The sequence below is a fragment of the Pteronotus mesoamericanus genome, unplaced genomic scaffold (assembly GCF_021234165.1).
Source record: "Pteronotus mesoamericanus isolate MK-2021 breed Mesoamerican mustached bat unplaced genomic scaffold, CSHL_Meso_final contig_347, whole genome shotgun sequence".
Classification (NCBI taxonomy): Eukaryota; Metazoa; Chordata; class Mammalia; order Chiroptera; family Mormoopidae; genus Pteronotus; species Pteronotus mesoamericanus.
Window position 1 is genome coordinate 3814309 of NW_026555137.1, and position 144179 is coordinate 3958487.

Genomic DNA, 144179 nt, shown 5'->3' on the forward strand with positions numbered 1-144179 from the left:
TGACTGCTGGAGTCACAGCAGCTCAGAAGTACGACAGGAGACCCCGCCGGCCGGACCCGCAGGGCGCCGAACGAACCCACCACCACGTCACTGCGCCCGCTCCTCTACGCACACGCCCGTGCCAGAGCCTGACTTACACACCGGGCACAGCAAGGGGCTGACGATAGCCAGGCGGACGACGAGAGCGCTACGCTGCACTAGAAGTTACCTGAGCTCTCCCACAGCCTTCCGCACCGCACTCACCGTTTCACAAACAAGCTCTTTCCGGCTCCTCTGGCGTATCCAGAGGGCCAACACTGTTGCTGCTCTTGCTCTGTGGGACCACTGCTGACTGAAATGAGGGTGACTCGATCCAAACACTGAGATACCGCCCCAGGCCAGCGGAGGAGCGGCGGCGGCGGCGACTCCGCGAGGAACGGGCGGGAAACGTCCACTGCCCTGGGCCCTGGCGGGGGCCCAGCCAGACAACGCGAGATTTCCTCACGCCACTCCGAACAGCGCACAGTGCACACCGTTTCTTTCTGGAATTTTCCATCCGTATTTTCGGATGGAAGAGGACCACAGGTAACTGAAATTGCAGATGAGGGCTGGGGTGCTGCGAGGTTTTCTTGGGGACCCAGCAGGGTTTCTCCGGCTCCTAGCTACGACTTGATGGGCGACCTCCATTTCTTCTCCCGGCTCTTTGCTCAGGCAGCAGCTGAGCAGTTACCACAAACTGGGCAGTTGAGATCGCAAACATTTATTTGTCACGTGTGTGGAAGCCGGGGAGCCCAGCTCGAGGTGCTGGCTGGTTGGGTCCCTGGTGCGGGCCCCCTTTCCACTTTGGCGGAGGGCAGACGGGGCGCGAGCTCCTTTCCTTCCGAAGACGCCAGCGCACCGTCAGGGCTGAGCTCTCGCGACCTCCCGAAGGCCGCTGCCTGCAAACACCGTCGCGCTGCCGGCGAGCGTTTCAGCGAGACGCGTGCCGCCCACACCAGCTTGCCCAGCGCTGGCTGGGGCGCGGCCGCTAAGGGAAAACTGGGTATGGGGTGGCAGCAGCCCGCCTTCCCTTCCGGACCGTGAGCGACGGAGGGGAGAATGGTGGCCCGTGTAAGTGTTGCCCTTTTCCAGTCCTCATTAGTTTTTAATAATGAAGACCTGACAGATGAGCTATTTACTGGAGTCCATTAATATATTTTTTAAATGGGCCATTTGTTTCCTTTTTTCACTAATCAGTTTACGCTTACATTGCCAATCTCTAATTGGGAAGCTGAAAAGCTGTTGAGGGAAAAGGTGTCTTTTGTTTACATCTGGATTTTCTTGTGTTCTAATATATAAAAAATATCATAAGCAGTATTTTTAAAGTCAAGGTTTAATATTAAGAAAACTTTTGAAGAAATGTAGTTTGTGGTATTCCTTTTTCCACACAACCATTGACTGTCATATTTAAATAGGGAACTATAAAATCAACCAAGTGTTCTAAGTTTTGGTGGCTATATTCTGATGTAACTTGATCTCACCCTTGTGCATAACTTCCAGCTTCAATCTTAGAACTTTTTAGAAACATTTGATGGGAATTCAGATAGAAATTTCTGTAAATTGGCACTGAAAACAAAATTTTATTTGTACAGTTGACGTCTGCTGTGAAACTCTAGGTAGTGTTTTTCACACACAAAAAATCCTTTCTTAAGTCTTAAGAATGTGCATTTTAATTAAATCCAGTAGTTTTGATCCTGTAATTGAAATCCATTGGGAAAAAATCCCCAACCACATCTATTTTAAACAAGCAGTCATATACAATAGTATATGAAGAGGCACTGTAAAGCCAACGTTGTCAAAACCGTTTCATCTTATTGCAATATAACAGACTACTGAGAGCCTTAGATTGTATAAGCCATATTATAACCTTAAAATTCTTATTTCTTTAAAGAAACAGAAGACAGTTGTTTGAAGTGCATAGAGTTTATTTGGTACTTCTATCAATTCCTACATAATACAACTGACCAGCAACAGTTCACACAGCACCCACCTGCACTCCGTATCTAAAAACGGTTTTTTCAGTGTGGTATTTTGCAAGGATAAGAAAGGAAAGTCAAGATTTCACAGTATGGGTGAAAACCGTTTTATCATGAAATAAATTTAATACATTAGTATTTCTTCCATTTTCTATCAGAAAACAGCAAAATTACATTGTTAGGTATTTTATTTACACTGAAAACTTGGAAGACTCAACAAAGCATCCATGAATTTATCAACAGACCTAGGGCACCCCACCCCCGCCCTGCCCTTTCAGAGTCCTTTCCCTTAAAATGACACTTGTTATAAATTATAAGCACCAGCTTTACAATTTAAAGGTTTCTTTCAGTTTTATAAAAGATTCCTGCTTTGAAAGGCAAAGTGAATGTAAAAATGTGAATGTAATGAAACAAATCACTGGCCTGGATACTTTTTATTGCAACAGTGCAATGTTTTACAACTACATTCACTCTTTTGAATGAAATTTGCTTGTAGACTCAAAACAAAATATTTTTCTTTTGTTTTGAAAAATTCCCTTAAAAAAATTAACCATTTTGGAACTGTATAACTGTACTTCTCATTCAGTGTTTAAATATACAACTTGGTCCTTGGAGATGTTACAATAAAGTCCAGCTTCTTGGATAGTTTGTTATACAAAACAATAAAAAAAACCCTCAAACTACCACAATATATTACTGATGTTAACAGTCATGAATGTATTACATATTGGTGTCCCAGATTACCCTGTTAAATGTACAATCAAGTTTTAAAACTTAATAGTTAAAGTCCCATTCATTACATAAAAGTGAAGCTATGACAGACCCTCTGAGTCCTGTACTTCAGAAACACTAACACTATTAAGGCATCACTTAATGACAGATCCCATGGAAAGGAACTGGTATGCCTGTGCTGGAGAGCTACTCGTATTTTAAGGCAGTCAAAAAGATCATGTTTTTCACTTTAAGGCTCTTGCATACTTAAATTTTATTCTAGGCAGGCATTAGTCTGTGTAATTTAAATATTCCTCAAGTGGTCAGTTATGGAAAATCAAAACCTTTATACAAAGCAAATGCACATTTAGAACTAGGTAACACCTCTCCCCCAACCATATATATATATGCCATCCCTTTGAAGAATTTCATCATTATCCCTTTGGAGAATTTTATCATTATCAGGAGATGGCAAAAGGAAGAAAATATAACTCAAATGCACTGTAAAAGTTATGTCTAGTCACACCATACCAAATAGTCCATATTTAGGATAGTGCAACAAAAAATTTTTTCTTGGCTATTGATCAAATGTATATTTAAAATTTAACGTGGCTGTGTATGGATTCTAAATAGTTTACATTGCAAATAAAGCCTAACAAGTAATTTAAGTTGCCATTTATATAAAATAGTAAGCCTTTAACTTTAGTCACCACCCTTAATAATCCAAGCATTCATTAAGCACAGCCAGCAGCAACAAAGCTAACTATTTCTTTTCTGCAAGTATAGATTCTAATAACCTCTAGAAGTTTTAAATTTTAATTTCAGTTTAAAATTTATTATCACTGAGTGTTCATAAGGTTACTAGGACGCATGGCGGTGCTGAACAGAAGCAAAGAAAAAAATCTCTTTAGGTTCACAAACAGCTTTTCTGTATTTTCACTTTCATTCTATTTACAAGATTCATTCTCATTGAAAATTACCACTCTAATTTCAGGAATACGGTATTTTAACATAACTCCTCTAGTTTATGTTTCTACCATTTCTATATAATTTGGTCTTTTCAGGGTTTAGGGAAATGTGTTTATTATACTTTTATTCAAATAGTATACTTAACTATATTATTAGTTTTTTACATGAAAAACATTACCACAGGATTATTTTTAAAATTATCTTCGTAATTTTTCAAAAGCACATAAAAAGCTCACAAATTTAAAAAAATGTTGAGGGTGAATATATGTTATGTATAAAACCGTTTATGCCACAAGCTATGCATGTGTAAGTTCAGTGAAGTACTTAGTAGACCAAAGATTTTGACAGTGGTCTTTATAATTTTGCAAATGTGAGGATCGAGAGCGCTTTTTTATGAGTCAGGCACATCTGTCTGTAATTGCAAACAAACGCTGCATAACTGATCTTACTCAAAGGCCACAAAATTTATGCAAGTATCAAATACAAAAGATGTACAACATAAGTTGATTTGGGGACAGAATATATCAATATTTTGTTCCAAGAGGATTGCCCATGATTAATTTGAAAAAAATCTTATCAGAAATATACGGAACAAAATGCAATCTGTAGGATTCATCCCAAACCTAAGTATAGGTGACTTTCCTATCATTCTTTACCCAGGTAAAACAAGACTAGAAAAAAGAAAACAGAAGGCAAAAATGCCAGAAGTTTTAAAAGAAAAATAGATGTATAAAAGTAGTCTTCCAACAAATAAGATTAGCTAATGTTAGAGAAATTGTAAATGCAACTAATCTCGTAGCTTACCTTATCTTTTTTCCTAATTCTTCCTTGTGCATGTTTACATTTAGGCTATATGACACTTTTCTAAGAGGATATTGCCTTAACAAGTCAGTCCAAACCTGTGGTACAGAAGAGTAGAATTTTTCACTTTTGCTTACTTACTATAAAAATATCACTTACCAAAAAATTTGTACCTATGGGTACAATATCTTTAGGTCAAATTAAGACAGACCTTATTTTTAATTTGACCCAATAAGTGATCATGATAATGATCAATAAAGAGAAACCATGATTTCCCTTTATGGTTTAGATGTAGCTTCATTGTGCTTTTAAAGATGTTTCTCACCTGTCAGATCCTCAGTTATTCAGGAATTCTGCCTTACATTTCCAGAATAATTTTATATAGTTTTCGCAAAATCTCAAAGAGAAAAAAAAAAGCCTGATAAAATAGTATTCTATCATTTGTAATCTCCATTATTTTAAAAGATTAAGCGAATGTTTGCTTATAGCGTCTCCTTGTTTTAAGAGTATTGAGTTTGTCTAGGTCCACCTTGGGTGGCAGGGTGTTGGACTCAGAATATATCCTTCTTTCTCTTGATCAGAGAATAGTGACCTCTCAGTTAATACTCACCCTCACCATGACATTTTTTCTTCCACTTCTCCCCACTCAGGAGTGTTTAAAAAATTATTGAGCCAATTTTCCTAAAACATTTTGTCTTTCAAAATACATATCAAGTTCTAATTTGTATTGTAAGCCCTGCTCCCAATTTACACTTCTATACAGGTATTAAAAATAATGATTTTCCTATGATGTAAGCATCAGATGTTACTTTGTAAAAACAAAATTGAAACACATAGGTGAAATTGGGCTCTACAGTTACACAGTAGGTTAAGAAAACCAAGTGTTTCCGCAAGGGCAACACTAATTATTCTCCTTGCTAGCATCTTCCTCAATAATATACCTATAAAATAGTTACTAAATAACATACGACAGTGTTAATTAATGGAATTTTCAAGAATTTCAACTGACAAGGGCAGGAATTTAAAGATTAGTTTTTGTTTTACTAATTACAACTATATCCTGAAAATATTTACATATTTTCTAGGAGTTTATTAATTTTTCTTAAGCTTTTTTAAAAGCAACAATTCCCTAAACACTAATGTAATAGTAATCCTAAAGTAATTCAGAAAATAAAACTACTTTATCGCTTGAGTATATCTTATTCATAATGAGGTAAAGTTTATTTGTCTATAGGACTATAATATAGCAACATGGGTTATTAAGACATTAATTGTGCTTGAGGATTACTATGAACTACAAAAGTATATGTTTACAATTTTTTTTTCTATTCCTATAGCAATCCTGTATATACATTATTTCCTAATACCTAAAAGATAAGTCTTGAATAATTCCGTTTTCACCCCTACTCTTGTGAGTCAGAGTTTTCCCATTTTGTGGGGATGTGAATACTGGAATGAAGTTTTCTAGATCCAGTGCTCCAAAGCCACACTTCTCAGACACTGGCTCCCTAAATTAAAAAAAGGGAAAAAACCCACCTTTTATAGTTCTAAGGTTCTAGCTCTAAAATTCCAAAATTTGAAAATAAAGGTACCTTCTGTGGTGGCTCCTTTTTTTCCTTCCTTCTTAAATTATATTCTAATCCATTTTGTTCAACTAATCTAAATCCTTCAAAAAGGTCACATCTAACCTTCTCTGATGGATTTAGTATTAACTCATGAATATGCCTGTCTAAAAATGCTACTAGAAAAGTCCGTAACTGAAGGAAATACATTTTTATACTACATTTCATTTCAATTAGGAATAAAAAGTTAGAATATTTTATGATATTTAAATTAAGATTTTGGATTTGCAAATAGAGTTCCAGAACTATGACAGAATTCTATCAAATTCTTTAAACTTCACATTCAATCTGAACACAACAACTAAGATGTTAAATGCAATGTCTGACGGAGAATTAAAAACAAAATGACATCAGAAATGTATTTTTGGGGGGCGGGGGGATGCTACTAATTGTGCTCACCAAAAAGCCTCAGGTGAATCACAACATTCACAAATTGCTATACATTGCCTTGAAGCCTACAAATCAGAGCTTGTATATCAAAGAAGTCTGAAAGGAACATTTTCTTGTCAGTCTTAGAGCCCAAGTTTCCCTTGAAAAAGAAGAGTGCCTACACAAATTCTAAAGCTACTGAAGTCCCCTAACCCCGCAAACATACACCCTCTGGTTCAACCCCAAGCACGCAACAGGCTACAATTTATATTTACTAGTCTGCCTTTTTTCCTAAGTGATAAGGGATTTATTAAAATCCTGCATAAATTCACAGTTACTATTTAAAGAGTACATAAAAATTAAGTTTTGTATAAGCTTAGACAACCATGATGTAATTATAAGTAAAGGTACTGGTATTTAAACAGGTTAAACCTCCCCACAAAGAAGGGGTATTTGCTCAAGAAAATAATGCACTTTAGCATAATGAAAAAAAGTTTAATACACACAAATAGAAAAAAATATTTTCTTACAGATTGGTTAGTGGTAACATGCTACTCAAAAATGGCCTTTCAAACCTGACTAGCTTGATTTATTATTTTTTACTCTATCGAAAAAGAATGTCTTGCCACAATGAATAACAAAGAAAAGGCCATCGACATGTTTACAATGAGAAAATATCTAAAATTCATTTACAATTGGCTAAAAAAATAATTAAAAGAAATTCGAACAATATTTTACAGTAGGGGAAAAAGCTAACTAGGTTATAGTGGAGATTCTGTCATATTTTCAGATTATGAATGGGTGAGTTAAGTGCTGAAACACTTTGTTGTTTTCACCTAGGAGTATAAGGAAAGAAAGTATGCCCATGTGTGGCTGTGCTGCTATGACTCGGAGGAAACTGTCAAATCACAGCAGTAAAATCCACCAAAACAAATGACACAATCCAGAGACCTCCTCGGCTGACACAGACCTTGGAGCCCCCTTCCCGGGAGCTTCTACTGTGTTTCTGGTTAATGGTAGCAATTCTACAAGAGTAAATAAAACATAAAAAACAGTATTTTGTTTACTGAATAAGAAAGCTATTTACGTGATCTTAGAAAACAACTACAGGAATCTGTAAAAATCCACTCCAACGGGATCGCCTGCCATGGTGTGTGTTCTAGCCCCTTGGTGTGGAGTGCGCAGGAATTGGTGTGCCATCACAGTGGCATGGTCCAGTGCATCTCAGAGAACGTGGACATGATCAACGCTGTCCTTTCCCAGTGGAAACATTTAAGAAAACTTTAAGCACTTTTCAAACAAGTGACATGTTATGGAACTACTTACAAATTTGGCTCTTCTTCTAAATACAAATGGGATTATTTACCAAAGCTAAGCTGTTTGACAATTACAGTGTCAATCAACAAGGAGTTCTCTATTAGAGGGAGCTACAGTATATTCTGAAGCTATTTCCCAGCTGCTGGTTTAGCAGATAGAAAGAACTTTGGCCTCATCTATTTTCTCCTTCCTTCCTTTTTTTGTGGGCGGGGGGGAGTGAGGGGGGTTAGGTAAACTTTCCATTACACACATACTAGGCCATCATCTTAGCATCTTTCCTGGGATTCAGGTGAGCTGGGAAGTAGCTGTGTGTCTGCAGCAAGATCACTAATGGCAATGGGCCACCTGAATCAGGCTGGTGCTTATGGTTAAATGACATCTAGTGTGAAGTTTCGAATGACATCCAGAGCTCCAGTGTCAAAGCCACACATATCCAACATGCCTCTGTCATCTGGGTCTGCAATGGTGAAGCCATTTGATGTCATTCCACAAACAATCAATTTAGCTGGAATATCCATTTTCTGTAGGTAAAGATCAAAATACATAGTAAAAAAATTATATGAAAGCAAAAGCAAATAACCCCCAAAATTAAAACACTTTAACCTCTACCTCAGCTTTTCATTACAAAGTTCTTTTTATTTTTTCTCTACATAAAATTTGTCAATCTCTCAGGGCTAGATGATATGATCTTCAGAAGACTAGAAAATAACATTCTGTAGACAACCTGCCTGAAACTCCCACCTCTCTGTTCTGTATTACTTTTTCCATGGGCCCCAGGATACATTCCTGAGCAGCCTAGAGACTCTGTCAGGAGATTCAGGGACATTAGGTATCTTTCCCAACATACCACACACTGGGGCAGTGTGTGTGGATGTGGAATAAATGTACGAAAGTAATTCCCTGGGATTATTAGCTTTGCTGTGTATAATAATATATATACTTCACAGAATTCAGAACCCAGGGTAGCTGTCTTCCAGATTCTGTTCTCTGACTTACTGGCCTCCGACTTTAAGGGCTTGTGGAGCACAGTCCCACCCCAGAGTTCCTGCCTCAGTGGGTCTCCCCTGGGGCCCTGGGATGCACATTTCTAACAAGGTGCTGAGTAACGCTAAGGCTGCTAGTAGGGAAACCCCACTTTGGGAACCGCTGCTCTTTACCAAGTTGTTTCTACTGACAGTCACACTAGCTACAATTCAAGAGCTCAAGAGCCCACACGACTAGTGGCTACTATATTGGAATAGTGTGAATACAGAACATTTCCATGATTTCAGAAAGCTCAACTGCAGAGCATCAGTTAGGACACAGAGATATCCATATACCTTAAAACACAGGTTACAGTTTTGCTTTATTTTTATGTAGTCCCTTAACATACCTCACAAATGATTCTTTAATTTTTCAAGGAACACAGGGAATTATTAAAAAGTTTACAGTTAAGGTAAAATAAATGTTCTGATTATTATTAAAAATACCATTTATAAAGAATATTCTTAATAATGTATAGAACTGAAACTGGTAGAAATAAATTATGTATGTGTAGCAATACTTTCTTATTTTAAGTACTTCTGAGTCCAGTACTGGCATTGCATACCATCAGTATCTTCCTTTTGGAAAAACTGAATGTTTTTAGAGTGAGAAAGACTATCAGAATTTGTTTTACCTTTCGGTACTGCCTCAGAGCAACAGCTGGGTGGACACTCCCAGCAAAGGTCTCATTGTCAGTGAACACAATGAAGACGTCAGCAGCTGTGTTTGTCTTCTGAGCCCAGATCATTGGAAGAGAACAATCAGTTCCACCTGCTGGGATCTAACTCAGAACAAAACACGAGAAAGAATAAATGACAGTTTCTAGAATCATATGTCTGAAATAATAAAATACTTAAAAAGTACTATATTTTACATAATCATTTATTTAGAACCAATACACGAGCTTCCCCAAAGCCTGTAATAAATTTTTATTTTATGCTCATGAGAAAATTGAGATAAAACAATTTGTCCTCACAAATTTATTAATACTAGGCATATCAATAACAAAATTATTATAGAATATACATTAAAGAAGCTTAAATAGTTTGGTTTTTTTTTTTTTACCTGATTCATAGCCATTAAAACCTGCTGTAAAGTCATATCTGTAGTTACTGGACATGGTACCATTTCATTAGAAAAAGCAACTACGTGAGAATCTTTTTCTGTTCGCGTGACAACCTGAAAAATTCAATGGTAGTAATTTTCAGCAGATTTCGGAGAAATAAATATAGCATCTAGAAGTGCATAAAACTTCATCTGTAATGGAAACATGTTATGCTTATTTTATTTCTGCACTCATATTGTGTTTTGGAACTGTAGGGATAGCTTTCAAAGTACTTTCAAACTCTTATCTATAAGGAGGAAGCCACAGAGAAGAAGCTTGTCTACAAGTCATTTAATTGCTATTCAGTGACAGTGGGCCTGGAACCTTAGTCTCCTGACTATTGTTACTAGTTACAGATCTTTGAACTGCCACAGTCATCAATAATTTCCCTAAATATTCTCTACTTCCTCAAAAATATTTCATCTTTAGTTGTATAATTAAAATTTCTATTCTGTTCTTTAGATAGGCTTTTTCAATATACACATAGTACCATCTATAGCTAAGTATATACGTGTATGTAACTATATAAGCATACCTAAGAATATGTACAGGGTCTGGCAGAAGTAAGGCCTACTTGAATGTGGTCAGTAGGATAATAAAATGGGGGTAGTAATTTATAGTTTTGAGGATTTCACCGAAAATGGTATATGGTGTGCTTGAGTGTGACACTGTTGTTATAGAATTACATGCTTATGATTTTCTAATAAAATATTTTGTAATAAAAAAGCGGCGTTATTTGTGCTGGACCCTGTTTATGCACAATAGACTTAAAACTGCTTATTTTTGATATGAAATGGTATTTACATAAAATTAAAATGTGCCAAATTGACAAAAACAAGTGAAAACCTAATTCTCAGGCATATTTAAGTGTACATTTCTGCCTCTCAGTAACATTTTCCTAGGGTGACAGAAACTGCAAACTGCCTCTCATGTTCTCACCATGCACATCGCTGCGGCAACAGTGCTCGCGTTGAGGATACTACCCAAAACTCTCTGATTCATAGACGCACTGACATCAACAGCCAGCAAGAAACGCTTCCCAGTTGGCTCAACTGTCTAAAGAGAAAACAAAATGAAACAATCATTAAAAGCAATCACAGAAATTTTAAGTAGATTAAATTTCTAGCAAATTGTATTGACCTATCCTTCATTTAAAAAAACTCTCTCAGGTAAAAGGCCTCATTTCTGACTTGCCAATTAACTGAAAAGTATTTCAAACTGCTTAGCTTTCTAATAATTCTGTATGGTGCCAGGGGGCCACTGGAAATATTAGGGGGAATATTTTGTAAAGTATATGACTGTCTTACCACTGTGCTGTACACCTGAAACTAATATAGAATAGTACCAAATGTAAACTGTGATTGAAAAAATAAAAAAGTTTCTACTAGAGATAAAACACTGGAAATAAGACAGCCTATTTAACAATTTTATTTAAAGAAGTTACCATCTTTCTATTTCTAAAAATGTTCCCTCAGAAGTAAACTAGAAATTTCTATGAAGAAATCTTTTCTGATAGTAAAATATAAAAATACATAAAATGTACTTTTTAATCATTTTTAATTACATAGTTCTGTGTCATTAAGAGCATTCACAATGTTATGTAACCACCACTACCATCTATTTCCAGAACCTTTTCATCAACCCAAACAGGAAATCTATACCCATTACTACCTCCCTCTGGCCCCTGGCAATGTGAATTTCACTTTCTGTCTCTCTGATTTGCCTGTTCTAAATACCTCATATAGTGAAATTATTCAATACTTGTCTTTTTGTGTCTGGCTTATTTCACGTCACATAATGTTTTCAGGGTTCATTCATGTTGTAGCATGTTTCTATTTCCATTCCTTTGTAAGGCTGACTACCACCATGTTTTATTTATCCATTCACCTGTTGACAGACACTTGGGTTGTTTTTACCTGTTGGCTATTGTGAGTAATGCTCCTATGAACATTTGTGTACATGTATCTAAGTCCCCGTTTTCAGTTCTTTTGGGCATATATGTAAGTGGTGGAATAAGTGGATAGTATGGTAGTTCAACATTTACCTTTCTCAGAACTGCCCAACTGTTTTCCACAAGGCTGCACCATTTTACATTCCCACCAGCAATATACCATGGGTTCAACTCTCACTTATTATTCCTGCTTTTTTGTTAAGAGCCATTCAGCAAGTGTGTAGTGATATCTCATATGGTTTGGATAGGCATCCCCCTAATGACCAATGATGTTGACATTGTTGTATGTGCTTACTGGCCGACTGTATGTCTTCTTTGGAGAAATGTTTATTCAAGTACACTGCCCATTTTTTACATGGATTCTTTGTATTTTTACTGTTGTTATTCTTTACACATACTCTAAACATTAAAACCTAATCAGATGTATGATCTGCAAATACTTCTCCTATGCTGTAGGATTTCCTTTCACTCTCTTCATAATGTCCTTTGATGCATGAAAGATTTAAATTTTGATCAAGTCCAATTTATCTTTTTCTTTTTTTGCCTGTGATTTTGGTGTTGCATCTAAGAGTCTATTACTATAGATCTCTTTGGCTAGTACTGTCATCTTAAGAATACTGTCTTCCAACTATGAACATGGAATGTCTTCCCATTTATGTCTTAAGTTTCATTCAGCAATGCTTAGTAGATTTCAGTATATAAGTCTTGCATTTTCATAGTTAAATTTATTCCTAAGTCGTTTATTCTTTTGGGTGCTGTTGTAAATGGAAATGTTATCTTAACTTTTGGATTGTTCAGGGCTAGCACATAGAAATACTACTGAGTTTTGCCCATTGATTTTGTATTCTGCAAATCTGCTCAACTTGTTAGCTTTTAGAAATTTTTTATGGATTCTTTAGGGTTTTGTACACTTAAGATCATGGTATCTGAGAACAGAGGTAGTTTTTCCTCTTTTCCAATTTGGATGCTTTTTATTTTTTTCTTGTCTAACTTTTATAATTCTCAGTACTTCATGGAATTTAAATGGAAAAGTGAGCCTCCTTATCTTGTTCCTGATCTTAGGGGAAAAGATTTCATCTTTCACCATTGCATATAATTATAGCTGTGTGTTTTTTATACATGGCCTTTATCATGTTAAGGAAGATCACTTCCATTCCTAGTTTACTGAGTACATTTTTTTAAATCATGAAAGGTTATTGAATTGTCAGATGCTTTTCTGCATCACTGAGATGATCATGAGGTCATCACTTCATTTTATTGTGATTACACTGATTAATTTTCACATATTGAATCATCCTTGCACGCTGAGGATAAATCTCACTTATATAATCCCTTTAACTTGCTGCTGAATTTCACTGCTAGTAATCTGTTGAATAGCAAGAAATTTTTAAAAACTAAAATTTTAACTCATGGCTCTGAGGTAGGATTTTCAGTCCTAAAATCACTTCGTATTGAGACGTAGGAGATACACTACTGATTAACAGGAAAAACAGGACAGAACACGTCAAGGATTGCACAATAATGCAAAATTTTAAACCTGGTAATGTAAAACTTATCACAATGGTCTTAGGATAATGGTTTAATGGTTATTGCACAAAGGTAGGGAGAAATACTTCACTCACAAACTTCCAATATTAGTTATATATCCACCTTTATGTGAACTAAGAAAAAATACATGAGTGTGTGATCAAAACAGTTAAACTACTAGTATCTTTAAAAAAAATATTTTTTTAAACAGCCCTGGCCAGTGTGGCTCAGTTAGTTGGAGCACTGTCCTATAAAACAAAAGGTCACGGGTTTGATTCCCACTCAGGTCACATGCCTGGGTTGCAAGTTTGGTCCCTAGTCAGTGCATGTACGAGAGGCAACCTGTTGACGTTTCTCTCTCACATTGATGTTTCTCCCCATCCTTCCCCCTAAAATCATTAAGAATGTCCTTGGGTGAGAATGAATTATTTTTTCTTTTTACAGAAAATATAAAGTCCTATGTAAAGGGGTCATTTGTTTTAAAACAAAAATCAAACCATTACCTTAAATGTTTTGTAAAAGGCAGCATCCAAAGCTTTCAAAATTTCTTCATCAGGACGCCATTTCAGTTTTCCTCTGAGCCCATGGCCTGTTCTATATGTTTCTAATGCAACTAAAATGTGAAACGGATGTATGCGAGCCTAGGAACAAGACAAAAACAGACTGTAAATGCAACATTCAAATGAAAACTAGTTAATTACATGCCTCAGATATTATTGTAGCTGATGTATTTCATAAAGAAAAGAGAAAATTGAGGACATATTAATCTTAGATTTCATAGTCAAAATGTGATTTGGTATGGTAAGTCTTAGAACACCTGAAACATGCTAACTGCATTTCCAAAATTTAGGAGCCAAAGTTTTCAATTAGTGGTAGCCAATAAAGGTAATGCTTACCTTTTTTAACAGTTTATCATTACACAGTTTCTCACATACTAAAGATACTTCTGAATTTCCTGGCTCAAGCACTGAATTAGCAGTCATCTTTCCTAGGTTCCTTAGTAATGCAGTAAGAGGCATTTCTTGTAACAAAGCTTTCCATACCTATGGCAACAACACAGGCAGAAACACCAGGAATTATGAATCAGTATAACATACCTATACCAATGATAATAATATTAATAATATATTTTCTAAGGCTTTCCTTTGGGTTTCAGAGTACTTTATAAATAAAAATGTGTGAGAATTGGTCAAAGTCTTATCAAATAAACTAACTTGTTCTTTAACATTTACTGACTGCTAACGACATTTGGGCATTTCATTAGGTGTTTTAAGTAAACGTTAATTACAAGACATATTTAAAATACTTCTGATAAAGAATGAATATATAATTACCCAAAGTTTATCTTTTTAATGCATCATAAATCAGTTAACCACACGCAATTAACATATGCTACTTTACTTACCTCTCTGGACTTTAAGTGACTTGTCAGAAGATGTTCTCTAACCAACCTGTGCTCCTCTATCAGATGGATGACTTCTAGTTCATCTTTTGTGCGCTTCACCTTTTCCACAGCCTCCAGATACTTTAATAATTTTTCAGTCTCCACAGAAAGTGCTTTGTCTTTATACAATTCCTGGACCTCTTTCCAGCCCTTAGTAATGTATTTAGTCACAATAGCAAGTCCTTTAACAAAATAAAGATTGAAAAGACAGGTAGGATTAGTAGGTAAAAAAAAAAACATGCTTACTGAGCAGGCCTTTTGTGAAAGGCATAAGGTACCCAGGAATTAACTTCTTTATTCTGTGATGCTGTTTTCCACGATATAACAGACACTTAAATAGTCAACTAATTTTGCTTATTCCATCAGTGTTTCAATATGAAACTTCGGATATCAAACTCCTATATTTTCATTTTATTGTAGAGCTTTAATTTTGGAGACACTAGCATTAGAAATTTGGTAGGCAGGGCTTATCTTAGGTCCATAATCTCAGAACAACTCTCAAAAGCACAGATCTGTTACTTTCATATTCAATTGTGCTTTTTAGCTGATAATTATACATGCATGAACGGTAGAGATAAGTGGATATGGACAGGTAGGTAGACAATTTATAATTTTTTTAATAGCCAACTATTTCAGTCCAAATTTTAAAAAGGGAAAATAATGTGCTTTCTTTTATGATTTCTTTTAATAGTCAAAAGAGCTTTAGATTAGAGGGCTGAGAAAATCTGGGCTGTAGCCTATGCTCTGCCAATAAGTGGTGTGTGGCTGATCTATGCCTTACTTTCTAGCTCTGCAAGAAGGGTGACAAGGGAAGGAATGGCCAGAGTCAAAGGCCTACAGAGAAGAGCTGGACACAACACATACATGTGCAGGGCACGAGGCATGGTCGAGACTCGTCAGGGCTGGGGTGAGCCCAAGAGGGTAGGCCCTGACAAATTAATTTTAGCTAAGCATTTGCTTAGCACTGCCCCAAACAATGTATTTTCAAAAGAAACCAAAATATGGACTTTTATGTGATGCCTTCTTATTTATTTTACATGATGCTTGTTAAGAATTCACTTTCTTCCTGAAATATTGTGCAGGCCAAATAAAACACATCTCTAAGACAGAGCTTATGTGCTATTTCTGAAGTCTGATTTAAAAATTTGATCAAAGGTTAATACTAATATGGAGACACCTCTAAAGTATTGTGACTTTTGTCGTCTTTCAGGTTCTACTACAAAATCTTACATTGTCTTAAATAACTCAATGTGACATGTGAACATGTCTTCTACTTTGTTTTCCCAACTTAAATAAAACTTCTGCAGGAAGGCTCCTTGGGAGGGAACAAGTGAGCAGGGGCTACAGAGCCTGGCTGCCTGCCACCTACTGGCTCAGAGCTGCGCTGCTGACTACAACTCGATCACGCCCAGGCTGCTACCCGAGTCCATCTTCACTTGGATGGGCATTCCGGTTAGCATAGCGACATATTATGAGGCAGAAGATTAACCTGTAAATCTGTCATTTGATTCCTGATTATTCCTGTCTGGAATGCCTGTGGTAGGTGTTTAATTTCAGGTTGGTATAAATATATATGAATTAGTTAATCAATGTATTTTTAGAATGAAAGGGCATTTCTAGAAAACACTATACAATTGTCTCATGTCAAATAAATGTTATTTATTGGATATCTGCACCCCTGCCCAAGGATGTTATACTTACCTTCACTGGAGGGTTTAAGGTGTGACAATCTTAGCAGATCTTTGTGAGACCAGCCGTTTCTCTGTTTGTATTTTGTCACGGCCAGAGCAAGGGCCATGCCACCTTTTCCGTTGTACCAGTCTGCGACGGCCTTCCTCAGGGCGCGACCCCACATGCCACACTTCATGCTTTCCTTCAGGTCTTTCTTAAACTGGATAAAAGTGAAGAGATGCGTAGGAATGCGACAGACTTCAGCGACAGCCTTAAATGCAGCTTGCTTCGTGCTCAAGTCGGAACACTGGGAGCAAATGGCCAGCGCGAAGAGCGTGGGCTCCTGCTTCGCGGTTCTGCCTTCTTGGCTAAATGACTTTATCTCCTGTATCACTTCACACCCTCTGCCATCTTCGATCAATCTGATTAAAGCTTCAGCATTTTCAAGGCCCAACTTCTGTTCTTTGATATAGTAAGTCCCGCCTTCAGAACCAAAGCATAAGAACCGGTGTAGACGATTCATATCTGTGACTTGCCATACGTATCCACCTTCTGAATTGGCTATCTGCTTCTCATTCAGTGGCTGCAATTGGTTTACTGAGTCATCCATTTTTCTGTCTTTTAGGAAATCTATCAAAAGGCAAAATGTTACTTGCTAGGTTGACACAGTAAAATCATAAAAAGGTAAATATGCTTAGTGAAATCTGCCATGAAATCTTGATTTAAAATATTTTTTTAAGCTCAGTACCGGTGATATGATAATCAGAAGCAACAACTAGGAAGTCACACTTCTGAGGCACAGGTTGTTGCTTCAGTGACTCAGAGGGTAGCTCAGAATTGGGGTCTGGAGGCCCAGATGGAGAAAAAAGGTGTAGGGAGGGCAGTATCAGTAGCTGACCCTAAGAAAGATCTTAGGATCTCTATTCCTGAGGAACTTAGTATTTTTGGTTGCATAGCCCACATCCATTTCTAACCCAGTCCCACCTGTCTCTTGACCTTTTCCTGGCAAGTGTCCTTCAGGGGAAGCTAGGCCTGCCTACAGCCCCTTGTGCCCTAAGCCAATAGGTTGCAAACTCTATGTGCACCAACACTATTTCAGGTGCTAGTTAAAACACAGACTGGCCCTGACGGGTGTGGTTCAGTGGGCTGGGCATCATCCCGCCAACCAAAAGGTCACCAGTTCCATCCCCAGTCAAGCACGGTACTTGCCTGGATTGCAGGCCAGGTCCCTAGTTGGGGGCGTGGGAGAGGAAACCAATCGATGTTCTCTCTCACACATGGATATTTCTCTTTTTCTCATTTCCTTTTTCCCTCCCTTCCCCTCTCTCTAAAAGTAGATTAACTTTTTTAAAACACCAGACACTTGATACAAATTTTAGCTCCTATTCCTTAATATACCCATGCTTGTTTTAATATAAAAGTCGTTCTGTTGTTTCTTTCAGTAAAATTTAACGTGCTCTTTCGTGCCTTCATATAGCGCAAAGCTCGCTGTAACTCCAGGCCGCAGGTCGCCTGTCTGAGAAGCCAGAAATCTGAGTTCTATGCACTAAAACATTTTCTTCTGGAAGCCAAAGACTTCTCTTGGAACTCAAGAGGTTTAAAGAGTGATGCATAAATAAAACATTTTTTTCAATTACAGTTGACAATATTCTTCTGTATCAGTTTTGGACGTAGAGCACAATGGTTCGACAATCCTGTACATTACACAGTGTCCCCCTCGTGTTTCCACTACCCCACCTAGAACCATACATAGTCGTTACATTACTGACTTATATTCCCCGTGCATAGATAGGCTCTGACAGACTTTCACCTTAACACGAGTGTTCTGCAAGAGCCTGTTGAATGAGGGCGATTTAGTGAAAATTGCCATTTTGGGTTTAGCTCATCATTCAATCTTGGAACCATTACACGTGCTTTCAGAAAACCACGGTACGTCTTTGCAACCGCCTTTCCCTTGGAGGCATCCTCTTATCATGTCCACCACCCCGGGGACCAGAGGGCACATGTGCCCTCGACTGCCCCTCCCCCGTCGTTCCCTCTGGGATAAAGCCACCTCGTCTTACCACAAAAATCTTTCTTCTCGAATCTAATGCCGGCCACAAGGCTCGGCAGAAGGCCGCGAAAGGGGCAGGAGGAGAAGGAAGCGGCGCAGGAGGAAGTCCGGCCCTCCGAAACCCGCCTGGGGAGCTCCCGGGCCCTGCCGAGCGAGAACATCCCACGGCGGTGCCGGGGTCCGCTCGGAGGCCTGGCAGGACGCGGAGGCGGGGAGGGTGACAAAGACGCGTCTCCTCGGCCTCAGTCGGGGACACGCGGGGTGAAGGCCCCGGAGGGGCGGCCACACACCGCGCAGGCCGCACAAAGGGCCCCCGCCGGCATCCCGCAGTTTCCTCACCTGTGCTCGGCGGCTTGCCCTCCCACCCGCAGCGCCACCGGGAGAGCCCTACACAGCGCGAGGAAAAGACAAAGTGCAGCAGCCTCACGGGCGCGGACTGCTCCGACCCCGCGCCGCCGCCGCGCCACCGGGGCCTCCACCTCTGGCTCCCCGGAACGAGACACGCCCCTCTCGTCTGGTTCGCCCTCGCTCCGTACTGGTGAGGGCCCCGGATGTGGCCTTCTCCGGCAGCCGGAAGCCCCGCCCCGTCCCCCAGGCCCCGCCCCTTCCGAATCCTTGACGGGTCCCGCACGGCCGGGGAAGAGTTTCGCTGGCTTCTGGGTGGCTAGAGCGTCCTCCCGCGCCCGAAGCGCTGCAGGGGACGGCGCCCGGAGGCTGTCGGGAAGTAGGCGGGGTGACGTGGGTTGACGAGCTCCGCGGCGGGTTTGCGGAGACCAGTGGCCAGCGGGAGCGAGTGCCGGGGCGTCCTGCGTCCGAGGTGGTGCGGGGCGGTGTGTGGCCGGGGACATGACGGGCAATGCCGGGGAGTGGTGCCTCATGGAAAGCGACCCCGGCGTCTTCACCGAGCTCATTAAAGGATTCGGTGAGAGTCAAGGGGGTCGTCCTGGGTAGGGGGTCACAGAGGAGGCCCGAGCTGGGCTTGGAGGGTTCCCTGCGGCCACCTCAGCCCCGCGTCAAAAAGCAGGTGGCTCCGGGGACCTGGAGGGACTCCGGGAGGGAAATACGGGGCTCCGCCCCCTTCTCAGTCCCGGGCTGTTGCGTTTCCGCCGCGATTTTGAGAGTCACACCACGAGGGCATAGACCGTGTGTTTCTGTGCTGCCACATCCTCAGGAGCCGGCTCCCAAATACTTGCAAATGGGCGTCTCTGCCCCTCAACCCCTTAAGCACCAGCCTTTCCCTTTCCCCTGTCGCTTCTCTACCGAGCGCTCCCCATTCCCAGGTGCGCCCAGGTGTACGTCTCAGGCCCTGAGTCCTGCAGGAAAAGCAAGGGTGTGCCTCCTCGAGGGTGGGGTGTCGGAGGCGCCAGCCGCCCAGGACCCCGAAATTCTAGTTATTGTAAGCAGAACATCTTGGGTGTGTGAGTTACCTCGGGACGTCACAAACGCTGACTGCGTGGGACCGACGGGTCACTTAGCTGGTTCGGCTCCTCCGTCTTTGGCTCCGCGTGAAGTGTGTTTCCTTGAGCTAGGGCTCTAGCCTAGAGGCCACGTGCTGGCCTCAAAATTCCTGCCTGGCTTTATACCTCGTCTTCCACTGTAAATAATGAACCCATTTGACTTTTTTTTTTCTTTAAGATTTTATTTATTTTTAGACAGAGGGGAAGGGCGGGAGAAAGAGAGGGAAAGAAACATCAATGTGTGGTTGCCTCTCCTGAGCCCCCTACTGGGGACCTGGCCCACAGCCCAGGCCTGTGCCCTGACTGGGAATCGAACCAGTGACTCTGGTTCACAGGCCTGCACTCAATCCACTGAGCCACACCAGCCAGGGCCATATTTGACTTTTTATCCTTTGCCTGATCCTCTCATTCCCAGCCTCTTTTTTGGGCAGTAAGTTTATTTTTTTCGATTGCATGTCCTTAAATATTAGTAATTCTAGCTATTACATTAAAACTTGTACTCGGGGTAAAAATTAAACGTTGCATAGATACTGTCTATTGTACATACCTGCATATTTGGAATACCACTCATCAAGCGTATATTGTTTACCTACAGTATTGCAAGCACATTGGTAGGGTTTGGGGATTTTTAATGTGAATAAACCGTGACTGCTGTTCTAAAGAACTGACAAACTACATCGCTGTGTTGAAATGTGAACAGAATGTTACAGGAACACAGGCAGGAGAGAAAACAAACAGTAGTGATGTTAAAAGTGTGTGGTTCGGGAGCAGCTGGCAAAATGACTAAAACATAATGTAACAGACTGGAGGAGTATTTGTATCTGAAGCTGAAAAGGTAAACTGAGTCTAGACTGTATGCCGTACTGTATCGTTTGGATTGCCCTGGCGTCACTGGGAAGTTAATTAATTGCCATTGATCCTCGAATGCTGAGATGACACTTTGATAAGTAGAAAGGTTTACTATGTGTAGTGTGCAGGGTAGACTGGGGTGAAGTGAGAGAAACCAGAAGTCTCTTAAGATGGTCAGAGCCTGAGCAACTGGCTTGATGCAAAGTAGGGATTAGAGAGGAGGAGGAACATTCATTGAATTTTCTGTGTGTGAATCCATAGAACTGCGCCTGGATGTCGGGGGAGTGACAGTGACTCCATGGCTTCTGGCCTAGGTGGCTGGTGAAGTACAGGAGGATGGATTTGATGGACAAGGAAATGGGCTCTGTTCTGGACAGATGCCAGGCTTGAGATGTCTGCAGGGTTAGCCATAAAGTGTACTTTCAAAGTAGGTTTATAGTTGTGAGTGCACAAAACACAGAGTTTATTCTTATATTACTTATTAATTGTATTATTTTCCATACACACAACTGTAAACTTCCTTTTGCCCACTGCAATATTATACTAGGCAAATTTGCTTATTTTAAAATTAATTCACTCCATTAACATTATTGATTGCATCAGTCTCCTGTGTACAGAAAACTTGGAATTGAAAATGACTTAAAGGCATAAGAGTTAATTCCTTCAAGAGTGAAACATCATATTATGAATGCTATTATAAATTTACTTGAAAAGTTTCCTCACTGAGGGGAAATTACTAGTGGATTCAGTGAATGCATAAATACAATTTTTCTGGAATATAACATGGTAAAAACAAAGTTTTTATTAAATTAAGAAACTAACGGAACAGAACTATATTTTTAATTTGTATGATGCATATGTAATTCATAAAGGCACCAAAACTGACTGATAGCCTACAAGTTAAATATGGAAGCTGTAAATTTCTGTCTCCAGCCAGGATGGAGTTAACAGGGACTGGATTTACTTTTCCTACAACAAATCAATGATACTACCTTTCACTTTAAGGAACTAGAAAAAGATGAGCAAATTAAATCCAAAGTAAACAGATGTCATAATAAAGATCAGAGTTTAAATTAAATTAGTGAAGCAAAAAAGAGGAAAATAGTGGAGAAAAATCAATGAAACCAAAAGACGTTTTCCAAAAATCAATAAAATGGATAAACTTCTAACCTGACTGATCAGAAGAGGACAGGACACATCAATCACCAATATCAGAAAGAAGAGGGATGATATCACTACAGATTCTCCAGATATTAAAAGGATAATAAGGGGATATTCTAAATATCTTTATGCCAATAAATATGACAACTTAACTGAAATGTACAGCTTTCTTTAAAGATATAAATTATCAAAGCTCAATCAAGAAAAAAATAGATAACCAGTATAACCTTATATTTATTAAAAAAAATTGAAATTGTTCTTTAAAATCTTTTCACGGAGACAACTCTAGCCATAGTGGTTTCACTGGTAAGCTCTACCAAATATTTAAGGAATAAGTAATGCCAATTCTGTACAAACTTTTCCAAAAACACCAGAGAGGAAGGAATACTTCCTAATTTATTCTATGAGGGCCAGCATTATCCTAACATCCAAGCCATATACTGGCTCTAATGAATTCAGGCAGGCCACTTAACATGCCTAAACCTGTTTCACGTAACAGTCACCTTGTAGAGGTTAGAGAAAAATGCATGTCAAGCACCTTACACATAGAAGGCACTGGTATATATGGCTGCTTTTTGTTTTGTGATAATACTAGCTAACATTTAGTGAATCTGTAGGGTGTGCCAAGCACTGTATCATGAATCATGCGTCGTGATGATCTCATTTGTGCCTCACAACTTGGTAGGAATGGGGAGCAGAGAAGTCACGCGGTCGCACGGCTGGTAGGTGGCAGTCTGGAGGGCAGGCTGTTACCCTGCGCTGCTGCGACTGGTCCCGCTGGAGCGGGGTTTCTTGGCTTTGGCACTGCTCACATACTGGGCTGGATAAATCTTTGCTTTCGGGGGCTTCCCCTGCAATGTAGGATGTTTGGCACCTATGGCCTCGACCCACTAGACGCCACCAAGCCTTTCCCCCTACCTGCCAGTGTGACAATAGTGACGGTAAAAATGTGAAATGGTCCCTGGGGGGCAAAAAAATCACCCTGGTAGAGAACCAGTGTCCCAGAGGAGGAGCATGTTTCGGGGACTCTGAGGGAACTGAGAAGAATTCCATAAGAATAGGAATAGGAATAAAAGAATAGGAACAAAGGAATAGAAATGAAATGTAAGTAAAGAGAATTAACATGTGATGTAAAAGTCACTGTTAAGTGATAGTTATTTATTAACACTTAAAAAAAAAGGGTACAGCCCTGGCTGGTGTGGCTCAGCGGACTGAGTGCCAGCCTCTGAACCCAAGGGTCGCCTGTTTGATTCCCAGTCGGGGCACATGCCTGGGTTGCAGGCCAGGCCCCCAGTTGGGGACATGCGAGAGGCAACCGACTGATGTTTCTCTCTTTCTCCCTCCCTTCCCCTGTCTCCGAAAATAAATAAATAAAATCTTTAAAAAAAAAAAAAAGCATACAATAATAAAGAGGGCCAAGGGCAGAGTTGGGGAAGCTGAGCAGCTGGGGGAGGAAAGTAAATGAGAAAGAGCCAGAGATTGAGAGAAACCGAGAAGGAGCTGTCATGAAGTGGCATGCCAGTGAAAATAAAGTCTTCAAACTCTTTTTAGTTATAAAAGCAATATATTCCCATTGTAATTAGAAAATAGGAAGGGACACAATAGGATTAGGTTGTGAACTTTATCAGTTTTACCATTTTAATTTCTTAGGTCTTATTTTCCCCAAATGTGCATTTCTTTCAGTTAATACTCAATGGTGAAGGGGAAAAAATGAGTTACGTATTTTGTATTCTAAAGAAATAATTTCTTATTTCAGGTTGCCGAGGTGCACAAGTAGAAGAAATATGGAGTTTAGAGCCTGAGAATTTTGAAAAATTGAAGTGAGTATAATTTTAGCTACATTAGAAGTATGTCTATACTTCAGCAAACTTTTGTCTGTTTATTTACTTAGATTACCATAGGCTGAACACATTATCTCCTTCAAGTCTTTTTTCAATCCCATGAGATAGGAATTACTACTCTTCTTTTATAACCAAGAACCTGAGACTCCTAGGTAAAAAATAACTTGCAAGGAATTAAAAACTAAGTCCCTGTAATTCCGTATCAACAAAATAATGAGCTGATTTTTGACAACACTCACTTATAGGTTATGGATTAGAACAGGGAACACATTTTAACAAAAGACATGAATGAGAGGTCAGTCTACAAAAGTGAACTTCATAATGGATGTTGATAGTAATTCAGGACCATCTCTACATTATCACATCACTTCTGGGGTGGTTACAGTTCAGATTCCAGATGGAGATGCCAGGAAGGACTTTCCTCCTCCCTCCTGACTAGAGCCACCCCCTGGTGGCCTCTCCTTGCCACCTGCCTCGGTGTCCCAAGCGCTGACCCTGTATTGCAAAAGGGCAGGTCAGAGTTTTCACTGGGGAAAGAGTTCTTGGGATGGAGACAAGGAGCTGGCTTTTTACAGGGACAACAGGGACTGCTGGGATGTGGCCTCTGTTTTCCTAGTAAGAAGAGGTTGATTGGTGGTCCCTACCTTCCCCAAAAAGAGTGCAGCTGCTTTGGATGGAATGAGAGATCAGTTTAGGCCCAGTGACGGGAAAGGTTCATTACAGATGCATCGCTGGGTCTGTCTTTAAAGGACAGGAAAGGATTTTGTCGCATGGAAGCAGTTTGATGCTTCTGGGCAATAGCAGTTTCTTTAGGAAAGGGGTGACTTCACCCTGCGCCAGGAGGCAGCTTCCATTCACACCGTAGGACTGTTCATGCCTCCAGTGATTATACGAAGCAACTTCCTATATTTCACAACGTATATGCTGTCGGCCATTATCAGCAAACATCCTAAGTGACCTTTATTCATGTATGTCGGAATTCAGTCTACGTTGGCAGCAGCTTCTAGTTTTGCTTTGTTCTTAATTCCTTCTTTTAAGTCAAGTGATGTGAGGAAGAGATGAATAATCCACACATTTGAGAGTAAGCCTTTCATTATAGTTCTATTTTAACTGATGTCATTTTAAGTTATTAGCCTGTCTTAGGCAACATTCTAGTAATGGAGTAGCAATAGAAATCTTTTAAAAAAAATTTTGAGTTTGCTTTATCTGCATTGTATTTGTTAAGTAGCTGAGTAAAATTTAACATATTGACAATGGGTTAGAAAAGGAAGCAGGAACTGGTGTCACTAACTTGTACTTTATTTTGTAGGCCTGTCCATGGGTTAATTTTTTTGTTCAAGTGGCAGCCAGGAGAAGAACCAGCAGGCTCTGTGGTTCAGGACTCCAGACTGGACACGATATTTTTTGCCAAGCAGGTACAGTGCTTGGGTATTCTGAGGTCTTGAGAGCAATCTTTCTTATAAACAGGACTCTGTTCCCACTGTGTCCACAGTGCATCAGTGCTCAAACTTTTTTTCTTAGGGCTCCTTTATGTTCTTCAAAATCATCACGCTTGCCAAAGAACTGCTTCAATTTAGAGAGAGAATAATACGAGTTGTCTAATGCTAATCATACCCTCTGATTGGAGGTGTGGTGTCTGGATCACTGATTAATACAATATTGAGAAAAGAAACTGTCTCCTAGTCACTACATCTTGCGTGTAAGGATCCAAGAAGGACAGTTTGGTAATGCTTCTCTGTAAAACGTCGTTGTCTAGTGACCATTTCACTGGCGAGAAGGGAAGGTCGGACGCGCATGGTGAGAGCTGCGATGGTCCTAGGTTTGTCCGGCCTCATCTGTCCGGTCTTTCAGGAAGTAACAATCGCGTGCCTGCTGGGTGTTGGCCACTGTGCTGGGTGCCAGAGTTCAGTGGACGTGGGCATAAACTCACAGTGGCGACCGGTGCTGCATAGTGTGAAATGAGAGCTGTGTCGTGCGGTTTGAAGATAATCTTTGAGGTGCCTCTCGCTTCAGACACCGACCACAGAGTTCAGGGCCCCCAGACTGCGCTCCCCTCTGACATTCCCCATTCGGGGGAGTCCCCGGGTCACCCTCAGGTGCTGTGGTTTGCTAGAAAAATGCATAGGCTACCCAGGAAGCTGTCAGAGCTACAGTCACGGGCTATCACAGGGAAAGGCTCCGGTTAAGTTCAGCCCAGGGCGGAGACGCGCGGGCCAGAGTCCTGGCAGGTCCCAGGCAGAAGCTCGCAGTTACCTCCCTGTGGCGGAGCCAGAGATGGCACCGCCTTTCCTGGCAGTGTGCGTGGCAGTGTGCACAGAATGGTGCTACCCAGGGAATCTCCACGGGCTCTCAGTACCCAGAGTTGTCAGTGGGCCTGGGTCACACAGATCTGGTTGACATCCACGTGGATGATCTGTCTCCAGCTGTCCCAGAGGCGGAGCTGGTACTGTTGACCCACAACCCCACCTTAAGTGGCAGTGTTAGACCATCTGTGGGGCCCAAAGCCCCCAGGTACAAAGGCACTCCATGAAGCATGGCTTTTCTAGAACTTGGAGGTCACATCCCAGGAGCCACGGACAAATGCCAGACCTCTCTCTGTGCAAGGGTAGGTTCTTCACTGTGCCCCAAAACATGGGACTTGGCCCCTTCAGGGAGATCTGAGAAGTGCCTGTGAGTGACAGTTCAGCTGAAATCTAGAGGTTAAGCAGGTGCTAACTAGGGGGAAGAGGTTGAGGATCATCCTAGATTAATAAGAGTTTTATGGCAAAAGGGAGTGAGCCTAGTCGAAGGTACTGAAAGAAGCCAGCGTAACTGGAGCAGAGCGAGCCCGGGGAGAGGCCGTGAGAAAGGAATGGGGCGGGCGGAGTGTTAGGGTGAGGGACACATGACTGTACCTCACTTCACGGAAATACAACTGATACGCAAAAACTGCGCACGTTTAATGTATACAATTTGATGAGTTTGGACGGAGTTTTTTTCCTAATTGTTTAAAAAATTTTTTCAAAAGTGATAGATTATAGATTTGAGGTCCTTAGACAATAGGCATGTGTGACAGTGTTCTCTGCCATAGGCTCAGCATCTGGTCTGCGCTGGGTGCATATTATGTCCTTAGTGTGTCATGATTTTGAAAGAATGTGTGAGTATAAATTTTAGTATCTTCTGACTTCACTCCTATCCCATCCCCAGATAATTTCACCCTAGACAATTTTGGCCCAAGATAAAGGAACACTAACTCTCAAAAAGTTTTAGTTAACCACCTTTATGAAGTTTCCTTTAGAAATAAAAATTTTTCATCCAAATTTACTAAAGAATTGTGATTCTCATCAAAATAGATATTAGAAGAAATCAACAACCATATTAATTGGATTCTAGATCTGTCACTTTTCCCTAATTTGTTGACTCTGGGATAGCACTGAGTAGAGAACACGGTAAGAGAGGAGTTACAGCGGTGTGGTGGCATCGCTGTATTTGCTGAGAACTGGGAAGAGTGTTCTGGAATGGAGAAAGCAGTCTTTCTCCAGGAGTTTTTCAGACATCCTGTAGTTAGAAGTGTAAGAACAGGTGGCTGTTCACAAGCCTCTGGCAACATGAAAAGGAGAGGAGCTTATAAGGAATTAAAGAAGGAAGATAATCGAAAATTTTTCTTCTGAAATTAGGCAGGTTATAAATAGATAACTTACCAAATTGTAAAACCTTAAGTGAATTAGCATTTTATGGGACAACCGTAATTAGAAAATGGTATTCAATTATAGTACAGTAACAAAATACAGCTATAAGACTAAGCTATATTTTTTCAATCATTTACCAAATTGACTTCATCTTTACAGTTACTCTTGCTGGTGTTCACTGATCATCTGAGCTGCTTTCCAGCTCAGTGGCCTCAACTCCGTGGGAGCGGAGGGGTGTGGGCTGTGGGGGCTGTGGAAGAAGCTCTTGTCTGTAACGAGGGGGAAACTAATAGGAGTTGAGGGATGATTTCTCTAGAAGTCACATGGGTCCGTTGGAACTTACTTGGGGTGCTGAAGGGTGGATTGAATTTGGACAGGTAGAGAGGGATGAGGACAGCAATTTTCAGCCTTCTTCATCTCGAGGCACCCATAGACTAAATACTAAAATACTGCAGCATACCAAAAATATGTATTTTTGGAGACCTGACAAAAAGTAGGTATTTTGATGCATTCACACCGACAGCTATTGATGTGTTGGCTGTTGTCATTTTTTTCATTTTTTGGTGTGACAACCCCTGACTAAATAGTCAGGTATTGGATGTTTTAAAATTTCTCGTGGCATGCTGGTTGGAAATCGCTGGGTTAGGAGGAAGTGAACAGCATGTGGGGGCGAGTTCTGTTGGCCTAACTGGTTTTGTTTTAGATCAGGAAGGGGTGGTCTTGCTGCCCTGACTGTACTGGTGTCAGTGATGCAACAAGAGCTGCAGCAAGTTCTTGTAACTAGATTAGAATGGAAATTAAAGGTTTTATTATGTTTATGCTGAGACTATATGAAATAAAATTGGAAAATATTAACTATATTTAGGGGATCGTTGTCTCTGGTTAAAGGTTTTTTTAACAAATTAATATCTTCATTTTTATATTTTCTAGGTAATTAATAACGCTTGTGCCACACAAGCCATAGTAAGTGTGTTGTTGAACTGTACTCATCAAGATGTTCATTTAGGAGAGACGTTATCAGAGTTTAAAGAATTTTCACAAAGTTTTGATGCAGCTGTGAGTACAATCTTACTATTCTTAAAATGCCCTCTTTGTGATAGTTCTTATTTTAATGGGTGACTTTTAAAAATTATTTCAGATGAAGGGTTTGGCACTGAGCAATTCGGATGTGATCCGACAAGTACACAACAGCTTCGCCAGGTAAGAGACTTCCTGTTAGATGAGCCCTGCTTCTTTCTTTGCTTGTTTGTCTCTTACACTTTTTTCCTTCACTGTAGACAACAGATGTTTGAATTTGATGCAAAGACATCAGCCAAAGAAGAAGATGCTTTTCACTTTGTCAGTTATGTTCCTGTTAATGGAAGACTCTATGAATTAGATGGATTACGAGAAGGACCGATTGATTTAGGTAACCCAGTTCCTGGTCCTGGTAGCTCGCCTTGACCCAGAAGAAAAAGTGGGTACTCACCTCTGTGTTAGCCCTGGTGCTAGTGCCGGTACCATAGAGATGGGGAGGGGAAGGTGGCTACCAGGGAAAGCAGTGTCGTGATGGCCTTGAGCTCTTCAGCACTTGCTGGAGTTGACAAACAGGAGAGACTTGCTGATGACTGCCGTTCAATTGGAGCCTCTAATTTTCCTCTAAGAAGAAAAAAAATTAAAACCACAGATTACATAATTTATTTTTTACTCTTTGGTTAACTTTTAAAAACTACTTCATCTGGTGAACTTAAGTTATTGTCATTTTTAACGTACTGATAAGGGACAGTAAACATTTCTTACCATCTTGAACTAAAATACTTTCATTTGCAACTGGATCATTCAGAAGCACTTCAATTCCAATGTTTAATATTAATCTACAAAAATATCTTTATTCAAAGTTTCTATTTAAGTAGTGCACTGATATGCTCTCTTTTGCGCCAAAGGACCTATTTGCCCTGATCCCGCCCTGTCTCTAACCTTAGGCAAAAATGACGAATGGTTATTAAGGTACAGACATAGTACAGAAATCATAGGCCTATAAAAAAAATTTTAACTCTTTATTTTTACCTCATTAAATTAAAAAAAATTTGATCCATATTTAAGTCCAAGAAAGAGTGTTTTAATTCAATCTAATGTCATCTGCTGTTCATAAAACCTTATAGTTACACATTAAAAATAATTTAAGTTTCATTTTGTTTGTAATTTTTGACCCCGTCTTGTGTATAGAACCAATGGCAGATTTATGCATTATAGTCATATTGAAAAATACTTACTTTTTTATGTCTGTTGTAGAAAATGAGTAGTGTTCTTTCAGCTCTGTAGAAGTTGATTTTCCCTAGTTGGGTGGTTGATCTGATCTCCACGTTCCCTCTCTTGGCCTCAGTATGGTTGGCCATTGATTTATTGCAACCATTCCATATAAAGGAAGTAAAAGATGAAAAAGAATGGCCAATTTTACTATACAGCTGTGTGGCTGTGCTAAAGCTTAGGGTGAAAAAGAGGACGAAAACCACTGGGTACAAGCGGCTTTGCCTCCGTGTGGGTTTTGGTGTGTTCTAGTCCCGGCGGCGGCTTTTGCTGCTGCCTCGAGGACTGGTTTTCCCCTAATTCTTGACCTCCTTTAACATTTGCTCTACCTCTACTAGGTGACAAAACCATGGGGCAATGTAAATTGTGATAATTCTTTCTCCTTATTTATAACTAAGAAAATAAGAATTGAACTTGGAGTGGAGAACACACAATATACATAGGATGTATTGTAGAATTGTACCCCTGAAGCCTATGTAATTTTATTAACTAATGTCACCCCAATAATTGTCAATTTAAAAAAAAAAGAAGCTGAACATAGTTATGCTAAAAGGATTTTTACCAGTCTGAATTTCCTAAAATATTTTTAAAAAGAGCTCTGTTGGACCAAAGTTTTGAAGTAGCGTTAATGTTGACTGCGTTGGCTTTAAGTACTTCTACACTTTCCCTAGGTGCGTGCAATCAGGAGGACTGGATCAGCGCCGTGAGGCCCGTCATAGAAAAAAGGATACAAAAGTAAATACGCAGCTCCTCTCCTTGGCATGGCGTCCTGGTTTTTAAACATTTTTACGAACTTTTATTTCATTTTTATTTGAGCAATGTTTAATGGATATCGGCCTTTGATTAGATTAGTATGGGTGTGTTCAGAAAACCTCTGAATTCTGTTAAACATGCAGATCTCCATTAAGTTAGATCTTTTATACAGTTGCTTTGTAGAGTTTCGCTTTTGACCATCTGTTTTTTAAATTAAATTACACTTTTTGAGGTCATTATATAGTCACACTCAGTTATAAAAAGAAGGCAGAGGAAGCCTGTGCAGCCTTTCCCCTGGGATGCTGACATCGCAGCACCGGGGCACAGTGTCACAGCCAGGGCACCGACACTGCCTCGGACGCGGTCTCAGGGCCCCTGCTGTGGCCCTCCCCTGCTGCCCCCGAAGCACTTTTTGTTGCTTAAAGAGAGTTATAGAAATGGAGCCATACAATATGTGACCTTTTTGAATTGGCTTCTTTCACGCCACGTAGTTCTCAAAAATTCACATGGGTTGTTGAGTGTATCAGTGGCTCATTCTCGTCGATCACCAGCCTGGTGTGGCTGCGCCCGTTTTTGACCATTGCCCCGTCGAGGGACGTGTGCACTGTCTCAGGTTGTGGCTGTCGTGAATAGAGCTGTAACAGACATTTGTACACTGGTTTTGTGTGGACGTGAGTTTTCATGCCTCTGGGAAAAGGGCCCAGGAGCACCGCTGCTGAGTTTGTGGTAAATTCATGTTTCACTTTTTAAGAAACGACCTAGCTCTTTTCTAGAGTAGCTGTACCATTTTACATTCCCACGAGCAATGTATGAGTGATCCAGTTTCCTCATGTCCTTGCTAGCATTTGGTTCTGTCAAATTTTTAAATTTCTATTTTGATAGGTGGGTAGTGATATTTCATTTTGGTTTCATGGGGTAATCACAATAGATTATCTTAATTGTAATAGTGTTGCAATTCTTTATTACATTATAAATTTTAACTTTTTTTTAGGTACAGTGAAGGTGAAATTCGATTTAACTTAATGGCCATTGTGTCTGACAGAAAAATGATATATGAACAGAAGATAGCAGAGTTACAAAGACAGCTTGCTGAGGTTTGTGGCCATGTTTTTAAGTACAGAGTTCTAACTTAGTTATTTTCCCAGGGAAAGTACTTACTTTTCCTTTTCCCACGTACCTTCCTGCCTTCTTTCTTTCCTTCTTTGTTTTTTTAAACATACCCTTATGTATCCTAAGTGGTGGTTAATACAGTCAGGTGTCAGGCTGCCCAGATTCAGCTCTTGGCTTTGCCTCTAGTGAATGTATGGATTTGAGTGTATTTCTTTGTGCCTCGGCATCTTATATGAAATGAGGATAATAGTATTTACCTAAAAGGTTGTTGTGAGGAATAACTGAGATTATATATATACACCACTGATTGAAATAGTGACTGGCAAGTAGTATGTGTTAACTAAATGTTAGCAATTAATTATTTGCTGTCATTAAATATGTATCAAGTCAGACTACATTTCTCACAGGATCAATTGGATACATTTAGATATATAATCTTTACTAGTCTTTATGATTGATTATCTTTCTATAGTAAATAGGATTGGACAAGAGAATTAGTAACAGACGAAAAGACCTTTTTACAATCCTTTGATCAGATTTCCTAAAGAGTATATTTAAACAAATGTATAGCTGAATGGAAGGGTACAGCATTAAAGTATATTGCAGTATAGATTGTTAGGTGAAACATTTATATGTGTTCTAGAATATGGAGATATGGAAGACACCACATAGGGCTTTTGTCCTTTATTGTTGCATTTACAAGGCTGGTATCAGTTACTGTAGTAGGAGTAAAATTTGAAAAGAATTGTACTGTGTTTACCATTTGAAAATATTCTGGACTTAAGCCTCAGTTATTAGGGTGCGCTATTTCTTTTCTTTCCCCTAAGGAGGAACCCATGGATACAGATCAGGGTAATATGCTAAGTGCCATTCAGTCAGAGGTTGCCAAAAACCAGATGCTTATCGAAGAAGAAGTACAGAAATTAAAAAGATATAAGGTATTTTTAAAATTTGTTTCTTTAATGTTTTAATGTAGAGTGATATATTTTGACATGAAGGTATGTTGAATGCTTTATCCTTTTTCTTCCATTATTTACTAGTTTTCAGAACCATGAGTTGATTCTCTGGTACTCTACACAAGTAACTAGTGAGGTTTCTTTAATTTTAATTTGTTTAAGTGTTATTATGAAAAGATTTTTAACCTATTTGATGCTTCAGTTCACTGCAATTATTATGAATGCTCAAAGAATCCCCACTTTGGCCAGTAGGAGCCACTACAAGCTGTCTCCTGAGTCCTTTTGACATGATTCGTTCTTTGGTAGCTTCCTTTTTTGGTAGCTGCTTCTGTCCATTCTAGATGACAAGATGTTTCAGAATTATCTTGTACATTTCCTGCTGCAGACCCAGAATCAGCCATTTTTTTCCAAGAAGCCCTGGGTCCTTTGGTGGGCAGTGGTATTTAGGAATCATTCTGTGAGTGCTCAGGGTGCTCAATGATGTGGATTGGTCCTTATTTCTAGGTCTTATCAGAGCTAAAAAATACATTTTTGTTTGATTTTTTGGTTTCAGTTTTGAAGAAAAAACAGAATGTGAATTCCATATTAATACTCAAATAGAGGATTAAAGGGCTTTTATACTTCAAACTAAGCATTTGCATCTTTTCTCTTAAGCCGAAAATCTGGGCTCCTAACAACAGTAATATAATTACTTACGTGCTTTCTGCTACGTATCTATAGCATATGTATGTAAAGTAAATATATGCTACATTCTATATGTAGAATGTAATCTCATTATTTTGGAAATTTTTCTTTGAGAATGAAAGGTTTTTCTTTTTCCATTTCTGAGTTGTATGCAAAATTAAAATGTCAGAAACTTAGTGGGAATGTAAAGCTAGTGTGGTTTGATATTTGTTTCACTTTCAGATTGAAAATATCAGAAGGAAACACAATTACCTGCCTTTCATTATGGAATTATTAAAGACTTTAGCAGAACACCAGCAGTTAATACCACTGGTAGAAAAGGTAAGGCCCTGACTGGTGTGGCTGGGCTGGTCAGGTGTCGTCCTGCAAAGGGAAACGTTGCTGGTCCCGTAAAGCGCAACTCAACTGATAGTTCTCTCTCACATCGATGTTTCTCTTCTTTCCCCTTTCCCTAAAAAATAAATAAAATCTTAAAAGGTAAGAATTTTACTGGTGAATACCTTGTAATGTACATATAGATATATATCTCTATAGAGATAGATAAAAAGTCCTTGTGGACTTCTTTTTCCCCGCAAGAGTGGTGGTCACCACTCTTGTATTAGTTTCAAGTGGACAACGCAGCAGACAGACCTTCACACAGGTCACCTCTGATAAATCAGGGGCCTCCCTCGCACTATAGATCGTTATTACGACGTTATTGACCATATTAAATTGGATACATTTCAACCCAGCTGTTTTATATGACCCTAAGTTCTATAGTAATGAGGAGTGAGTTAACATTTTTGTGTGTACCTCATTTCCCAGATCCAGAATCGCATGCTTCAACTTCTTATCTTTAAATGCATAAGTTACTGTAGAAGACTGCTAAACCTGTCTTTTTGGTATACATCTTCTATCCATGTATTTCAGAGTATCACAGTTAAGAAAGTTCGAGATGGGAAGCTGACTTTTAAAATTCTAGACTAGCAGTGAGGGTCCAGCGATTCTCCATCTGGCTCCATTACGGAGTGCCCAGTTCTGTGTTCTTTGTAGGAAGCACTGTGAAGTTGTTCTCTGTTAACAGTAAAGTAATTAATAATGTAGACTTTTGCTAAGTCATATGATGTATCAGACTTACATATAGATAAGTAGTAAGGAGCAGATGAATATTTTTTAGATAAATTTTAAATGTTCGTATTTCACTTTAAAATTGTTCTATGAATAAATATGTTGTGAAAATTGAGAAAAGGACAATTTTTGTTTGGTTTTAATGACAGTGTAATTCCAGATTTGAAAATAAAAAGTGTGTGTAGCTAGAGAACCAAGGCTGCTCAGTCTTGGCAGGACAGCTGCAGTGCCCGAGTCCCCGCCTCGACACAGGGTGGCAGCACAGGAACGCTGGCGTCAGTGGGACACCAAGGCCGCCTGTTTCTGGGTTGCCGTCGGCCTCACCAAAGAGCGTGTTACTGACCTCCTGGCTTTTGTCTGTCTCTCTAAAGTGTTCCTTGGTTACCGATGTTGCATGTACACTACTGAGATGTTTATTTCTTGTATACATGTTCTGTTATCTCCCTAGAGTCTGAAGAGAATTCAGATCGTTATTCAATTAAAATTTTTGAAATGTTTTAATTACTCATCATTTATCTAGCTGCAGACATAGTTCAGGCACTCAGTTAAAGTCTATGACTACACATAAATAAGACAGTTCTTTCAAGCAACTTATGATATAGTTGAGGAATAAATTATTACAGTACTGTGCTGAATAGCATCTTTTTTTTTGACAAGTGCCAGAATAAAGTCATGGATAGCTTTATGCAACTTAGAATTTCATGTCTACAAAATTTTAAATCTGTGGTTAGAATTAAATGCCTAATCTGTACCAATAAATCAGCTTCCATAGCACAAATATATTGTTTATCTTTTTTTGAAAAAAAATCATATGGAAAATACCACTTTCTGCTGGTAAGGCAAATGTGGTTAAAAGTTAAAAAGAGAAGAGATTGAGATTAAATTTTATAATTACCCTTAATATAGAGGCTTCAATAGTGATAGTTACTTAATAGTAACACATCCAAGAACCATTACATGTAGAATTCAGAAAAGGGCTGTTAGGTTGAAACGTTCCCCCAGCCAAGGGAAAGTAGAGTATGGGAACAAAGCGTGAAAGAAGGTGAAGGAACCAGCCAGGAGAGACACAGCCGCCCCAGGCAGAGTTGCTGAATCCCAGCTCGCCCGTCTGCGTCCCGGTTTCTGGGCAGCTGGGGCAGCTGCTGCTGCCTGCAGTGGCAGGAATGTGCTTGACTCCGGGTCTTTTCATCTTCCTGAGTAGTAAAGGAAGTGGAAAGTCTGCAGCTTTGAGGGCACGTGGCTGTCTTGGGTCAGGTTATCGTCTTGCCTTCTAAGTGTTTTTATTGTATCAGGGCTTCTACCCTTATCTGATGAGTTCACTGACTGTATGTTACTTAAAACTGCTCTGGAGGTAACCCTAGAAATACAGAGCTATAAAATCTCTGGTGCTTTATATCAAATCTGATCCTTAAATATAAAATAAAACTGGATAGCCCTGGCTGGTGTGGCTTAGTGGGTTGGGCATCGTCCCACAAACCAAAAGGTCGCTGGTTTGATTCCTGGGGGAACCCAGCAATGCTTCTCTCTCACATTGATGTTTCTCTCCCTCCCCCTCTCTCTAAAAATAAATACAATCTTTAAAAAATGGTGAAGTCAGATAAAGATATTACTAATAAAACTTTTGCTTGTTCAGGAATACTTATAATTCTTTTAAAAATTTTCTCTGAACCTTTATATGTAATTCTGAATTGTCGTCTATCGCAAGTTTTTAACCCACCAATAAAACCTACCATAATATAAAATTATAAATTCAGTTTCTATAGGGGATTCAAAACTTTTCAATGTTGACTTTTGTCCACATTTTACTAAGACATAATTGGTAATAAATAACAAATCTTCACAGCTTTTTCTGTCCATTAATATAAATAAGGTATAAAAAGTTATTTGTAATATATGTACATTAATACCTATGAGTACAGAATTATCTAATAATTCAGCAATTTTTAATACCTTATTGGCATACTATATAGAAGCAAAGTATTTCTTAACAGTGTATTTTTTTCCATGCTACTTGGAAATCTGATAGTATTTTTTATTTTTATTTTTTAAGATTTAGTTCATTTTTAGAGAATCGGGGAGGGAAGGAGAAAGAGAGGGAGAGAAAGATCAGTGTGTGGTTGCTTCTTGCATGCTCCCTACTGGGGACCTGGCCTGCACACCAGGCATGTGCCCTGACTGGGAATCCAACCGCTGGCCGATGCTAAATCCACTGAGCCACACCAACCTGGGTGTACTTTTTATTTTTTAACAAAAGCAGAACAGAATACAGATATGTAACTTACTAGCAGGTATTTTTAGTTATTTACTTATATGTAGTACCTATTTCCTTTTCTGTAAATTGGGAGTCATACCTAGTTCATATTCTTAAGAATTAAATGATCGTATCTGTAAAATATATTATAATTGCTTAAAAAATGATCATAATTATTTTTAACATTCTTAATTATATCTGAATTATATAGTTTAGTAAATGTATGGGCACTCTGCATTATATGTCTTTGCTCATGTATGTTCTGAAGTTTATGCCGTAAACCAATAAATTCATTCTTGTTAATCCTCCTAAATAGTCTGTAATATTTAGAGTATATTCAGACATCAATAAGGAAAGAGGTACATATTTTTATTTCAATTATGTCTAAAACCTACTGTATTTTTATTATATGGAAACAAATTCTTTGTATGAGAAGTCATATACATGTCAAATTACAAACATGTTCAAAAAATGTTCATACAGGCAATTTTATTGTTTTTTCTATGGCACATAACATTTAACTTTAATATGTTCTAGGGCATAGCATTCAGTTTTATCATACAGTTGTATAATAATTATATTACCTAATGTATCATTTTAAAAAGAAGGTACTTATTTTTAAGCTAAGGAAGTTTTTTAAATTGTGTAATAGCAGAAGTCTCATGTGTCCCTTTCTGACCCTGAGGGCCTGGTGGAGGAACAGTGTATTCTACCACTCAAGTCGTGCTCCTCTGCACGTTGTCTGTGGACGGCAGAACTGGCGTCCCAGGGTTTGTTAGAAACGTAGAACCGCGGGCCGCCGTTCACGGAACCGCTCTGCACTCTGACCAGCGCGGGCCCCAGGGGCGCACCGAGCAGCACGCTGTAGAACACGCGGCCTGCACCCACCACGTGACCCTGGTCGGGGCGGTAACCTCTCAATTCTGGCTGCTTTGTCAGCTGAACAATAAAACGGAATTACTGTGTTCAGGCTGTATAATTGTTATGATGTGTGAAACATTTCTCAGGTCGTAGAAGCGAAGTTTAATAACACTTGTGTTAAACTCATTCAAATATGCAGATACTAGTACAGGGTTTTTCTCATATTCCATTTGAATTAGAAGTGGGCACATATATACATACATTGTTTTGAAATACTTATGAACTAGTATGACTTCATGGAAGGAGTAATTATATATTTTTAAGTTATTAGAATTAAAATAATACATTTCAAATTCTATTAAGAGAGTACAAACCAAAGATGATCCTTTTTTAATGAGAGTGAATTGTAACCATCTAATCACCCAGAAATAGTTGCAAATCTCTAGAAACCTTACCAACAATGCATTACAAAAGCCTCTTAGCTTAAGAATGCCATGTTAGACCCATTTTAATATGCTCTAAAACAGACTTTTAAGATTTTACAATATATTGTCTAATTTCTAGGCAAAAGAAAAACAGAATGCCAAGAAAGCACAGGAAACCAAATAAAGAAGATGCTTTGGGATGTACACACATTTCCACTTCTGCATTTATTTCCATGGAAACCATTAAGTATATAAAGAACATTGAGCAACACCACAACTGACGCAGTGCACGTTCGGCAGTAGTACCAGTCTGTCTGTCTGTAATGCATGGACCCGTAAGCACTTCCCTAGCTGCATCATGTGCATGTAGTGCCTATTAAATAAAAGTGATGTTACCAGTGCTCGCCCAAGTTCCATGATTTGACATTGGATCTGAGAACTTCTGTGATTCCCTGCATACACAGCTACTGTAATGGACCTAGAAAATGAACAAATGGTATTCTCTACCTGTAACTGTTCAAATTAATCCTTTGACCTTTTAGCTATGTCAAATGCTTAAAATTTATAAATGTCCGATCTTGATTGAACTGGACCTGTTGTTTCTTCTCATCATTAATGGGGAAAAAGAAATCAGTATTTCTGTCTTGGATAATTAAATATTTTGAGGATTTTAAAACCAGAATTTATGTCCTATATTATTTGGAAAAGTATAATTTTAATGCAGATCACTTGCAAAGGACAAGTACAGTTTCTAGTGATTTTCATTGCTGCCAGTAGAAAAAGTAATAAACATCCCTATTTTATTTTTGCAAACTAAGTGTGTGGGGTTATTTATGTATTGTAAAATTGTTCTAAGGTGTATTATTTTCAAAGCAAAATTTCAGGTTAAGAACAAATTGTAAATCCTAAAGATTTATGGTGTTACACTCAGCTTGGCAACATTTTTTCCAGCTGCTAATCTGTATTTTTATAAAATGGAGGTATGACAATTCAGGGTACCTGTCTGTTTATTTTTTTAAGAGGGTGTTGTTGGCGGAGGATCCTTATGTGCCAATTTAAACATCAGTCCAGTCCCGTGGTTTCCGAGAGCCACGTGCACTTTGCCCGCAGTGGAGTTTTTCTTCACCATTGCTTTTGGGAGTTGCTTTTTTATTTTAGAAAAATAATACTGCATTCTTGCTCCCAATCTTCTTTTCCAAGTTAAACTGTAAAGGATACTTTATGAAACTTCTATGATCGACTTTTTGGGGCACATTTCTGAAATGGATATATGACTTTTCAACATTTCCTTATGGAAAAGTTTAAACACATGTAGGGAGAGAGGGGACCCATCTTCCAGCGTCAGACATGTGACTTTTTAAAGGGTTGTTTTTAAGCTTAGTACATTGTGGTATTATTTAATACCTGGTGGGAAATTGAGTAGAAAAGGTAATGAGATATTTTTCATACGTAATTTCAGTTGGAGGTCATAAAGAAGAATTTGTAGGTTTTCCATTTGTGGGTAAATGTATTTTGGCTCTGGGTACAACACTAATTAACGGAGTGTTTTCAAAGCTGTAACAATTTTTTTAAATGGTTTTGTAAGAGTTATTTTAGGCTAATCTTGATCCCATTGATTTATTTGAACTTAACTTATATGCCCTCTTTTGTGGAGGCTTGAAGTTTTTAAGGCAATATAAGGGGTATGGCAAATAGCATCCTGACATCAAGACAGTGACGCTGGCCGGCGGATGAACCAGTCAGTCAGTCATCTGGAAGAGAGAGCCTCGAGCCAGTTCACCTCTGTGTAGCCGCCTGAGTTTGACAACGGCAGTAAAGCATCCGACAGAGAAAGAAAATCTTTTCAACAAATGGCACCAGAACAGCTAAGCATCCATTTGGGAAAGAAACCAACCATGGCTCCCCGATCTTACAAAAATGAATTTAAGATTGGTCAGACTTTAATGTGATTGCTAAAGTAGCTTTTTACAAAAAAACATAGGCAAGTATCTTTGTGACTTGAGGGTAGCCAAAGGTTTCTTCAGTCACAGAAAGGAATAACCGTAAAAGATCTACAATTAGCGCTGATCAAAATTAAAAGCTTGTCACTGAAAGATGCTTTTAACGAGGAATTGGCACGACATGACATTTAAAAATAGCTTTTTAGAACTACTGCAGGTAGTTTTAATAGGTGTAAGGAGTTATTAATCTCATTCTTATAAAATTCCTTGAAGGGAATTTCTACAGCTTAAGAATGATTCATTTTATCTGTTTCTTCTTTGATGATTGCAAATGCATGGCGACCCTTTGAGATAATTCCAGCCAGTGAATAAGGAAGGATGGATTGTCCTTGTCTGGGTAGAGAAAATGGGGAATGAAGAGCAATCCAGAAGTACATGTATACGAAATGCTAATTATGTGGAAAGGTACGGGGGGCGGGGGGATGGTATTTAAAAGAAAGTCTCCTTCGCTCATTTCATCTTTGCCCTTTATTTTCCAAAATCTCATTTAGTGGTTGGGTAGGGGAAAGCCATTCCATTCTGTTTTATGCTTTTTAAAATAGCTTGCCAATTCTCAGGGCTCTATGTCGTTATTATAAACAGAAAGCTTACCAACAGCAGCGGCACTGGCCAGTCTCACCTCATTTGTTTAGTTCCCAAGACAGCTGCCCTTTCCCAGCAGAGTAGTCCGTTCAGCTGTGCGTTAGAACAGACAAATATTTGTTCTGAGGTCATGAAGGAGGGCGGCTGTCCATTCAGACCACAACCCATGCTTCTGTATCACATGGTTACACTGGACTAATACCTTTAGTTAATCTTAGTTGCCTAAAATATTTCAAGATACATTCGGAAATTACATTTTTTCCTATAGGAAGATTTTGTTTCTTTGAGGAAAAAATGGCTTTTAAGGTTTTCCCCTCAAAAACCAAAACAACAACAACAACAAAAGCCCTGTAGAGAAGGATAAGCAAAATAAAATGTAAATTACCCTGAGTTCTACCACCAGGGAAGACTGCGCTAACATTTTGGGGCATTTAATGACCTTTTCCCCATGTTTACACACGGTGTTGTGTGTCAGTCTTGCATGCCCTCCCCACATTCTGAAATAGATTTATGTGGCACAAATTATTTTGAAAGTTGATATGCAGTTTATCTTTTTTTTTTTTTTATCATTGATGACTTACAGGAAACAAACCACCCTAGTTAATTTTAAGAGGAATGCAAATTAGTATTGGGAATTGTAAAAATGCCTTAGTTCCTCATAAAGTCACTGGAAGGCCTGGAGGCGTGAGGTAAGCTTTGAGTCTCCAGAGATGACTGCAGGAACCTGCCAGGACTCTGTTGGCACCTGGTGATTCTCCACTGAAGGCAGAAAAGTTCCAGTTCCGTGGCTCAGCACACCGCCCAGAAGAGCAACAGCAACAGGCAGCCTGCTTCCGCCCTACCAGCGACTTCCAAATCTTACATTAGCTTTCCTGCAAAGGAATCTGGGAGATTGGTTCTTAGCTTTCCAGTCTCCACAGCAGAGGAAGGCGTTGTAGGAGGGGTTTGGAATGAATGCAGAGTGCAAGTCCAATCCATCACATTACTGCATTCTACACTGAAAGTTTTCCCTTTTTACCTAAGTACGACATGTTTACTTTGGAGACGGGCAAACACAGAGAAGAAAGTTTTACAGTACAGGTGTAAGTGGCTTGGCTTGTGGCTTGAGGATCAGTGATAGAAGTTTTTTTGCAAAGCATTTTGACAATTCTCAAAAATTAAGATGGTACGTATCCTTCACAACAATTTCATTTCTGAAAGCCATATTATAGATGTGTTCACATGACTACATTAAGCTTGTGTATAAGAAACTTCATCACAGTACTAACTGTAATAGCAAATAATTGAAGACGACCTAAAAGCACAGCAATAGGGAATGCAAATAAATTACAGTGTGTTGGAAAATATGCAGTCACTGAATAAGAAGATGAAGTTCTATGTATTCACCTGGGAGGAAGTCTGTGATGCACTGTGAGGAAAATGAAAGTTGCATTACAGTGCTATAGCATGAACCCACTTTCGGAAAATAAATTTGTGTATAAGAGTAGAAAAATATTTGAAAATATCACACCACATTTGTAAGTTATTAGCCCAGGGGCTTAGAAGTGGAAGATTGAAGTGGTGAATTTTCCATTTTAAATTTATTATTCACAATGGAAAAGACATGGAAACAACCCAAGCGTCCTTTGATAGATGACTGAATAAAGATGCAGTTCGTATTTGTGATAGAATACTACTCCACTATAATAAAACATGAAGTACTGTGATTTGCAACAACATGAGTAGATCTTGAGGATATCATGCTAAGCACTATAAGACAAAAAGTCAAGAACTGTATGATTTCATTCATACATGGCATATAAAACAGCAATGAATGAACAAACAAGACCAACAAAAACTCATAGACATAGACAACAGTGTGGTGGTTACAGAGGGAAAGGGGTTGGGGAGGCAGTAAAGGGTGAGCGGGGTTAAATACATGGTGTCGGAAGCAGACTTGACCTCAGGTGGTGGGCACGTAACACAATGCACAGATGTATCATCGAATTGTACATGTGAACCCTATATAATTTTGTTAATGTCACACCAGTGAATTCAACAGTAAATAAAAATTTATAGGTTTCTGAGACGATTAATTTCCTCCTACCAGAATATATTACTTTAGTATTATATTTATTATTTTTTCTAAGTAATAAATCATATCAATACATTAACTAATTATCTTAAAAGTATTGTAAGGGTTTCTTTCAATAAGATGATGCTCTCTAAATGCAGTTAAATAGGAACAAAATATAAACTCAGTTTATGTGCATATGCACATATATAAATGCAGTTTACATATGTGCATATGAATGTAAATATATGTAGTAACATATTGAAGTAACATTTATTGTGCAATATGAGGCATACCTATAATGCCTTCCTAGCAATAATAGCACTGCTGATTATGTGGCTGTTCTGGCATTTGGAATATATTATTTTACTTTCTTCCTCCTAATCATTTTTTTCTTTTGACTCAAACCACCTACAGGCCAGCCACTCAAAGTGTGGCCCACACACCAGCTCCACCAGCCTCGCCCGGGACCTGGCTGCAGATGCAGAATTTCCTGGCCCCAGACCAGTGGCACCAGAATCTGCATTGAACAAGATGCCCGGTGGCTTCCGGCCCGCATTCAAATTTAACAAGCACAACCTTGTTATTTTTATATTTATGGAGATAAATGTTTTCATCATCAGTGGGCATTATGCTTTATTTTCTGCACTTAAGAAACTGGTTTTAGGAGTTTTACAGTTTCAGCAGCAAAATGCAAATTGCCATCTCTACTAGAAAATTCATTAGGAAAAAATGTAAAACCATTCTCAATGTATTCTAAGTATTTGTGCACATTAACTCTAATCCTCACAAGACAGGAAGTAGATGTTGTTATCCCATTTTTCAGATGGTAAAGCATTAAGATAGTAGCTACAGCCAATAAGTAGTAGACCTGGGATTCAGACTCAAGCTGTATCTGGCTCCTGAATTCATCCATTCCTTCTTCCCTCCCCTCTCCCCCTCTGTCTGCCCCCCTTCAGAAAGGTACAAACTGCATCGCGACAGACCCCTGCAGCAAGGCTGTCATCTCGGTTCCCTAGGGCTTTGTAGGACACACAGGCGACCTCTGCTGGGTTATCAAGGAATGCAAATGTTCAATGGCAGCCGTGAGCTCTGGGGTGCAGTGGCTCTCCGTGGGCTGGTGGTTAGGATGGTGGGGATGAGAAACTAACACGCTCCCAGGCTGGGCCTCCTGGGCTGCGTCTCCCGGCAAGGTTACCATGGTCCCACATCCAACCTTTCAGCTTTTGATGTGAGGCACGGAGAGTGCCCTCATTGAAGGCGATAAGGCCACTGGATAATTGAGACTCCTTAATAAAACTTGCAGGAGACTAATGTATGCCTGAAAGACCATTTATTCATTTATTTTACAATTATGATTGCCAAGCAGACCAGACATTCCTATCAGCCTATCAATATATTCTCCACCCCCACCCTGGTAGATTAACTTACCAAGGAAACCAAACTGAGGCCAGAAGGCTGGCTGACTGCAGACCTGGTGCAAAGGAAATTGTTTTTCAGCGACAGAGGCTGTGAAATAGCCTGTGGCATATTCTGCCATACTAGACACCAACCGAGTCTGCATGGAACACTGCACTCCCTGTTAACTGCCTCCTTCTCCCACATGTTGCTGGAGGCACAAGGACACAATTTGAAACAACATAATTACCACTTTTCTGGTCCATATTTTCCTACTTCCTTTCTCATTTCAATATGTTTTCAAATACATTGTCATTTATCTGATTTCGATTAAATTCTAATGGGGCTTCTTAATGGCATGTGGATAGGCTCCTGAGTTTTTAAACTGTCTCCAGATAAAGAAACTATTCTCTCTAACCTGTGCAGCACCTGTGTGTTCCTAATATTGCCAACATGACCTTCCCTAACATTGCACGACTTGAACAGTCTGTATTAGGACGTGGAGAGTTTTTCTCTCTTCACAGGACTGTTACTGCAGTAGTTGCAGTGATGCAAGGGGAACCTTGGGTGACGTAGTTACATTTTGAACCAAAATTTACTTGAATTAACATTTGCAATAAAAAAATGGAGTGTCAATGTAAGTAGCCTTGTTGTACCTTCTATTAGTAACTCGGTACCCAGCTAGTTGGCAGCCTCTGCTACCGTTCTAAGAACTGTGTATTCTTTAAAAGTATTTTTTTGATTTTTCAATTACAGTTGACCTTCAGTATTATATTAATTTCCGGTAGACAGCATAGTGGTTAGACATTCATGTAATTGATGAAGTCGTCCCCCTAACAGGTCCAGTACCCACCTGGCACCTGGTTATGACAATAACTGACTACATTCCCTGTGCTGTACATTACATCCCAGTGACCTTTGGTGACGGCCAGTCTGTACTTCTTAATTCCTTCCCCCTTTTTTCCCAGCCTCCCAATGCCCCTCCCCTCTGGCAAACCATCAAAATGTTCTCTGCATCTATGTGCATTCTTCCTCTCTTTCTTGAAGTTGGTAAACAGTTTCAGAGTTAAGACACTCAATTTTCTGCATACCATTTTCTTCTCAAACTGTAACCACACAGGGCAGCATGATGGAGGGCAGGCTACCAGACGTGGATTTAGGAGACCTGGGATTCTAGTCCTCTGCTCTATCGTCTATTGTGTGATGTTGGCCTATATTACATTATCTGCTGAATTGAACTTTGTCCTTTGTTATAAGTTCCAAGTTGCACTTACACAACAAACAGATGGCGTTCACATCTGTTTATACAACTAACCCTTAAAACAAATATTAAAACAAATATTGCTCTATTAAATCTTCATTGTATGAGGCACACACACTTTGGCCCTCTCTTGCTCTCTTTCATAGTGGACTCTAAACAGGAATCAGGCTGATGAGATTTAAAAAAAAAACAACCACATATGATGTTTTAGAAAAAGTTCAGTTACATTGCCTAAGCTTTTATCCCTATATTGTGGGACTCCCTCCATTGACAATCTTATACACTTATAAATGTAACATATTATTATCTTGAAGCAGTCTTTTCATTAACTTTAACCTCTAAGATGGTACAAGAGTATAAACTAGTATAAGCAATGTATTCTACACAGCATCTCCAACTTGACATGTAGTCAGTCTTTGTACCTTCTCTCCAAATGTATTCACAGAAAGGAAAATCAACCCCTTTCTGATATGTCTTTAACTGTAGAAAATTCTGGGGCCTTGTGATAGAATTGCCACCTAACATTTTTTTGAATGACATTTTATCATCAGTGTCAGGACAAAAGCCCTATTATAAATACCACATGGCAGTAGAATAATAGAAAAAACAAGACTGAAGATAGACTTGAGCATCTGCTCTTCCTTTCATTCATTCATTCATAAGGTGTTTATTAAGCACCTACTCTGAGTTATGCTGAAAACTGTCAGGGATACATGAATGAAAAGACATGGTCTTGCTCTGTAGGCTTGGGCTGGGTTTTAACCTTGTAGGATGAGAAATTCCCAGGTTATAACATCCCTAAGGAGTAGGGACAACATGAGAAAAATAAACTGTTACCAGTGTACCAGACAAAACAGTCTAAAATAAATCCATTTGCCTTATATGCAGTAATAATGTTTGTGTACTTTGAACAAATGTCTGTGAGAATAGATTTCCACTTGGAAAACCAACTTACTGTTCTTGGAGCCACAGAGTGATCATTTCCATCAACCTCTTTCTTTTTTTCAGATTCAGTAACAGCTTTTTGTGCGTGTGGAGGAAATATGGGGAGAAAAGAGAACAGAAGTGTGAGCCGGTTTTCGGTTAAGATTCAAGATAATAGAAAATAAGTAGCCCTTGCATCTTTTAAACTCTATCAGCATTTGGATCTGGGAAGTGCTTCACAGGAACTGGGAATCAGGGAAATAAGATTGCTTCTGAAAGTTAAATTGTAAGGCGCGCACATAATAGAGAGTACAAATGCAGAAAGTCCCTAGAATGAGGCCGACTGTGACCAGGCCACTAGGACAAGATCGTGACCCAGAGGTCACAGCCTTAACGCCAGTAGAACCAGGTAGGCAGTTAAAAGAGTGAGGTCACCCAGGTATTGGCACACTTACTAAGTGCGCACTGATCGTCTTCACTTCCACGGATGTGTGTAATTTTCTCCATTTTTCATGAAATGCAGGCCCCTCTTGATCCAATTTTCCATTTTTACTCATCTGATAGAAAAAAACAAACATTCTATTTCTCCTCTTGTTTAAGAGTATGCACACCTCTGCAGACCTCTACAGACCTTATCATCACTGTACACTGGGGCTACACTAATTGATACGAAACAAACAAAACAGCGAGATGAAATCCAGCCCCAGAGAAAACGATGCCATCAAGAGACACGGCGAACGCGACAAGAATGAGGCTGCTACAGTGAGCCCGGCAGCCTGTATTTTTTACAAGTAGGAGAACCCTCTAAAATAGCGATTAAAAAGTACAGCGTCATAAATACACACACCAGTAACTTTGTCGCGTATCACCATTACCAAGCATCCCGGGCTGCGCCTACCCGCAGGTGGCGCTGCACTTTCTACACGGGGCAGCTTAATAGGTTTGCTTACGCCGGCGTCCCCACAAACTCGGGAGAAACGCTCGGGGCCGGGATGTCACGTAGCGTCACGCACACCACGTCACGCACGTCAGGTGGCTTGGCTATACGCCACACCACAGCGGAGCATGACGCCACGCACGTCATGACGTCACACACGTCGGGAGAGCCGGGAGGCCTGTGGGCAAGGGCGTCAGCGTCCGCTAGGAATTTTCTAGCTCCACGCAGCCCGCCACGGCCTAGCCCCGGCCCTCGTTTTACTTCCTTCCTACTGCGCGGCTTGGAGTTGGATGCTAAGGTTGTGCCGCCATGTATTGAGTCTCCTAATTCTGATACCTGAAGTCTTACTGGGTATGGTTTAGACTTTGGTGGTTTGTGTTCGTTGTTGCTCAAGGTGTGCGCGCGTGCGTTCCTTGTCTCATTGTTCCTGAAAACTTATTTGCAGGACTGTTTGGAGGCCCAGCATGAAGAAGGCCCCTGGAGAAGGTTTCTGTGCTGAAGACTCAGATATATCCTGGGCTACCTGCATGTTGCACACCTGGGCTGCAGGGCCGTGCGGGCTGATGTAAGTTAGGTTCTCTTATCATGCTGGGGAAACCTTTCGAGTCCCAATGTTTTCTTTTTTTTTTTTTTGGTGGGGGGGTGGGTCTCCAAATGAATTCTTATTTTTATGGGAGACAGGGCTTTAATTTCTATTTCTGGAAGGCCATAGAAATGAAAGTTCAAGTTCTCAGAGTTTGGCAGCGGTCCATAGGGCAAAAGCATCTTTCATGTGCTCTTCTCTCTTGCGTTGTTATTGTTTCTTACTTGCTGCTATTTGGTTCATTTCACCCTCTGTTATTGTAATTTTTTAAATTGCTGTGAGAGATGTAGTCATCTACCAGGACAGCATTACTAGACAGTGAAGTTCCTTCTCTGTTCTTTCCACTTAGAAACATTGTCAGGGATTAGTAGTAATTACTAATTATTTAAAACAATTGATAGTCATTTCTTTTTTTCAGTTTTTATTGAATCTCTTGGGATGACATTACTTAATAAAATTATATAGGTTTCAGGTGTACAATTCTATAATACATCATTTGTACACTACATAGGTGTTCACAACCCCAAGTGGATAGTAATTTCAATAAAAATAAATGTAGTTCCTATCTCTGCAGTAGAGGTATGTTTTTGTGTCTCAGAATTTTTTGATTACCCATGGACTTAATTTTTTGTGTGTTTAATGATCATCAGTATTTCTTTGCTGGTGAAGTGCCTCTCTTGTGTTGTATTTAGCCCAGTTTCCTATTGATGTGTTAATATTTTTGTTATCTACTTGTAATAATAGCATTTTAGGTCGGTTTTCAAGGGAAACTGAAATATTATTTCTAATTCTTCTCCACCATTATAGCTTATTCCATCAATAAGAAGGAGAAACAGATGGCTTGAGGCTAACGATCTCAAATAATTTTTGAACACATACTAAGCATCAGGTACTAGAACCCTCATTTCCATTGATTTCATCACTTTTCCACTGTTGCAAAACAAGCAGCATGGCTGTACATACTTCCATCCCATTCTCCCCAGGTTCCTCTTCCCTTTTGGGTTCTTCCCCTGTTGGAGGTGACTCTGGTCCCCTGTGTCTTCATCTGCTTCTTTTCGGTGACATGTCTACCACAGTTAAGACTTAGCTGTCTTCTGAGTCATAGCTTTCAGCCTACTTGTTCTTCCTACCATATCCCTAGGACGTGTCTCTGTGACCTTCTCACATCTGCCCCCACACCAGGGTGAGCCATCTCCAGGGACAGGTCAACCCATTTCCCATGGCACCTGAGGGCAAACTTCCCCGTTGCAATGGGATGCCCGCAATTGTACCCAGCAAGAATCCAGGTTCCCGCACAAGCTGTCGGGAAAATCGTAGCTGAAATGTTCTCCCACTCCTGCACTTTGCCTCCCTCAGCTCCCAGTCACAGCCTCCCCGAACTGTCATCTACATCCAGGTCTCTCCCACACACATAATAAGCAGGTAGCAAGGCTTTGATTCTGTTAGCATGAGATGCAGGAAAAAAGAATCCGTGACTTTTAAAGGAAGTAACGTCGTTTCTCTTCTCACAATGTTCGTTTTCTTGGTTGGAATCCTCCATTCTCACAGGTCCCACACAGACATTGGTGAATAGGACTCCCAAGGTCTGGTTTCTCTCCCAGGTTCCTGTACTACCAGCTATTGAACATCTCCATCTAAATATTCTTCTAAGTCGGAGAGAAAAAGACAAATGCCATATGATTTCACTTATATTTGGACGCTGAAGAACAAAATAAATGAGCAAACAGCACAGAAACAGATTCACAGAGTACTGCCCGATGGTTGCCAGAGGGGAGGGGAGGGGAATTAGAGGGACTCGGTGAAAGAGGTGAAGGGATTAAGAAGTACAAACTGGTAGTTACGAAATAGTCACAAAGATGTAAAGTACAGCGTAGGGAATATAGTCAATAATGTTGTAATATTGTGGTAACTGTGTCTGGTGCCAGGTGGGTACTTGAAACACGGGGGGAACACTTTGTAAAGTATAGGATTGTCTAACCATGATGCTGTACACTTGACTAACACAAAATAAAATATAATATTGAATGTCAACTGTAATTGAAAAATAAAATAAAAAAACCTAGTCTTCTGTAATCTCAAAGCCATCACGGCCCAAAATACCCTTATATCTTTTCTCCTGACTTACCTCTTTCCTTATGAACAAGTGAGTCAATGAGACACCAAAAATGAAGTGAGGTAGTCATCTTCGAGTTCTCTTCGCCTCCTCCGCCCACACCCTGTGGCCGTCTTGTGGAGCGAGTTCACCTTTGCAATGAGTCATGATCCCCACTTTGCATTTTCATGCCACCACCCTTATTGGCAAGGCATTGTCACCAGAGTTTCAGGGGGCGGCATTGCTGTAGGCTGCTTTGCTGGGTGTCCCCCGCAGTGATTTGAAACCATAGAAACCAATCAGAGCTGCTGCTGGTGTTTGCACTGAGCTTGCCTGAGCGTGACTGTTCCCACCACCAAACACGGTAAGAGTTCTCACCAGCCCAAAATAGATTCAGGTGTTTTTGTCCTGTCTCCATGCATTTATGGTCACTGAATGCTTTGGACATTTACGCAGTCATCTCCCGGGTGTCCTGACGTGATGGAGAAAGTGACATCGTTTGTCTTTTAGGGTCATTTGCATTGAGGTGAGAAAAAGGTGAGGTGAAATACGATCACAGAGCTGAGCTGCAGGGTGACCAGCTGTAAGACCAAATCCTGGATAAAATGACATAGGAAGTCACTCATGCCTCTTCGAATATGTATGGTTGGCACATCAGTTCAGAGTGCAAAGAGAGATGGAAAACATCTCTGATACATCCAATAGGAAAAAGAAAATATTAAGTTCCTGCCAAATCCAATACAACTTACGAAGAAAAGAACAAGATGATCGAATTTCCTGAGCATTCTAAGAATCTTACTTGAAGCGGGTAAAGGGGGTCAAATATATGGTGATGAACAACGGAGTGTAGGCTTTGGGTGCTGAGCATGTAATAAAAATGGGTGGGTGTTGTAGTATGAAGTTGTACACCTGAAATTTATATAATGTTATTCACCATTATTACCCCATTAACTTCAATTTTAAGAATCTTGCTGATGAGGAACATGAGCTGTTTTGTTTATGTTGAGAATTAGTCCTGGAATCATAAAACTTTTGGGGATAATAATTAAGAGACACTTTCACATCTGGTATTACATGTGAAATGATCCATACAAGTGAAGTGAAAGCAAATAGAATTGATTTAGAATATGCCGAAGTTTTTATTTTTTAAGAGACTTTATTTATTTTTAGAGGGCAAGGAGAAAGGGAGAGAAACATCCATGTGTGGTTGCCTGTCATGAGCCCCCCGCTACTGGGGAGCCAGGCCTGCAACCCCGGCCTGTGCCCTGATTGGGAACTGAACCCTTTGGTTCACAGGCTGGCACTCAATCCACTGAGCCATGTCCATCCATGCTGTCGCAAAAGGTAAGGGGAGTATTCCATTATGGGACTGTACCCCATCTTTTTTATTCTCTGCCCTTTATTCTGTCAGAATGTGGCACCTGGTGAGGCTGCAGCCACCTGAGGAGGAAGCCAACAGGTGGAGAAAGACAAGTCCAGGAGAACGTCGGGGCAGCTGAGCTGTGACCCAGGTGAACCGCAGCTGGAGCTGTGTCAGACGTGGTGAGTAAGGGCTTCCTCGGAGCCCACGGGGTCCTAAATCACAGCCTTCCAGGGTCCCCATCTGTGTGGAAGAGGCAAAATCCACGGCTTCAGGTAGCCCTCAGAAACCTGTTCTTTCGTTGTCCTTTGGGATGTAAACCACGTCCAGCCATGGAGTCTCTGCTTGGGAAAGGATCCCTGTAGAAATAGTAACACTACACCGAGAAAGGTACTGAATAGTTCCTGATGGTGGTTGCTGTGATTTTCTTCCCCTTTAACCACTATTACAATTTGGTCACCATGATTATGCATTGTATCTGCAAAATGATTTATAGTGTGCAAAGTGCTTTTGGTGTCATTTCATTTAATTCTGTTAAAAGCCCCGTGAGATAGAAGAGGAGAGGAAGAGCGGGGAAATGGAGTTCAGAAGGGCCCTGTGATTTGACCGGGATCCCATATCTAGAAAGTGGCAAGGCCAGGACGTAAGTGTAGGTTCTCGAAGCCCAGATCGCGTGCTTTTGCCAGCAAACCACAGCTAGTGGCGGGAGCAAGCCCGTGGGTTATGGGGAAGGGAAGAGAGTGGAAGGGCAGTAGTGAAGTGGCCCCAGGCCAACAGCAGGGAGCCCGGGACTGGCTGCTCCCGGGGGGTCACTTGCTGTCTGTGAAAACACGGGTGAGTCACCGGACCCGCAGCTTCCGGGAATTCCACTAGGTGACTGACCTATTGTGTGCTTCCTGATTCAAACACCCTGTGGTCTGTGATGGAGAATTGCTTATGCGAACAGGGTACAAGTCATGCTTTTCTTGACAGGCTGTGCAGCTTCCCTGGCGACTGCCAAAGGGACCCCGATGGCACGTGGCCTGCCTCGGGGGCTGTGGAGCCTCCACGCTCACGCCTCGCGAGCACCCGTGAAAACGTAGGCAGTAACAGATGGGATGAACATCAGCTTGCACTGGCTTTAAACCCAAGTCGTGGGCTTTTCATTGGCAGAATAATTTTACTGTATTCAGCAAATGGTGGTTGCTTGTCATCCTCCCTTAAGCGGTGATAGTGGTATATTGTTTTCAACGCAGGCCTCTATGCTTAATTTATGTATCTTTCTGATAGGCACTCTGAGTTATTGAGAAGTTAGCTTCATCATTAGCTGCTTAGAATATACCCCAAAGAGGACAGATATACACAGCTCTTCTTGTAGTTACTTTTAGGTCGGGGAGTAGAAAAGGCAGCATAGAAGTAAGGGAAGATTTACATATTTTGATAAAAGTACTTACAGAGTTTTTTAACCATTGATGGTAAAAGTGATAGTTATTTGCATGTTAAAATAATTATTGAGAAGAAGAAAATAAAGTAGTGACGTACACTCAAAATATTTTACCTGGCAAAAAATGAACATTGCTGAATCTTGCATGCAGTGCGGCTTTAAATGTTCTCTTCCTTTTTTATTATTTATGAGGAAATACATAAATTTAGTGGATTTTACAAAGCGCAAATGTTTGCTATTCAAAAGGCAAAGTCTGAGTTGAAGATCTATGTTTATTCTCAACCTCTCCCGTAGCCTACCCTTCTAATTTCTTCTCTTCTTGTCTTTAACTAAACATGCCACGCCTGTGCTAGAGGCAGATGGATTTAATTTTTATTATGCTTTAGCACAAATGGAAAGTGAAATATGAAAAGGATATTTCCACTTATACAGCAATAAGCTAATGTGAAATTTAAGTTTATGATGTTTAGCTTTGAGATAGGCTGCCAAAACACCATGGATCGATGGGCTGGAAATTAAAACCACTAATGGGATCCTCGGCCTATAAATCAGGGTTGGAGACTATGGGGCTGAGGCCGTTTTCCCTATTGCCCTCTGTGGGAGGGAAAGTAGGCGCACGCACCACCGGGAGCCTGTGGGGCCCCGGCTTAGCCCTGCAGAGGCACCGGCGAAGACCTCGAGGGGCCGCCGGCCTGCGGCAGAGAGGACACGGCCCCATGGGACAGACCCGGCACATGGTCTGCAAGTGAGCCACCGACCGCAGGACTGAGACAAGAGAAACACTGATGGGGTGGTGCGACGGAAAGGCGGGTGACAGGGGAGACCCAGCCAGCCCCGCGCACCCCCCGCTTCCAGAGGCCAGAACACGGTCCTAACTCCTTCCTTGCCAGAGTTGTCAACACAGGCTGCTGCGGGGTTTTCAGCGTTTGGGAAAAAAGGGGTGCGTGGCGGGGGGCGTAGAATGAAAATTCACTTGGTGCAGATTTTCCTTATGGTCAGCTGTGCAGAAGGCACATCTCACAAAAGGGATTTATGTATGTGCCTGTGGGTCAGTCCCCCATGGGTTCTCCTATAAATACAAACGTGTCAGCTAGATATTTGGCATGAAAAATTTAACAGAGGATTACTGCGTGTCTCTTAAAATAAAACAAAAGATTTATCCCACCCTTGCAAGGAATAAATGCTTTATTTGTTATTTAATTTAGTTCTGTTTTCACCTCCTCGCTTTCTCTGTGCTTCTAGACCCCTGAGATTTCTCTCTATTTTCTCCTGTGTTTTTGCTTTGCTTATTTTTCTTTTTCTGGCTAGTTTCAGTGTCCAGCGAAACTAGGCAACATAATTTAGTAGTTCCTTAAACTTAAACTTCCTTTTATAGATGAGAAACTAAAAAGACAAGTTAGGGGGCACCAACATACAATGATCAGTTTTTTTGTTTTGCTCATGAAAGGCATCAAAAACAAAAATTTGAATAGTTTAATACAAAATTCACTACATCATATTTATTTCTTGCATTGCTTCTCCAACTGGTGAAAAATTTATTCCTGGTGGACCCCAACCCTGGAAACCCCTTTGGATATACTGCACTGATCTGAAATAATTAGTGTGAAGAATCTAGCTTCAGGTTATGAACTGAGTTCTCTGTCTCCTTTGTTGTACAATTACAAAAATTTTACATTAAAAAAAAACTTTAAAAATTGTGTCTACTTTTTGGTTAAAGGAAAATGCAGTCTTCAAAGACTCCTCACCCTGTGTAAGAGGAAGTTGGAACTTTTGAAGAAGGCTTGTATTTTTATAATCTGTTCCCACTAACTGTTACGGCCTTCTTTTCCCACCGGTTGTCCCACCCTGCCACGTGGGTGTCCATAGGAACCCATCCAAGTCCAGTCCTGTGGCGTGTCCGGCGCCCCTGTGCTTTTGCACGGTGATTTTCAGCCCGTGTGCCACGGCAGGCACACTGGTGCGCCGCAAGAATTTGTAAAACATGCCCTGCCCAACTATTCAGTCAGGGGCACTGACCCCTTCTCCCTTAGATTTTCAAATTAAAAAATGACAACAGCCGACACAACCACTGTTGTCTGGTGTGAATGAATCAAAATTATACATATGTATATTTGGGGGGGTCAGATCAGCACACAATATAATATATATATTTTTTGGTGTACCACAGAATTTTAGTAATTAGTTTATGAGTGCCACGAGGTGGAAAGGCTGAACACTGCTTTAACTTACGGTATTCTCTCTGAGAGACTGTGGTTTAAAACCCAGTCCAAAGGCCCCGTCCTTGGGGAGTCTTCTGGGCACCTCCCGTAGAGCTGGTGGCGGCTCCTGCTGGGCCCCCGTGAATACGTGTATCTCCCCATAACACTCCCTGTAATATTGAAGGACCGCGTTTTCTCCCCGTGTTCTCTCCCAGAAGAGCTCCTCGAAGATAGAAACTATAACCTTTCAGATTTTTGTATGCAGAGAAGTTAAAATAGTTAAAAAGTTACTAGATAAATTAATCTGTTCTAGGCTTTAAAATTATAATCTTTCTTTTTATGTGATTAAAATCTCAGGACAGACAGGCTCGCACTGGTTTGTGGAGGCAAAAGGATGTGGTATGGAGACAGTTCCCCCACTGGTATGAGTTCTGCTGCTCTGGTGACCGTCTGCAACACTCCCTGCTGCTCCCCCCAGCCCTCAGACGACAGAATGACTGCCACCCAGTGTTTTCATTTATTTGAAAAGCACTCCTCACCCCAGCAGTGTCTGGGCATATACAGTGTCCGGCACAAATAACACCCCTTTTTTTTATTACAAACTCTATTACACAATCGTAAGCATGTAATTCTGTAACATAACAATATCACACTCCAGCACTCCATATGACATTTTAGGTGACATGTTTGAATTAAAACTATAAATTACTACACCCACATTATTACCCTGCCAACCACACTCGAACAGGCCTTAGTTCTGCCAGACCCTGTATATGAATAATGCGTGCAGATACCTTGATAGGTGTACACACACATACCAATGTAAACCGTGCTTCTAGATAGTTATTTTCATTTGTTATGAACATTTTCCCCTGCCAATAATGTACTTTTATCATTTTGAGTAGCTGTTGAATTAGATGACATGGCTGCGTCTTACTTGGACTTTTTCATTCTCTGGCACTGTATCTGGAGTAAATATTTGTGGAATGAAGGGCAGACCATCTCCTCAGTACTTTTTATCCGAGAATCTCATTAGTCCAGCAGTGACCTTACCTGCAGCCTCCAATGGGAAACAGGCAGGGAAACGAAAGGAAAGTGGGAGCGATGGAGTGACTCATCTGTTTTTGTGTTTAATTTCCTTTTATCACAAAGCAAAAAAACAGTCGCTAGAGAATGAAAGATGTGGTTTCACAAAACACCATCATCATTTCCTAACGAAAATGACAGTGTAGCAACATATGATTATGAAGACTCATTTGGGACCCAGATTACAGGTGCTTGACGTAGGATGCAACAGCTGCTTTCACCAAAACATTACCTTGATGGAGGGATTAAAATTTCTGACATCATGTTAGGAAGTAAGGTGAGAAAATAATAAATCAATTTGAGAACTTATTTAAATATATGGATTAAGCATTATATGATGGGCGAGTGGCGTGTGATGGGGAAGGACCTACCTTCCAAATCCCTAAGACTTGTTGACAAGTCTGCGGGGCTCTCCTGGCCAAGACCAGGAAGGCAGAGAAAAATCCACTTTGTGTCCAAACGTCTTCTGACGACTTTTAACCTTTACTGGGCGCCTTGAACTGCCGCCTCCCCCTGCTCTGCACCTCCTCACACACCTGTCTGCCTAGTGACTTGAGTGGGATGTGGCGGTGCCACGGCTGCAGCCCCAAACCATTGTCTGTTACACCAGGCTGGCTCCTGCCTGGGAGAATTTTCAGCCTTCGTCTTCGCCTCCAGCCTTTGTAGACCAGCCTTTGTTCTGAATGCGGAGACAGGGTCTTTTCTCCCCCAGGGATTAGTGGTGGTCACACAGCACTATCAGTGCCTGCTCCAGAGCGAGTCCCTTCCGTAACTGATTACTGGCGCCCTGACTTTGGATGTTCACTTCTCCTTCTGTGACTCAAGGGTAAATTCCTGGCTGGTTTTAAAGAAAACTGTATTTGTACTGCTGAGAAGTTTGCTGCTTATTTTTAGCACCAGATTTGAGATCAAGAATTATACAGGGTGGGGCAAAAGTAGGATTACAGTTGTGAGTGCATGAAACACATTTATTCTTGTATTGTTATTTATTTATTTATTATGTTATTTATCATAAGAACAACTGTAGACCTATTTTTCCCCCACCTTGTACATAGGCCGAGCTTAGAGAGAGCAATGTGATAAGCTAATAATGCCATTATATTATTGTGGAGCTAGTTATAGACATATAATATTTGAGGAATACACTTAAATGATTATATTATGCTCCTGAGATTAAAAGAAATTGCATTTCTTAAGAGGGACAGGATAAAATGATAAAAGCACAGACTCTGGAACTGGACTGGCTGGGTCGAGATTCTTGGCTTTGCCACTTTGTAGATATGCGTCCTTGGGCCAGTCATTTTACCGCACCTGTAAAGTGGAGGAGAAAACTCGACAAACATATACACAAAGCACTTGGAGAAATACTTGTCCATAGTAAGTAAATAGAAGTGTTTGCTATGAAAAAACAAACAAACCTTGGTTTGTTTTGGTAGTCCCGTTCTCTGGTGAGAGATGGCTGTGGGGTGAGTTATGGTCTAGCTCCAGCCAATGAGAAGACAGCTGGAGAGCTCCTTGGAAGGACCCCCCAATTCTTTACAGGAGACCCAGGGAAGGAGCGGTCCCTCTCCTTGTCCTGGATTCTGTGGTACCTGGCCTGATGTCCAGAACAGCAGAGGCCCCCTAGTGACGTGAAGGGAGTTTCCGTCCAGCGCGGGGAGGACGGCAGAGGCGGGAGTCCCGGGAGGAACAAGGCTGCCCGGGAGTTTGATGGCCCGCAGGGTGAATGTACCCTGGGGTCCCCTTCCTCTGGGCCTCTTCCCCGCGCGAGACAACAAGCTGATTTAGTGGTGGAGGTTGACGTCGTCTACTTGCAGCCAGGAGCATCGTTACTGCTAAACTCTCAGTATCAGAAGGCCCTAATCCTGATTGAGGACTCAGGAAACTCAGTCATAAATCGATTTTGGACTCAAATGCTTTCCCATATTTAATCTCTATTCTCTCTTCTTTCTCCAGTCAAAAATGCCACTTTGTGCAGAATGCTGTACAAAATAGTGAAAACATCAATGGATTTCTCTACCTGGCCAAACTCTGTGCCTTTCCACCCTCAGTTACTTCTTTCATTGCTTCCACCCAATCAGAGTTGAGAGCTCCTGGAACACACATATTCATTACTCTCTGTCTTTCCCAACACTATTTTACCTGTGGAAAATAACTCTTGACTACACTTAGATCTAGTGGAAATCTATCCGTTCTTCAGAGCTAGTCCAAATCCTGATCCTTCCAACATACCACTGGTCAACATAACTTGTCTATGGATTGCACTTGGTTCGAATCAGTCTTGTTGAAGTTATATGTCTGTGCTTTATTCTATATGTATACATGATCAGTTTCCTCAAATATAAAACTTCTTTAAGGCAGAAATGAAATTATTTTTGTAAAATGGTTCCTGGCATCATGTATTTCTCCTAGTGTCTCTCCTAGAGCCCCAGAACAGTGCCTCTTAGGTGACAGGTCCTCCCCACAGTTTGCCAAATTGGTCGTGTATGAAATGAAAGGGTTGAAGTAAATGATCGTGAAGACCCTTTCTTTTTCAAAGGGACCCTGCCACTATCCAAAGTGAAGTGAGACCATGGTTCTTGGAGAGAGACAGGAGTTCCAGCATTGAAAAGGGAAGAAATGAGAACTGTAAGTGTGGGTGGTGGGAAGACACAACCCTTTTTTTTTTTTTGTATTAGTGTTTTTAAACTATTCTCTTATTTTTGGAAATCTTTAGTCATGGTATTTACTTTTCGGTGACTATTTAGGATCACTCTTTGCAAGTGCAGAAAGTCTCCTCCTTGGGGAGAAATTTGCTGAAAATAGAATCTCATAATATGTGGCCAATCGTAAACCTTTTACAGCCTGCCAATATTTTTGGGTTTTGTGTAGAGTTTCCGCCCTTGTTTTAAACTTCGCACACCTCTGACATGTTGGGCTTGGAGGGTGATTTATTTGCTTTGCTTAAGGGAAATACTCCAGTGGGCTATTTTTGAACTTGCTTTGACATTTAGACTTGGAAGTACCATATTTCCAAGATATTTATCTATGGATAAGCTTGCACTGCACATGTGAAAGTACATCAAGTCAAAATTTATTCATCTGCTCAGATGATTGCTCATAGAGGGTTTCCCTATTGTGGACTTCTGTGTGTGTAGATGAAGTGAGGGGTACCAGATTCATGCAGGATGGAAAAAAGTATTCAAGGTCTCAAACTCGCCCCGTAATTATTTACCCTGCATGCTCACCTGTAAGGTTTATGGACATAGGAAAGACACACACACAGAACTCCCGAGGACTCTCTTTTGTTTCAGCTGAATGCTGGACTGAACCTCTGATGGCATTTCCACCACAATTTCAATTAGTTCTATTGACTCGCATGAGAGATGGCAGCTAGGTGTACGTAATAGCCACTTGCAAGGTCCGTCTGGACAGGTGAGATGGAGGTGGTGAGGAGGCGACAGCAGGAGGAACAAGATGCAGTGGGGCGGGGAGCAGCCCGTGGGGAAGCTCCACCCACGACTCCAGGGCGTAGAGAAGGGGGACCACCCGGAGGCGGCGCCAGTGCTGCTGAGGTGGGAGCCCCGCGGTGGGCGCCTGGAGCCAAGCTCCACCTAGGGAATGGGCCGAGAGAGCCGCTGCGCAGGCCGCGCAAGGGCGGACGGCACTAGGGGAAGGCACAGATAAAGGCCCGCCATGTGAAACGGAATTGGGGTTTTGCCAAATGGCCATTTCTTTACCATGAAAACCAGGCACTGCACCAGCCTGTATCGATGCTGTCACTCTTCAGGGACCTCGCCTGCCGCCTGTCCCCGGGTCCTTCCTGGCTCAGCGTCCACTGTGTAACCCTCCTTCGAACCGGTTCTTGTCTGCGCTCTCCCTGTGCTGCGTCCTTCTCCCTTTGCGTTAGTCGTCTGTGCTCCAGTAACGAACGATCACAGACTTGGTGTCTGAGAACAACCGTTGGGTGCTGCACTGTTCCCCAGGGTCAGGAGCCCAATCGCACCTTGGCCAAGTCCTTCTCACGGGGTCTCGGATGCGTGCGGCCAGCCCAAGTAGAGGCAGGGTCGCGCGCTCATCGGAGGTGGGGTGTCCTCTCCCACACTCACCCGGAGCGCCGTCCTTCAGCTGCAGAACCCTGGGGGGCCTGCTTCTTGGAAGCCGGCAGGGGCCTCTGAGCGCAGGGAGGGTCCGGCTTTTCTCCGAAGGCCTGCCTGATGCGCAGGCCCACCCAGGTGACCCCCTTTTGATAAACTCTAAATCAGCTCATTCAGGATCTGCCAAATCTCTTCCCCTCTCCCATGTCACATAATCCTGAGAGTGATATTCTAGCTTATCCACAGGCGGGACCCCACTGAAGGGGACAGGGGCCTTGGGGCCATGTGGTTCTGTCTACCCCGTGGCCTGTGGTATGCGTCCATCCAAATACCAACCCCTAGTTACAGTGAACACTCCACCTGGATGTACGAGTGTGTGAAAAAATAGGTTAATGGTAATAATAATGAATAGTACACTGATTAATGAATCAATAATAACAGAAGAATAAACTCTGCTGTGCGTACTCACTGCTGTAAACCCACTCTTGCCCCCCTCCCCTCCCACCGTGTGCATCCACGTGGTGGAAAAAGCGCACAAGCACACTTCAGATCCATGATCTCAGACTTAGCCATGAACTTCGGTTGGGCCAGCAGGGTCCCAGTTACCTACCTAGTCGGCTCGCTCCGCTCTCCTCTGGATGAAGCCCCCGCCCCGCAGCCCCGTCCCTCCCTCCTCACTGCTTTGTACAGTGCGGGTGATGCTGATGCGCGCGAAGCGAGCGGCAGGAGACTTTCCCGTGCTCCCACCACGCCCTGCTGTGCGCCCGACTCTGTGCCTTCGCCCTCCGCTTCCCTTCCTGTCTCACTGGATGAAGGAGACATGCCCATCAGGCACAGGCCAAGCCCCCCTCCCCTTATTAAATTGCCCCGAATGCCTTCTCACCTGCTTGAGGACTGCGCTTCGGTAACGGTCTCCTCCTGATCGGCCGTCATTCAGTTTTCCTGCCCTGAAGGAGCACACATGCACTAACGCGTCCTGTCCTTAAGAAAGCCTCTCTCCTGGCCCCAGCTAGAGCTGTCCTACTCCTCTTGCAGAGGCGTTCTTCAGAAACACCGGTGTGGGAGTCACAGCGCCGTCTACACTTCCCCTCCTCCGGTCTCTGGAGTCCACTTCAGTCAGGCCTCGCCTCCACTGCTCCATAGTGACGGCATTCTTGACAGAGTCATAAGTAGCCTCTCTTCTCTTTTTTTCTTTTTTTCCCCCTAATCCAGTAGTCAATTCTCAGCCTTCATCTTAAGCATGTCACATAGCTGAGTGAGCACACCCTCCTCCTCAAAACACTTTCTTTGCCTGGTTTCCAGGATATACCCTCTGCTGCTTTTTAAATTTCATGATATAGTCTGATATCCAGTAGTTAAGTGCATAAAAGCAAGGTGCAAGAGTGCATATCCAATGCTCCTGTTTATGTGAAAAGTGGGTATTAGCTTGTACATACATAAAATATATGTGTGAGAAACACAAGAGCATGGGTTGAATTTAAGATAGGAAATCTGGGACAAGATTTAGATCTTTTGTATTTTTTGAACTTTTTTGCCATGTGAATACGTTACCTATTCCAAATAAATTAAAAGCTCACACACCTACATCCCAGGAACCAATCAGCCATGTCATAAGAAGGTGGCAAATCCGTAGCTGCTGCAGGCGTCTGGTGCACCAGCCTCGTTGCTGGAGGAGCCAGGTGGCTACGGCCAGAGAGCACTATGCCGTCCTCGGTACTCTCTGGTCCCTGAAGAGTCACACTGAGCTTTCTGGTGTGGAACACGCTTGTCCACAGGGCCCACTGCACAATTTAATTCACTAGTAAAACAGCGTCAAAGGGAAACAATGCTCATGAATCCCCTTTACCTATGGGGGAAACCGCATACCAGGGCACAATTACATGGGGCAAGGGTGGCCATGAACTTGACCTAGTTCTCAAACTACTGGAAAACCAGAGGAATGGAAAGAGGAGGGAAACACGCCTGAGAAGGGAAAAGAAAAAAGACTTGGTGATGCACAGGGTATATTGCACTCTTAGGCGGACCTCTCTTGAGGAAGTTGCAGGAATTAGGAAGAGAACAGAGCACGGCACCTGACTTCAAATATTCTACAGGTGAGAAGGAGGACAAGGGTTGGGCCTTGTGGTAGATGCCACGTGGCACAGTGTGGACCGGGTGTTGTAGGAAGCTGCAGGAATTCAGGCAAAGCATTGTATACCACTGCAGGAAAATGATCGTTTCCAAACATCCAAGAGATGGACCTGGAGGCTTGGGGGGAGCGCACACCCCATTCCTGAAGGTGTCCCAGTGCGACCTGGCAGGTTTACCTTGCAGTTGACTGACTGGACAAGGTAACATTTCAGGTCTCTTCTTTTTTGTTTTCGTGTTCTAGGACAGTGCCTCTTGACCTTTTCTAAGCCTTGAGTTCTTTTGAAACTCAAAAGCTGTCACCTCTCTCCCCAGAAACAAACACACATTTCTTTCTATAATTGATATAAAAAACAGAGAGAGAGAGAGGACAGCTTTGGGAGAACTCCTATGTCCTAAAGATCACACTTTGAAAACTACTACTCTGGGTTACTTCTTGCTTGCAAAGGCTTTGAATAATTGAAGTCTTCATCAGAAACTTGTTTTTGAGTTTTGTACCAAAAAGGTCAGAAATAATATTAGATTCATATTTATACCAACTTGGAAGCCTTTGGAAAAGTAGTATGCTAAATTGAGGTGAGTGTGAGTGTGAACTCTCTGTAGGTCACTTTATAAGGCATAACTCTGCCTATTTCCTTCTTCGGCCTCATGAACACCCTATGATACGGGCAGAGCATTCATAACTACTGCACTTGAAAAACAGCCACGCCAAGCTTCAGAGGACATGCTCACATGGCTTGAGATCAGACCTAGAGGAGACGTGTCTGATGAAGGGCCACACATAACTGGGCTCAGTCCCTGGTTCTGGTATGCGACTTTAGGGAACTCATCTCCGTACCTCAGTTTCCTCATTCCTAACGGGGCTTAGGGTGCCAGCTCACCTTCCAGCGGTGTTGTCAGCCTTTGAATGACAGTTATGGCCTTCACGCACATGCGCAAGGTGCACCTGAGGCGCGTGCTCTGCGAGCGCAAGACAACCAGGCAGAAGCGGGGCCCCCTTTCCCAGCCTGGCCTCAGGGAGCGCACAGCATCGGGGCTGCCTTATGACCTAGGGATTCCACTTCTGGGAGTATATCCAAAGAAACCCAAAACAGTAATTCAGAAGAATATATGCGGCCATGTGCTCATTGCAGCATTATTTCCAATAGTCAAGCTGCGGAAGTAACCCAAATGCCCATCAATAGCAAGTGGATAAAAAAGTTGTGGTACAAATACAGTACGATGGAATAGTGGTCAGCCTTAACAAAGGCTGACATCTTACCAACTGTGACAGCGTGGATGGACCTAGCGGGTATTATGCTAAGAGAAACAAGTGAGACAGAGAAAAACAAATACCATATATTTCACGTATAGATGGAATCCAAAGAGCAATATAACTAAACAAAAGCAAGCCGAAACAGACTCATAGATACAGAAAACAGAGTGACAGCTGTCCGAGGGGCGGGGGTTGGAGGCTGGGTGAAAAAGATAAAAGGGTTGAGAAATGCAGATCAGTAGTTACAAAACAGCCACGGGGATGTAAAAAAATAGTAATATGTAATACCTGTGTCTGGTGACAGGTGGGTACTGGAAATATCGGGGGAACACTTTGTAAAGTATATGACTAACCACTATGCTGTACACCTGACACTAATACAAAATAATATTTAATGTAAATTGTAATTGAAAAAACTTAAAGAAGGAAAAAAAGCACACAGCATTGTGTGTGCTGCATCATGTTCATTAGAAGCAATCGCTGTGGCCGCCTGTGTTCAAGGAGAGACTCAGACTCATCTTTTCATGAAAGGTTTTAAAACCAGCATGCTCTCCAGGCTTCTTAAAAACCTCTTTATTAACTAATAGCATGGACAAGTTATTATAAATATGTTGGGATGGGGAGGTGTTGTTAAAAAAAAAAAAAAAAAAAAAAAAAAAGACGATCTCTGCCCTAAGGGGGAATGCAATCCAGTCAGGGAAGACAGCGCCTCCCTAAAAAAAGGTAACCAGACGTGGCCTCGGAGTAAAAAGTTCCAAGGGATGCATGTGCCCCACCACTCACAGGCAGTGTGACAATGGCCATGTCCCCCAGGTCCCCAGATTTCATGTGGAGATGAAACAGCCCTCTGCTACTTCTGTGCATCTATTTAAACAGTAAATCTGTGAAAGAGGATTGACTTTAGTTGATTGACTTCTTAAACGGATCAAGTACGTCGTATGTACAAGGTACTGTGCTAAGTGCTGTCAGGAGCCTGGAAGTGAATCAAGTCATATGTGCTTCATGGGGTGGGGACATATATGTTGTTATATGTATCATTCATGTAGTATATGTGTTCTCACAGTGTAGAGGTAGAAAAATGGATTTCTTTGCCATTGATACATAGAACATAAAAAGCATACAAGGACACTCTGTACTCTGCACTGCATGCAGACTTTTTTCATATGACAAACTGCATCAAGCATGTATCTACAAAACCATAGTCCCTTTCCTCATGTGTTCTTGGGCATGATTAAAGCATTTCATCGGTTATCATTCTGATTTCTTGTCTTCTGGGCTTCTTCACTCTTGCCCTTTCTAGGTCCTTCTCGGGCCAGTCACAGCGCTTCTGGGCCCCGGCTCAGCACCTCCTTGCTGGGCGAGCATTGTGTTCCCATTCAAGGGGGATACGACCGGTCTCAGCAGGCGGTGCTGCAGGAGGAACGATCTGCTAGGTCCTGCAGGCCCTCTGCCCTTGAGCAAAATCACAGGATCACACTGCATTATAAAATGATCCATTTCTTGGATCCTGGCCTGTTTAGATTTGGGAGGCCATGGGTACCTTCCATTTCGTGTCCTGATAAGGGACTTGGTCCCAAAGAGCTTTCCTTGGGAGTGGTTCTCCCAGGGCTTGGCTACTGCCTTGGCTGACCTCTGGTTGGTAGTTTCACGCAGCGTTCACCTGAAGCAGGTGGGACCCGGCTGATCAGCCATGGCCCCCTCTCTGCTCTGTGGCCCTAATGCTGGAGCCTAAGGGTGCAGACCAGTAGCGCCCGGTGCACTACTAGGGACGCTCGGCCCTCTCTGCCATGTTAGTCGTCCTCTGTGACCTCATTGCATGGGGCAGATGGCCCATTCTGGTGGCTTAGAGGACAACCACCTGGGAAGCAAAGTACCCTTGTCCCCGTCTCTCAGTCACCCCAGAACTGCACACTCAAGTCTCTTCTCTTGAACTGAAACCATAGTTTCTAATCAGAAACCAGCTGTAAAAGACTGTTAGCGGCTTGCAAACACAGCCTCCCTCCCCCATCCTCCCACCAGCAACTCTGTTTTATCTCTTTTGAGTAAAGCCTGCCAAACCGGGTGGTTCTCCCTAGCGCCCAGGGACAGAGCAGGGGATGGTGTGTAAGAACTGAGCCTTCTTTGAACGTTAATATCTCTGCTGTCAACAAAACACTAACTCTTCTTTAAACCCTGTGATCATATGGTAATCTCCCAGGGCAAGAAAAGATCTTAATTAGCAGACCTCACAAAATCCTGTTATTTACATGAAGACATATCATTTTGCAAGATCAGCTATGAATATACATGTCAACATCACTAATAAATATTTACTTAGTATCTGTAATGTGCATACTATTCAGGGAGATTGTGTATAAGGCATAGTCCTTATTCTCAAGGGCCCTTCAAATAAGTTGGAGAGAAGAGACGTGAACATAAAGGCACCAGGCACAGCACATGACGATATAAGTCAGCTCTAATAGAATAATACAGGTGACAGTGAAGTGGCCGAGAGGAGAGATTTCTGCGGCAAGGAGGATGACTTGGAGCCTGGAGGACACGCACAGTAGGGGACTGAAGCTTGTGTAGGAGTTAGAGAAGCTGTAAGTAGGAGGAATAATTTTCTGACAGGGGGAATAAATAGAAGATTGGAGGTAGGATTGTTGGTGGTATTTGAGAAATACTCTACAGTACACGGAATCCGCGTCCACCTTTTCCTGTAAGAACTCCCGGCCCCTTCCTACGGGGCTGGTCTTGCCCAGGGAGCCATTCCTGCCATAGGTGTTCTGCAGGGACACAATGACAAAAGTTACTCACTGCAGACTGCTACTATGTGTGTGTGGTGGGGGGGTGGTTCTCTCGCACTCTGCAGCTTGGCCTTTGGCATGTCCCTTCACTTGTGCAAACAGAAGGACAGTCTGTGCTCTGCATCAGCAGTTAACTAACCAGCGAGCCACTCAAAGCCCCCCCCCCCCGCCCCACCCACGGGTGTGGCTGTGCTCGCGCACACAGATCCTAAGATAAACACTATTTCTCAGAGCCGGGACAGCCCAGATCCTGGCCCTGGAAACAAAATCACCCCCTCAAGTCAGACCATCTGTGTTCAGTGGGGCTCTTCAAGGCAGGGTTAGAGCCCGGGCGTGGGGGTCCTGTGATCTGGGGGGGGCGGTCAGCCCTGCTGAAGAAACCTCTCAGAGGCTGAGGGAGGTAGGGGAGAAGAGGACTGGCCCCGGAGGGATGTGGCCTGAGGCAAACTCTGGCCCCGCCCCACCTGCGGGAGGGAGTGGGGGTGGCCCGTGGTGCGGGGCTGGGCCCTGGCAGGTAAAGTCGGTTTGGGCAGAGCTCGGCCAGTGCCCCGCAGCATCTGCTGTGGCGTCCGTGCAGGGTTTGCACCGTCGGCCATCGAGTGCCATTCTCCATCCCATTCCACTTCCCGGGCCCTGAGTCAGCCCCAGACCCACCCACACAAGGAACCAGGAGCCGTCCCAAGCCTCCTGCCCACAGCAACACCGAAGAGGCCAGAGTGCTGACGTTGCCTTTTCTTGCCACTGGCAGGTGGCTCTGCAGCCAAGCACAGCGTCCTGGCTTTGTTCTCTGCAAAGGCTTGAGATCCTTCTGTCCCAACAGCCCCAGGGTTCAGGCGTTGGAAAGAGGGTGTGTTTCCTTTTTTCCACTTACACAAAGAGGTAACATTGGCTTTGAAATGGCGATATCTATGATTTATGGGGTTTTTTTGAAAACTGATTCATATTGAATCATTTTTACAGTATCAGAACAGCACACTTCCTTATTAAGTGGAAAAACAAACTAACAAATCTATTTTAGAGTCCCAGATTTTCTTGCTGTAATTGAACCATGAAGCTTTTCACATTATGTGTAGAGGGAAATGGAATGATGCAATTTCAAATCTGCATTAATTCTGAAGAGGACAAAGGAAATGGTGGCTTTGGTTGAGTGGGTGGATGTGAGATGGTGAGGGAGAATGGGAGGAAACAATTTAGCCCAATTTTTTAAAAAAAAGAGTATCATGTTAAAATTTTTTTCAACAAGACACTGTGCCCAAAATCGATTTGGAATTTCTCATGTAATCCATTTTCAGAATTTTATACACACAGACTTACAAAATGAGGATCGTGGGGTGCAAATATTTGGTCACCTGTTTTTTGATTAATAGGGAGTATTTTTATTTATATTTTTTCTAAAACACATCTTTACGTGGATAGCCTTCCATTTTATGAATGTGCCATCATGCATTTAATACTCTATTCTGCATTTGTTTCCAGGTCAGTGACATTTTGGCTTTAATTAAGCACATGCCAAACAACAGAACATGAATTAAATAGGCTGGGCTCCTGTTGTTTAGTTACAGGGTGTCTTTTGTCATTGAATGAAATTTGTAAAAGTACATTTGCATTTCAGAACAACACATTACTAAGTGGTTCTTGATGAAATGCCTTGAGATGAAGACCAGTCATATTTAAAAGTACAATTTAATTTTAAAATTATCCTACAGATGTGCACTTCCACAAGCAGGATTTTCCATCCCAAGACTTCTGAAGTAAAGGAAATTGGCATAATCCTTATTTCCACAGTAAAATTAAAACAGTGCCTCAGTAATGTCATTATACTAAGCTGTGACTCCTAGAAAATGACATTTAATTAGGGGGGACATAAACCCAACAAATGACATTTAATCACTAGCCCCCCCCCCCTTTTTTTGTAAGTTATTCGTTACCAAGAGAATTTGAAATGCCACTTGGTTTGAGAGTTCACATGAACCGCCGTTGTCCAGGCCTCGGGAGCCCCAGGACCTGAGGTGTGCCCTCTGCTCCGGTCCTCCAGTTCCAGGTGAGCGGCTTGTCAGTTCCTGCCTAAAAATTGGGTGGAGTGCTGCTGGACAATCTCCGTGGCCTCTGCTGTTCTGAGAACAGAAAGATGCAGAAGTCCACACAGAGCTCGGCCCAGAGTTGGGCTCCTCAGAAAACACACACGCACACGCGCTCACATACACGCACACGCTTAATTGAAAACAGAATCGCAAAAACTTCCATTCCAGAGTCAGCTGTTCCCTCAACCAGCTTCCCTGGAGCTCACTTGGCGTGTGTGCCGCTTTCTGCAGCTATGACGTGAGGGGTTAAACAAGAGCAGGTTGTAGATTCCTACTCTCCGTCCTAGAAGGTACCTGGTGGAACCCATGCAGTCGCTTCATTTAAAAAAATTTTATGTCATTCTGTTACAGTTGTCCTAGCATTTCCCCCTTTGCCCCATTCCACCCAGCCCCCCCCCCATGGTCAATCCCTACCCCACTGTCCGTGTCCCTGGGTCGTTTATACCTGCTCTTTGACTAGTCCCTTCCCCTTCTTTCCACCACTGTCCCCCTCCCCCTCCCCTCTGGTCCCTCTCAGTCTGTTCCATGTTTCCAGGCCTCTGGTTCTGGTTCGCGCGTTAGTTTATTTTGTTCATTAGGCTCCTTCTACAGGTGAGATCACATGGTATTTGTCTTTCACCGCCTGGCCCGTGCCTTCTGGACTTGGCCAGGGGCGAACAGAGTCAGACCACCGCTCGGGTCTTTCAGCACCCCAACCAGCATCCTCTTGCTTGGCCACCAAGCTCTGCAGCTGTTTTGATCTAAAATTTACTAATCTGTGATCATCCAACTGAGAGTTTATACTATGAACATTATGTCTAGAATCTTTAAATATGTCATGTTTTTAGCTTGCTCAAAGCTGGCAATTAGCACACCAGCTTTGAGCGCTCTTTGAACAGGAGAAGGTTGTTTTGGTTCATCCTGTGAGAATAAATTTAAACCATCATCTATCTTTCCCCGAGTCCCTATCTGTCTGTTCTGAGACTCAATCCTGTGGCTAAAAGCATGGCCAAAAATAGCCACACAGAAAAATAGATACATACAAGTGGTAACCAGAGGGTAAGCAAAGGATGGTAGAGCAGCGTGTTCTGTTTATTAGATGTGAGTCTTAAAATAGGAACGGGGATAGTCTTGTGGACACAGTCTCATTTTGAAATAAAATATATTGTTTCAAACATCCCTGGCCTTGGGGCCAATGTTAATACAGTTTTGCAACAAGTCACTTTGCAGATGACAGTGTATCAGCAGATTTGCCTTCAGTGAAGCCCTGCGGCAAGTCTGAACTTGCAGGCAGCGGTCGAGGGGGGCGGGCGGGCAGGATGCTCCGACCCCAGCCACCTTCTCTGCTGTAGCTGTTGTGGGGCGCAGTCAGTTTGATTAGCAGCAAGGACGAGCCCTCCAGCAAGGAAAGCAGGGGTGGGGATGAGAGGAGCAGGCAGCCAGGGGAAAAGCAGGAACTGCCTGGTTGCAGAAATTCCCTGGGAGTTCGCCCCAAGGCCAAGGGGCGGAGCTTGCGTTTCTGCTGGCTGCTGCTTCTGCGGGCTTCAGCATCACTCGGGGAGTTTCTGACAGCGTTCCCGGACGCGTTTGTCCTGGGCACAGAGCGAGGAAGGAGGGGCACTTGCTCCCCACGTACTGGCGAAACCTGAGTGTGATTTTTCTTCCAACCCACTCATGGGTGGGGAGGGTTAGTGTGGCCCACTGCCGCGTGCGTTACCAGAAGATTCCTGGAGGAAATGGACTTCCCTCCAGAGCCTGATGTCACAGGATGCTGTGGTGGCAAGCCCCAGAGACAGCTCAGTTACCTTTTTCTGTGCGGGGCCAGGCCAAGCTTTCAGCGCTGTGTGCCATGACAGTCCCCACAGAAACCATACAGTCCTGCTGTTGAGAGCGGGAAGCGGCCCAGAGGGGAAAGGGAATGGGGGCGTGTGGCTGTGTCTCAGCACGTAACTCACGCCAGGGGGCAGGCGCACTGGTGGTGTGCCAAGAGCACCCGCTCTGGAAACCGAGGCGTGTTTCCTCCTATTTGTCCAGGCAGAAATGCTTCAGTTATTAATCAGTAATGCGGTGCCCCCTCCTCAATATGTTTCCTGTCATCTCCACCAAGGCTCTTTGGGACCAACTTGTCTAAAGCAGGTTCGCCCCATCTGTTCCCTATCTCATCCCACTGTGTGTTTCCTTCATTTGCTCATTTCTTGGTTTACTTGTTTATCAGTTGTACTCACACTGGAATGTCAGCTAACGGGCAGGGACTTGGTCTGTCTTCTTCTGGGCAGTGGTGCCGGGCACAAGGCAGGTGCCCAGAGGTACTCGGTGACAGAGAAGAGACTGTGAACCAATCCTCCTGCCTGTATTTTCCCACATTCTTCATTTCATCTTTCTCATGAAATCTAGAATTATTTAATCAGCCAAGGCCCAGCAGGAAGAGGATGGCAGGCTTACAACGGGATAAAGACAGGCTCAACAGAGTGGCTGTTTATAAGGTAACAGATTCCTAAAAGGCAAACACAAGATCTCCGACATCATTATGCTCCTGCAACATGAGTCAAATGATTCTTAAAATCTCGCCTTGGATGGCTTCCTGTTGCCTACAAAGCAGAACCCGAAGTACCGAGCACGGCACTGGCCCCCCCCCACCCCCCGCTTCCCCTCAGCACAGCTGCCCCTCCTTGACGTCACGCCTTTCCCAGGCCCTGCTCCCATCTGTCCCCTGCACTGGATACTTCTGTTCTCCGGCACCACTCACGCCAGCAGGCGATTCTCCCTCATCTGTTCTTCAGACTCTGTTCAAAATCCTGTCCTGCTGTGAAGGCGTCAGGTACACTATTCTGTGGTCCCTTCTCTTCTCCCAGTATACTCATTTCAGATGTGTTACATTTGTCATTAATGTAGCTCCTGCCACATTTATGGATTGCAGTAGGTGCTTTCACTGTATCATTTAATTCTCATAGGAACCCAGCAATATAGCCATTTGAGTTCCTTACTACAAATAAAGAATCTGAGGGTCAGAGAAATCTACATGTAACCCTCTTACCCTCTTAACATAACTGATGTTGATGTGGTGAGTCTCCTGAAATAACAGCATATAACGTACAGATCACCGCCGAGAAAGGATTCTTGCCCCAATGTTTAGCTTCAATCTAATCAAGTATTTGGATCGAACAACCAGTTGGCAGGGAATTGGAGGAATACAGGACCATGGTGAAATATTACAAGAAGAAACAGACCAAACCATGAGACGGGACCTCCTATTCCTATGAGACAACTAGTCTGATGGCCTGATTCTAGCCAAAAGTCAATTTTATGGAAAAAGAGAGATGGAGAACCACTCTAGATGGAGACGTAGCAGGAGAATCAACAACCAAACACAGCGTGTAAGCTTCCATGGGATCCGTGTTTGCCCAAAGCCGTAAAGCACCTAGTGGCAGAGACATGGTTCAAGCTTGTCTCTGTCTGTCGGAGGATGGAGGGTGTGGAGGTGCCTCCGGCAGGACCCACATCCCTGCGCCGCTGTGCTAACCTACCCAAGCCCTCTGGCTGGGAGACTTCTGACTTCCGGCACCTGAGACCCTGCCTGGGGGTTGGAAAGGTACTGGCTGTGGAAACAGCTCACAGCTAACAAAGGAGAGAGTGTGGAGGATAAATGTCTCAGCTTCCTCTTTCAGATGAGCACCTCAGGCACGGTCTCCACCGCTTCCCAGAGGTGCTAGTGGAGTTCATTTTCACTCACCAAATTCATCCCCTCATTAACGCACCCTGGATGCGTTCCTTCTTGCCCAATTGCCCCCTGCCCTGGGAGGGCTCACTGGGCTCACTTTCCAACTAAACCACTAACTCTCAACCCCCTTCCTCAGAGTCTACTCCTGGGGGAGCCCAGCTTAACACAGGCGCCAAAGCTCCTGCTCCTCCCACTAGACACCAGTGCCGCCTGCGCTGCTCTGTCCTGTGAGACAGCCGGGTGAGAGGCTGCGCGGTGCGGTCCACGGCCTGGGGCTGGGGTGCAGGCAGGCAGACCCAGAGCTTCCCCTGGCCTCTTGAGAAACATGCTGAGGTCCATCTTTTTCTACTTGTAGCTGCTAGGTGAAATAGAACCACAAAAATAAGGAAGTTGATTTTTTAAAATCACATGCCTGAATTAAGGGAATCATTACTTACTGATTTAGGTACATTTGCAAAAGCTACACTGTGTACCCTGTGAAACATGACCTCTGCATGTTACTAAACTGTACAAAACTTCTAAATAAAACATTACTATCTCTGATATGTTTGCCAAAATAATGAATCACAGTGGACTGCTGTCGGTAAGCTAGCAGCCAGTGACGTATGTTCCTTTTGCTCTTTTTTAACATTGGAGCCAGAGTCTTTATCACCAAAACCAAAGGCCTGGGATCATTCTGATCGCAGGACAGCCCACGCCTTCTGTGGCCGATCTCCTGAAAGAGGCTGCGATGGGCACAGACCACCCACTCAGCCGCAGTCTGTCAACATTGCCGATGAAACGCAAGCGCTCCTGGGTGTCTCTCCCTGCAGCCTCCTTCTCGGGCATGTCAGCATGCGGCTGGGAGGATTCCCTGAGAAGCTAGCAAATACAGTAAATACAGAAGAGTCAAACTTTAGGTCAAGGTAATACCTCTACTACCTGAGTAGCTTTTTCTTTGTACAATGAGGGTATGAATACTTACAGAACATGGGAGCACTTGCTGAAATATGTGAAAGCATTTAAAAATAGTTCTCTTTTTAGTCCTGGCTGGGTAGCCCAGTTGGTCAGAGTGTTGTCGCACTATGCCAAGATGGCGGGTGTGATCCCTGGTCAGGGCGTGTACAAGAACCAACCAATGAATGCATCAATAAGTAGGACAACGAGTAGGTGTGTTTTTCTCTCTCTTCCTCTAAGTCAAAAAAAATTAAAACCAGTTTTTTCAAACTATAAAATACTCCATATTCCCTGTGGAAATGTTTTAATTACGAGAGTATAGAAATAACTACATAAAAGCAATGCATTATTCTGCTACCTGGAGATCACCAGTAACACTATTTCTTTTTGTAAAATAAAAAATTCATATACGTTGTGTATCCTCTTCTTCCCCCTGCTTCATCTTGTAATCAGTCACTCAGGAACAAAGCTTCACTCTTCCACTGTGAAACACCACATAAATGCAAGCTGCTGCTGTTCAGTCTTCAGCTCTGAGACTGGGAAAGGCCAGTGCGTTTACTTGTAGCTATGTTTTCGGTAAGTTCCAGGACAGCGTGATCACTCCGAGCCTGAACTGACCATGTCATTGGTTGAGCAGAGAGGGACTTTCTGTTTTCAAGTTGCTGTAGGATTGAGAAACATCTTCAAATGATACTTTAAGTGTCCTAAGTATTTCACCACACTGCGTGGGAAGTGTGGGTCCTATCACTGAGGTTGGGGCAGCTTTGCCAATAGTGAATGGACTTTTCTTTGGTGAACTCTTAGCAAGAGTAGGAAATGGGAAAAACAAAACAGTGAAAAAGCTATCTATTTGTAGCCACGTTCTAGGCACCTGGGTTGAACAAAGACATTGGGGTACTCCAAATTCAGCAGGGCCAGAGGAATCAAGCAGTTTTATATAATTTATATAACACTCTGAGAAATTTCTTTACCTTCTACCATCATTAAAAAAAGCAGAAGTGTCCTCTGGCTGATGAGGCTTAGTGAACTGAGTGCTGGCTTCTGAACCAAAGGGTTGCTGGTTCGATTCCCAGTCAGGGCACAGACCTGGGTTGTAGTCCTGGTCCCCAGTGTGGGGCACATGTCAGGCAGCCACGCAATGATGTTTCTCTCCCTCTCTTTCTCCTTCCCTTCCCCTCTCTCTAAAAATAAATAAATAAAATCTTTTTTAAAAAAGCAGAAGAGATGGTCTGAGAAAGAGATACTCTGCATGATGCCTTGGTGATACGGACAAGAGATGTCTCTTGACCCTGCAGGGTCCCAGCACACCCCTGCTGTCTGGGCTCTCTCCCAGCAGCCCTAGAAGCTTCCCCACGTGGCCTAGGTTGACGCATAGCACCTGCTGGGAACACCCCGGCGTGGCCTTGGTGCCACTGGCACAGCTGTTACTTTCCACGACTTGCTGTAGCTGCTGGGAAGCGGCTGGCAGGTCAGTGCGGCAGCGTGCCCTACAGGGAAAGACAGTTCCAGACAGGACACAGGGAATTGCGAGAACATTCCAGAGAGATCTGGACTGACAGGCCCGTTAGACCAGGTGGTGGCACAGTTTACTTCTTTAGGTTGGACCTGTGTGCATGGCTCTGGGGAAGCAGCACGAGAGGGAGCATTCGTCATTTATTCCAAGTTTGTCATTTGAGTCCCCACAACATGACAGAGACTTCCCGTTCTAGGGGGATGGCGTTGTTCTCTTAGTTTAAGTAGATAATAAGCAAAGTAATGAAAGTTCCTCTTTTTTTTTTTTTTTGGTTGCTATAGTACATCGAGATGGTATAAGTGGACAAATATAAACCTTGAATGTTTATATAGCATATTGTAGTAGAGGAGGAAGGCAGTAAACATACTAGTAAAAAATAAGGAAAACAGGGGAATATGGTACGTGCAGTACAGGAAAATTCAAACAGGACTCTGTGTCTGAGACGTCACTACAGGCTGTCTTACGCCAGGCAGGCAGGAAAGGCCTTTCTAAGGAGGTGGCTTGTCAGCGGGGACCTGAGCGGCTGGAAGGATGAGGCCTGTGGAGGTGGGTGGGGACACAGCAGGCAGAAGCATGTCGCAGTCTTCTCATTGTCCCAGCTGTTCCAGAGTTGATTGTGTCACTAATATGTGTTCTGGGCTTGTGAGCGATTTACTTTGAACATAAACTTAAATGTGCTTACCTTCATCTGTAACATGAGAAATGCCTGTTAACACTATGCTGAGGTTGGCTGTTCGCCACCCGTCAGATTGGCAAAGATTAAAAAGATGGATAACGAGGGATTAATTTTCCTTCGCTTGTTCTGAGGGGTGAGGAGTCGCTGGGCCAAGGAATCGCACCCACCCAGAGCCCTCCTTTTCTAGGTCATGTCCCAAGGGCCATCCTGGAACCCTCTCCTCCGAGGGCCCCTCACTGGCTCCCACAGTGCATGTGGACTTCCTGCAGGGCCCCGGCCACTTCTCTCGCAGGGGGCCACGGCATGGCTGTGTGTCTCAACAGGCCTCGGACAAGAGGCCAGGCTGTCCACGCTTGTGTGCAGGAAGCCCTTGCAACGCGGGTGGGAGCTAGAGGTGGGAAGAGAAAGGATGTGGGTCGCCCGTGGCCTCGGTTCTAGGTGTTATAGGTGTTCACAGAGCGAGGATTACGCAAGCCCAGTTTAGGGTAACCCAGACTGAGTCAGCGCTCTGGTGTCCCAGTGTTGCGTTAATTCCCCTCAAGCATTTTGAAAAAAGATTGTCAACTAAAACTCTGAAACACATGTTGCAAATTTTCATGTCACAGTGACCAGGCCAGTAATAGAAAAGAGGGAAGCCAGCTGGACTGAGAGCCGGTAGGAAGCAGTGGGGGCAGGCTGGAAAGCAGAGGCCGTGGTTGTCGGTGTTCGGTCTCGGCTCTAACACCTGCAGCGAGATTGGCGGTGGCCCGCTGAGCCACTGGCGTGGGCCTCTCCTCAGCAGTTGCGGTGGTATCTGAGGGTGTTCTCCACGGTCAGCGTTGAAGGGGCTCCCTCGAGACTTGTCAGCAGGTGCCGCTCTCACTGTCCCCGTGATCACAGACAACACGCTAAACCGCTCGGAGTCACAGTTCTGCATCTTTTAGATCCGAAGATGAGACTAAATTTTTTTTGGGGGGGGGGTGGGGAAAGATTCCACTGACTTATTTTTTTAAAGGTTTAACAAAATTTCAGCATAAACATGCAAGACCATGGACAAACCAAAGGGGAAGAGCTGAGAAGGAGAAATTAATTAAAAAAAAAAAAAATTTCAGCATAAAGCCCTGGCTGGTTTGGCTCAGTGGATTGGGCACTGGCCTGCAAGCTAAAGGGTTGCTGGTTTGATCCCAGTCAGGGCACACGCCTGGATTGCTAGCTGGGTCCCCAGTTGGGGTTGCACAAGAGGCAACCACACACTGATGTTCCTTTCCCTTTCTCCTTCTCTTCCCCTCTCTCTAAAAATAAATAAATAAAATTTTAAAAAATTTCAGCATAAAATCCAATTGTATCATGAATGCCATTTTTACCCATTTTAATCCTATAACATATAGTTAAATTCCAATGTACATTTGGCTCCCAGAATAAATTTAATAGTTTTGTTTGTTGACAAATTATGCTTTTTTTTTTTTGCAATTAACTCAAAATCAACGTCATGTCTTAAATGGGAAAGATAATTTTTTAAACCATCAATATAATTAAATATAGTAAAATTATCTTCAGTTCCAGGATGGTGTTATAAAACTACTTTTTTCCTTTAAGATAACTTTGAAACAGTTCTAAGACCCAGTGAACCCTTAGGCCAGTGTCGGGCTTGAGAGACCAGAGCTCGTGCCTCCCTTGTCTCCCCGACGCCACCCTTTATCTGTCAGCCCCTGCAGAACGCCACGCGGGGAGACACTCTCTCTTGCCAGTACTTCGATCGTTGAAATGGATCCTGTGTTTTTGTAATGACTTACATGTTAGTTTTCCTGACCAGTGAGCTCTTTGAGAACAAGTCTTTTAGTGTAATTCATCTGATTCTTGCTTTATAGTAGCTGCTTGAAAAATGTTAGGTTTAGATTGAAAAATAAAACCCTGAATTATGGTCAGTTATGATATCCAAAAACAATTCTCAAAAAACAGTATCAGACTTTCTTGACTAGTAACATATCCCCAAACAAATCAGAAATCATAAGCATTTTAAATTCTTAACACTCAATTTCATAGTTCTTATGCAAAGTTTTACTTTACCTGCCACTCTGTTTCCATTAGCCCCAACAAGCCCTTCACTTATATAGGTGGTTATGTGGTTGTGGATATATCAGCCCTTTTTGAAGCTATTCATCCTGCTGTTCCTACATGTATTGAGGGTTTTTTGTTTCTAAGATGTTGGGTAGGATGCCACAATGATGTTTTGCTAAATTAAAGTTTATACAATTAATGGACCTTTTATTTGTGCTCAAGATTATAGAGTAGTTAACTTTGTGTTCTCTTTAATATTGGTAATAGCTTCTTTGAAAAATTTATTTTTGGATCAGATGTGTTTAAAAATGCTTCAGAAAATAATGCAAGGTGGGCATTGTTTTCATTTTATAATGCATTCTTTTGGATATGTCAGATGTATGACAGGTTTCACTTTTTTAGACATAGTACTTGTAATTCTTTAACCTCTAAAAAGGAGAATGAACAGAAAGCCTGCCTAGTTGTTGGCATAGTGATCCTTTGTCCATGCTTGCTGAATAATTTACGCTGGTGTTTTGTTAGACACAGCTGAACAAAGCCTTCGTCGCTGTGGGAGTTCAATAAAAACAGACACAGGGTTAGGAACTTGCTTTCTCAAAGAAAATACCTCCAGGACAGTCTGACCAAATGCAATTTCTAATTTAATGTCCTCTCGATTTTTCTGCCCCTGTCAACTTTCCTTCTACCCCTTTATTCACATTTACTCCTTCAGAAACATGGTTCATCTCTGTTTTCACGCCAGAAAGGGCCCCTTTTAGTATTCAGCATCCTTTGCTTGCTTATCCACGTAATTCTTCTCTGTTTTTCCTTTTCATTTAAAATAAACCTTCTTCCGTGTTCTTCACAGAGAATCCACTTATTCATGAGAAGATGCTCTGTTCCACTGTGACCCCTGGGACTGGAAAACAGATTGTGTTTCCTGAGAGGAACTCCGTTTAGAATTTTTTGTCCTCATCTTCCAGTCCAGACTTGGCCCTTTTAAACAGACCCCTAAATAACAAGGGAAAGAGCAGCAGACCATTCAAGGGTATGGTTTTGCATGTTAACCACCCGTGAATGTTTTTTGAGTGTTGAGAAGTCACTTAGCTCACAAACTGGGGGTTCCTTTGCTACGTGTAGCGGTGGCCACACACTGTTAGGTGGGTGTTGGAGGCAGAAGGCGGGAGGAAACTGAGTGCCTGTGCCTATGGCTCCAGTGTGGTGGACGGCACAGACAGGTGACTCAGTGGCTTCTCTGTGACCTCCTGTGTCCTAGGATGGTGTCCCAGTGAAGCCCGTGACATAGGTCCCAAAGAGACAATGTCTGAACTGGACCTTAGAAGAGGAAAATAAAAAGTTGGATATAAGCAGAGCATTCCACACTGGGAATAGCATGAGTGAGACTAGGGAACCTTGAAATACTGTGATCTATCCTTGAATTAGATGTCTTGCCGTATTATCAAGTTAACAAGAGTAACAGGGTGTGACTCCAGGAAAGGGGCAGGAGACAGTCACGGGTACCTTGGAAATCACGGCTGAGGATCTTGGGGTGACTTCAGTGCCCGGGTTCAGAATAGGACGAGTGCTGATGGTCATTACCGAAGCCGAGGGCCTGCTCCCCCCTCTCTGCCGTGCGAAGACAGAGGAAGAGGAAAGGGGCACCTCCCCGACACTAAGTCTTGGACTCCCTGGCCTGCAGAACTGCGCGAGGTGAAGGTCCGCTGTACGAGCACCCAGCTGACGACAGCGCGTCACGGCAGCCTGAGCAGACGGAGGCAGCCCTCCGCTCTTGCAGAGACACACACCGCGGGCAGGCCAGCCAGACATTCGGAAGTCATCTCCAGGGCCTCTGGCTGCTGTCCCCATGGGCCGTTACTGAATTCGGTCGGTTCTCTTTTCTGGCCTTCCCACACTGCTTACTTGTCATTTATGATCTGCACTATTTCAGTAATCTCTTAATTGGTTCTGTTTTTGTCTGTAAGCTCCCAAAAGACTTACGGGACAACAGTTGGAAGCACACTGGAGCAAAACTCTTCGGTGGCTCTCCACTTCCTGAAGAATAACATTCAGACCCCTTGGCACAGAGTTTAGAGCTCACCTGTGACGTGGCCTCAGACACCTCCCAGCATCATCCCCTGAGACACCCAGCCAAGGCCTCCTGTTTCAGCCTCGCATTTGCAAGCTTCCGGGGCTTTGTGTCTCTCCGCTCAGCTGGGAAAAGGTCTTGCTTTTCAACCAGGTACTAAAATCCTACTCATTCTTCAAGACCCTTTTGAAGGAAATTATTCTGTTAGCAGTCAAGATTGCTTAATCCTTAGAAGTACATTTCTGTTTTTCAAATTAATAGCCTCTCTTTTTTGAAGGTAATTATTTTAATGTATTTTCCCATCACAGTTGATATTCATTATTATTTTGTATTAGTTTCAGGTGTACAGTGTAGGGCCTAGTCAATGATACATGTTATAAAGTGAACCCCCCGATATTTCCAGCACCCACCTGGCACCATACATTATTATCACAATATTATGGGCTGTATTCCCAATGCTGTACTTGATGTTCCCGCAACTGTGCGGTAACTGCCAATTGGTGCTTCTCAATCCCTTCACCTATATAGCCTGTTTGTTTTCACTCTTAGGATTTTTTCCCCCTCTTTCATGTACTAAAAACCTACCATACTATTGTAGGAAAGGAAATCAGGTCAAAATTGGAGACAAGGTTTCCATCAGTCTTTCCAAGCAGAGAGGGAAGGCTCAGTGATACATCATCCAGCTTAAACTAAGCATGGCTGGGAACCGACCAGTCACACAAGGACATATGGCTTCTCTCTTTCCCATTTCTCTTTAGATGTAATAGCTTATCATTTGTCATCCAACTGGACCTTCTCCTTCATTTCCGGGCGGTGAAGTTTGATGGCATCTTTGACAGTTGTTCTTTCTAAGCCTCCTTTCCTTTGATCATCCTGGGTTTTGTTCCAACTCTGCTTTGTAGCCTCTGTGCGCCGCGCCGCCCTTCCGGTGTCCCCGCTGTCGGGCCGCCCAGCGTGGCCGTACACACAGCCATCAGCTTTCTTAGCTCGCTTTCCTGTCATGGCTTCCTTTGAGAGGTCAAAAGCAAACTTCTGAGAAATGTGAGACAACTCCAAATAACCCAGTTTGTTTCCCCATTAAGGGTTTTTAACCCAATGGGGAATAGGTTAGTATTCTATTAGCCAAGGTAAAGAAAATTGACTTAGCTCCTTTTCTTTAACCTGACGTTTTGCTCATCAATTAATATTTGTTGAGTTTCTTCCCATTGAAGGGATAGTTTTATTCTTTGAATAATAGTAAGTTATCAAATCTTTGTGCCCAAGCCCAAAGACCAAAAAAAAAAAGAAAAAAAAAGAAAAAAAAAAGTAAACACAGCTTACCAGATACGCTTAGAAGGTCACATTTCCTTTTAGAAGTTGATTTTTTTTAAGTTAATGTACTTTTCTCTGCTAAATATAATTAGTTAGCTGCAAGGGGGGCAGATTTCACTGAACAGAATCGCTTATTCAGTTGAGAGTCACTCATCCAATTTTTCCAGTTATTAAAGAGCTTCCGTTTACTATTTAATGTGGAGAGACCAAGCGCAGGCCCCGTTCCCCACGTCTGTGTACAGTATGACTGTTTTATTGTGTGTGATAGCTTTTCACTCATCAAAATAATTTTACACATTCAAACTCAAAGTGCTCGTTGGTTTATTAATATACATTTTCAAAGCTAATATTGTTGGGTGCTTTCTGTCCATGGAGCTGTTTTGTCCCCTTGACTGTATTGGCTCACCCACACTTCATATTTTTCCCCCTTCTCTGTACCCCTGTGAAGAGGAGACAAATGTCAACAATGAGAGGACCACCCTAAAGACTCAAGGCTGGTTAAAACTCCATAAACAACTCTATCAAGTCACAGGAATGTTGTATAAAAACTTTCTAAGCATCTTTCTTCTTGATCTTAAAACTAACACACGTCATCACAGGCAGTCCAGCAATGCAGTAAGTCATTCTTTGACAACACAAGGGACCATCCCATGCTTTTGCATGGCTCGCCTTCAAATACACAAATATTTAGTTGTTTTCCCAACAGAGTTGAGGTTGTATCTGTAACTGCCTTTTCCTCGATTTTTGCTTTAGATTCACCTTGTTCTCAGCAGACACTGAGAAGATCAGAACAAATTTCCCTAATCCTCCTTCCTCTTTCCATAAAATAACCACACTGAAAGAGAAGGTACATAGTTTATTTGGTTGTTTCCCAGTACTTTTCCTTATGTTTGCTTTCTATTTGTGACATCCTCTTTAAATATCAGATAGCACCCAAAGTATTATCTAATCAAAATAAAGGCTTCAAGATAAAGTTCATTTCTGCTTTCACCATGACTCTAAATCAAACTGATCAAAATGCTAGATGAGCTAAATAAAATAGAATTAAAAATCTCTTGGTACAGTTATCTTCCATAGTGACACCAGCCTGAGCAATCCTTATGGAATTTTGTGTGTGTCTGAAAACATTTGCTACAAACACTGGTTTCCCTGCATGTAATCAGTGTTTAAACATTGATTGAAATTGCTGGTGGATCAGCCACACGTGCAGGAAATACTTGGTGTGTACCATGTGCAAGCTTTTCTCATGCTAGTTTCTAAATAAATATGAAAGGGAGACCAGAATTTTTGGTTTCTGACCTAAGGATATTTCTTCCTAATCAGGGACAGGAAGAGAGAGAATTATAAAATTAATATTTATTGCCTGCGTCTAGTTTGCACCATGTTAGGGCTCAATACGCTAAATCCCTACAACTCCACAAGGTAAATACCCATACTGTGTTGACTAAATTCTGTTCATTCTGTCTCCTGACAGATGCTTTGTACTGAGTGTTTATTGATAAGAAATAGATTTATTTTCCTTACCTAACGATGTGCAAGAAGACAGTCCAGAGCAGCCCTGTGAGGCTGAAAGGGCTCTGCGGGGAAGCTGGGCAGATGCCCGCTGGCCTGCTGGCACCATGGACAGACGAGCAGAACCACTGAGGAAGGAGGGGAGCAGGTGCCCTGGCACCTCCCTTTCCCGTATCCTCCCCTTGCTCTTCGAGGCCAGTATCCGGCAGTGTCTGGATTTCTGTGATTATCTTATTGTCGGTCACTTAACCTCCAGTCTTGCACGACGCCAGGCCACTCCTTGTCCTTCAAGCAGAATGATCTCCCGTGACCACAGAGAGGAGCAATTCAGCTCACTTGCTTGAAGCACTTCAGTGGCTTTGTTGCTCTTAGGATCAGGTTGAAACTCCCTAAAATGACATTCCTCACTGTCCATGCCATGCCTTATACGTGCCCTCGTCTCTCTCAGCTGTCAGCTGCATGTACGCTTCTTTTGAATTTTTAAAGAGAAACTCTTAATTTCATGTTTTAATATAATTACTCGCTTTTAAACAAGTGCACTAACTGCTTAGCCAAATAAAACATCTCTGATGATGAAATCCAGGTCATCGGCTGCCAGGGTACAATCTCTGTCCTAGTCCTTTGGCCTGAAATACTCTTTTGTCTTTTGACTGAATTCATTTCATCCCAACCCTTTTGTTTTTTTGCTATTTGTTTGTCTGACATCTCACTTTTCAGGTCACACTCCACTTACTGATTCCTCCCAGGAGCCTTCCCTGTCTCCCAGCCACAGCCTGTTCTGTTGGCTTCAGTGTGGAACATGCTGTCCACTAGGCTTGGACCTCAGAGGACTGGGATCATTTCTGTCTCAATCATGTATTCATTGATCCCACAAACGGTTAACGGGCACCTCCTGTGTGCCAGTGCTCTTGTAGGGTCTAGTGACCTAGTAATGAACGAAGTAGAGAAAATACTGCCTTCCTGGAGCCGGGGAGAAGGACGACAAATGGGGAGAAATAAACTCTCTTTCTAGTTCATCATATAGGTCCCTCCTGAGGTCTCTTCTAAGGTAAAGGCAGTAACTTACTCTATCCCAGGTCTTGTAGCCCCATGCTACTCTATCAGTTGGGAAGACATTTGGTGCTTAAAAAGTTTTTTAGATTTTTTAGATTTTTTTCGCCTGAACTCCTGCCAACCCCCTCCCCCTCATCAAATTGTAATACCACAAGTATGTGGTATGCCTGTGTACGTACCGTGGCCCTGTGGAGGGCCCTGGACTATGGTGTATTTCTCACAGCCCCCAAACAACCAATTTTCAGTGCTGTTACTCCTGTTAAGAATGCATGGGTTAGATTAGGCTGCTCTCACAATTGCATCTAAATGACAGTAGCCAAGAGCAACATAATCGTTCTAATATGACCGTGGCAGGTCATCTGGAGACTCCTGGACTCAGGCTGAGCCACTGTCTAACACATTGCTGGTCTCCAGGCCCAAAAGGCGGGCGGCTCACAGAGAATTGCCTGCAGCTGCTGTTCAGAGGTGGCACTTCATTAGCAAACGAGGTCACATGGCCACACCTTATATTTTGTGGGGAAACAGGTAAGGAGGGGAAGTACCATCTTATCATGTGGTTGGAAGGAGAGAAAACACAACCAGAATCTTTGTGAAGAGCCCTCTTGACTCCTAGAGTTACCTTCCCAACATTCCTGAGAGGAGGGAAAGACCAGAAACCGAAGCGTCGAGAGGCAAAGAAATCTGTTCAAAGGCCCGCAGAGGACAGGCTGGGATTTAAACCCAGGGGACTTTTGTTTATTTTATTTTAGTAAAATAAATAAAAGTTTATTTTACTTCTTGCCTTTGGGGATGGGGGGCAGTTAATCCTGCCCAAAGGGGCAAATGTGAGCTCGGTCACTGGGCTTTCAGGTGTGTGTGGACAGCTGTTCCTTCACCCTGGCCTTGGCCTCTTTAGTTAAAAAGGTCTCTGATCACCGAGCACCTCGGAGGGCAGTAAAAACATTGCCAGGATGCAGTTGCTGCAGCCAGAAAAGCCGTGTTGTCCGCACTGGGGAGGACCGAACACATTTGACCTGACTTGCCATCAGCAGAGCGCTGAGCCAGCCCACTGCACACCCCACCCCCCGCCCCCCGCCCCGAAGCGGCCGGGCTCTGGGCTTGCCATCTCCTCGAGAGGCTTCGGGTCCCTCTTCTAGAGCCCACCAGGCAGCAAGGTCCTGTCACAGGCCTGGTGGGGGCGGACGGGTCTAGGTGCAAAGGAAGGCACATCTAAGAGGCAGAGCAGGAGAAAGCGCTGGGTTTTCGGTTCTGGAGTGCAGCGGGTGTCCCCTCCCACAGGGCGGGCGGCTTTGCTGCTGGGGGGCCTTCCCTCCAGCGGACCTCTACACGCGGCCGGGCCGGGACTTCATTTGCAGGGAGCATGCGTTGGAACTGTCCTTCACTGTGAGTTGGTGGCGGCCGGCACTGGCGGAGTTTGGGGCACGCCAGGGTTTTCAGGAACATGAGCAGCGCCTGGCCTGACCTTATGTTTGGACAAACAGGAAGGTAGTGACTCAGGTTTCCACTGCCGGTCAGTGGCAGGGAAGGTCCCAGGGCCTGCGCCTGCCCATAGAATATGCCGCCCTCCCCACTTCTCCTTCTCCCTGTGGGAGGATCTGTGTTTCCTTCCTCAGCCCCCAGAAGGGAAGATCATGCCACCCATGCCGTCTGTTTACTTGCCGAGTTCCTCTCGGGTCCCTTTTCTCCTGTCTTCTACTCAAAAAGGAAAGCGGTGTGGTTTCGAGGGGAGGAACCTAGGTCTCAGTTTTTCCAAACTTGGCAAGAGCTCCTGGCAAGGTTCCTCCTGGGTGGTCTGATTTGGCCCCACGGGCTGCCTGGGGCCACCCGCAGCAGGAGAGCCACCAGTCTCTCCTGAGGGCTGCGAAAACGCCACGTGGACCCGTGGCCTCATGGGCCACCGTGGGTTCTCAGCAGCCTGACCAAACGGTCACGGGCAGTGGAGAGTCGTGGTGCCCGGACAGGACGCCTTTGAGCCCTCCGCATGCGGAACGCGACCTGCAGCCCAGCTGGGCCTGCCAGGGTGGGTGCCCGCAGACTGTGCCTCTGGCTCCCCAGGGCCTGGCCTAGTTGGTGGTACTTCCTACATATCTGTTGAATTGGATTGCAAATTGAATTTTACAGATGAAGCTAATAGGAGTGTTTCACATAGCCTTCCCATAGATCGTTGAACACGGAAGCGTACCCGTGTTGGACTGTGTGACCAGGAACACTGCTATCTCATCGACCCATTGGAACTGTTTAGAACAGTAAAGAAGACAGTGAAGTGTGCCCCACGATGCCTGTTGCAGCCTAAATTCTTTACAGTACCCTTATCATAAGGTAGTGAGAGGGGCAGAGAGAGAAGGGAGGGGTCAGCCACCGCTGACCATTCTGCCTGCTAGCCTTGCATTGTGGTAATTTACCCAGTCAGCTCTGTGGTCAACCACCAGAGCCCTGTCCTCACACCACACGGTGTTTACATGCATAGAATGTACCCAATCAGAGGATCTAAACACTGGAGGAAAGGGCCTATTTCAGCCCAGAACTTGACTGATAGCTCAACCCATAAGAGGTGCCCAGCCCCAGTCTAAACAAAAAAATTAAAATAACCAAAATCCTCCAGACCTCTAAAACAAATAAAGAATGTGCTCTTGGCCAGTGCTTGTCTTCAGCAGAGATTTGTGTAAAGATAAACTGGAAATTTTGCCATAACCTCTTTGTACATGATTTACAGCTCCAATACATTCTTTGCATTTGGAGCACCTTGTAGAATGGCTCTTGACAAGTTTGTAGGCTACAGGGATCTCTACACCTTATTTTAAAAAACCTGTGTCTGCGTATGAACTTTGCAAAAAAGACCCCTACCGCTGTGGGTGGCTTTGGCTGCAGCCTGGAGGTCTGATAGGATTCATTCCAGGCGTAACTTTTTCCTCCCAAAAGAGGCCTGAAACCACCTGACTTTCTGTGCCTTGGCTCATTGCGAAAATGAAGGCACTTGCTAGAGGGTGTTTTAGAAATGAGATTAGTGCTGTCACGTGCGTCCCAACTGCACAGTGGAAGGATTAACTTTGAATATTCCAAAGTCACATCTTACCTTAGTTCAAGTTCCCTTGGATGAGAAGGTGGTCTGGTAACGCTCTGCCTGGTGGTGACTACACAAGGAGGGATTCGCTCCAGGCGACACACACTTGTGGCTCGCTCTTCTGTTTTAGGCTGTGTTCTTACGTTACAGATGTTTAGCCGACATTAACTTCCTCTGTACCTGAGGGGACCTGTATACATTGACTGGTCTTCACCAAGACTCTGGTGACATATACCAGGGTATATGTGCTTTTTTTTTTTTGTTTTTTTTTTGCCACCATTTAATCCTAGCACAATTAGGGGATGTGTAGCAATGAAGTGACCAGACATAGTGTTCAGAGAAGACTTAGGCTGAAAAGGATGAAGAATGGCAACTTTCTGATCCGTAGAAATCAGAACCCCCAAGAGGGCCAGGCGTGCTCAAGCCTCCATGTTGAACAGGACAGCAACCAGAGGGCACGCTCTTCTAGGATCCTGACAGCCAACACTACGGGGCAGCCAGCACACCTTGCCTTTGGGATGTCTGGTTGGGGTCCAGGTTCTCAGAGTTGAAAGGAAAAGTCATTGCTAAGACTCACACCAGCTCTTTCTGACAGCTGAGCCCCTGAGCCACACTCAGGAACAGTTTAATAACTATCACAATGACGTATTTGCAGACATTACCTTTGGTACACATGTTTTTAATGGGATTTCAGTAGGAACCCTAGTGCGGTCCCATTGTAGTCAGTCTATAGGGGTAAGGCTTTGAAAGAGGGGGTCCACAAGATAAATCTCCCACCCCCATTTTTTTTGGTCAATGAACAGCAACAACTTTCCTATCTTAGCCTTTTCCTGAATCTCTTTTTAGAAAGCTACTTCCTTTTCTCCTTTCTTTGTCCCTAAGATTAAGATCAAAGGCGCATTTCAGGTCACTTATCCTCACTCAGCCGAGCTACTGTTCTGATGAGAGTACAATTATTCATTAGTTTCTGCCCGTACGTGATGACTCATTCATTGTATTACCTTGAGGAACCACGGCACCTTGTATACTTGATATTAATTCAGATGTTTTAATTTTGTTCACCACATCCCTTCGGGTAAACAGGGTCTCCCCTAAATAACTGTTCATCTGCCACAAAGCACAGTTGACAATCGGCATTGAGCTGAAGGAGCGGGAGCAGAGAGCCTGTCCCATGCAGGCCTCAACTGCCCCCAGTGCTCTGCACAGCTGGTACGCAGTGGGGACTCTGTAAGTGCTGATCGCAGGAGTCGGGGAGAGAACGGGTGAGTCAGGAGACCAAGCTTTGAGTCCTCTTTGGCACTCACTAGCTGGGTGGCCTTGGACAAGCCCCTCGACCTCCCCAGCTTCCATTTGCTCACCTGTAAGTAGGTGAGGGGCCAGGTGATGCCTCCTTTGTTTTCAGTGGTTACATCAGATCTTCTCATCCCCCCAACATGGCAGTGACTTCATTGACACAGGGCTTGCAGATCTTTCTGAAATCTGCAGTGAACTCCCCATGTGAACCTCAAACTAGGACAAGGAAGGCTTAGTGAGGAAAGGATAAGAAGATGTGCGAGTTGCCGCAAAAGGGGAACTTGTCTTTTCTGAGAGGTGTTTACCAAAGTTTAATGTTTTTGGACAAAGGAAAAAAAAATCCTAAAAGACAATCTGCTTTCCATTTCCTCTCTGCAGAACACACCTCTGCATGTCGCCTTGGATTGCAGTTATCTTTGCACGTTTCATCCACTTTCGGCAACTACCTGCGAGCACGGACCAGGGCGCTCAGTTACTTTCGTACCCCTAGAGCCTAGAACACAGAGATGCTGAGGTGGGGCTTGGAGAGCATGGCCAGTGAGGGAGCAGGGCAATGAGAGTGTCTTCTGAGCCTCCTAACTTGGCGTCACATCATTCGCGGCACGTCACTAACAACCTTGAGCTCCTTCCTGAGGGTCGCTTGTCAGATGGGTTATGCATCAGATATGTGTAGGGTCCTGGCCGCTGCAGGGGGGTCTCTGTAGCCAGGAGTGTGGACGGTGATTCTTTGTCCCAAGACTCTGTTTAAAGAAGACAAGGGTAAGTGATTTAGAAGATAGTACCTCCAGCCTTGTCTTAAAAAACTGTTCTTTCAGTGAGGACCAGATGGCCTAAAAGATAGATTAAATTTTATCCTTAGAAACTGACTAGAACCAATGTGGAGAGATTTCCTATGCTACATTTTTCTTACTTTACTTTGAACAGAAATACTATTAAAAAAAAAAAAAGGAGTGAGAGGCATTTTGTAATTTCTTGGGAAATGGTCTGAAGCAATTTCATCTGAAGCAATAATGGCTTCAAGAAAAGTTGAAAACAGCAACAACAAAAATACACAAGGCTACTGACCATAAAAGCAAGGAATTGTGTGAATCAGGATTATTTATTTAATTTTATTTCATTATATCTGTGACATGACTAATAAACTAAATCAAATGTATCAAGCCTTGAGTTCTGTAAAGAAGTATATGTGTTAATATTTTTTTCAGTTTTTGACTAAAAGTTCAAATAGCTTTACACCATGACTTTGCTGAATATTGCTTTAAATTCTTACTCCTCTCTATATGTATTGTCTACATTTTGTATCTGGCTTGTATAATTTTAAAAAGTAATTTGCTTCAAGCTGCTTTCTTGTATTTATATAAAAACTATTTATAAAGGGTTTAGGAGGCTTTTTTCTTTATCTTGTCAAGCACCTTTTAATTTCAAGATTTGATGAACAGGAAAAACCGTTGAAGCTTATTTCATAAAAATATTGGTTAAAATCCCTTAGAAACAGAAAATATAAGTAAAATAGTGTTGAAAGTTATTTAAGTTTTTTAAATAAAGGACAACACCTTGCATTCTAGTTTCTAAAGGGATTTTTCTTCTTTGGAAAAGAAGCGTGAAACAGAGCGCTGTCATAACACAGGACTGCCTGGCCCTAACCCTGGTGCTCTGCTCTGCTGAGCCGCCAGCCTGAGCAGAGCCCCCCCAGCAGGTGGCCTGCAGCTGTGCACACCCCAGGAGCTTGCAGGGGAAGGCAGGACGCCCAAACGGGAGACAAGGAAGGCGGAGGTGGGGGGACCTGCAGGTTCTGTCCTGCATCAAGACCACTGCACCAATTATTCTGTGTCCCGAGGCTATAACATAATATACACATTTCATGTTCAGTTGCAAAATACACCTAAAGAAAGTCATAGGCAGAGTTGCTATGTACGTGGGGTCAAAAGGAGAATGACGAACGACTGAAATAGTTGTTTCTTTCCAAATGTTTTCAAATTATGCTCCGTCTCTGCAGCGAATACTGCCCTTCAGCTTCAGGGGACATTGGCCCAACTTGCACCTGGCAGCCCTTGCGTTACTTGGAGGCTTTCTCAGGTGAGAGTGCCAAAGAACCGTGCCCCACCTCCGGGGGGCAGCCCGCATTGGCTGGCGGCCGGCAGGTAGACACCCCACCTCCTGCTGCCCTGAGGTTACTTACCAGCCTTTTGAAATCATCTTCCTTTCTCTAGGGAAGCATTAAGGATCTATTATTATTCATTGAATCGTCTTTCTCAAGGAACTTCTGAGGAATATGATAATTTATTTCTCTCAAGCTGGGTAAAGTGTTAAAAGGGACATTCATCAAAATTCAAGATAAACAGATATATTTGCTCCATTACTTATAGAGTTATGTGGAAAGTGGAAATATGTTTCCTAAGGAATTTCAATTACTTTAAATGGCAGTTATGATGGGGGGAAAAGGTAATTTATGGGACAGAGATGAGGTCAAACCAGGTTTAAATAAATTTTCAGGAAAGTTTTTAAGAGGAAAAACTAATCATAAAAAAGTGCATTTTGAGGACTTGTGTGGGAATTGACAAAAGTCAGCCCCCTCCATCCCAGAGACCCTCTCCCTGAGGGAGGGGTCAGCCTGGCTGGCTTTCCCCGAACAGCCGAACAGCCGAACAGCCGAGGCCTCTTCTTCAAGGCCTGGGGAGGGGTGCCGAGGCTGCTTGTCCTCACTCCCGGACCCACTGGGGCGCGGGGCGCTGAGCGAGAGCGCGGCAGAGACCAGGACATTTCCGTTAGCCCGACAAGTGGGCATCACAGCCCCCGTTTCTGACTTCAGTGAGACTCGGAGACGCTGGCTGGGGCAAAGGCCTGTCCTACTGCAGCGTGTTCCTGAGAAGAGCTAATGCTCTAGTTAATATATGATCATGTCCTATGTTATTACATAGACTACTGTAAATGTTATTAGTCTTAGTTTTCTAGTCTTTTTCCTTTTTGGTTGAATTTATTGGGGTGATATTGGTTAATAAAATTATATAGGTTTCAGGTGTACAGTTCTATAACACATGATTTGTTTATTGTCCTTTGTGTTCACCGCCTCAAATCACGTCTCCTTCCATCACTGTTTATTTCCCCTTTACCCTCTCCTGCCCCGGTGGATCCGTATCTGTGAGTTTTGTTTTGCTTAATCCCTTCACTTTTCTCACCCAGCCCTAGCCCCCTCCCATCTGGCAGCTGGCAGCCTGTTCTCTATCTATGTGACTGTCTCTGTGTCATTTGTTAGTTTACTTTGTTCATTAGATTCCACATATGAGTGAAATCATCTGGTACTTGTCCTTCTCTGACTGGCTTATTTCATTTATTAGCGCTCTAATCTTTATGCTTATCAGTTTTTTTTTATACTAGTAAATTATTGCTAAAGAGATAACTACAAGTAGTCAACTGCTGATTTGTAATTATGTAATTTCAACATCTGCCAACTACATTTAGTCCAACTCCCTTATTTTATAGATGATGAAACTGGAATTCCAGAGAGATAAGGAATTTATCCAAAGTTACACAAATAATTAGAGCTAGAATTAGCCTGGAACCCAGACTTTTGACCTGAAGCTCCAGAAGTTCAATTATCTGACAGATTAGTTCTTATCTTGACTGATAATGGACATTTTTCTTCTGAGATGTCATTATTTACATTTTATGTATTACTAATAGCAAGATGGGATCAACTCCCTAGAAAAATGTGCTTTATATCCATCTGAATGTATTATTTGTGGTCATTTTTAAAAAATGGTGGATTGTTTAGACACATTGTAGTTTCCTGGAACACTGAGGTATGTGAAAATCACAAAATGCATTGGAAAGCAGCTCAGCCCAGGGACTTGGACTGTAGTTCTGTCTTAATCACTGACCCTGCAGAAGTCTCTTAACCATATGGCGTGTCAGCTTTCCACGCTGTAAAACAGATCATAACACCCACCTACCTCAGTCTCTCAGGGGGCAGTGTGGAGATCAGATGAGCTAATAACATAATGAAAACATGCTACGTGAGCGTAAGATACTGCACATAGGAAGAACAAAGCTGGAGAAATTCCACAAAGACCACCTACGATTAGACTGACCAGGTGATAAGCCTGTAGAGAGATTTGCATTTTCTTTGGGAGTTTCTTAGTGGCTGGCTGACTTATATACCATGGATGACTCTAAAGGTGTGGTGATAAAAAGAAACGTCCTATTTATTTTGTAATGCAATTCTGATGTAACACATCGGAATGAGTCTTAAAGAGCAGTGGTGGCAGCTAATTAACATTATACCACATTTTATCACATCCCAAGAAAGGCCGGAGAGACCTGACTCACTTGCATTGCACATGGTGTTCTCATTTAGCAAACAGGAACACAGTGGGCTCGGTAAAGTGGAGATGTGAATGTTTTATATTAATTTCAAGGAACTTGTACATTGTTTGCACAGCTGTTCTGTCATATTCTCTTTATAGGAGGCAGAAATTACTCTAAAGTCCTTTAGTAATCATAATGATAAAAATAATAGCTGTAACTTATTGTCTCTTATTTTATGTCAGTCACCGTGCAAGGATCATGTCTGTATTATTTCCAGTTCTCAGAGTAACCCATTGAAAGGCGTGGGTCATTATTCCTACTATATATTATACTTAATATCCTTACAGGAAGAAAACAAACCGTATTGTGATTTGAACGTCTCCGTTTCCACTTGTGGTGCAGCAGGTGTGCTTTTTTCCCTTGGTCCCTCTTGACTGTTCTCATGGCTAAGCAGAGGCAAGCGCTGTTAATCCCCACTAGCAGGTAAACGAAGGCAAGATGAAGTTAAACAGCTTGCTCAGATGTCCGGGTTAGATCCATGACTGCCTTAATGTCACTCTAGACTATGTTTTTTCATTAGACCAATGGTTTTCAAAAGAGCCAACTCAATAGCTACATGCGGGATGCATGCTGGGATGTAGGGAGGAAACATACACAGCCCCTGTTTGAGTGGGGATGAGTCAAAGTCAGACCTCTGAAGAGACCTGCCTTTGGGGCTTTGGATGTTCAGGGTTTCTTCCCTTTTCTCTCCGTCACCATATGTTTATCCCTCGTAACACAAGTTTAAATAGTTGAACTACCTCACCATCATTCTCATTTATTGAGCACTGACGTGCCTACCTATATTATCTTGTTTAATCCCTTCAGGGCCCTGGAAGGAAGGATTATACTTCTTTAGGGAGGATAGGGGTTGGGCAGGGAAGAAGAGGCACAGAGATGATGAGATGCCGGGCAAAGGAGAGGCCGAAGCTCCAAAGCCAGCTCTTCTGTCTCCTACCCCATATGGTCGGTGGGCCCCAGTTGTAAAGTACAATGGCCACTAGTAGCAGCCCCTCTGGCTTGCCTTCTGCTCCTGTGGATGGCAAGGGCGGGAGAAGTCGGGGTTGGGGGGTGCCCAGGTGCTCTGTCTAGCCAGGATCATTGCAGGAATGCCATAAATAGGCTTGGCAGTAGCAGGCCGGAGCTGTGGGCTCTGCAAATGGGGACATGTGACTTCTCATAAACTCTTTACCAAGTGGCTTCGCTGTGATCCTGAGAATTCAAACACCGAACCCGATCTGTGTGGTGCATTGGGAAGTGGGGGTTGAAGGAAACTCTTGGCGGAATTATGGAAGGAAAGTTTTGAAGCACTTAGCTAGAATCATTACCAGTGTCCCAGTGTGTTTTATAGGGAACTAAACTCTATTCTTGATAGATTGTTAGCTTAGTCTGTGTGGTATGACTCCTTTCTCACAATTTCCCTCTAGTTCCTCGTGTTTAGTTCTAAATGCCCAGCTCCCCTCCACAAAGCCCGTTTCTGAGCTGGAACCTGGGGCACTGTGTGCTGGTGTCCCCCTCCTCGTCTAGTCCAGCCCTCGACGTATGTAAGAGCTTCAAAAATCCGTGATTAATGAGTAAAGGTAAAGATTTGAAATAACTTTCTTGTTTTGGCAAATTATTCCTTTCAGCAGCTGATAGGGTGTATTGAACAATTGTTTCATCTTGTTGATTGTGGAAATGAAAGGAAATTCTGTGGAAGGGAAGTGCCTCATTGATCACACCTTGGTACACTAACAGCCCCACCTCTCTGCTTCCTGTCTAGAACAGCAGGTGCCAGTCGCTTATTTCTAGCAAGCACCTCCTCTTCCTGACACGTGGCTCCTCCTCACCTAATGGATTACATGTCAGCTTCTGATCCCTGCTTTCCACCTCAGGAATAACAGGTGGATAGCACTTTGTTTCGAAGTCTGTTAGAATATCAGAAAGATGTTTCACTTTTAATTACTGAACGCATGGGATAAAATGAAAGTTCATTATATAGCTAACCATTGGTAGTGAAGGAATAGTTTGGTTATCTTCTTACTCGTCATATTTATACTCCATGTAATTCATATAGGAAACTATTTATCACTTCTAGCGTAATCTATTTGATGTACTAGCAACTTGAAATCTGTTTAATGGGATACTGTAATTGTGTCTTAAAATTCATTTAAAATTTGAATTTTTTAAGTATTTTTGTTTCATTCATTGATGAATTAAAAAAGTATTAAGTAGATACTATTTGTTAATCTTGGGTTACGTTGTTTAGAGGTTTAAATTTATACATTTACATTTAGTATAAGGCTCCAGGGGCTTATGGTATAAAATCACATAGTTCAGTGTTTACAGATCTTTTAGTTATTTTATCACTCAATAGCAAGGCAATATTGAACATGTTTGCGTGCCTTATAAATGTTTAAAGGTCTCTTGGGCTGTTGAGAAATGATTGCATTCTGGTTCACTCCCTTTATTGGCAAGCTATTCAGAAAAAAATTACTATGTGAGAAAATAACTAATAGCACATTTTTCTAAGGTCTACAAGAGGAAAATGAAAAATAGTTCAGGAGAAAAAAAGCTAAAGTTAAAACCAGAAATTTTTCAGGGCTTAGACTTTTTTGCTGTTTAACATAGTCGAGTTCCTTCAACAATGTCCAGCAACTTTATTTAATAAATTACCCTAAGTTGGTGACCACTTGTTTGATCTGAACTTTGCTTTCACCCTTGAACTCTTACACAGGCGCGTACCACGCAGCCAAGGGGATATGTCCTGAGAAATGTGTCATCAGGTGACTTTGTTGCGTGCACACTGCAGCATGCACTTAGACACACCTGGACGGTCTGGCCTGCTGCGCGCCTGGACTGTATGGTGCAGCCACTGCCCCGGACTCCTTGTCTTCACAGATGTGGCTGTACTGAATCCTTAGCAAGAAGTTTTGGGGTATAATTTCCAAAATCTTGACAAATGTATTTCTTTCACTTATAATTTACTTTCAATCTTTTTTAAAAAAAAATCTATTTAAGAGAGAGGGGAGGGAGGGAGAAGGAGAGGGAGAGAAGCTTTGACTGGTTGCCTCTCACACACTCCCAGCTGGGGATCTGCCCCCCGTAGTTGACCTGGCCCACAACCTAGGCACATGCCCTGACTGGGAACCAAACTGGTGACCTCTCAGTTCACAGGCCAACGCTCAACCCACTGAGCCACATCAGCCAGGGCGACATTCAGTCTTATTTTGTATTAGTTTCAAGTGTATAGCATAATGGTTAGACAATCCTATGCTTTACAAAGTCTCCCCCCTTGATATTTCCAGTACCACCTGGTACCATATGTAGTTATTGCAATACTATTTACTGTGTTCCCTCTGCTTAAATGTTGACAGTATCTTCACCCTCCCTTCCCCCAGGCAGCCTAAATACTGGCAGCCCTAGCCAGTATTATGCTGCCTTACTAAGACCAAGAGCTCCCTACAAGCCTAAAATCGTTTTTGATTTCCAGCCTTTTTGTCCCTGGTCTAGTTCTGGGCATATGCAAGCCTTCTCCTTCAATAGCATTTATTTTAGTCCTACCACCCAAAAAGTAAATGCTTTCAGTGAGCAAAGTCATGTATAACCCAGCCAGTGCTCTCAAATTATAATGAGCATTTCCATTTCAATGAGGTTCGATGAACGTGCAGCAGTGCCTGCGAACTCCCTGCACTGACACAGCACCTGTACTAGAATCTGGCCCGGCTGCCTGGGGGATGCAGAGCAGAGCTCCTCTCCACACTCTTTTCTCTTCCATAAAAGGGAAGAAGTGCTGGATCTGCCTCCGTGACAGCAGTGAGCGTGGCAAATGGAGGGGCTTTTGACAGGATTACTGAGGAGATGTTGAGGAGTGGGCGGGACTGACTGAGCCCAATGGGAGATGAAAGAGAACGGCCCAGCGTAAGCCAGGGGCTGAGGGCGAGGGCTGGGTGTGAGTGAGAGTAACAAAACGCTGGTCCTGAAGGCCCGGGGCTTTTTCTGGGGCTTTTCAAACAGAATCAGGTTGAGCAGTTTGACTTATTATAATTTAAGGCTTTTTGTGTGCGTATGTGTGACTGTGATAGAAGGTATCCTGGAAAAACATGGCGTATGTCAAATGCCATCTTAGACACAGGACTGCCACCTGGGAACTGTGATGGGCAGGTGCCACTTCTTGATTAGAAAGTGAGGGAAAGAGAAAAGCTTCAGTGTTGTCTTGGCAACGACTCTGTGGACCAGTGGAGGAGAGGAGAGGGTGAGACAGAGGGAGCGAAAGGCGTTTCAAAAACTAGTCCTTTGGAAAACATAGTTGCCTGAAACAGTTTCCAAATCTGATAGGAGCAACTGTCACTAGTAAGAAGTTTAAAGCCCAGAATTGTTAAATATTTAGGATTTGAAGCAATCACATAGAATGGCTAAGAAAAAGGCGGAACCATTCTGTCCCCACTCAAGATAGGGCAAGAATCCTCCTGCTTGACCTTTTTTTTCAGAGTGAGAAACTCTACATGCTGCCTGGCCGGCTGGCTCAGTCGCTCAGGGCTTCATCCTGGCACAACAAGGCTGTGGGTTTGATTCTCAGTCAGGGCACATGCAAGAATCAAGCAATGAATGCCTCAAAAAGTGGGGCAAATCGATGCCTCCCTCGCTCCTTCTCCCTTCCCCCCACCCTAAAATCAATCAGTACATTTAAAAAAAATTAAGAAAAACTACCTTCTTTCTTCCCTTTCCTAAAGTATCTGAGTCATGATCCTGTTAGAGGTACAGACAGAATGTGGGAGGGGGGCCGGTTATGCCCATTTTTGCTCCAGGAACTTAGCGGCCCCCCAGGATGGTGGGGGCCTTGCTCAGCAGCTGCAGCCGGTTCCGACCGCTGCTGCTTTGTCAGTGGCCGTGCCGCGCCGGCTTTGGGCTCTGGCTTCGGTTTTCATCAGTAAAGCTTCTTTACCTTCCTTCCCACCATCAAATTTCCAGCCAACCCACATGTGCTTTCTACTGCTCCCTGTGTCCTACGTCGTCCTCTTACCGTGAAGAGGCTCTGCCTGTCTTACGTTCGTGGCTCTCGTCTTCACTCGGGTCACTGACACTGCTTTCTACTTTCTCTAGGAATTGACACAGTCTCTTCCTTTCATTGTTATATGCAACACGTGGCTCTTCTCTTCTGGGACATTTCTGTCAGCCCCATAAGCAGGCTTTCCTACCTCCTGTTAATTAAACAAAGAGGCCATCACATCGAGGTTGGTTCTCACACCTCTGCCGCCTACATCCAACCCAGAACTTAGGCCTGGAAATGCTTCCAAGTTAGCGAATCAAAGGCCAAGGACGACGAGTCACAGCCAGTGAGGCTTTTCCCCAAGAGGCAGGTGCATACGCTGTAGCCAGTCAAATCATCTCTTGGCTCTGTGTTGCCTTTTCTCTCTCTATAAAAGTCTCTCCCCTAACTTCTGTCCTTCAGCTGACTCTTCTTTACCACCGCTGTGGTGTTGACACCGCATTCGAACAGATTTTGGTTTGTGTGTGTGTGTGTGTGTGTTTTGCTCAAAGATACTTTAATATGCCTTTGTTTATCTTTTAACATACCTACGCGGAAAAAGCCCTTCCCATTTCTCAGCCCCTTGTCATAATCGCATATTTACCTCCCTGATGGTGCGATTCCTCCCTACAGCACTTGTCATGTTTGTTAGTGACTTCCATGTTGCCAAAGTCAACGGGTGCCTCTGTCGTTACTGTTCTCAGTTTGCGTCAGTATTTGGTGCAGTTTACCAGTTCCTTTCTCGTGGCACAGGCCTCGCCTGTCTCCCTGGGCACCACATTCTATGTAAACCGTTCAGGCTCTTTAGGGCTTTTCCTGGACCCCTTTCTCTCCCCTTTCCCTGCTTCCGCACCCCACTGCACTCCTCCTGGGCAATCTCATCCTCATCCCCGACTTGCAGTATGATCTTTATGTCGTTGACTCTCTGGTTTAGGTCTGTAGCCCTGAGTTCTCCACAGAATTCAATATTAAGTTCTCTCATATTTCTAACAAATGTATCCGAAAAGAAATTCTTGGTTCTTCCCAAAGCCCTTAGGTTTTCCCACCTCAATAAGTGATTCACCCCCAGCTCAGCTGCTCAAGTCAAAAACCCTGGAGTCGCCCCCATCCTTCCCTCTCCTCCCTTGCATCCATTTTATCCCCAGATCCTACGAATGCTGCCTCCAGAATAGGTCTCTGGTCCTGTTGCTTCTCTCTGTGTCCACCCATCACCGTTATTTCTCTTCCGGGCTGCAACTGCATGGCCTGTCAGCTGGTCTCCTTGCTTCCTCTGTTGCTACTGTCCCTCTCCACCACCATCTCTACTTCATCTGTGCACTGCACATGTGCTATCCTTAACGATAAACTGCGTGTGTCCTCTCCTGCTTAAAAAGTGTCAGTGACTTGGTAAAGGTAGAATGCAATGTAAACTCTTCTGGGCCTTCAGGACCCTGCGTACTCAGAGCTCCCCCTAGTTCCTCAACGCACCTCAACTCACTCTTATATTTGTCTATTGTGTTCCAGCAAAATTGACTATTTTGGTTCCTTGAGCATGCAAAGCTCTTTCTGGCCTCAGGGGGTTTGCACTTACGACTCTTTCTTTGACCTGGAAGTTTCTCCTATCCTCATCCAATATTTTGCATCCCTTAAGGCTCAACTGAAATGTTATTTCCTTAGTAAGTAGCTTTCCTTGACAACTCTTTCCTTCCTTCCTTCCTTCCTTCCTTCCTTCCTTCCTTCCTTCCTTCCTTCCTTCCTTCCTTTCTTTCTTTCTTCTTTCTTCTTTTTTTTGTTTTTTTTTTACAGACATCCGTAATCCCATTACTCCATCATTCTCTGCTTTAGCACGGAGTCATTTTCTTGTGCTAGGAACATTGCAATTCTTTTCTTCTTTATTTATTCATTTTTTTCTTGTTCACATTTTTGCCTGTCTTGGTAATGCAGACATGAAGGATCATTTTGTATAGTAGAGAGGGCGGGACCATGTAGGTTACACAGTGGAATCACACAGTCTGAGTCTGAATCATTTTGTAGTCGCTTAGATGTTACTTAACCTCTCTAACCCTCAATTTTCTAATCTGTAAAACACGAACAAGTGCCAGCCTCCTAGGATTGATGTGAGAGTAAATGAGATGATGGACATGGATTTATTAGCAGAAAGCCTTGTATTTCATGAACATTCCACAACCCTTACCTGGTAGTTTTATTGTTTATTTTTTTATTCCCCAACAGGTAGTAAGTACAGTGTTTGGGACACAGTAGGCTCTTAGTAAATATTTGTTCAATGATTAAATAAATGCATGAATTATGGGCCCAATTTAATTCATCGAGTTGTTTGGAGGATGAGACACATACATGAGAAGTGATTAGAACAGAGCCTGGTGCATACTCTGAGTGCTCAATGAAACTTTATCGCCAGTTCTCAAGGAGCCTGCCTGCTGGATCCATTAATAAATGAAGGCCTCCACCCAGGGCCCTTATCTAAAGCAGCCACCAGCTTTAATTGCCCTCTGGGCCCCCCCTCCCACGTTGTACAGCTTGTGGCTCCTATAATTGTCTCGCTTTATCTCCCCCGCCCTCTTTATTTGATCCCCACCAAGAAACAAACATGCTGAAACAACTTTCATTTTAGAATCCCCACCCTTGAGTCCCCACATCTCCTTCCAGCCACCACTCCCTCTTTCTTCTGCTTTTTGCAGTCACAGTCTTAAGGGAGCTATTTACACTCTGTCTTTGATGCTCTCCCTCCATCTCACCACCCATCCCAGTCGGAATTCCTCCGGCACCTCTCTGCGGAGGCCTCCTCTGTGGAGGTCCAGGACGACGTAGGCTCTGCCAGACCATGCTCCTCCGCTCTGGGATCCCGACTCCCCTCCCCGGACCAGGGAGCAGCGTGGCAGCTGCGCCTTCCTTTTGGAAGCACTTCCCTCTGCCTGACTCCAGGAGGCTGCTCGAGCTGTGAGCCCCTCTGTTAGGCTGGCCCGCTCCTTCCCAGCCTTCCTCGGCTGGTGCCCCTCGTGCCCCCAGCGCCAGAGTGTGTCTCAGTGTCGGGGCCTCGCCTGCCTTCTCCATGTTGGCTCCCTGCGGAAACTCATCCAGTCCCATCGCTTTAAATGTAATGGGAACACTGATGATTCCCAACTTTGTATTTTCACCTTTGACCTTTCCCTGGAACTCCATACACACAACAGCCTCCTTGATTTTCCCATTCAGGTGTCTAATAGGCCTCTCAAATGTAACATGTTCAAGACTGTACTCTTGTTGAATCACTGTGTTTTACACCTAAAACTAATACCGTGTATCAGCAATAATTTAAAAAAAGTCATGAGATGTAAAACAGCATAGGGAGTATAGACAAAAATAATGTAACAACTATGTGTGGTGACAGATGGTAACTAGACTTATATAAGGCATGTAAATATTTTGTAAGGCATATAAATACTGAATCACCATTGCACACCTGAAACTGATATAATATTGTGTGTCAACTATAATTTAAAAAAACAAACAAACCTACCCACTCCACCAACTTGCTGCACAGCTGCCCTGGTGAGCAAAATGGCACATCATTCCACCACTCAAAACAATTCAGTAGCCTTCACGGAAAGCAGATGCTAAAATGCTTACCGTGGCCTGACATCTACCTGAGCGCGTTCTGAACGCCCAGCACCTTTGTGACCCACCTTTCCTCCTGAGCCCCCGTCCTCACTCCTGCCACACCAGGCAAGTTGCTGCAGGAAGATTGCGCCCGGGGTCCTCCGGCCTTCAGGCCTTGGCACTTGCTGGTCCTGGGAGTCGCTCTCTGCCCAGGTGCAGCCGCGCCCGCAGGCGTCCAGTGTCCACCTTCTGAGAGGCTCCCTCGACCGCCCAGTAGAAAGCTGTGCTCTCCCTCACCTCCGTCACCATCACGATCGCCCTGTTTGTTTTTCTTCATTTATTCCCGTCACACACTGGCATTTTATATATTGGATTATTGTCTGTCACCTCCCTAGTATGTCAGTTCCATAAAAGTTTATTCTCCTCTTTATTCCTTGAACCTAGAATGGTAGGCATTAAAAATACATGACAAATCAATAAATTAATTTTTGTATTTTGTATTTTGGATTTTGGATTAATCAGTGTTTTAGGGGTCTCGTGAATTCTGAGCATTTCTATTTAAGTGAAACATTTGCTTATTGACATTAACCTGCTGAAATCACAAAGACTCAGTTTGCTGGAGAGATTTACGTTGTAGAGGAAAGTGTGTTGGGATTCTTGATGTCCCTCAAGGCCAGTGGATAGGTGACGGTTCCCTTCTGTGCATACTGCTAATTCCGTCTATCACCACAATCAGACTTTAGCTTTGAAAGAATTTTTTTCAAGTCGCCCTGCACATTGCAACAGGAACAGATTGCTGTGGGCTGACTCACGCATGGCTCCTAATACACCCAGGCCCTCCTTTCTTAGCTCCTCCCAAACACCTCCAAGTCGCCTATTTAAAATGCTTCCAAAGAGGAAAATCTTGTTCGAGAGCAGGACTCCCTGTGTTTCAGAGGTGATAAAGGTGCCTTCTGGCTTCTCGTCCTCCCAGGGTAGCGTGTAGCTTGCTGGACCTCCTGTTTAGCGGGTGATCGAGTGCAGCCTGGGTCCCACTGGAAGCTCGGTTGCGCTTATGATGTGATGATTGAGATACCTGTGGAACGACCCCCGTATCCTTCCCAGGGAGAGAACAAAACTATAAACTATAAAGCCTCCCAAGTGGCTGTTATTCTAAAGCTCGCATATGAAACTCATTTGTGCCATCAGAGATTTAAGTAAACAGCAACAGCAATACCCACTTTAGTCTCCAAAAAGATTTCTTCTTTTTTCTCTTTCTCCTTTTTTTGCGAACCAGATATCTGGAACCAATTTGCTGCATTTGCCTCAGTTTTCCATGTAATTTGCACATTTGATTAAGCCTAAAATTACATCAAAACCTTATTTTAAAAGAGTTTCAGCCTTTTATGAAGTATCAAGAGTGATTATTTAGATTTTAAGAGATCCTCGCCGCAGAAAACTTGAAAGTATTTTTGCTTCTCTTCTTCCAGGAACATCTTGTCATGAGAGCGGTTATATGTCCTAACACTTTCTAAATTTGGCAGAAATGTTCGGCATCAACTTAGATGCTGCTGCTGATACTAATTTCAAATCTTGTAATTAGCACATTTGTTTAGTACAACTTGTGTTCCCACGGTCATGTGCCAGGTTAATTAACATGTGCACATTGTTGTGTGTGCCGACCTTAAGTACCATCTTGCCTTTAAAAATAAACCTGTAAGAGGTGCTTAACTTCTGCTAAAACAACTTTCCTAATTCATAAGTGGTCTCCCTGCCATCAGCTTTTTCCCTATCTACTGCATCTTGCTTAGCAAAGTGAATCTTTTTAAGAAATTATTTTCTCATGTCATGTCTCTGTGGAAAGACTTTAATTAACATTTCCAATAGAAGTCAACTCAATTACACACACACACACACACACACACACACACACACACACACAGAGTAATCTCTAAGAGGCAATGGGCTAAACTATAAAAATAAGACGTGGTCCCTGTCCTCAAATACGGTTGGACAATGACTAAATTTGGAATCTTTATATTCAATGGCTTTTAAAACATCCTAACTTACTTTCTAAAACATATCTCCCACTGAGTCTCTGAAGTCCCAAGTGTTAACTCAGGAGCATGCTCTGTGCAACCCTGACCCCTACCCAGGAGGATATGATCTCGGACCCGCTTCCCGCTCCTTCCCTAAAACATGCTCGACTGCAGCTTCACCTGGGGGCTGCCCCGCCCCCTAGCCCATGAGGATGCCCTACACTCTGGCTTCATGCGTTCCTTTGCGAGTCGACTTTTGATCCCTGTGTCTTATTTTTGCAATTTGTGACCTTTCAGTCTTATTTTTATATGCCTCACACTTAGAAGGTGTTCAATGTTTGTTCCCTTCTAAGGATTCAGAATTTTACATTTTTTTATAAGTGGGACTTTTAGAGGTCTAAGTTCTTTTGACTCACTATGTATCTGAGCCTTTAATATAAAAAATAGCCTTTTAATAAAAAAAGGTGCACTTATGTTTATGTAAGCATCACATCGTGTCAGAGATGTTACATGTGAGCACCATTTGTGAAGTTTATAAATAGTCCATGTTTAGAAGTGAAACTGAAATAGTAAGGCCGATGGAGGAGTGGCAGTTGGCTCAGCTATCATCAGTTGATTTTTTTTTTTTTGTCTGGATTTTAAGTCTCAGAAGACCTTAACTGATTGGTGCTAAACATATTCACAATTTATTAACTTACAAAAGCAGATTCTGCCCAAGGTATTCTCTTTCTGGAAATTTCCCCTTGAGGAAAAAAAATATTTCTTAGAAATTTGGTGAATAGGGAAGAAACTAAGGAAATTGAATATTTTAAAGACATCTTTTATGAAGCAATGATATTCTAAAGAGTTTTTCTTCTCTGATTAACCAGAAATCATTATTCGGGACCTTAATATAGGACTGATTTTCATTTTTCAACTCTAATTTTCCTAAATCTCTTTTGTGATTCCTACTTTGGGTTTGCACATGCTACAATTTCACACTCTCATTGTACTGCATTGTCACATCTATTACAGCGTCTAATTGATTTCCTACTGGTTTGCTCATCACTAACCACATTGTAGAGTGGATTCCTTCTGGAATATTCCTCCTTCTGGAGAACAGCTAATCCACTCTACAGGTTGACGATTTGTATTATTATAACCCTTCTCTAATTTCTGGTGTATACTTTTCTATCAAGCTGCTGACTAAGAGAACCTATTCTAAAAATGATTTGTGCATATTTATTGGTAAGGAATATCACCTTTTGCAGGAACTGAATTTAAGACCTTTTATTTATTATTATTATTTTTTTAATCCTCACTTAAGGATAGGCTTATTTTTAGAGAGAGAGGAAGGGGAATGATGTAGGGGGCGGAGACAGAGAGAGAGAAAGAGAGAAAAATATCATGTGAGAGAGAGACATTGATCGGTTGCCTACTGCACACGCCCCAACTGGGGATCAACCCAGGTGTGTGTGCTGACTGGGGATTGAACTACAGCCTTTTGGTGAACAGGACGATGCTCCTGCCAACTGAGCCACCTGTCTAGAACAAGACATTTTAAGAGTGAATAACTTGGTTTGCATCCTTGCTTCCGAACAGTGATTAGGGCATTTGAATTATGGCATGCTTTGTTAAAAAAAAAAGAGCCAAAACTTAAAATCCTTATTAATGGGTGCTCATAAGAAGACGTGTTCAAACATGCAACTCTGACAATAAATAAAAATAGTTGAGGAGTCAGAGGATGAGAAAAGCTCTTGTTAGTGTTAAACTATGTTGATTGTTTTATTGATGCTCAGTAATCTAGAGATTTCTTCCTTTAGCAACAACACTTATCACATTAAAAGAAATCCCTATTTTGTTCTTTAACACAGGGGGAAAAATTTTTGAAAAATCTTTCAGATGTGTAAATATATACTGCATATATAAATATTGATGGCTTTGTTTCAGTTGAACATTGTGCTAGAATAGCTCAGTCTGACCCTCTTCAAAACTATGTGTCACTGGCAAGTAAAACAAAATAAATAAAAATAATCTTTGAGGAGCTGCAGTAAAAAAATTAAATAAATAAATCCCCCTAAATATAAATAAGACTAGAACAGAATGTGCTCATTAAAAAAATAAAATTAATTATAGTTGTTCAAAGCCAACTGAAGAATTCCTTCTCACGTTTCTGCTTATGAATTCCTTCTTTGTTGTATAAGGTGTTTAACAGTGTAAGTAATGAGAACATATGGAGACAGGTACTGGTAATACATCAAGAGGTACTTCATATAAGTGATGCACAATAGTAACATCAAATATATAGCTCTATGGTTTACATGGTATGTCTTTTTGAGTTCTTTTGACCAAAAAAAGAAATCAGTGATATAAGGAGATCTGAATAAAATATGAGATGGATTTGTCAAAATAACTTTGAATTAGTTGTCATTATTCATTTATCTGTCATTGTAAAATATCCTATAGCATTTTAAATTAGATCTCCACCAATATCTTATTTCATCACATAGCCCATAATCCTTGAAAACTTTCCACAGATTTTACTTCTTGGTTTTTTCTCATATGTATAGAACAGAAATTTGTATGGGTTCTGAACTTCATAAATGTGTTTTGGACTTCTGATGAAGGACATGTGTGGTTTAAAATATGATTTATATACTCCTTGAGTTAGCAATTTACAGAGAGTAAGAACATAATTAGATACACTGTAAATCTAATTTGAACACATTTCAATAGATACCTAAGGGCCTAATCTAGATGTTATAGAGTGATATCACTCTGTTTTCTAAATGCAGAAGTACCAGCCAGCAGAAGGCTCTAATTAACAGCATAGTAAATGATAGGATTGATTTTATCATGCACATAAACTGATGACTAATACATAGACATTTGTTATATAGTCGAATTCTTCACAGTTCAAGTTATGATACATCACATAAGCATTAAATTAGACAAGCATGTAGAAAACAAGTTAGAAAAAAATTGTGTTAATAAAATGATGTATATATAAGGGATTTTTGGGGTAAAATATCAGGTGATTTAAGTTAAAAATGAATGATTTTTATATTTTATATAATTTTTGAAAAGACAATATAGTACTAAATAGAGATTAAGAAAACACCTATTAAGAAATATTTGTGGGTTTTTTTTTCATTTAAGTACAAGTCATGAGAGGAGAAAATATGTCTTCAATCTTTAACTTCTATAATTTCTCAAATAGTTCTTCAATACGAAGTATTTACTCAAATGCCCTATGAATGAAGAAATCTGATAATCTCCGACTTACCATCCATTAGTCTGTCTGTCGAAGGATCGAGAACAAGCTTGTCCGGTGCAATAAATGAGGAACAATGCGTCTCCAGCGCTGAAGGAGCGCGGGCTGGTCAGGGGCGCCCGTGGAGCTGGCCATGGCGGTGCAGCCAGGGCTGCTGGCAGGCACGGGGGCCAAGTGCTCCTGGAGCAGAGAGCATGCGCAGAAGGGTTGCCGGCAAATGACGGCGTGGGACAGGAGCGTTCTCTTCTCTCTGTTAAGTCCCAGGCTTGAAAGTTTTCTGCTTTTCATATCCATTTTAAATTTTAGAACAAAGCCTGTAAATATTTCACGTGGCCAACGCGGTGCAGACTCCATAGCAGCGGGTATCATGGAACGCTCACTGCGTGGTCGCAGACGTGACTTCGGCCGGAACAGCTGCAGGATCCACCATTCGTAAGTCACGCAAGAGGAGGACTGTGGGAGTTCTTTCACAGAAGAGCTCTACCTCCTGGCCGGGGAGGGCCGCCTGATCAAACTCTGTTAGAAGCCCTTCCCCAGAATTCTAGAGCTGACACCAGGAAGACGAGGTTTGCCTGCCATGTGGATTTAGGAACAGAGGAAACCCATCCACAGAGAAAGAAGAAATCATATACAAGTGAGGGAGAAATAAAGACAAAGAAAATTTCTATGACTTTGTCCCCTGGGTCCCAGGTCCCTCCAAAAGGCTGGTAGCATTCATGTCTTTCAGCCCAAAGGCTTTCTGAGGGCAGGGGTTGGGGGCGTGGATCCTTATAATAAAGTTCCATTTTATCCTTAGGCTGGGTAAAATTGGTTTCTGCAGTTGAAAAAAAAAAAAATCCTCACTAATTGCGTTGGGCATGTACTGTTCACCTCCTCTGACTTAATTCTCCCTTTACCCCTGTCTACCTGCCAGGCTCCTTTTATTGCCAACATCTAGAATTTTGTTTGGGGAATTAGAAAGAAATGTTTTACCCACCCTGGCAGGGAACATAGGAGGCTACCTTCACCCCTGCCAATCGGCAAGGCCCTTGGTCTTGTTTCCAGTGACCGATTTGACAGTGGGCCTGTGGCTCCTGCCTCACTGGGTGGGAGATGCCAAGTGAGAGATTCCGGGAAGAGCACTCCATTCTCATTTGGGGGAGCAATGAGAGATGTCCCTACTCCTTCCAGGTGACGCAGCCAGGAGAATGTGAAGTCTGGACCAGCTCCGCAGCCATCCTTTGTGCAGGAAGTGGGCAGAGGACAAAGCTGACACATGGGGTGGGCGGAGCCCAGAGCACACGGATACACAGCTGCATGGTGGCTTTCGGGAGCAAGTCACATGCACTTAACACTGAGATGTGCGCATGTATGTTTTCCTCTTTTTTTGTTTGAGCATTTGAGTCAGATTTGCTCCTTCTAAACAAAAGTGTCATAACCAGCAATGCCTTCAGAAAGTTTTCCCCAGTTTCTTATCTTTTCGCAAACACCTTAGGGGCTGAGAAACCTCCTGATTTATACTCTGGGTTTATCGGTCTCATCACCTCTGGGCTGTTCCGTGAAATGTTGAGCTGATAAGTGTTGCTCTTCTCTCCACAGTGAAGCTCCACTTTGACAGATCGCTGCAGCAAAAGAGCTGCAGGACGTTTGCGATGAGACAGGAGAATGGGCTGCACCTTCTTGATTGACATGTACTGGTACAGCTTTAGGTGCTTTGGCATCGGAGTGACCTCAGATGTGTTGCTTTCTAGAACACGGCTTTCTTGGTGGATACGTTCACTCAAAAGTTTTAGGTTTTTTTAGGTTTTGATTGAGGATGGGAAAACTTTGTGACAAGGCATGCTGCACATAAAATTGTATCTCCTGCAGCAAGCCACCACTCCACAGATCGTTACAGCCTTTGACTTAGAGAGACTCGGTCATGGAAAGGGTGACACACATTCCTGATAATTTAGAATTAACCTGTCCTTCTGATCGAAGGTATCCGGCGCCCTGTGGAGCCGGTCTTCCTTTTCAGCAAGGTGGTCCCAGAGGAGACAGGAGAGGGACTTCTGTGTTCTTTTCCCAGCTCCAAGCACGGGGCTGTTCCTTCGCTGCTGGAGGTGCCCAGACTCTCCTCTGCTGTCAGTAGAGACACGTGAACCTCCTCTTCCTTTTCTTCCCCCTGCGATTTCTTGTCTTTCTCATCTTCCTCTTCCTTTCTCATGCTAACAAACCAGGAAAGACTTTTTTTTTAAACTGGAAATATCAATCCATCTTTAAACTTCTTGTGATAAACCCAATAAATTGACTACAACCGATCCAACCAAATCTTTATTTGTGCTCAACTTGAACCATCAGGTAACTGTGGCTAAAACGTAGGCCTAACAGTTATGTTCACCACCTTCTCAATTTTACGTTTTGGAGATGTGGTCTTTAATCTGAAAGCTATTTTTATGTTTCCAAGTTGCATGGTTGCAGGTGTTCACTGTCTTATCTTTCCTTGGAACAAGAATACATTTGGACAAAGATGTTTTTTACTTCTTAGCCTGTTCCTTTGTCATAGGATCCTTCTGGTATATTGTAACCTCACGTATTTGACAGTCGTTAGTATAACTAGTTGAAAGAGCAGATTTAAGAAAACATTTTCTTTTTCAGATGCCATGAAGAGATTTATGTGAAAAAGAATCCCTTTCCTTGCTCACGTAAAGGCATTTAGAAGTCATGTTTTAGACAGTAACTTCTTAAGTGCTACGCTCTGCAAGACTTGAGACTGAAATGTCAAGTTTTACAAAAGAATCTTAAGATGAGTGATCTCTCCTGTAATACCTGAAGTGCTGAATGCAGATGTCAGGGAATGCAGGCGGGCCGTAGCAGAGAGCTTGGCTGTTCAGGGACGTCACCCACGCGGAATCCTGCTCCGTGGCCGCCGGGGCCGCTCGTGCAGAAACAGGTCCCCTGCAGTAGCGGGAGGGCTGCTTGGAGCGGTCAGGGTTCCCCACTTGCCCACACGCAGCTGGCAGAAAGCGACAAGGCGTTGTTTCCTCGCCTTTGTGTCCCCCCTGAGGCAGGCTTCCTCAGAAGCTTCCCGCAGCCCTGGGCCCTGGGCGCGGTCCCTGCCCAAAGCTTCTGAGCCCTGGGAGTGGGCGAGGGCAGGGCTGCCCGAGGGCGAACGCCTCGCTTGTGATGTTTACAGAGGGACACCCCTCTGGGCCAGGTAATGGGACGTCTGCCCGGCCCAGCTTCCCGCTTCCCCCAGGTCCGGTGAATGAACCTCCCCCTCAGCCAGCGGACCTTGTCGGGACAGTCCCTTCCTAACCGGCTGTGCAGCAGAGAGGCGAGCGCCTGGGGGGGTGGTGACAGAGGAGCCTCGGCCGGAACCGCAGGAGGACGCTCCTCCTCGTGGCCTGCGGCCCAGAGCTGCAGCGAGGCTCCCGCCGTGACAGGCCCTCGGCCGGGCCGGCGGGCTCCCCCTCAGCCGAAACGCTCCGCCTCTACCCACGCGGCCCGTCCCTTCGCGAGGGTTGTGGGACCTGCATCAACGGTCAACCTAAGTCAACTTACAAAGGCGCCTTCTCAGATACACCCCTGTTAGGCAAAGCTGTTCGGCAGACACTGAGAGGAAAAGAGGCCATGAGGCCAGGGAGTCTGGCGAGCGGCCAAGGACCGCGGAGGCTCCGGCCTTGGGGCTGGCTGAGGGCGTGTGTCTTGGCCCTGCCCTGTCCGTTCGTGAGCGAGGTTCTCCTGTCTGGAACTACACATAGAAGGTATCTCGATGTGTTTGAGCTCGTAGCCCCATTTCCAGCCTTTTTTTTTTTTTTCCTTTTACGGGGAAGGGAAGAGAGGGCGAGAAACATCAATTGGTTGCTTTTCGCACGCCCCCAACTGAGAGCCTGGCCTGTGCCCTGACTGGGAATCGAACCAGCGATCTTGCAGGTCACAGGCTGGCGCCCAGTCCACTGAGCCACACCAGCCGGGGCCGTTTCGGCCTCTTGCGGGAGTTCACCCGTCAGACTGCTGCGTGGGGAACACGCTGCTGCCGGGACTCCGCCCACCTCCTCCGCTGTGCTTACCTGGTTGGGACTGCCCTCCCGGGGCGCCGTGCTCCCCGTCCACCCCCTCACATTCCTCCTGACTTTCTTTTTTGGCAAAGGTGGGAGGGGCTGTGCTGAGGACGCTGCAGTCTCTGTGCGTGGAAGGGAGAGAACCGACTGGAGAGCGGGCCCCTGGCAGCATCCACAAGCAGCTCCCTGGTTTTTGTGCTGAAGGCAGGCACTGGGAAAAGGGTTAAACTCTGTCTTTCCTTGTAGACAGGCAGTTTTGTTCTTTTCCAGGTGGTAGATCCTGTGCCATGGAAAGACTGTGATTGCTCAGTCAGCTCTGGGGGTGTGGGGCAGCCGACCCCCCCTCGGAGCCTGGCAGTAGGCAGCCTGTCACTCACAGGTTATGGTGTGCTGCGTTTTTCTCCTGACGTCCTCGCGGGCGTTTTAGGGGAGATTCTGAGATACGGCTTCAGGGATCGCTGGCCGGTGGTCATTGAAAACTGGAATCTTAGCCACAGTGTTTAGATAATGGCATCTGTAAAGCCATTTAAAATATTTTTTCTGTTTAGAAATGAAAAGTCATTACTGGTTTGACTAGATGCCTATTTAAGTGACTACACCTCGGTTTAATTACTGATCTCCCTATTGGAAGTTAATACATACTTCTTAAAACCAATGCTTTCTCTTCTAAAAAATTGCTTCCTGGCTTCTATATAAGTTAAAAGTCTATTTTCCTGCCCCCATACTTCTTAAACAAAGCTTCTCTGACATCAGCAGCCATCCTGTCGAAGAATCTCTTAGCAGATAAACATGGACTTGGGTTGCCAACGAACATTTTAAATGAGTAAGAATTGATTTTCCCATCAATTAAATCCCTCAAAGGCTAACATTTATATATACATATATATATATACACATATATATATATTTATACACACACACACACACATATACACATACTTCTTCCAAAATTCTGATCGCACTCCCTTTCACATGTCTGTCCCTCCTGATACCATGCTCATCTTAATTCTAATTTCTTCTAATCTGCACAGTGATAATCTTCCTTGTAACTTCTCCATCTACCCTGCAAGAAATGCCCAGATCAGACTTGGTGGGAGCAGTTCTCTTTTTGTTATTCTCTTGCACAAAAACAGTTTTTAAAAATCCCCCATAATTCTTCAACACTCAAGTGCAAAATCTTCAGCCAGATGTATGTGGATCCCTCAGGTCCTGTGACCTACTAACTCTTTGTTGACATTGCTCTAGCATTTTGCGTTGTCTGACCTGGATTTTTGTTTTCAAAACTCGTTTCTCCCTTCGCTTCTAGAACAGCATTCTCTTTTGATGGTACTGATACTTTGGTTAACCGCTTCCCTGTCCCTTTCACTGGATCTCATCGTTTCTCTCATCTGCTGCGCCTCCAGCATGTGCTCGGTTTCCCTCCGGTTCTCTCTCCACATCCAGGGCCCTACCTAAGTCTCGTGCATGGACTTGCACATGCACGGTGAGGCTGCAGAGTCTTGTCAACCTGGTTCTAAACTGGCATTTTCAAGTGCCTCCTGAAAAAACCTTATCTTTTTATTTTCCATTAAAATGACTTCTTCAATGGCCAGAGGTAGTTTCATTATTAAATTTAGAGAAAAATCTAAACTATTCTTGCCTATAAATGATATGTAAACAATCTACAATTGTAAAGCAGAACCCCACTGTGGGTGAAGAAGAGAAGACAGTGGCAAGAGGGTTTGGCTTTCAGCTGGGGCACTTATTTGCCATGTAACCTTAAAAGTGTTACTTAAACTCCTGTGTTCTCAGGTGTCTTTACAGTATGAACTCCTCTGGTTGAGGCAGCTGGGACTGGGCTGGGTCCGAAGTCTCGTCTTGGTTCTGTCCCAGATGAGCAAAGGGACATTGGTGAGCCATTCCACCTGTCTGATTTTCCCTCCCTTGTGAAATACAGAGATTAGATTATCTATCACTCCTTCTATTTAAAAGACCTAGTCTATACACCGCTACCTGTTGTAGGGTTCACAGGATTGTGAAAATGTTTTGTAAGCTGATAGGTATTCTGCAATTCTAAGGTATTAAGTAATCTAGTTGGCACTAGAATCCAGAACCACTAGGTTTTTTGGGTTCTTTTAGGATCTATGAAAAAAGAATCATTTGTATTCATGAGCAATGTTTTAGTTAAAAATAGAATCACTGAATTACTATTTAGCATCAGTATAATTGCAAATATTTATTGTTTCCCATAATGTGGTATTAGAAGGATAATTGTTAGTAGTACACCCTTAATACTGTATATTGCAGTGTACACTGCACTAAGACTGTAGGTATCATCATTTATTGTTTCCCTTCTAGCAGCTTGTTTTTTGGTTTTAAATGAATGATTAAAGCAATTACCGTATTTTGTCATTGATGATGCACACTATTTTTGCCCAAATTTTTGAGGGAAAAATAAGGATGTGCATTATACATGGGTAGCACCAATTTGTTACCACTACCTAAGATTTCTTGTACCTTCTATCTGTTCTTGTGTTTTGTAATTATTTGTTACATAAAATTTCTTATACCATAATATGTTCAAAAATAAATGCTAAAATTCCTTTATTATACCAAAACCAAGTATCTAAATATAAATAAATAAATAAAAATTAAAATATTTTTTTTCCTGAAAGTTTGGGCCAAAAACATGGCTGTGCATTATACATGGCAAAATATAGTAATCATTTTGCAAGCTGAGCACAACTGGAAGGCATTGGTCTAGGAAAGTTTGAAAATCTAGTAAAAGATAAGGGGAACTGCTTTTTGGTTCTTTCCCTTTATCTTTGATATGGTGTAGAAATCTTGTGATACAGTAAAGGGAGCAGTCCCTGTATGACTCAGAATTCCTGAAAGGTTTACAGGGGAAAAGGGATTCTAACCCTTTTAGTTTACAGGGCCTCTCGGACCTTATTTTCTCTTGTATTGAGGCTCCAGTTGACCAGTCAAACAGAGTTTTCTTGTTTCCTTCTAGGCCATGATTGTAGAAGTGGGTTGAGTAGCCCGTGTCCCTTCCTTGGTCTTCTAGTCGGACCCACATGCAGAGAGAGAGCGTGATCCTGTCTGAGAATGATTTAGATTCCAATCATTGAGAAGCTCAACCAGTCTGGTCAACTTAACAGACTCTGTACCTGCCATGATTTTCTGCAACTTGGCATTTATAACTCTACAATGTTAATTTTACAACAAAGCAAGACAATTTTAAAACATTATCTGTTACAAAATAAATACCTACGTCTTGTATGTATTATGCTTACAGTATATCCAACATCTGTTTTTTATTTCATCAACACTTTAAATTTACTTCAGATGTTTGTTTTGTTTTTAATTCAAACAGTGCAACATTTCTGTTTAAGTGTGGGGATCGATTTACATGCCTTACAAATTCACTCTTTTCTTTTAATTCCTTTATCTGTCTGGGCTATGCAGAAGGTGTTCCCTTTGAGACCTGAATCTGTTAATTCTTCAGTGACTCCTACCTCACTGGCAAGGAGTTCCAGATAGGTTGTTCATTATTGTCATCAGTAGCCTCACTCACGGCACTAGCTGTCAGATTCACTGCTCAGTGTTCTTTGTCATTGGCCTTATTAAGACCCACCTGGATTTACCTTTCATGACAGCTCACAGGCTGTCCTGTGTGCCCTGCCCAGAGAGGAGGCGTGGAATGTCACCCTACCGTATGCGTTGTCATTCCTGATGCCGCGAACCATTTCCCAACTCTTACTTAGTCATTTCCTTTTAGTCCTGGTAATGTTTGTTGTATTTCTTTGACTTGGTGGGGTGACTTGGTAGGGTGGCTGTTTAACACTGAGGTGTGTGAATGGTATCTTTATATTGTTATTTGCTTTCAAGAAGAGGTGGCTGTTGAGGAGGGCTACTTGAGTTAAAGATTTATGAGACTGCACTCTAGTTTTTTATCTTTCTGTGTTTCCAGATTCTAGTTACATGAAGGCACTACCATCAGCCACTGATAGACCACTCTAGGGTTTATCTGAGTCCTCCTTGTTTCTAGGGCGATAACTGTCCAGACTGTTGTCCAGCATGTGTTCACCTTGAATTGACCCCTGGTGTGAAGTGGGGAAGTGGAGGAAATCTTGTGCCACCCATTAGCGTATTTATAAGGTGGTAACAAGCATGACGTCATGCCAGATGGTCTGTGAAATGGAGAAAGTATGCCTACATTTTATTGCCCAAGTTTGGGTGTGCAGTAGGGGATGGATAAGAAGAAATTAGGAATGCATGTCCAAGAAGTGGCTAAAATTTGTCTGAAGTAATCTAAGAATTTTTTTCCAATTCAAATAAAAATAAGCTTGAAGTTTTTTTGTTTGTTTGTTTGTTTTCTGCAAATTCTAATGTATACCATTTCTCTATGGGATAGGTTTGCTTATTTGTTCATCTAACCATATTAGGCATCTGCTATAGGCCCCAACCTGGCCACCCTTTGGAAATACTTCCTTATTTCCTTTGAGGAATTCATAGGGTATTGAAAAGACAGATAGGCGTTTACTTGTACTCTGATGGTGGTTGGCCAGTCCCTCTTCAGGTGCCTTCTTCTTCCCTTGCTACCTGCTGCCAGGTAACAGTGGCTTCCGTCCATTTCAGTGTGGGAGGCAGGCCTGTGGGTATTCCAGGTATTGAGTGGGGGATTTCCAATGCAGCACAATTAAAAATGGGCTGTTCTGGGGAACAGAAAGCCCACACCCAAAGTGGTGGGAGGAAGGGCTCCCTTTCTTGTAAGCGACAGGCGGTGTTCCCTGGAGTTTTGCAGGTGGTCCACAGACTTGGGGCACCTTCGACGTAGTTTCCCGGGATTCTCCATGTGACCTCAGTGGGGTTGGAGAGGATGCGTGGACTTTAGAAGAGCAGTGTGTTCTCCTCGGAAGGGAGCGGGGTCCATTGTGTCATCTCAGAATGTAGTTGCCGAGTTACACATGGCTGCCTCTTCAGTGCCTTTAGAACAGTTACACCAGCTCAAGTTCCCTTTTCACGCCGTGGGGTAGATCATGTTGATTGCCCACAGAGTTCCACTTCCTCCTCACTAACAAAACCCTCATTTCCTCCAGGAACCCAAGTCCTCCCTAGACATGGCTGTGACTCCTGGACTCAAGACTGGTGCTAGAGCCTGCCGACTCCACGCCCTTTGCCAATGGCCTTTCAGCCACCCGGGCCTGATTCGACAGTGCCTGGATTTTCTGGGCCACTGAGAGTCAACCTGGGGAGGGCGCCTCTCTCCCTGTGGCTGGAGAAGTCATCTCTTTGTCTCCATAGCCCTGCTTACTAGTGTTGGCGGCCTGTTGGGCAGCTGCCTGGCTATCGTTCGGTGCAGGAACACAACGCTCTTATTCTGGTTCTAATGCTAATGAGCAAGGGAGCCAGTGCCCCAGAGAAGCTGCTATTTCCAAGTCAGGATTTTTATATTAACTGAAGTTAGTGGTCAACAGTATCTATTGACCTTCATCATGTCCAGAAAATTATACAAAGTGTTAATAGCTAACAAATAAATAATACTGCTATTAAACATCCCTGGCTAGCACTATCATAAACACTTTACATGGATCAATCCATTTATTTTGGAGAAAAAAGCAAAACAAACCTGTAAGGGATCTATTATTACCCTGTTTTATAGATGAGAGACTGGGAGGTTGAAAGCTTTCATGATATGCCCACGTTTGGTAACTTAGCCAGGAAGAGATGGGGGTGGGATTTGAACTCAGGCCATCTAGCCAAACTGTCTTTATATAGCAAATAGAGAGGACACTTTTCCTAAAAAGGCAACACAGTAGTAAAGAATTTTGAGAACTTCTGGCTATGATATGTATTTTGGGGATTAAAAAAATAACAGAAAGTGTAAATTTATTCTGATTTATCGTCTATCATTTCAGACTCAGCCTTCAGTGCTCTAGTCTCCAGAACAGTAGCTTCCAGCTACACGTGGTTACAGAGCACTTGAAAAGTGGCTGGTATAAAACACATGCCAGATTTTGAGCACTTAATAATATTTAAAGAATAGAATATCTCTTTTATAATTTATTATATGGACTATGCATTGAAATGATAATAGTCTCAATATCCTGGGTTATATAAAATATAGTGTTAAAATTAATTTTACTTGTTTTTTTACATATTTTAATGTGCCTCTAAGATTTAAAATTGTATTTGTGGAATATTATAAGACAATAGTACTTTATGATTTTGCGTTCAGTGCTATTTCTGGGTTCTTTCTACATTCTCTGGATTAAAAAAAAGTGTCATAGTCCAGTGATACTTCACGAATATTAAGATCTTCAGTAGTGATTGGATTATTGACATTTTTCCTAAAAGTAATTGTATGACGACTAAAATTATTTCTAAAATTTGTTATTAGCCTCTCTTAAAATGTTAATTGCCTTATTAGCACTTTTATAGAAAGTTACAGGACTTGACAAACTCTGGTATCTGAAAACAGAAATTGGAAGAAATTAGAAAGCACTAGAACTTGAAGCCTGACATTTGGGTTACCGTGCTCAAAGGCCACTTCTGTAGGATGTCACTCTGAGAATGCGCCGCTTTGTGCCAGATGAAGGTTTAATATTATAAACTTCCCTGCAAGCAGGGCAAAGGTCTGCTAAGTACCACCTGCTTTTCAAACCAAAGTTTTGTGTCTGGTCTTTCTCAGACTACATCATGGCTCACGGAAAATATGTTTTTTTGTGGGGTTTTTTGGGGGGGGGGGGTTCTTTCAAAATTGCAGTTTCAAAATGCACAAACTGTAGATAACTTGAGTTTGCATTTAAAGAGATTGATTTGGAATGGAAGTGGGAAGATGCTTATGAGACTGGAAGTGGCAAAAAAAAAAAAAAAAAAAAAAATTGAAATTCTTGTCCCTTCTTGCCCTAAAGCAGACAGCAGCAAATAGTTTCTTCTCACTCTCCCTTTTGGCCGATTTCTCTGTTTCATTATTTTGATTTTGGTATGACGTCTGTACATGTTTAAGATACACACCAGCTAAATAAACACACAGCCTCACTCCTAAGGAAGTTTCCATATAGGTCAGTGCACTTTTTAAACCATGTAAATATCAGATTAACTTGGGATTCGAGAAGACCTAATGTTAGGATCTTATCCAAGATCCACATAGTTCAGGTTTTTTTTTTTTCTAAATTTGCAAGGCAAAAATGTAGAGCCAAAATGAAAAACTATGTAGACTCCTGAAAAATTTTTTTTTGAAAATTAGTTCAAATTTAAATGAAGTCATTTATCCCATTGTATGCATTTTTACTGAATATATGTGAATCAGTCAACGAATAATCAATCAATGAGCTAACCAGTTAATAAACGATCATTAGATACTGAGTATCTTTCCATGTATGGACCCTTACATTGTTACCCTGAAAATTAAGTAGAATAAGCCAAAATGGTCTAGTTATTGACCATTCACTTAGAAGATAAAAAACTGACACACATTTGGCAATATTTTGCAGAGGCAAAACTTGATCTGAGCCTTGAAAAGTGAGTAAAATTTAAGTGAAGAAGATCAGTTCAATGGAACGGAAACAATTGGATTTAATGAGAGAGGGGTAATATATCTCAGGAACAATAAGGATATCCAAAAATGAATACTATTGGTCAATGGTGAGAAGTAGTTGGATGGGTACAAAAAAACTAGTTGTGGAGATTTTTTAGCCTTAGGTATAGAAATGTACCTCAATGTGGGAGACAGCAGAGAGCTCATTTATTGTTCCAGGCATCAGGGTGACGTGAGAAACGGTAGACGAGAGAAGGCATTAGAAGCAGGACACAGGCTCCGAGGCATGTGGGGGTCCATCTGAGAGGGAGATGAGGGGGGTCCATCTGAGAGGGTGGTGAGTCAGCCCCTGGCTGCTGTAAGAGAGGCCAAGATGCCTGAGATTACCCGCAGGGAGATTTCATGTAGCTTGATGACTAGGCTGATAGATGATCTTACAGAAATCTGTCTTTAAGAAAAATAAAATGCAGCCTTCAGTTGTGATTTTGACCTTCCCCCCTTTCTGTTCCTTTCCTCTCCAGTAGGTGACCATTTCTTTTGCTTTTTGTATCTTTCTTGCCCAGAGAAACCTTCATAAATATTTGCCCAAAAATTGAATCAAGGAAGTAGCTTTGATTTAATAGCTTTCAAGTATATATCCCCATCAAAAATACCGTAACACAATGCAAGACATCTTGCTTTCCACCTTTTCCTTTAATTAAACTGTTTTTCCACCATGAATGCTCTTCCTCCAACCTTATTAAATCTAGTTCTTTAAATCTCATCAAAAATGTCACGTCACTTTGATTCTTGATTCATTCCAGCTAAAGGTATTTGTATCCCTCTTTTGCTAATTAACCACCAGTCCCAGCCTACCTTATGTTGTCCTATTCGCACAGGAGCCACTTAACGGCTGCCTCTTGGAGGACAGAGCATGTTTCACACGCCTTTCTGCTTGCTCCCTTGTGTGGTTTGGAGCTGTGTTCTGCAGAGAGCAGGTGATGTATAGTTTGCTATGAAGTGACCCTGAATTGTTTGTGTCCTGGTGCAGGCTCATGGCATCCTCCTCGAGGCTGCCACTACAGCCTTCTGACTCACTGTCCCGCCTCCACTTTGTCCTTCACACTGCTGCCCAGGTCGTTTCTGTACCTTTTTTTGAGGCTGGTACCCCATCGCCTCAGACTGAAGGCCCCACCTTTGGTGTTCAGGGCCCTCTATCACCAGGTCCTGGGCGATGTCCATCCAGGGCCTCATCTTCCATTCAGGGTGGTCTGGTCACGCTGGCTCACGGGCCCAGGGTGGGTAACATCAGGTCTTTGTGTAATACTATTGCCTTAGGCTAGAACGTACTTACCGCTGCTGGTGACTCCTCTTGTTTTCCTTCAGGTCCCAGGACAAGCTCTTTTGGGTGGTTGTCACCTTAAACAGCTGCAAACTGCTCCTTCGCTAAGATGCCAAAAATTAGATAAATTTCATCTCCTTGCCACTGACAAAAACATAGAAAGTGGTTTCCTAAAGCCTTGGGAATCCAGACCCTGGGAATCCATGTACATGTCAAAGTGCACCATTTCATAGTGGCCACACACTCAATGTAGTCAGACTAATTCCCTCTGTGCCTGCAGTTTTGGGCTCACAGGACAACAAGGTTAGAACAAGGAGAGTGCCTGGCACAGGGGGCGGGGGTGGGCGCTTCCTTGACTCTCCCCTGTCCAAGTGCGCTGTGTTCCCCACTGAGAATGCCTCTCACAATAGAGACAGGCTCTCTTTACTCTCCACCCCGACAAGGTGAGAATCACCCATGTCATGGCAGAATATGCAGATCCACCGACCTCTACCAAAGACCTGTGAAATTTTGGGCGGTCCCTTTAAGCCACCCATTGAAACTCATATTGCCATCCTGTGCTCACATGACAGATACTAGAAAATTTCTTCTCTTTTCCCCCCCAATGGGACTGTATGAAGTTATCATATTTTGAAATGCTTTGGGGCTTACAATATATGAAAAAGGAAATAATATCAGAATGAAAGGACTGTGGATCCTTGAGAAACTGGAACATCAAGCAGTGTTTATTTGTGGAGGTATGCAGTGCCTAATCTTGAATCTATTTCAGTTTGTTCCACTAGAGAACATTGGAAAATACCACCTGAATTAAGCCTGTGATTTAGCAGCCTTGAGAAAGTCAAAACTCTGTTTTTTTGTGACCGTAATCTGGCTTCTCTTTCTATTAAAGGTCAAAAGTTATAGAGAAAATGCCTACTAAGAGGTATTTTTTTTTTTTTTTTTGCCAAAGGAAAAAGCTCTGTCAATATTTTCAGATATTGGTGCCCATGGGGCTTTTGAAATCTTGTCCCTGTTTCCTGTGCATTGGTAGACGTTTCTTGTTTCACAAAAATTTGTACATCAGACCTTTGAATACTTATTCATACATTCAACAATTATTTATGCAGGCTCAGTGCTGAGTGTTGGGATTTAGTAGCAAGCAGAAAAAGACAGTCTTCAAATACTGTCATCAACGAGCTAGTGAGGGGAGACCTAGCATTGTCAAATAACCCTACCAATTAATGAGAACTCTTTCAAGTGCTCTATATGAGAGAACCTGGTGCTATGAGAATGTCTCCAAGGGGATCTGACCTGGTGAGAAGCTCAGGGAAGGCCTCCCTGAGGAAGCGACAATTGCAGGGAGAGATGAATGATGAGTAAGAGCTAAAGTAGCATCCTGTTCCCAGAGACTGTGACGTGCAGAAGCCCGGTGAAACCAGTCGGCATGGCACATGGTACCTGCAAGGGGTTGGAAGCAGGCCAGTGCGGCTAGCACAGGGAGCTGGTGACAAGGTCGGAACATAAGGAGGGGTCAGGCCTTGCAGGAACTGGACCCTATGAGGGATAGTGCCTTTATCCTAATTGTTTGGGAGACCTTTCCAGGTTTTATAAGCAATAGGAGACAAGAGCAGCTTTATGTCTGAAAGGATCCCTAGAGTTAAAAAGCAGAGGGCGTATCGGGGGATGGGGTCAGGGAGGGAGATGAGCTGAGAGCGCTGCAGTCACCCACGCACCAGACGGTGGCATCTGCGAGCGGAGTGGCAGCAAAAAGCAGGCTGGAGAGCAGAAGCGAAAGACATAGGACTTGGTGACAACTTGGATATATGGCATAACTCTTGGGTTTCTTTGTTGGCCAAAACCTTTCCAAATTAAGGCTTGTGTGGACTTGACATATTTATTCCCCAAAGAAATATTCCTTTCAATGACCCTGCCACTATTTATGGAGTGCCTACTACATATTATTCTGGCTGCAGGGGACACAGGAATGAACAAGACAGTGTCTGTCACAGAGCTCCTGCCTGTTGGTGCCAGATCGTCTGATTAAGGTGAAAATTAATACACGCACAATGAAAACAGCATTTAAACACAGCAGGGTGCGTTTTCTTCAGGCAAATCAGGATTTTTTTTTTTTTTTTTTTAACACGCCTTACAATTTCTAAAGGCCCTTAGCCCTCCAGGAAGCAGTGGGATAGGCAGGAGCATGTCAGCTAAGGACCCAGGGAAGATGGGGACTCGGGGTCACAAGGGCAAGACACTATTCATTACCTGGGCTCAGGTTTCTGAATCTCAGATGAGGCCTCCCCTTCTTTTTTACTTTAGATTTTCCTCCTCTTTTATTTTTTGCCTTGCTTCCCCCCCACAACCTCCTTTTTAAAATAACCATAATCAAGGAGGCTGAGAAAGCAAACTGCTGGAGAAGAGTGTTCCTTTTCTGACGAGCTTCGAAAAATGAGAGGTCCAAGGCCTCCCTCTCCCAACTAGGAAAAATCATTTCCAGATTAAGTCTAAGAACAAGTGTGCTGCTTTTGCCCTCGTTCTCCAAGGAGCGTAATCAGACTCCCTCGGGGCCCAAAGAAGGCAGGGCAGCCAGGCAGCCCCTGACTTTGGGGGCCCATCGTGGAGGAGAGCCATTGCAGGTGTGTGTTTCAGAGGCTCATGCCAGTGCTCTGGGGGCGAACTTGGGACCCAGGGACGTAAAGGGGGCTGGCCTGACGTCCCCGTACTTAGCCTCTTTCCCATTTGAGAAGCTTAGTTACGTGAATTATTTTAGACCTTTGTCTCTATTACTTTATTTTTGTTCTCACATTTAGGTGGTCTTAATAGAAACACACAAAGAACTTTTGGTCAGTGTTCTTTGTTTTCATTAATAACAAGTTTGATTATTATAAGACTGTATCAGAAAGCGTGATCCCGGGTGTTTCTGAGGTTGCGATCCTACCTCCTCTGACTTGGGAAAGCATCGCAGAGATAGGACATTTTCCTGAAACGGGCATTTCTCAGTTCTGAGGAGCATGCCTCTTCTTTGTTGGGAAGGGGATATGTGCCCTGGAGTCCGCCGTGTTTCCAACTTCCCCACAAAAAGCACCCGCATCTGGACCCAGCAGTCAATGACATTGCTTATCAAAATAAATTTATTAAAAGTATGCAAAGACCACTTTAACACTTAGCTGCCTTCAGGACGGTTTTTGGCACTCATCATGACACTTCTCTCTACACAACAGCATTCACTCAGTGACAGACCATTTAACATTAAAACACAGACCATTTCGGTGTTAGCGTTACAATAGGATCGATGATCTGTAGTCCTAAGAACTTCGATATGCTTGCACGTAGTAAACATTTTAATGTTACTTAGTAGTAAAACAAACTAAAACTAAAACTAAAACCACTGTGTGGTAACATGGACTGATTTCGGGGAAGATGTACAGCCAGCCAGCTGAGGCCACATAATCCCAGAGCTATTGACTTTAAAAATGCATTTGGACCCATAGTACTCCATCGTCTCTTTCAGTCTCAGGTTGCTGCTTTTCTGGCAGTAGACACTCCACAGCCAGGTCACTCTCTCCCTGCGTCTGTACAGTCACGGAGGCCATCGCGGCCCGAGCTGCTCCTAGACAGCCGCAGGTTTCCCAGTCACTACCCAGCTTTGAGTCAACAGTTCTGAGTGACATCTCCCGAACACCCAGCCTGAATTCAAGGTCAGTCTGTAGGGGCAGGTCACAGCCTTTCCCCTCAGGAACAAAATGAAAGGCCCTCCCATGTCGGGTTCCCATTGTCAGCTCATGTGGTGTGGGGCTCTGTGGTGATCTGCGGCTTTTTACATAAGTCTTGGTAGAATTCTGACTCCAAGAAACGGGGGTAGGAGTTGTTCTCCATCAGGCTGTAGACCCTTTTCTGGGCGGTCGTAAAGCAGCCGCTTGTAGCCTCTTGGATGTTCTGGGCAATTAGAGTTTTGGTTTGAAAGTCTATGTTTATCTGGAAGAAAACAAACAAAAAAGTGGTTTATTCCATATTCAGAGTTAGCGATTTAAATCTACTTATTTAATATTTGAAAACAAACCCCAAAAACTGTAATGTGTAATTAGCTTTATCAGTCAAGTCATTGAAGAAACTTAATTAAAAGCTAGGTTTACAGAGAAAATATTCCCCCGCTCCCCATCACTCCTTTTAATTTGACTTTAATTTTCTTGTTTCACTTTGGTGCTAAGAATGTTCAAAAATGCTAAAATAAGAATCTTCTCCCCCCCCTTACCTCTTTTGGGGCTTCTTTTTCTATGAAGTCAGTATATATTTTCTTTGCTTTTGAGGACAGCTTTTGGGGTGACTTGGTTTTTTTAAAGTCTTCACAGGCCAGCCAGAATTCAATATTTTCTTCACAGAATTCAGATTTTAGAAAAGCTCTGAATGCAGCAAGACCATCTGAAAGAAAAGCATTCAGTATGTGAATTCAGTGAACAAATAATCCCTTCCATTTTCCCCTAGAACTCTCAATACTCTGCATCTGTATTTTTTTATTTCTAGATTAGAACAATAGCCTACTTTTTACTCAAACTTGTAATCCCCAAAATCTAGCTTTTTAAAATCTAAGACCAGTAGGCAAAATGTTCAAGTTGGCACACTGCTCCAAAGATAGAAATACTTAACTCGGCTCTCAATACATATTATTTATAGGGGGCCCAAAATTCTCTGGGAACTAAGCCTCTTGAAAACTCAGTATGTAGTGGAAAAGCTGAGTCAACATAGCAAAGAACAACTGCCACTATAAATTTTTTAGGTTAATTTTTCTTCCCCACCTGGAATGAATAAACCATGTATTTCCATGGTTAACCACTGGGGAATAAAGGAGAAAAATAGGCCTTATGTTACAGTGATTGTAAAGTCAAATTGCTTTAGGCAGCCTGCCCTTCTGTTGTGTAGACACAATGTCTCTAGACTCTGGTGATGCTTGAAAAGGGATCCAGTCCAAGAGGTTGACTTACATTTGCTGGCTAGCAGCTCATCGAATGCTTCTGACCACAGCTGTGCTTCCTCAGGAGAAGGCCTGCAAGAGAGTTCTGCAAGTTAGCGGATGCACTTCATAAATCTAGTTCCCCTTTTCAGCTCAGCTGCTAGCCAGCCATATTTGCAAGAGCAAGATTTTCAGCTTACCTGATGAAGGTTTGCTGTTTATTCTTCTTGCCAGTTTTGGGCTTCCCAGGAGAGGAGGAATGTTGCAAGAAGTAGCTCAAACGGGTCTTCCAATCTTTTAGCCTGAAAAAAAAGAAAGGGTAAAAGATTCACTAAGTGGCAACAGCTGAAGTTGATACTGCAGGGGATTTTTACCCAAGCTGCCCAGGAAATGGGGACAAACCAAGTAAGAGAAGACAAGAACTCTTCCAGTCAGTCTTGCTGATTTAAGCCCTGTACTTAATGTGTTGAATCAGTTCCTTCCATTCATCTGGACATAACTGCTAGTTTTATATCTAAGGGAAGGACTGAGTAAATTACTGGGGTATTTCAATGAATTCAGTTTGCATAGTTCAAAAGGCAGATGGCATTTCTCCTTGGAAAAAGGCAGCTGTTTTTCTGTCACGTTAACTACCATCCAGAGATATTCCACACTTGAACTGACAGTGGAACTGCCTTGAGTCAGTGATGCTCCTGTCCCTTCAAGCCCCAGAGAAGAAGGTTCTGGACAAGCCAGAGCTATGGTCAAAGGGGGTGCGTGTGACTGAGCCACCCGCCCCTGGCTACAACACGCATTTAAGCAGATAATCAACTAAGTTACAAAATTAAAAAAGGAAAAGAAACCCAAAATGGGTTAAAAATATATTTAGAACCATCAAAAATATCTCCATCCCTGCAGCTGCGTAAACTGATCAGAACTTAAAATGCAACGTAAGGAATGAAGGGGACGCGCCGAGACGCAGGGAGACAAAAAGCCAAGCTGACTCTACCAGCGCCTCGGTATCAAGAATTTTCTTCAGTTCCCAAACTCTACCTGAGTCCTTCGCTCATGCAACAGAACACAGACCACACGGATTTAACCTTACTTAGCCAGTTAACCCTTTCCACGTTATTATTTTTTCCTGTCCAGGCGCAGGATACATCGTTTCCCACTGTCCAAGCCAAGCCCCGAGGCTCTGAGTTGGGAGCAAACCCGGAGCGCTAGGTCCGCGCTGGTGGCGGGAGAGAAAGGAGGGCCGTACTCACAGGGTCCGCTTCATGTTTTCCCGCTTCTCCTCGCTCTTGGGGCCGCTGCCTGCGCTCTTGTCCATGGATCCGCAATCGTGCTGGACAGCCAGGAACATGGCACTTTGCATTATCGTCCTGTCGCTGGCGCTGCCGCTTTCTGCGGCGGGGAGCGCGCAGCCGATTTATAACAGGTGGAGGCGCGGGGGCGGGGCTCACGACGCTGGTCTCGCCTCCAGGGAGCGCGGATTGGTCGGCTGCGGCGGGGCCCGGGGCGGGGCTCGCTCCGGCCCGCGGCGGTCACGGACGCCCCGCGGGGTCTGGAAGCAGGGCACTGCTGACGTCTGCCGCGGGGTGTCGTGCGCACTCGGGCCGAACGCTGCGGCCGGCCGGGGTGGTGTGGGAGCAGACCGAGACCTCTCACCGTGAGCCGGGGTGGTCAGCCTTGGCCTCGGCGTGGCGGCAGCCTGGATGGAGGGTTGTACCTGCGAGGTTGGCTGCCGGCCGGGCGGGGGTGCGCGTCCTCCTTTCCCCGCTGCCGCAAGCGAGCTCTGACCCCAAAGGGAGTGTCGATTCCCCGCAGGCAAAGGCTGCTCGCGAATCGTAGTCCAATCGCCTTATTTCGAATTAAGATTGCCTCTTCCCCCGGGAAACCATCACCTGTTCCTCTGCGATTCTATTTAATTAGGGGAGGGACACAGTGAACAGGAGGCACAGTGACAGCCCGGGGACAGGTGGTGTGACCTCCCCCGCAGATTGGAGCACTTTGGGGAAGGAACAAGAGAAAGTGACTTAATCAGACAGTGCTCTAACTGGATGTGCATTTTTAATCACCGATGGATGCGTGACCGGGCCTGTCCGTGGGGGCTCAGGCTGCTTCCTCAGCAATCCTTGGCAGCCTCTCCTCCCAGAACAGAAATCACAGATTTGATGACGAGAGAGAGGGAAACACCAAGACCTCACTGCTGCGAAGCGTCAGAATCTTTGTAGTTTAAGATTAGTGCAAGGATGCGGGAGTTCCTCATGAGTCATTTCTGGTTGGCTTGGAATGTACCAGAACACCTAATAACTGGCAAAAAGGGAGGGGGAAAAGGAGGAGTTAATAGTTTCTTTGAGTAAGTTTGTTATGTTAATTCTTCCAAAGTCTACTGTAGCATCCTTTAAATGGTTCGATTGCTAAGACCAAATAGATAACTACAAAATGCTTTGATTTCAGGTAACATTATTTGAACTGATCAGTGGAATATTCAAGTGTTTTTTTTCCATCAAGCATCTAAACAGACAGTAAGATTAACAGCAAGGTATTGCTAGGCTGCAAATATTCTCCCCACTTGGCATGAGAAAGAAAATGTAGAAAGAAAATGGGAACTGATTTAACATTCTTATAGTGAATCGTCAGCAGTTGCAGCTCCAAGTTTGACTTGGAGAGTAAAATCTGCAATTATTCCTCAAGAGAAAAGCCATGTACTTTATTATGAAAAGGAAAATCATTTCGATTTCAGCAAGAAATATTTTAAAACGTCGTTGTGAAATGTAAGAACGTCATTTTTGTCAAGGACATCCTCTGCATCGCCAAAAGAACATTGCTTAATATTGCCTACATCCACTTTCACTTTCTGATGATTCAATATTCAATTTGTGAAGTACATGTAATATGCAGACCCCTGCTTTTCCTCGCCAATAAAAACCTCAATCTATTTTTCAGTTAGAACACTGGGTGGTAGAAGCCTCTCAGAGGGGAAGGGCCAGGAGCTCTGACAGGGAGGCGTCGGGGAGCTGGACTGGTGTCAGGGCTCCGAGTCCCAGCTTAAGCACCCAGGGCTCAGCAGCACAGGGCAGTCGCACCACCTCTCCCTGCGTCCCCGCTTCTCATCTCGTCTACTAAGAGAAATGTGTCTTTCTTGCCGACCTCATTGTGTATTATATGACTCTTACATGAAAGACCTATGCAACTTCCAAAGCACTATACATAACCTTCTTATTAATTTATAGGTATGAAATAGGAAATATCTGAAGCATAGCTTTTTAAGTAGAAAAATCATTAAAGGATCAACTCAGAGTTAATTAGGTTGTAAACATGTAAGAACTATTAAGGTAACAAGAGAATTGTATCGTATCAAGCTTGTAGATAGCTATTTAACAGATACTTAATACATGTTCCCGGAGAATAAGCAAATAAGGAAAATAAGGAAACTGACATTTAAACTTTTTAAACTTTCAGATTTTCAAGTCAGAAAAATTCAGTCATCTTAATGTATTCTCAAAAAATTGTCATCTTACTGTTCTGTGTAAAGACAGGCAGACATATTTACAGTGAAAGCTGCAGTGTTCGATGAGCTCCCTTTGTTTCCTTTGTTGTTGTTTTTCAGCTGGCTTTTAAGTGAATGGGATTGGTCACTACTAAAGTAACATTTTCCATTCTGTGGTGGAGAAAGAAGCAATGCAATGGATGATAAATATTGCACAACAAAAACACAACTTGCGGGTGGCTTGACAAAGCCTAGCTTTTTCCATGTTGAATCTATCATGCCCTCTACTGGACAGACTCTCTGAACACGGTAGTGGTGGAGGTTCTCAAGGTGGTTCTTGAAATTTATGTCTTAAAAACAATTTAAGCTGCAGAAGAAAGCAAACAAAAAACACGAGTTTCTAGTAATGCCAAAGGGAGAATATGAAAGGCAAAAGCCTCACCTGTCGTACTTCTCCATTTCCCTTATAAATCCAAAATTAGTATTAGCTAAAAAATATTTAACATGGTAACTTTCATACTTATCCTTTAGAGGTTTAGGAAACAAGATATATGCTTTAAAAAAACCCACAAAAAGATAATTCTGTGTACTACTCTGTGTTTTGCTTAATTTGGTCAGTAAGATGCCTTAGTTCCTAAGTTTATAAAAGCTGTAAATATGTTGCTTGCCTGATGAAACCTGAAATCAATAGTATATTTAAAAAAAAACACTAGGAAATTAAATGCCATGTGTTGACTAATTGGAAAAAATAAAAATTTAAATACCATAATTGCTGACCATATTTAAGGAAGTGTGACCCCTGTCTTGTTTTCCTATTTCTTTCTCTTTTCTTTTCCTCTCTTTCTTTCTTTTCATTTTTTTCATTCATTCTTTCTTCTTTTCATCATCATCATCATCATCATCTCATTTAACTTTAGTTGGTGAAATAGTCTTTTAACAGAATGAACATATACAAGGTTTAGTACTCCAGCTCTTCACCCCAAATATGATCTGAGATTTAAAAAATCATAATTTTTTTCTTAGAATATAATTGGCATAACCTTAGCTGATAAGAAAGTTAGTGTTTTTGTCAGGAACAACCCACTATTTAGTATTAAGTATTTAACAGATACTTAATACATGTTCCTGGAGAATAAGCAAATAAGGAAAATAAGGAAACTGACATTTAAACTTTTTAAACTTTCAGATTTTCAAGTCAGAAAAATTCAGTCATCTTAATGTATTCTCAAAAAATTGTCATCTTACTGTTCTGTGTAAAGACAGGCAGACATATTTACAGTGAAAGCTACAGTGTTTGATGAGCTCCCTTTGTTTCCTTTGTTGTTTTTGGGTAAACAGGGTAAATTCTCTCTCCTTTGGATATTTGGTGAAGATTTGTTTCTTTTTCTCAGCAGCTTGTACCTATTCTTTTCTAATTGCATTTCCTCCCTTCTTGACTGTTGTGAAGGTGTCTCATTTGAGGACTTACAGTCTTTCAGTGCATGAATTGTTTGCTCTCTTTTGGTTAATTTAGTGCAACATCTGGTTTCATATCCCTCAGGAGTCACACAGGGAACCCAGGCAGGGCCAGCAGAGTCACCTGTCCTGGCCTAGCCAAGCTCAGCCATGTTTAGCTCAGCAGCATTGGCTGGTTTCTTCAAAACTTCTGTCTGCATCTTCATAGAAGTCTCCATTATCTGATGCATTTGTTATATCCAGTCTCAAGGTTCTACTGTGTTGTCTTCTTTGTGTACAGCAGGCTGATCTTTCATCTTCAGCACCAACGTGACTTTCTTGGCCGCTTAGAACTTGTTGTGTACTCGGCAGAATCTCATTTCACTGCAACTGTTTTCCCCGGATTGATAAGTTTGCCCACTCTTCTTCCCATTCTTTAGCTCCCCATGAAAGCAGTGCCAGACTTCCTGCAGGCGGGGGTTTCACCTGGAGCATCCTTTTCGCGCTAATAGCTCTTCGCTTTGCTGATGTGCTTTGAAGAATGTTTTGCTTGTAGCTGCTTGAAATTGAATGTGTCTTGATGCATCTTCTGAAGACTGAGTATTTCTTCTAATGCCAATTTCCTCTGTTTAGATTTCTCTTTGCCAGCTGTTTTCTAAAAGTTTGTAAAGTCTGTATTTGAAGTCCAAGCAAAGAATTGGAGATTTTCATCTTTTTATTAATGACCTCCAGGGTTTTTTTTCCCTTCCTGATAGTTCATTTTTGAGTCTGGCTTTCATTAAAGTTGATTCAAGGCCTTAAAATTCTTTTTGAATGAAATTGAGCTTGTCAAAAATTTGGTCTCTTTCCTCCTGAAGGTCAGAAACATTGGTGCTCTCTCTTTATGTGCATAAGGTGGGCTTTTGATTATTTAAAATCTGTGACTGTAAATAACACCATCTCCTGTGGTAATCCATGGGGACCTGAGTCTGTCCCCAAATCTGATTAATTAGATAATTAATTAATAATTATCTTGCCCCCAAATCTGATGAAAACAGCACTCAAAAGAAAACTAAAGAAAAATTTTAATAATGAAGATACAGACACCTTAAATAAAATATTTCACGTAGGTTCCACCCATCAACAATTTATAGTAAGCAGGATCACAGTGCACAGTGAAGTAGGGAATTCTTGGCACCTGCAAGTGATGAAAGGAGCTCCTTTTAACTTGCATTAGGCAGAAATTAAAGAAATTATATGATTATTTGTAATGGTGGTGAGTAAGATCCACTGAGCTTTGCTGTGTGGTAGAATCCACATCTGTGGCCTCCTTGACCTGTGACCACAAGGAATGTGAGGAATCTCTAGCATCCACACGGAATGTCTGAGAACTAGGTGAAAGCTGACTTGCTTTTGAATACTAAACTCTCTTTCACCACTTAGGTTTTGAGTTGATTATCTGTGTGTCTGTTCTATTTCTCCATTTCTCTTTGCTTTCATGAAATAAGAACTGTAGTTACTCACCTTTATTGCCACCCAGGACAGACTTTTCGGTAAAGCCAGTGCCAAGCAAATACTTGTTCATGGAACCAATCAAAGAAGCTGTGGCATAGTGGGACGCTCACTAGTCTTGGAGGCAAGGATGTGGTCTCAGGCAAGGCCTGCTTGCTAATGACTCAGCCCGGTAGCTCTTTCGGGGGCACTGGGCATCCTTGCGTGGTTCCTCTGGGGGGCAGTGAGCCCTTGAGTACAGACACCCTGCACCTTATCCATGTGTCTGCAGAGAGCAGCCCTGGTCTGGCACAAAGTAAGGGCTAAACAAATGTTACATGAATGAAGAATTGAACTTCTGTGAGCTTAATTTTTTCCAACTTGAATAAGCGGGATGTTAATAATACGTGATATTAAGGTTCCCAAGAACCTTCCTTAGAAAAAAAATATGGTCCTGCTTCTTTTAATAATAACACCAATAGGTTTTATTTCTTGCGCACCTATTCACCTACTTTATGTGCCAAACACTGACCAGGCACTTTGCATATATCATCACTGTCTCTTCTTCCTACACCTCTGTGATATGGTGAGGTCACCCCCATTGCACAGGTGCCTCGGTCCGTGAGGAAACTGCCCCTAGTCAAGAGCAAGCAGGTCTGGCAGAGTCAGGACTTGAACTGCAAGCCTGTAATCTCTCTGCTGTGGAACTGGGGTTTCTGTGGGAAGCACAGTTCGGGTTGTCATTAATAGACCTCCTCATGGGCGCCCTGGCTTGCGTGCGTAATGATGGTGTAAAAGGTTGATTTTCAGAGTTGAGCTAGTGAAATCCAGCCTCTCATACATTGCTTGGCACGTGGTAATTGCATAATCAATACATAATGGTTGAATGAAATAATGAATTAGTTAATTAATGAAAAGCCCATGGATGGTATTAGTAATTTATGTAATAAACCAAGAGGCTGTTTAATATGTATGTGACTGAGGAGTTTTTTTAACACTTGTGACTTCAGATGACATAGAAATGTTCCAAGGGAGGTTAAACTGGAATTTGATTCTCATGTGCGACATGAAAAAATGTAAAATAAGAGGATTGGCTAGTCATCTAGGGATCTTATATAAAAAAAAAAATGACAATTCCTAGATTCCATTCCCAGGGTTGTTTTCTTTACACTGTTACACCATCCCCTTCTGTGAATGTGAAATAAAATTCTCTGTAAACTGTGGAGTGCTATGCACACCGTGTGATACTAAGAATATTTCTTTTTTTTTCTTCCTTTTTTTCACATGAAGGTTAAAGAAAATATCTTTTGGGATCTATTGACACTAAAAGAAGAAGAGAACAGTTTAGAGACTCGGTTACATCTGAGAAGAAAAGGGCTCTTTCATTGGGTGAATGTTTCTCTTGTCAGTGTCTCCTGGAGGCCCATCTGGTTGACTAAAACTCAACCGACAGCTTCCGCTGGTGTGTCTGGCTATTTCGGGGCTGAGACAGGCTCAGGTTACCTCAGGTGACAGCGGTGTTCTGTTGCCACGGCGTGCATTCCGAGGACAGAGCCAGGGACCTCTGAGCAGGGCCACAGTGCTGGGGCGGGTGCAGCCCAGGAGCTCGGCTTCACTCTGCTTGCCTGGTGACTCAGCAGCTCTTATCTGCTTCCCCTGTGGATGTCTTTCTATTACCGGTGACTGCTCTCTCATCTGCCCTTGTCCCTGCGTACTGCCTTCTATCTTTAAACATACAGAATAAGCAACATTTGCTGAAGCTCACTGTGTGCCAAGCAGAAGTCCATTTTTGTCCTCCCAGCAACCTTTTGGGGTAGGGAGAGGTCGTCTTTGCAGTCCGATTACTCACTAGCCTCCTCTCCGCCTGGCGTGCACAGAGATGGAGAAGCCATCAGAATCGGAAAAGGTCCACTGATGTATTGCAGACCAATGTGCTCTTCATTCAGAGCCCCACCCCCACTTCATATTAGTCTCAGTGGTCGGTGATCACTAACATAGGATGCAAGTGCAGCGCAAAGCCTAACGAAATTTGCAGCAGATGCAGAATGTCATGACGCTGATGTCGGTAGAGAAGCCATTGGTAAATGGCAGCCTGAGAGTGCGCCCGTGAGTCGGAGAAGAGCACGTTGGTGGGTGCTGCTAATTTTCCTACTGGAGAACTGCCTTTCGATTCTGCTCTTCTGAAGTACATTTCGGAAATTTTTGGTATTTGTGCTATTATGTAACTGAGTGTAGGCATTAACGAGGCCAGATTTTTATCATTTTCGGGTCCCCCAGACTTTCATGGAATAAAAGTCAGGCTCCTGGAACACAATGCTATTGATTTTTGACTGATATGTGCTCATGAGGTTAGAGAAACAAAAGTAGCTACTTAGAGTCCTTAAACACCAAGGGTCTGTGCCAGATTTATAAATGACGGAGGCTGTGACAAATGATTCACAGGCCCAGATGGTCTCTATTTGTGCTTTTTAGTCTCTTAGCGCCTTACTTTAAACTAGGATGTCACAGTTCAAGGGAGTTTTTTACTTGCATCTTCTCTCCATGGTCTCACATCTGTGTGAAGGAGCGAAGGGGAAGCAGCATGAGTCTGTTTTAAGTGTGAGGCCACGACATCCATCTGATGTCGAGTAGTTTGGAAGTGACAGTTCAAGACAAGGATAATTTTCTGGACTCTTGGTTCAGAGCTTTTTCCACTCTCCAAAATAAAAAGGGAGATTAAGTAAGCAACGAAGAAAAGAAGGAAGAAAGATATATAACAGTTTACTAAAGACCAATCATGTGCTTAGTATACTATTTAAGAAGGTTAATTTTCAATTATTTGGCATAATATATCTTCAGAATAGGTGCTCTAATTTCCTTTTCATTCTCTGTATAAGGAAGATCAATACATCTCTATTTTATAAATGAAAAAATTATAGAAAATCAATGTAAACACATTGGGACAATCAGTTGACAAATTAAATGGCATAGTCGTGTGTCCATAATCAGACAATTATTAAAATAACTAACACAAGTGGAATTATCCAGACTAATGACCCCTTTTATCTAGAGCAGATTTTAAAATCTTATCTGATTTTCTCATTTTTCAACAATATACTTTATATTTTTTTAAAAATTGGTTTGTTAACTATGATAAATCACATAAGTCAGTACAGGTTTTATACTTTTCTTTTTGGGAAAAGTTATACTTGATCCTAAGCATTTACTTACAAAAATAAGTTAAAAAAAAACAAAAACAAAACACAAGACAACACCAGCCGAAGGAGACTTAATCTGGGGCTGATTGATAGCCGATTGCATACTGATCACTTCTTGAGCTCAAAATCAATGATATGTTTTACTTGCAACCATAGTTTATGCTCAAGGATTTTTTTTTTGTGGGATGCTAGGGAAGATCAACATTTCTGTGAGTTGCCCTTAATGATTCTTTACATTTGGCTTTTTATGAAATAGTGGTTTCTTCAGAGAGGTTGGTGATGAGTAATTGCTTTAAGTAATACGTGGCTTTATTGTAGGCAGTTATTTGAAGTGGAAAAGTCCTAAAGTTTGGACCGATGTTATCCTATTACCCACTTTCTATTTAAACCAAGTTTATGGAGTGAAAAATTTAGCTTATGAACCCCTCAGAAAGTTCCTGAAATAAATCGGAGCTTTTTTTAGACTCATGTCCTTGTGCTTATCGGAATGACATTTTTGTGACTCTTGGCACATCAGATTTTTCTGATTTTTTCCTGTCTGGTCATTTGAGGACAAATTAAGAAAATATTTAGGAGGAAGAGGAAGATGTCTCTGAAGACAGTGACACCTAAGGCTAAGGCAGAATACAAAGCTTTCAGAACACCATGCCTGACTTTAAAACAGGGAAGTACTGGTGATTTTCTCAGACCTGGCCAACAGGCCCATCAGTCCCGGAGAGTGTGCTTGGGGTTGAAGTTCCTCTTTTGTCAAGAAAAACACATGTAACAAAACATCCCATTGCACTGAATAGGACTAAACATGACACGCATGCATGAAAATCTTGTACATATGTTATTTTATCAAAACATTTATTAGGTTTTGGTCATATGCTTTGATTTATTTAGCTTCATGTTGCTGACATATGAAAGTCATATAAATCTATAGCACATACAGTTGCTTACAGTCCATAATATTTGGTAATGGAAATAAATGACTGTGTTACTGAATGATGTATTTACTGTACCATCTGCTTTTATCATTTTTTTCAGGGTGTTCTCTTTCTACTCATATAAAAAAAAGTCTGTTCTGAAACAGTGCCCTGCTAGGCCAGCGGCAGCCTTGCATCCCACCTTCCAGGTGGCTCTGCCCACGGCATCAGTCCCCGGGGCTCGGTTTGTGCTCACGCTGCTGGCACCGTGACCTGCTGCACTGGCGTGCAGCCCGCCATCAGCGGCCTGCGATCAGCAGGTCGCGCCACGCAGCCCGCTGTGCCACTGGCCAGACCCTCTAGGTGCGTGCAAGCGCAGCTGCGATGTTCGCAGAGCGGCACAGTGCTAACATACCCTCATCTTTAAGCATCACGACTGGGATGGTCTGGGGACACTGGCGAGGCCTCGGGGTATCAGGGTGGAGTTCAGGAGAGAAAGCAGTGGGATTTCTAAGCCCTCACATGGATATGGTCTTTGATTGTTAAATTCTGAAATTAGGACTTAATAGGGAAGAGCAGAGATGCCCCTTTTAAGGAGCTGGTTCTCAACAGAGGTCGCCCTTAGGTAGTCAGTGGTCTTGGCTGTCGTTTACCCAGCATGCACTAGGCATTAAGAGCTTTGTAGGAATTGATAATGAATGTGTTCAGATTTAGTATCTGTTTTGGAGACCTTGTAAGTGAAATGACCTAGAGGAGAGTTTAAACAAGGCTCATACTATTTACTATAAAATGAGAATGACTCTAAATCTGTGTTTCACAATCTGTGGCAGCCCCCTCCCCATTTTTTCCCTTTCTCATCTTCGGATATCCCAACCCTAGGGTTACTTATGTGGTCCAGTGGGGTTGTCCCAAGTTTCTATCCCCTCAGTTGGGAGAGGATGCTGAGCTCTGTGTTCTGAGCTGCTACAGCAGATGTGGCAACCCCGGAAGCCTGTCGTGGGGGTTTAAAGCACGTCTACAAGCACTTTGCCAATCCTTTCTGCAGAAGGGGGGGGGGCTTCTCTCGAGTGTAATCAGCAGTTAGTGATCCACTGCCAGTGACCAGGACGGGGCAGAACGGCCCGGGTGTCCCTGGCCATTTCCTCCTTGCTTCCTCTCTCTCGGGTGACTCACTCTGGGCCAGCTGCCTCGTCATTGGCACATTTAATCACCCCACAGAGAGGTCGTGCGGTGAGGAGCTGGGGCACCCTGCCAGCTGCCCTGTGGGGGTGCCACCGTGGAAGTGCTCCTCCCGCCCCGTCCAGCCTTCAGGTGACAGCAGCCCCCGCCAAGGTCTTGGCGGTGTGGGGTTTCCTCTTTTAGATTCCCTCTGAGTAGCTCATTACACAGCAACAGGTAACTGGAACATGTTGAAGAGAGAGTATAATTTGAGTTGGTTCCTGGAAGGCAACTAGGAGAATTAATTCATTAATTTCTTTATTACTAAGGAAGTTGAGCGAAGGCATTCGGAAGCGTAGGAAATGGTGTCTGTGAAGTCACACAAAAGGCCTGGGGTCTTCAGGAATAATTTTCAAAAATCTAATGAGCCCAGTGAGACCAGGGAGCTTGATGCGCAGTGGCAAGTTGTGTGAATGGAGATGAACACTTGGGCGAGTTCTTTTGCAAAGCTCGAAGTCTAGACTTTGCCTATGAGGCTGTGCATAAGTGACAACAGGTTTTAATCCAGGTGTCTCATAATGAGATCTGGATGGAAGGGCAGTACAGCTTGTAGCGCATAGCCTACCAGACAGGTAGTAAAGAGGCCAGTGACGATGCTCTCGTGCAAGAGGGGTTGAGGTGGCTCTGCCCTTCCAGGGTACAGATAAAGGGGAGCTGTCATTCAAGGTATTTCTGAACTACTCTCTATAGGATTCAAAGCCTCAGAGTCAAATTATATGGTTGATTCAAATAAACCTGGCTCAACATTTCTGACAAACGTTGATACTATACAACATACCATAGACATGCACTCATCTGTGGCAATGAATGAGTAAAATGTTATGAAGAAAATTGGGGGGGGGGGGTAAAAAGCATTATATTTAGATGATAATGTTAAATTCTATATTTGCATTAACACTCTGTGAAGCCATTGACAGGACATTTTCAGCACAGCCCCAGCAGTACCGTGCAGTATGGGGAGACATTCTCGAACCTCGAATGTGAGAGCCAAGCGAGAAAGATGAAACAAGCTGTTCTTCCCGAGGTAACAGAAGTTATCTCGTGGTCAGCTGGATGGCTCGCTTGCAGGCTAGTACTTCAGCTGGACCGAGGAGATGTGGCCACTGCCTATCACAGGCCTGCCCGCTGAAGCAGACTGGGTTTGAGTCGAAGCAGCCGCTTAGCCTCTCTCGGCTTCAGGTCCTCAGCTGTCTGGTGAAGATAAGAATGGGTTGGGTGTGGGGTCCGAGACACAGCTGGGCCTCAAAAATGATTCCAGATTTTGGGCCTGAGCAATTGGATGGATGATGTTGACATCAACAGGGTGACAAGCGCTTGTGGGGGCGGGGATAAGGCTTTGGAAGCGGTTAACCGGGCTGGATATAGAATGCCTTGTAGACAGCCCAGTGAAGATGTCAAGGAGGAGGTTGGACGTAAACGTTTGGAGAGAGGTTTGGACGGAGGTAAATGTCTGGGGGCTGGCATCATGAGGACAGCCTTCAGAGCCGTCACTGAGCGAGGGAGGGGAGACCCGAAGGCACTCCGGGGCGAGGAGGCGGGAGGAAGAGGAGGAAGTGTGGTTATGAAGTAGGAAGAAATCCAGGCAGCTGCTGTCCTGGGGGGCAAGGGAGAGAAAAGTTTGCCAGGAGGAGAGAGCTATCACCGGTGTCACATGCTGCAGTTCAGTGAAGTAACACAAGGACCAAGAAAGGACAAGGGGATTCAAGTACTGAGTTTTCGGCAACCTTGAGGTAGAGCAGTGTTTGGAGGAGCGGTGGGGGTAAGAGCTGTGGTGGATTTAGGATCGAATAAGAGGAGAGAAAATGAAGATGGTGATGTAGACAGTGTTTTCAGGGGTTAGCTGTAAAGTAGAGCAAAGAAATAAATCTGTAGCTGGTAGAAAAAGTGGGGATCAAAGTCCGTCCTTCCAGGCAGTGGCAAATAGCAGTGTTGGTGTATGGATGTGAGAAACCCAGAGATCCAATGAAAGAGGGGAGAGACGGCGGAGTGCTGGCCGAAGCCCTCCGGCAGCCGCAGGAGAGGGGACGGATTTCAGGTCTGCGGGCGGCACAGGCGCTTCCAGGTGGTAACCGGAGAGGAGGGGGGGGTGTGGGCCCAGATTCGGGGGAGGGGGGCTGCTCTGAGGCAGGAAGCTGACAGTGAGCCTAGGAAGGAGCTGCCAGGAGTTTGGGGAGCGAGGAGCAGTTATGAAAGTCACCTAGGGGAGTAGGAGAGTAGAAGAACGAGTAACTCAGGAGGCAGAGTGTCCTGGCTGAGCAGCTCTCTGCAGAACAGGAAGGAGGGCAGTTCTCCTCACTTCCGGAAACATCTCAATCTTCCAGATCTCGTGAAGGGTTTCAGTAATGAGACTGTTACGTTTTGAATTGGTTATATTCTACTCAGGCTGAATTTCTAGCAGCCTCAGCTCTCGCTTGGGTTACAATGCAAGCTTGATCTATACCATAACTAGGCACATATGTTGAACTGGGCACATATAGTTGACACTGTGCCCTGTTGTCACATGCAAAGGCTGAAGAAAGAATTTGAAATTTATGTAAATGACCTCTACTTGGGTATGAGTTAAACATCTCAAACTCAACAGTCAATGCAAGAGTTTTTAAATCATACTGCCTGAATAAAAATGCCCACCTATATAACTTTGGGCAAGTTGCTTAAACTCCCTGAGTCTCAATTTCCATGTCTGTAGAACAGGGCTAATTAGCACTTTTCTGATGAGTACATTAGTTAATTTAATGTAGAGTCTGTGAGTCAACATAGCTCTATAACACAGAGTCTGTCATAGTAAAGACTCAATAGATATTACCTAATATTAATTTTTAATTTATGTATACCTCATACCATTTCTTGTCCAAAGACTCAATAGACAGAGACAGACAAAAATAATTTAAATAGCTTTTAAAGATATTTTGAATATACCATGTGTTAGGAAATAAGTTGATTGAAATGATCTTTAAGGTTCCTCTTTCATGAGACTAACATATTTATGCAAAAAGATTATTGGCTCTCCGGCTTCTGTTTCAAGGGCAGTTCAGTGTAATTTGCTGAAAATTATAATGGTGTTTGGCAGTGTGCCGCAGATATGGCCAGTTGATAACACTGAACCGGTGACTAGGAAAGCCACTTTAAAAATACCGTCAAAGCGTCCGATGCAACAGTCATGCTATAAAAAATTCTGCTGCAGTGGGAAGACACATTTATCTTGCTAAAGGAAAGTGCTAAGAGTAGCTTATCTCACAAACTGATTTGGTTTAACATGTTTGCTCTCTGTGAAGAAATCTGGCTCTATTATATGTAAATTTTTTGTTTAAGTGTTGCACAGGGCAATCAGACCAGCAAGGAAAGCATTCTCCAGGAAAAAGGTTGCTAATGGTAGTCATCAGAATGTGACTGCAGCTCTCTCTCCATTAAAGCCTAAAACAGAAGTCTTTGCGGTCGGAACTGCTTTCCCCATCATTCCCGGTTTCAAAATAAAGGGGAGCAGCTTTGTCACCAGGGTGGCTTCCAGCTCGCATTTCATTCTCTTTCCCTTTTGGACAAAGGAATGAGAACACCAGGAAAAAAGACCCAGTGAATCATTCAGAACACCACACTGGGAGATAAAAGGGGTTTCCTATTACAGGTCCATATTGTAATTCAAAGTAGGCAGAGGGAGGCCAAGCCTGCCTTCTGCAATGGCAAATGAAATGTCCCTGGTGCCCTGCCCAGGATTCAGAGTCTGGCACCGGCCCGGGGAGCCCAGCAGTCTCCAGTCAGTCACAGGGCCAGGACGGGGCCCAGGTCAGGCTTCTTGGCTCAAAGGGCGGTGGAGCGGGCGGGAGGGGCGTGTGTTTGACCACGGGCAGGAAGGAGAAAGGGGGTGAGAGGAAACACAACGATGCAGAAATTTCCAAGCAACTGGAAATGAAATCTTTTAGGCTTTGTTTCAATTCAATGACACCTAGTGTTGGCATAATTTTTACTGTACAGAAAAAAAGCTCTTCACATGGTACAATAATATATGGCCATGAGATGTAGGTAGCATTATCATCACTATCTTATAAATGTGAAAACTGAGACTGAGGCTGATTTTGCAAAGATTGAGTCACTCTGGGATTTGAATGAATTCTTAGTGAGGTATAATTAACATACAGTAAAAAAGTCAAATCTAAGTAAGTATGACTCTCTCTACATATAAAACATTTTAACATTTTAATTACTGCCAAGATCAAGAGAGAAAATTTCCATCATCATAGAAGCAATAAAAACTGAGTTCATTTGCCTCAGATAGGGCATCTGTAATGAAAAAAAAAGTCATTTATTTGAGTTTAAAGACAGCTTCTTTTGTGCACTGCATCCATTGTATTACACATGATCAGAGTTTGTGCAGTAAACTTTGCAAGCCAAGATAATAGCGCAGATGGAGAAGTAATCAAGTTTGGCACTCTCGTCTCTTGTCTTAAGTGGTTTCTGACATATTTGAAAGAATTTTAATTAGAATGTGGTGTTAGATGGAGTAAGGATGGAAAGTTACGGAAGATGCTCATTGAGTTGATTATTTTCAGATCAAGTATGTTTTCAAAAAAGATTTTGAAAGCCAATTTGATGGATATGAGTTGTTCTTAAATGGTACCTTTAAATGATATGACCAGAAAACTGAATGTAGTAAACTTTAAACAGCAGAGAAAAACAAAGACTACCAACTTGTTCAAGTAAACACAGAAATTCACGCTGCCACGGGGTATATGGATAGACCAGATGCTAATAGAAAGCTTGAATGTGTAGGCTCCAATCAAATAATAGATTGTGGAGGATTTCAGAGCTTTTCAGTGGAAAAAAGGCCACAGTTTTAGATATCAGTCACAGGGTTTGAGTATCAATTATCTTGAGGTTTTTGCAGATGGGTTCCTTGAGCTAACCTGTGAAGTTGTCTGAATTACCAAGTACCCATCTTCCAAGAGAATACTTCGAATCCCTAGATTTTTAATTTTTAAAATGAGTTTATCAGTCTTAGAACATGCTTATGCTTTTGGGACATATGAGCAAGTTAGACATAAATCCACATGGCTCATATGCTCTCTCTCTTTCATGGAATTTCCAGAATCAAAGGGCAAGGTAATAGGACTGATGCAAACCTTGAGTCTAAATGAGATATTCTCTAATAGAACTCATTTTGTTCTACCTTCCCAATCTGCCTTAGATTTCAAAAATATTTTAGGCTGTTAATACATTCATTAACTTGACTTAATATACACTACAAATAGTAATAATATTGGTTTGGAGACTCTGCATTTTTCTGTGAATAAATTAAAATTTTAGACCCCCTTTTACATTATTTCTAATCAATAAAAATTTCTAAAAGGCTCCCCTCTCAAAAAGATTTTTGATTGCATAGCTTGCTGTAGAAGATATTATTTTTGTCTGCAGTAAATAACTGAGTTTTCTTTGATAAATTTGATTTATAAATTCAATACAGTTTAAGTCAGCAAACAATACAGCAGAGGTTCTCGTCTTCAGCAAAAGCCACTGAAGCGCTTCTAGGAGGGTTTTGCGTGTGAGCAACCTTCCAACAAGTATACCCGCACTTGTAAGTGAAACAAGTGTAATGCTCGGGGTTGGGGAAAATACCCTGTCACCTGCAGCTTGAAGATTAATTTTGCATAGACCAAGGGCAATGTGAAACTGGAACAGAAGCTGAGTCAGGAGCCTGAGGAAGGACTTAAACTGCAGCGGCTGTAGCCAGTGAGCACAGAGAGGTCTCTCCCTAAAAGAATAATAAATAACGCACGGCTCAACCTCAAGGTAATGACCTGTGAGCATGAATGAGTTTGGAGGGGAATCCAGATTTTCATTCTACTCCAGCACAAGGGAATGGCTGCTTCTGACACGGAATTTGTATGTTTTCTGTGCTTGAAGACCCACAACCCAATGCATATTCTATTTACTACAGTAAAATAACATTTATCCAAATACATGTTAAGGATTTTTTTTTTGTTGGTTAGAATTTTAAATTTTTTAAGACAATTTTTATATAAATCCTAGGATGAATAAGTTGGTCACTATTGAGTCTTTAAAAATTGGTCTCATTTCCTTGACCAGTTGATTTAAATGCTATAATCCTACACGCACTCATTCTATGAATGACGGCTGACAGCTGCCTGGGAGCCAGAAGGTATGGCATGTGCGAGGATTGCGGTGATAAACTGGTAAATTTTATCCTTGTGGATTTTAAAGTTTGGTTAGGTTGTGTCTTGCCTATGCTCTGAGGAATCCTGGAGGGTCTGGGGATGCATCAGGGCACCCGGGAGAGGTGCGTGGGGAGGAAGAGAGGGGCCTGAGGTTCCTGGCTTATCTTTTTCGAAATTCAGTCCATTGCCCTTTATCTATTTCACCCGTTGAGCTGCCTTGGAGATCTCGGTTGCATAGAAGATCCTGATGCTAAGCCAGTTTAAAATTCACATTCTAGCTAGTCTCACTGTTGTCAACAAGTCCTCCTTTCCCAGCCTCTTCAGTTGTTCACTTTTTTGCTCAATGAGCATTAGGCATCAGAGATTATGCTGAATGTTACAGAGGATTATAAAACACAGCCATTGCACTCAAAAAGTTGTTAATCTAGTAATATTTTATAGTGGTTTCAACTATTTTTTGTTTTGCATACTCCTTTTAAAAATAAATTATTAAATTTATTGGGGTGACATTGGTTAATAAAATTACATAGGTTTCAAGTGTAAAGTTCCATGAAGCATCATCTGTATTTTGCATTGTGTGTTCACCATTTAAAGTCAGATCTTCTTCCCTCACCATATATTTGACCCTTTTACCCTTTTCTACCTCCTTCCATCCCCCTTTCCTTCTGATAACCACCATACTGGTGTCTGTGTCTATGAGTTTTTGTTTGTTGCCTTCAGTTTCATATCTCACCTATGAGGGGAATCATGGTTCTTGGCTTATTTCGCTTAGCATGATGGTCTCAAGATCCATCCATGTTGTTGCAAATGGTAGTATCTCATCTTTTCTTATGGCAGAGTACTATTCCATCATATACGTGTACCACATCTTCTTCATCCAGGCATCTATCAAAGGACACTTTGGTTGTTTCCATGTGGTGGCCACCATGAATATTGCTGCAATGAACATAAGGTTGTGTGTATCTTTGCAAATAAAATGGTTTCAACTATTTTAAGATTAGTGGTATTTGGATGACTTTTGCCTGGTTACAGCTCTTCTGTGAACTCTCTTCCAAAACTCTGGTGCTACTGAAGTTCAAGGACAGGCTTTTGACTGGCAGAGAGCATCTGGGAGCAGTGGCTGCTGTGTACGCAGGAGGGTGGGGGCCACATCTCACCTTGCCCATCGGTGGCATTTAACCTCTGTTGCACTGCACCCCATATTTGCGCACGAGACATACCAGGAGTTTACTAAGATTTGGGCCATCAAGATGAAGAAGAACTAAAATAAGCTGCATAGATGAGCAATTTCTTTTTATTAATCACAACTCCACCCATTTCCCACGACTGATTGCAGCAGGCCATTGCGTCAGCAGGCAGCCAGCTTGAGAACTGGGGCCCTGCCATCTCCTCGCTGAGCATTTTATTTAAATGCCACGGTGCTGAACTAGATAGGAACAGAGGTGGTTCCTGGGCAGGTGGCTAGCCCGTGTGCAAAGGTGAGGAGCTGGGGACAGCTGGCCCTCTGTGCAGAGCTGCGCCGGGGGAGGAGCAGGGCCCCGCTAGCCTCAGGAGCCGCCAGTAAATGCCCGGGTCAGTGAACGGCCGATTTGAGGGGGCTGTGCTAGAAGCCCTCTCCACCCAGGGACCCTTCTAGTTCTGGGAGACAGCCATCAAATTATTTTTCTAATGGTTGATGCAATTTGCCTGAAAATACACCTTTAAAATACGGGTCCCCTGGTCCCCATATCCTCCCAAGGTGGAATTTATCATCGTAAGATGAATCTGATAAGCATCATGTAATCCATCAGCTGGGCTTCAGTTGATTCACAGAGATGCATGTCACTAGGACCGATGGAAAGAAAGGCAGGAGCATAGTTTCCGGGCACAAAGCACTTCGCTTGAAGTCACCTTTGTTCTTTCAGGGGGCTGACATGTGGGATTAGAAATATCAAAAAAGGAACCCAAACCCAAAACTATTTCCTCCACAGTTTTGTCTCTGGCCAGTTCTAACTTCTGCTGTTCTAATTCCCAGCTGCAAGAGACTGGGCACAGAGGCTGAGAGCTGCTTGGTAAAAGGTGCTGCCTGATTTAGATGCTTCATATCACGCTTTTACGTGTGAGCCGCACCGTATCTACACGGGAGGAAAACAGTGAACGCAGGTCAGAGAGGCTCCATGGTAATTCTCCATATTTACTACTAAGCTTTTATTCCAGGATAAAAGGAACTTCTTCCAAAACAAACAATTACTCATTTATCTAAGTATGATGTCTGAAGAAGGACATACATACCATGCTTTAATATCTTTCAGTTAATCACAGACAATAAAAATATATATTTAAATCTGAAGTGAAATACACGAAAGTCTGTTTTAGATTTTGAATTTGAAATTTTTAATAATTATGGAATTTTAAAACTAAAGTCTTCCCTTCATTTCTATTTTTAATATTTCAGAAGACATAAAATATATAGGAATCTTTGGTATGCCCTGAAATAACTAAGTATTATGAAACGTACTACGGTATGTTTATCTAATTAATCAGGTTGGTTAGTACCTGGCATGTAATCAGAGTGATGTAACATGGGAGACATTTTTTCTCAAGACTAGACAGACACCTGACTCACTAAGTAATTTGTATTTACCACTGTGTTCCTTCCTGTACTTAAGAGACCTCAGCAGGTAAAAATAGATGAACTACATTACATTTTGCATTGGAACCAGAAGAGTCTGTAGATCCATCTGCAGATTAAATGTGACAGGGCCGAGACTCACCTGTGGTGCCTGCTGTCCATAGTCTAAATGCTTCTAAAGGGGCCAGTCACTCTAATTGCCATCTTGGATTTTATTCCTGAGAGTCTGTTGTCAGAAAGCTAAATTTCACAAATGTGCGCAAATATTTTTAAGAAACATGCGGAGACCGCCATGCCCAGCTACGCCCTCTTACGAATAAGGTGCCGGTTGTTTTTCCTGTTATTCCAAGCCCCTCATAATTTGGAACCTAC

At 42.8% G+C, this 144179-nt stretch overlaps 3 protein-coding genes across 4 annotated transcripts; 1 reads left to right on the forward strand and 2 right to left on the reverse strand.

The window, feature by feature from the left end:
- Window positions 1-1961: 1961 nt before the first annotated feature.
- On the reverse strand, window positions 1962-19069 carry RO60 (Ro60, Y RNA binding protein). The gene is made up of 9 exons (XM_054576575.1): window positions 18897-19069; window positions 16535-17134; window positions 14795-15015; window positions 14286-14432; window positions 13893-14030; window positions 10851-10967; window positions 9872-9985; window positions 9441-9587; window positions 1962-8304 (listed from the first exon to the last, which is right to left on the reverse strand). Exons 2-9 carry the CDS (start codon window positions 17112-17114, stop codon window positions 8152-8154), a joined length of 1617 nt encoding a protein of 538 aa, XP_054432550.1. The 5' UTR covers window positions 17115-17134; window positions 18897-19069; the 3' UTR covers window positions 1962-8151.
- Window positions 19070-19275: 206 nt separating this feature from the next.
- UCHL5 (ubiquitin C-terminal hydrolase L5) lies at window positions 19276-38558 on the forward strand. Of its 2 annotated transcripts, none has more exons than XM_054576576.1 (11): window positions 19276-19479; window positions 23781-23844; window positions 25175-25280; window positions 28464-28589; window positions 28672-28733; window positions 28811-28941; window positions 30491-30554; window positions 31564-31666; window positions 32510-32620; window positions 33545-33643; window positions 38106-38558. In XM_054576576.1, the coding sequence occupies exons 1-11, from the start codon at window positions 19404-19406 to the stop codon at window positions 38148-38150; spliced, it is 987 nt and encodes a 328-aa protein (XP_054432551.1). In that variant the 5' UTR covers window positions 19276-19403; the 3' UTR covers window positions 38151-38558. The 2 variants fall into 2 exon arrangements, with proteins under 2 accessions (XP_054432551.1, XP_054432552.1); XM_054576577.1 differs by having other exon boundaries at window positions 32513-32620.
- An 82885-nt stretch (window positions 38559-121443) lies between these two features.
- RGS2 (regulator of G protein signaling 2) lies at window positions 121444-124712 on the reverse strand. Its single transcript, XM_054576578.1, has 5 exons — window positions 124578-124712; window positions 123534-123635; window positions 123365-123426; window positions 122638-122804; window positions 121444-122360 (listed from the first exon to the last, which is right to left on the reverse strand). The coding sequence occupies exons 1-5, from the start codon at window positions 124685-124687 to the stop codon at window positions 122166-122168; spliced, it is 636 nt and encodes a 211-aa protein (XP_054432553.1). The 5' UTR covers window positions 124688-124712; the 3' UTR covers window positions 121444-122165.
- Between the last annotated feature and the right edge of the window lie 19467 nt (window positions 124713-144179).

What these genes read in the sequence shown, in the direction of transcription:
- RO60 (XM_054576575.1), bottom strand. Translation starts at nt 17,114, where the DNA reads ATGGATGACTCAGTAAACCAATTGCAGCCACTGAATGAGAAGCAGATA. An exon ending in ATGATAAACTGTTAAAAAAG is followed by an intron (nt 14,031 to 14,285) that starts GTAAGCATTACC and finishes TCTTGTTCCTAG; the next exon opens with GCTCGCATACATCCGTTTCA. An exon ending in TTGCCGCAGCGATGTGCATG is followed by an intron (nt 9,986 to 10,850) that starts GTGAGAACATGA and finishes TGAATTTTTCAG; the next exon opens with GTTGTCACGCGAACAGAAAA.
- UCHL5 (XM_054576576.1), top strand. Translation starts at nt 19,404, where the DNA reads ATGACGGGCAATGCCGGGGAGTGGTGCCTCATGGAAAGCGACCCCGGC. An exon ending in GAGAATTTTGAAAAATTGAA is followed by an intron (nt 23,845 to 25,174) that starts GTGAGTATAATT and finishes TTTATTTTGTAG; the next exon opens with GCCTGTCCATGGGTTAATTT. An exon ending in ATAGAAAAAAGGATACAAAA is followed by an intron (nt 30,555 to 31,563) that starts GTAAATACGCAG and finishes ACTTTTTTTTAG; the next exon opens with GTACAGTGAAGGTGAAATTC.
- RGS2 (XM_054576578.1), bottom strand. Translation starts at nt 124,687, where the DNA reads ATGCAAAGTGCCATGTTCCTGGCTGTCCAGCACGATTGCGGATCCATG. An exon ending in GAAAACATGAAGCGGACCCT is followed by an intron (nt 123,636 to 124,577) that starts GTGAGTACGGCC and finishes CTTTTTTTTCAG; the next exon opens with GCTAAAAGATTGGAAGACCC. An exon ending in TGAGCTGCTAGCCAGCAAAT is followed by an intron (nt 122,805 to 123,364) that starts GTAAGTCAACCT and finishes CTTTTCTTTCAG; the next exon opens with ATGGTCTTGCTGCATTCAGA.